The 144,179-nt window shown below is 41.4% G+C and overlaps 2 protein-coding genes and 1 long non-coding RNA gene across 9 annotated transcripts; all 3 read right to left on the bottom strand.

The window, feature by feature from the left end:
* Positions 1-1,597: 1,597 nt before the first annotated feature.
* LOC117964226 (uncharacterized) lies at positions 1,598-59,918 on the bottom strand. The gene is made up of 5 exons (XR_009308448.1): positions 59,629-59,918; positions 58,972-59,079; positions 43,884-43,954; positions 43,270-43,416; positions 1,598-1,955 (listed from the first exon to the last, which is right to left on the bottom strand). It is a non-coding gene; the product is annotated as an uncharacterized LOC117964226 (long non-coding RNA).
* On the bottom strand, positions 8,369-13,445 carry LOC131700613 (zinc finger and SCAN domain-containing protein 29-like). The gene is made up of 2 exons (XM_058999082.1): positions 12,334-13,445; positions 8,369-8,555 (listed from the first exon to the last, which is right to left on the bottom strand). Exons 1-2 carry the CDS (start codon positions 13,319-13,321, stop codon positions 8,545-8,547), a joined length of 999 nt encoding a protein of 332 aa, XP_058855065.1. The 5' UTR covers positions 13,322-13,445; the 3' UTR covers positions 8,369-8,544.
* A 9,986-nt stretch (positions 59,919-69,904) lies between the features above and the next one.
* Positions 69,905-95,482, bottom strand: LOC131700614 (transducin-like enhancer protein 3). 7 transcript variants are annotated; one of them, XM_058999089.1, is made up of 20 exons: positions 94,419-95,482; positions 93,612-93,712; positions 93,012-93,075; positions 91,786-91,830; positions 85,274-85,336; positions 84,764-84,838; positions 79,713-79,914; positions 79,084-79,100; positions 76,111-76,233; positions 75,812-75,862; positions 75,547-75,702; positions 75,201-75,333; positions 74,801-74,979; positions 74,581-74,654; positions 74,175-74,424; positions 73,168-73,415; positions 72,826-72,973; positions 72,360-72,510; positions 72,054-72,130; positions 69,905-71,754 (listed from the first exon to the last, which is right to left on the bottom strand). In XM_058999089.1, the coding sequence occupies exons 1-20, from the start codon at positions 94,440-94,442 to the stop codon at positions 71,647-71,649; spliced, it is 2,289 nt and encodes a 762-aa protein (XP_058855072.1). In that variant the 5' UTR covers positions 94,443-95,482; the 3' UTR covers positions 69,905-71,646. The 7 variants fall into 7 exon arrangements, with proteins under 7 accessions (XP_058855072.1, XP_058855069.1, XP_058855071.1 ...); XM_058999086.1 differs by having other exon boundaries at positions 79,084-79,143; positions 79,711-79,914; XM_058999088.1 differs by having other exon boundaries at positions 79,713-79,917.
* Between the last annotated feature and the right edge of the window lie 48,697 nt (positions 95,483-144,179).

Below are 144,179 nucleotides of genomic sequence, written 5' to 3' on the forward strand. Positions count from 1 at the left end.
CATACAGAGGGGCGGTGGTGATGCACAGACATCACAGAGATCCAAAATGTTATTTTTTCACATCACATTTAGTCACATTTTTGGAAGCGATGTAGTATGTCAGCAAGGATAAAAAGCAACATGTTTTTATTTGTATTTTGTCAGAAAAAAAATCAGTGTTCAATATTGACAATGATTTTGATGATCAAAGGATTGCAATAAAAAAATGACTCACCTGCTATTACCTTTAACAAAAATCACACACACACACACAGAAACGAACAAACAAACAAATCCACATTGTCCTGATTTATAAATCATTCTTTATGAATCTTTTTGTTTGGCACTGAGCGAATATTCAATAAGATAAATTGTCATGATTTCCAAATGAATACAAAGTAGCTATTGAAATAATGGAGTGCTACCAACAGCAGAAGCAATTAGCATCTTATTTAAATGCTGTAATGTGCCGCGATTTCTTCTACATGTGTGAAAAATAATTAAGAAAGGGCAAGATGTCATATAAGTTGGAATAAAAAAAAAATACTTTGCATTAAAAATCTAACTGCCTCCCAGAATATTATGCATGCAATATTTCTTCCAACAATTGAAGTGCAATGACCTTATAAATCAGATTTCTACATAAAGGCTCTGGTTTCTATGAAATTACATATGAATCACAGTTTAGCAAATTAGTGTGCATTGCCTGCTGTGTTTGACGGATTCCTGTTTTTTTCCCTTGAATCTTTTTAATTGCACAATAGCAAAGAAGGGAATAAAGGTGTAATTCCATGGAATTACATCTGTGCCATATGGGCTGCCATCCACGTAATGACATGCTAGTTCTGTTAGGATCCTGACTTTGTATGTTATTCTTTTCAGGAGCAATGGCAGCATACTTTGCATGTGCTTCAAACAATAACTTTTTTTTTTAATTAAATACGGATGACAGTTCCAAAGCTGAAAACATCAGACATCTCTGCTGTAAACCGCCTTGCTGTACTGAACGTGCTCTTAAGGTGTCTAATGGATTTGTTCTTTTGCTTTGGTGTATAAAGTCAACATTAAATCACCTCCCTCTGTGGTTAGATCATAAAAACTCCTCTGAACTCGGAGGCAGACTGTCAAACATTTGTAGCTGTCTGTTTAATTTTCGCAACGCAGACTGAGTACCAGATGGGTGAACCAAAAAAGCCTCTGACATTCACATAAATGCTAGCTATTTATCCTGTGTTGCTTACCGCAGAGGAAGCTAGGTGGTTGCTTAACCACAGGCAGAAACTGCTAGCTCCCAACATGAATGTTTATATTGAGCAAAATGTATGTTTTCCTTAAAACCAGATTGCAGGATGGAGTCAATAAAAGACGGGATAGGAAAGTTTGTTTATTTAACATTAAACCTTACATCCTTTATGTGGTGCGCTGAGGGCTTCTTGCTACAAATGTCTTGGAATCAGACGAGCATGCTAGTGCTACAGTGCAGAAACGTAGTGCCTTATATCAAGAGCTGTGCTTGAAAAAAGACATAGACATTCAGTGTGTGTGTGTGTGTGTGTATATATATATATATATATATATATATATATATATATATATATGTATCACTTATCCTCTTGCCTTGGGAGCTTGTTTGAAATTTGGTGCTAGGTGTTTCCAGCCCTTACCCCTCAGTCTATCCTCAAATGCTTGGCAGGATTCCTGATAGCTGGATTCAGGAGTTCACTTTCCATACTTACATTCCTGCTCCCAGCCTCGGAGCTTTCTGTTTTCTCATGGTGCTTTTCTCCTGATTGGCTATGCCTCTGACTTTAGCTCAGTGCACAGCCCCATGCTTTGTCTGTCTCCTGTCCTGTCCTGGCTAATGTCGTCACTGCAGTCTGTGACTCGTCTGGGTTGAGGCAGGATATCCTTTTAAAACAATCCATTGCATCTCAGAGGGGCTCTTGAGAAGACGAGGACCCTGCAGTGTAATACATCTGGAAGTCAAAGGAGAACGTGATAAGCATCAGTGCAGGAACATGGGGTCTGTTGAAAGGACCTCAACAATGGCATATCTAAATAGCAGCACCCTTAAACTTAGAGCTGATCTTTGTACCACTGAGTTCTGTAAGCAAAAGAGAAGGCTTAACGTACAGACCCATGTTCGTGTGCTTGTTATTAACACCACAGTGAAGGAGAAGCAACAACAAGTGCCACCCTATGGCTTCACCTATTTACAGTGTTTGCTTACAACTCTCTTTGAAACAGACTTATTAATTCCCATAGCAACTAATGGCAATGAAATGCCACAGCAATTACTGTGAGCAGTCTAAGTAGCCGAAAGACCTGCATTTAATCACTGATGTATTTCTGTGCGGTAAGGAGGAGTGCTCTGCCTTCCCTAAATGCTAGGATACAGGAGAGGAGTCCTTATCCTTTTGCACTGAATAAATGAAGCCCTGACTGATTCCCTTGACTGGCACGCCATGTCATTCGAAGGTGTCACTTCACCAAGCAAGGTGATTTTAAATGGTCTCTGAAGGAGAGTTCCCTGTGGATAAGCCAGTAAAAGCACAGAATGAGTCATGCGAGTTGCCTATCTTGGCTGGGGGCCCCACAGGGAAACTAGCCTTTGCTCTCCTCATCACGCTACAGCGCCCACTACTGGTCTGGCAGCATCCAACAAGGCCTGGTTCAGTAGCTCACCAACATTTGTTGATTATGTTCCATGTGTAAGAAAAATTGAAGGCGGTCGCCCGTTGTGCTTCAGTTCTCCTGAATGGTAGGCCTGTTGCAGTGATGAGGTGACATTTGAATTGAGCATTTCAAATTGGGTTGAAAAACTGGCATGATAAAAAAAAAATGCTCTAATTAGTCCCGGAGACCCAAAGTAGATTTGGAGACACCAACAGTAATGCCCGACCTGTCCTTAACTAGCTGACAGTTACAGCCCTGCTACTCAATACAGCTGAAACACAACAGAAACCTATTAGCAATGTCAATGCCTCAGCCTGGAGCGATTGAGCCTGAAGGTCTTTAGAAATGCTAGATCAGGATACGATTCATTTCATAGCACGCAGGGCACGGCACTTTCATGATACATGTGTTGGCCTACTTTGTATGACCTGCAAAAAACATATATAGTATTGATCATTAATTATATGATCTATTTTGGTAACTAAATGAGATACATTGGAAAACGTATTCATACTAACAATAGTATACAATTACTCATGTTTTGTTTTCCAGGGGAATGGTGTGGCATCTAAACCCCCACCCCGCACTGGTCCAATTGCTTTGTGACCATGTATCCTGCTCCCAATACTACTGTACTACACACACTCAAGAATGTTATTTACTGAATGCACCTTGGCTCGTATCTTCTGGAGGTAAGGAGCCCTCATCGTATTCAAAGCATTTATTTCCGTTCCTGATAAGTACCTGTATAGACTGCTTGGTGCGCACACTCAATGTAAAGGAAAGCCCCCATGGGAACCTGTTTTTGGTAGTTAGTATTATTTATTTGTTTGTTTTGGACGCCCATTCAGCATTACCCACCAGGAACAAGAAATCATTCTTCAGTGTTATCTGCGTGAGGGTAACAGGTCCAGACAAACATCGGCCATGTCTTCTGAAGGAGGCAGCGGCCGCAGCGAGCACAGGTTTGTTTCTCCGCCCCGGAATGTGAAATATTCCACACAACAGGAAACAATTTATCAGATCTCAGCTTATCGTGTTGCAAGATTATCTCTTTAAACTGTGTGGGCCTTTTTTTTTTTTTTTTTTACTTCAATATGTCAAGCATTTGCGGTTTGGTAATAGATGTTTCTATTGAGTAAGATCACTGAGGGATGTACAGCCTCCAAGAGCGAAAGGGAGGAGTGCATTCTTTACTTTAATAGCAATCCATATGCACACAGATTGAACAAAACGGTCTCTGTTTATAAAGTGTACGTGTTGACAGACAGATCACAGAGTCAGATAGGCACGGTGCCACAAGCTGCATATTATCTCTGATTTCAAAAGCTTGAGGTTAATAAAAAAAAAAAGCTGGAGAACAACAAAATCACTAATGGTTTACTAAGGATTGATTTACATGTTTCTCAATCTGACCCTTGCGAGAACAAGGACAGTCCAGGTTTTTGATGCAACCAGGTACTAAAATGGATGTTTTTTAAAATAAATATCTGAAGGTGTAATAGAATAGTTAACACATATACACTGAGGCTGTTTTCCTTTCTTTGTAAACAGTGCATTAAAAAAAAGGTTATTGAAATATGGTACTTACAATATTTAATTATATAAATACTGGTTCAGATTGAAACAAAATCTGTAGAAACAGAAACGTGGAGTTTCCCTGAAGACTGGAGCAGCATCACTCATTTCCTTATTAGTATTCTCCTTTTTTTAAATATACAGTTACGTTGTCTCTGCTTATCCCTGATGTCTCATGCAGTGTAATATTGTAGGGCAGTGGTACTCAACTTGAGAGTTACTCCAGTCCAGATATTTGTTTCAGCCAGCTCCTTCATTATTTAAAATGATCTGCAAGCAGCATGACCTCACTGTAACAAAGCGCCTGGACAGGAATGGTCCTCGAGGACCGGAGTTGAGTACCACTGTCCTTGGGAAAAATGTACATCACATTCTACCAGTTATCTAGCAAACGGTCTTCTTGCTGTTGTCAAGTGCTGGTAGACATGTATGCAGGTTGACACACATGCTACACAGGCCACAAGGTGATCTCCACTCACTTAGAACTCCTTCCTGTAATTTTCATGTCAGTAAACAAATATTTTCAAACAGCTTTTCCTAAGGCTAACAGACTGGTTGTGCACGCCATTGTGGTTTCAAGAGAGGCAGATTGGATTAAATGAAAATGCGCTGTAAGGACGTCATGCCTTGCCAAATAAACAGATCTTGTCACTTTGATCCACCAGAGTCAAACTGGGGTTTTGTATTTTCTTTTACCAGAAAAATATAACAATGGATACTTTCCCCTTTGTGTGGTACGGCCATACCAGCACAGTAAACAGTACTATAGAAACTATTGTATAATTAGTATTATAAGTATTAGAACTGTTCTCCTCTGTGACATTAACATTTACGCAGTAGTCAGAACACTGTGACTGCAACACAGCACAACACAGCAGCCAGACCTAATGCAGACATTTCCACAGAGACAGACCATGTGAGGAGGAGAAGGTCATTGCAAGGGCTAAGCAGGAAGGTGAACTGCAGGTTAGCTGGAGGAGACAGCAGGCCTGAGAGGTGCTTGAGCATAGGGGCAGGAGGGGCTGCCTGTGTCTCCTGCTGTGCATGCCTGGGCTTGTTGTGTGCTACCTGGGGCTGCAGCAGAGGACCAGGCCTGTGTTCCTCACCCACGCTCTCATTCCACACTGCCAGGTAGCAATTGTACAAGGCAAACCTGGGGAGAGGCTTTCGTCATGTCTGTCAGAACACAGCGCTAACACTGTAAACCACTTCCTGACCTCCTGTATATTACATTGGTTGGGGCACCAATTATCACATCCCTTTTACTTATAATACATTCTTGCTATAACACGTTTTAGGGCAAAAAAAACTAATAGCACTTAGCAAAAAATGTAGTATTAACTGAGGACATGTGTCTCCAATGGCAATTTGTATTATTACACTCAACCAAGAAGACAGGGTACGGCTAGCCCTAAAGGGTGGGACTCAGATGCAAAGTGCTCATGTGCTCAGAGACTCGTGGATTGTTTGGGAGAGTTGCAGGGAATGAGCCCTGTCTGTGAGCGGTACTTCCATGTAATCAATCTGAATGGGCATCTGTTTGCAACTCCTACTCAGTTAAATCAGGCTTCAAAAAAGCACCTCTAAGGTCACCCAATTATTATTACTATTTTTTTTTTTGTTCTTTTGCCAGCGCTAACACGTCAAGGTGTTTCCACTGAGTGTCTCTGACCTAGCCACCCTGCAAGGCTGTGTCAGGACCCAGCAGGGAGCAGCCAGAGCCTTCCTCTACTGCTGCAGCCGCTTCCCTGTCCCAGCAGTCGAAAGGAATGAGCAGCGCCTCCGTTATAATTAAGATCTCTTTGGGAATGACAGCACAAGTAGAAGGCATGTGGAGCAGCGCAGCTCTGTGGATCAGCGGTTTCTTTTTTGAGATGACACCAGTCACGTTACAGGAGGCTGCCAATCATCTTTTTATTCAGGTCTCTAAAAAAACTATGATGTTTCCTGTTGCTGACTAACAAGCCACAAAGTGTAACTAGAACCCAACCCCGTTCCTTGGGTTGCAGCACTGTACTGTAGGTACAGCATACTATCCCGTGTTTGCTAATAAACCAAGCTGATGAACATGTTGTGTGTGGCTCACGGCCGTTACGCATTCTGACCCCTGTCGTGAGATGAGAGGAGGTTAAAAGCTCTTAAACTACGAGCTACATGCTGAAAGGAAATTATAATGACCAACCGCTGCACTGCAACGTGTTATCCTGCTCTAATAAGAATCATGAGTGGTGCTTTAAAGATAAAGGAGCTTTGTACCAACCCTTTAAAAGACACTGCTGTCTATTCACTTGATCTGAACCACAGCAGATTGTTTAAATAATTGCACTGCTGGGTGTTAAATTGCCATGACCTCTGCTCCTTTATTAATTGTTAACAGCGGCAGTATTTTGATAGGCCACCATTGAAATCAATTGAATAGACTATGTTTTATTATGTGGACCTTGTACTGTCATCGCAGTGTATGCATGGCCTCAATTTACCTTACCTTTAAAACTTACATAAAAAGTGGTCAATTTCAAACCTGTAGGCCCATTTTACATTCAACACATTCCAATACTGAGCGTGTAAATGTGTTCTAATATACAGGATATACATGCAGTGGAACATCCAAAAAATAATTCTGAGAGGGAAAGAGAGGCAGAATGATCTTAGAAGTGTTAGCTTGAAATAACACAGAGCACAAGGCAGAACAGGGGAGTGCACTCGTATATATGGCAAGTCTGCAATAAAACAGAGTTTTCCATTAAGGCTAAATTGACACTACTGAGATGTGAAAGCTTTGCTGTCAAGTGCCTGTACGCACCGCAGCAGATAGCAGACGGCGTCTCTGGGTCCCTGAAATGAATCCTGTCAAAACGAATCTGTTGACATTGCTTTAATCCAAACAGATACTCGGGTGACCGGGGGCGGCTTTCCTAACAGACTTTCTGAAAATAAACATCTCTATCACCTCCCCTAGCCAAGCAGGGTTACAGGATAGCACTTAAACTGAGAGAGAGAGACGACGAGACAGGGGAAAAAAATCCTCTGTCTCTCTTTAGGAAGAGGTTGGCAGTAAACCATGGCAGCAGACAAGTAACATTTAAACTCTTAATGCACCTTTGATTATATTTATTGAAGGGTCGTCGTTTTATTGGGGTTTATCATGCATGGGTAAAGAGAGACACTTCAAAATAGAGGTACACGTATTGAATATGTTTAATTCACAATTAGGCACATACAAGAGTATTGGAAATACCAATCACATCTAAGGTGCTTGTTTTTATCCAGCAGATATAAAAAGAGTTACACCTCAGAACAGGGATATCACATGTCTACAAGCATTTACAGCAGCAGCCTCTGCTCCCGAAGCCTGAGAGTACTGAAGCAACCTAAGAGTGCACTTGTGTCCACTGTTATAAATCTCTTCTTTACTGCTGGGTGAGACGAGAGATAATTGGCTTGTCTAGGGTTTCATCTAGGCTTGTAACTGCTCAGGTTGAGAGATGGTGATATGCAGCCCAACACATGCCGCGGGGCAGCATTAGGAGAGAGACAGCCTCGGCAAATCACACAGGCACAGGTGGCTACGCGATCCTGGCGATGACAAGTGTCACTACCCTCCTCAGATCATCTCTGCACAGCTCGCTGGGTTTAGCTGTTGCTGTCATGTGGCCAGCTGGATGGAGGTGTAAACAGGCCCCCGCTGGGAGCTATGGCCGGCCTCCGAGTCTTAGGCTAGCAATGGCAGGTTTGTGTAATTCGAAAGACCAGGTTGCAGCAGAGCAGGATCTCCTCCTGGGATACAGGGTTCTGCTCAATTCAATTAGCCTGGGCTTCCTAAACTAAGCTTGCAGCAGCTCTCCTGTGAGCAGAGAAGTTTGCAACAACACACAGTAGACAATGTGCTTTTAATGTTGGAAGTGCATTAGGATTTGCAAAACGCAAAATTACGCAATCATTGGCTCTACATACTGTGCTTTATTAATTTTATAATGTGTGTGTGCCTGTGATCAGGTGCAGTGGTGCAGTAAATAAATCCAGTCCACACAATCCTTTTCTCCCAAAACAGTCTGTGGATTTTAATAATAATAAAAATAATAACAACAAACACAAAATAAGTCCACCCCTTTACCAGCGATGGTATCGGGGGGGGGGTACACGGCAGCTTTTCTAAAAATAAACAAAAACGGGACTTTGTCCGTCCCCGCGTTCTCTGTGCGCGCAGTGCTCTCGCTCCAGAGAAGCGTGGTGCCGTGAGTGGTGCTGTGCTGTGCTGTGCTGTGCTGTGCAGTGCAAGGACGTGCTCTTTATCAATCGCCGGTCCGCGGCTCACTCCTCCTCTGCAACACAAAACACACGTAATCCAAACTCATAAAAACAATACAGGCTCCGGCCGTTTGCATTTCATTCTCAGCGCAAGGGGAGGTTTTGACATAGCTGCTTCCCCTTTGTACCCAGCAAACTCCTCCCTGCAGCCAACGCGTCGCCATGAGTTCTCCAATAGAGGGCTGCCCCGCAGCTGACTGCAATGGAATCGTCCTGAGTACTTGCAGCTACGCGCCCCTCCTAATATGGTCACCTTCCGGTTTCCACCTACCACCGAGGTGGCAGATCTAGGCGGCAGCTTACCTTCCCCCTTACACAGCGCCCTTTCTAATCGGGAGGGAGATTTGCAGCATCGATCCTTTCTCTCTCTATCACATATCTCACCCCTCAGAGTGATGCCGAAGGAACACTCGGCCAACACTACATTCCCCAATGGTCCCCCCTCCCTTGAAAAAAAATCTGCATTTTGATGCTCCTTACCCGCACGATGTTTCACTGTATAGTGGAAGGGTTGCAGCGCCAGATACCACCGAGTTATCCGAGCGTTATTGTCCTTCATCGTGTGTAACCACCTTAAAGGAGCATGATCAGTGACAAGAGAGAAAGAACGCCCCAACAAGTAATAGCGAAGAGCATGAGTAGCCCATTTGATGGCTAAACACTCCTTCTCAATGACAGAGTAGTTAATTTCCCTAGGAGCCATTTTTTTGCTCAAATAAATGATAGGGTGTTCCACTCCGTCAACTTGTTGGGACAGGACCGCCCCCAGACCAATGTGGGAGGCATCAGTCTGAAGGATGAACTCTTTGCTGAAATCTGGTGAAATCAGAGCGGGAGCTTGACAGAGTCGCTTCTTAATCATATCAAATGCTTCCTGACACTGCCCTGTCCATTTAACTAATTTTGGAGCAGCCTTTCGGGTGAGATCGACCAGGGGGTTGACTATGGTGGCATACTCGGGGATAAAACGGCGATAATAGCCGGCTAACCCCAGTAGTGATCTCACCTGTGACTTGGTTCTCGGGATCGCCGTCTCCACCAGCGCCTGGACTTTGGAGGCGATAGGCTTTACCCGGCCATTACCCATAATATAGCCAAGATACTGGGTCTCCTGTTTGCCAAATGCACACTTGCCCAGCTTGGCTGTTAGCCCAGCCCCCCTTAGAGACTGTAGGACGGCTGAAAGCCTAATAATATGCTCCTTCCAGGTGGAGCTAAAAATCACTACATCATCGATGTATGCGGCTGCGTACTGATGATGAGGAGCCAAGACCTGGTCCATCAGTCTCTGAAAGGTGGCGGGAGCTCCATGCAACCCGAAGGGCATGGTCCGGAAATGGAACAAGCCATCTGGGGTAGAGAAAGCAGTTTTCTCTTTTGAGCTCTGAGTGAGTGGAATCTGCCAGTACCCCTTCGTCAGATCCAAAGTCGAAATTAACCGCGCCTTACCCAGTCGGTCGAGGAGCTCGTCCACTCGGGGCATTGGATACGCATCAAACTTAGAGATGGCATTGACCTTCCGGAAATCCACACAGAACCGAGTGGAGCCGTCCTTTTTGCCCACCATCACGATAGGACTGCACCACTCGCTCCGGGAAGGCTCAATGACTCCAAGCCTGAGCATATCCTCCACCTCCTCGTGAACGGGACCCCTGCGACTCTCCGGGATCCGGTACGGTCTCTCTCGGACCCTGACACCTGGCGGAGTAATAATAGCATGAGAAATAACATTAGTCCTGCCGGGCAAATCAGAAAAAACATCACTAAACCTTTCCACCAACTGGAAGAGCTCACGTTCCTGATCCGGAAGTAACTGTTCTCCCATCGGAATGTTAGTTGCAGCTAATGGATTGACAGTGGGACCAAAATCCTCTTCTAAACTGTCACCAGCTATAAACAGGGCCTCCCTTTCATTCCAGGGTTTTAGCAAGTTAATGTGATAAATTTCTGTCTTATTTCGGCGATTGGGTTGTCTAATTTCATAATTCACATTACCAATTCCCCGTATCACCTCATATGGCCCCTGCCATTTAGCATACAACTTAGACTCTGATGAAGGAAGTAGCAGCAGTACTTTATCACCTGGCCGAAAAGTCCGAATTCTTGCTTGTTTGTTGTACTGCTGCTCTTGGCGATGCTGAGCTAGTTTTAGGTTTTCTTGTGCCAAACGACCAACCAATTCCAGGCGGTCTCTTAACAGGATTACGTATTTGACTATGTTTTTGGAAGTTTTTGTTTGCTCCTCCCACCCTTCTTTCACAAGATCCAGAATGCCCCGTGGTTGCCTCCCATACAGCAGCTCAAAGGGAGAGAACCCAGTCGAGCTCTGAGGCACCTCTCTCACTGCAAACATCAGGTAGGGGAGGAGTTTAGCCCAATGTTTCTGCTCTTGGGTGACAAACCGCTTCAGCATCTGTTTTAAAGTCTGATTAAAACGTTCCACCAAACCGTCCGTCTGCGGGTGATAAACAGAGGTTCGAATGGACTTAATTTGCAACAATTTATACAATTCTTTCAAACACTGTGACATGAAGTTCGTTCCGTGATCAGTGAGGATTTCTTTTGGAATCCCTACTCTCGTTATAATCTGTACTAACTCTCGAGCAACTGCTGCGGCACTAGTAGATCTCAATGGTACTGCCTCTGGATATCTGGTCGCGTAGTCCACCACTACCAAAATATGCGTGTATCCAGAGTCAGACTGGCTCAAGGGACCCACTATGTCCATAGCAATGCGTTCAAAGGGAACTGAGATCAGGGGCAGTGGGACCAGCGGGGCCGGGCGAACCCGCCCCGGCGCTACTTGCTGGCATTCCGGACACCCCGCTACATATCGCGTCACCTCACTATAGACTCCCATCCAATAAAATCGAGCCAATATTCGTTCCCGAGTCTTATCGCTACCTAAATGGCCCGAACATGGGACATCGTGAGCCAACCGCATGATCTCACGTCGAAAAGACTGAGGAACGAGTAATTGTGTTACAATCTGGCTTGTGCTCGTGGCTTGGGATACCCTATACAGCAAATGCCCGACAATAATGTGGTGAGGATATGTAAGCGGCCGGTTATCCTCTACATCCTTCCCCTCGATAGACCGAACCTGCCCCCAGATGTGTGCCAGCGAAGGATCATTCTTTTGTTCCAACGCTAGGTCCACATCTCGGTCCCAGAACTTCGGGATATCGAGCGGAGCTACAGTAGCTTCAGCACTGGGGGCCCCAGTAACCTGCCCCCGCAGGTCACACTGAGTCCCAATCCCCTTTCCCTTACATTTAACAGACTCTGAAGTTTCCCCCACCAAACCCCAGCCTTGTCTTATTGACATTCCTTCCCATTTTTCGACCCTTCGCTCTTTTTTTGTTTTTTTCGGGCGAAATCGGGAATAGAACAAATCAGCTTGCAGCGGGAATATTTTCCCAATAGTTTCCCCCGCTGCTCCCATGGTCTTACCGGAGACTGGCGTTACCGTTTTATTAATCATTGTTTCAAAATATGGCCAGTCTCGACCTAAAATAACTGGATATGGCAACTTTGCAGCCACTGCCACGATTACGCGGCGGGAATGACATCCAATCGTCACATCTAATTTAGTGAGGGGGTAGTCCTTGTTATCCCCGTGAATACAGGAAATGACCACGACCCCGCGTGACCACCAAGGTACCCCCGCCAACAGAGCTTCTTCAATTAAAGTCTGCCCACATCCTGAGTCCACTAACGCGTGGGTACTCACATCACCAACCCGTACATCAACAATGCAAGGCCCCTCCCAATCATTACCCCTGGACTTACCTGGTGCTGTTGGTAGGTAATGGGAGGCCGCACCACATTCCATCGCCGCCGGACAATTCCGCGCAAGGTGGCCGACCTCATGGCACCGGTAACACGTGGGGTGAAAGGGCGCCCACGGAGCTTGCGTGTCCCGCTGCCGGTTCGGCAGTGGGGAGGGGTTCTCTGCTCTCACCCCGCTGGGGGTCGACCTCGCCCTCCATTGGGGTGGAGGAAGGCCACCCGTGGGGTGCCGATGAGAAGTAGCCCCGTGGGGGGAGGGGGTGAAGTGCTGTGGGGGTCCTGTCCTTGGAGTCGGTCCTGTCCGGGGTCGGTTGGAGGGAGGAGCGGGGGTAACGACCACAGGAGCTGATGCCAAGGCATCCTCATACCCCTCAGCCAATCGGACTGCTGCCTCTAGCGTGGTGGGTCGATGCCTGGTGACCCAGTTCTGGGTGTCCGGCCCCAGCACCTTCACGAACTGCTCTATGGCAATCAGCTCGGTGATTTTTTCTGCATCGTTGGTGCCGGGGCAGAGCCACCGGGTCACATGATCCACTAGTTGCTGGGCCACCACGCGGGGTCGCAGTCCTGGGGGGCGCTGGTACTCCCGGAACCGGCGGCGATGTGTCTCCTCTGTGATGTCCAGCCGCTGGAGAATGGCCTGCTTCACCTGGTCGTACACCAGGGCTTGCTCATGTGTCAAGGCTTGGTAGGCTGCCTGGGCCTCTCCGATCAAATTGGGGCCCAACTGGGTAGCCCACCACTCCCGAGGCCACTGAGCTGCTGTTGCCTGCCTTTCAAAGGCAACTAAGTAAGCCTCAGGGTCATCCTCCAGCGACATCTTCACTACCCTTACCCTTGGTAGGGGTACTGCTGGTTGAACCGCCGGTTCCCTCCCCCGATTGGCCTCCAGGAACAAGCCATGCATCCTTTCCATCATGGCCGTCAATGATTCCTGATGCCTCCGCTCCTGCGCCTCCAACAGCGCTGCCAATGCGGTTGGGTCCATTTATAATCCCACTTCTTGACACCAAGTGCGATCAGGTGCAGTGGTGCAGTAAATAAATCCAGTCCACACAATCCTTTTCTCCCAAAACAGTCTGTGGATTTTAATAATAATAAAAATAATAACAACAAACACAAAATAAGTCCACCCCTTTACCAGCGATGGTATCGGGGGGGGGTACACGGCAGCTTTTCTAAAAATAAACAAAAACGGGACTTTGTCCGTCCCCGCGTTCTCTGTGCGCGCAGTGCTCTCGCTCCAGAGAAGCGTGGTGCCGTGAGTGGTGCTGTGCTGTGCTGTGCTGTGCTGTGCAGTGCAAGGACGTGCTCTTTATCAATCGCCGGTCCGCGGCTCACTCCTCCTCTGCAACACAAAACACACGTAATCCAAACTCATAAAAACAATACAGGCTCCGGCCGTTTGCATTTCATTCTCAGCGCAAGGGGAGGTTTTGACATAGCTGCTTCCCCTTTGTACCCAGCAAACTCCTCCCTGCAGCCAACGCGTCGCCATGAGTTCTCCAATAGAGGGCTGCCCCGCAGCTGACTGCAATGGAATCGTCCTGAGTACTTGCAGCTACGCGCCCCTCCTAATATGGTCACCTTCCGGTTTCCACCTACCACCGAGGTGGCAGATCTAGGCGGCAGCTTACCTTCCCCCTTACACAGCGCCCTTTCTAATCGGGAGGGAGATTTGCAGCATCGATCCTTTCTCTCTCTATCACAGTGCCATAAAAGTAGAACACATTATAAATATAATAATGCTGCAGGACCACGTCTGACCTGAGGTGGTAGCCCCTCAATCTTGTTGCCCATCGCTGTACAGGTCAGCTCCTTGCATGACTGACTGACTGACAGGTCCTGGAGGGACCTTCCCAACCAGAACAGTGTTCAAATCTGTTGATACACAATACGGGGGCCCGGGTAGTATTTGTGCTCTGACATTTCCTCAGCGCGCGGTTATGTGAAGTATCAGCAGAGTGTGCATGCTGGATAATGTTCAGGATCGGTACTGTCCATTAATAACCTGATGCCGGTGTTGGGTTCAAATCAAGGATCTGGTTACACTGCTTGGAAGGAGCAGCATTTATTTGGAAAGAGCAGCACATTCATTAGCATGCCGTTAATTGTATCTCTGTATAAATAGCTTGTACTCCAATACCCCCCGGCGAGCCACATGCTGGATTATTTAGACGGTTATTATGGACGCAGTTAACGCTTGTCCAGTGTAAGCCTACTCCCTGGCTCAGCCTGTAACAGCGATGCCACTGTTAGAACAAATCATCCTCACGAAAGCCTTGAATACAACCTGCTGGTACTAGGCCAGTTGCTGCTTTGAGCCTCCGAGAAATGTGTCTGCATCTGTCAAAATTATAAGCAGCTGGCAGCGGGGGTCATGTTAGCCTCAAGTGTGAAAATGAGATCCCTGCTACAATAAATGTCATTTAACTGCATACTAGTTAGGAATTTCCAGTCATGTCTGACATGCTTTGGCTGTACTGGTCCATTAACAACAGGGGACCTAAATCTGTCTCACAAAGCAATTTAGATTAACATCTACTGTGATAAATGGATAAAAGAAAACAACATAGAAATCACACAGAAAGTATAGTTATATATCCATGAGGCCTAATATATGATTAATATATGGAGTTGGTTGCAAGTAAATAGTTTTTACTGGCTCCATAATAAAGTTATTACGGTCTTAAAATATTCAAAAAGTTTATAGACTTTATACTATTGCCTTTTATAGCTCCTTCTATGGTTGAGGAAAAGTATGCATATAAAAGCGTCACACCACTGACAACAGCCAAGTAGTTTTAGAGAGAGAGAGAGAGAGAGAGAGAGAGAGAGAGAGAGAGAGAGAGAGAGAGAGAGAGAGAGAGAGAAGAAAAGAAGCCCAGATAAGAAAAATGATATACATTAGGGAATTTTTCATTTCAGCGAAGGTTAAATGAACTAAGTAATGATTCTAATATTTCACTCTGGAGGGAGGAAACCCTGAAACCTCAGAGTGTGGAAACAGTCTACGGCAGTCCAGGCTTTGATGGCGAGCGCTAGGCCTTAGCCCAACCTCCCAACCTCCTTCCTCTGGGAGCCTCGCCGAGGGGGTATCGCAACACAAGAGGGATTGTATGGCCCGTAACTCGACTCTGTCTAACCCTGTTCAGAACAGTTCAAGAGATTTGCTGTGTATTTAGCTGGGAAAGCCTGATGGTATCCATTGACAGAAACATTTCAGACAGCAGTGCTAGCTCAGGCAAGGGAGTGTACAAAAATATATACATATACAGTATATATGTAAGAATTTAAGCAAAATATAATGTGAGGCACCCACAGGGTGTGTGCATGTGTGCATCTGTACGTGCGTGCATGCGTGTGTATACGTATGTACTGTATGTGTGGTGTCTCAGACACCAACAAGTCAAAACTCAGAGCTGCCAAAGAGAATTCAAGAAGGAGAGATTGAGATTGAGAGGATAGCTCTTGTTTTCCATCTAAATGCACACAGTCGAGTCTGACCTTTGCAAGAGTGAAAAGGAAGAGAGTCACATACTGGCATTTGAGTCAAACCCTAGCCCCCAGCCTCCAGCCCCTCTCAAAGAATATACACTATGGATTCATTCTGAGTCCATTTGTTCATGTAATCTAGTAAAGACAGCTCTGTTTTTATTATTTGTTCTCTTAAGTTGTTTTATAACAGTTAAATTACACTATAAATATTAGTTGTGTAGTTATAGTTTAGTTATTATTTAACTTCATGTGTAACAACAGAATGAGAGTAGTTATGATATCACTGTTCACTAATATTTACATATAATACTGGAGACACTGCGAATTTATATGACAATGTTTGCACGATTAAATAGTTTGCAAAGACTTTCCCTGTATATACCATTCAGACTTTCCCTGTATATACCATTCAGACTTTCCCTGTATATACCATTCAGACTTTCCCTGTATATACCATTCAGACTTTCTCTGTATATACCATTCAGACTTTCCCTGTATATACCATTCAGACTTTCCCTGTATATACCATTCAGACTTTCCCTGTATATACCATTCAGACTTTCCCTGTATATACCATTCAGACTTTCCCTGTATATACCATTCAGTATTAATGCTAGACACTAGTAGTGATCACAGGCATAATCAAATTAACATCTGAATTTTTTTTATTATCAGAAATATGAAAATAAAAGAATTAACGCTCAAACAGATTGCAAACAGCAGAGTGAATGTCGTTTCAGTTTTGTAAAGCGCACCTGTTTAATTAATATTACTCGATAAAGCAGAAACAGATTTCACAAAGACGATTTAAATTTACAGCACCGTTAGGCTCTGTCACCACGTTTGTTGCGTTTTACTTTTGATGTTTATTTATTTTATTTATTTATTCATTTTTTGGGGGAGTTTTCGGTCTCGCCTGGTGGTTGCTTTCACGGTGATCAGAAAGCACACAAAAGTATTCCTTTTCATCAGGGAGCTGTTAAGTGCAATTTTGCATAAGTGGCAGGAAGCTGTCTCTGTCTGGCAGGAGGGATACAAACGTGTCTTAAATATCTTCATTAGCGCGACTTTGTCGAGGGGCTGCAGGACACGCTGAAGTGCTTTGAAATGTTCTCTTGTTATGAGGCTTCCTATCACCTCAAAAGAAAGTGATTGAAACTCCATCCACCTCAATGATATATTGAATTAAAATACACACAATTGAAATCTGATTAAAACGCCTCTCCTGAAATGGTGTGCAATATTTTCTTCTAATGAGCCACTCTTCTTTTCTCTCTTTCCCTCCTGTTTTCAATGTTTAATGGCGTACTCTCTGAGAAGAGCGGTGATGATGAGTTGTGCTGCTCTCTCTAATAGAGCTCAAAGAAGGTGTTCTCACGCACATGATGTTAATGTCTCTCAAGAACATCTGACAGTATCCCAGCGGTAAGCAATCAGGAAGCATATTTATTCCTGTTACGTTCAAGGGATAAACATGTTGTAAAACTGTTCAGGATCTTTAACCTTTTACTAAAGTGGGTAACACTTTACAATAAGTGTCTCTTATTACATAGTAAATACATGTGCACTTGCACATAATTACAATGTGATTATGAATAGTTACAATGTACTTATGTGTGAATCTTATATCAGTAAAAGGTTAGGGTTCGGGTTCGGGTTATAGCATGCAAAAAGATTTACACATTAACTACATTGTAACTATGCGTAATAACACTGTAATGATGTGTAAGTACATATGTATATACTAAGTAACTACTATGTAAATACACAGTAATTAGAGACACAGGGGTAGATGTAAGGGACCGCTCTCCCTCTACATGTGAAAGTGATGTGTTCTCTGCAATACTTAGCCTCTGGTTCCTTTCAGACCACAGTTGGAATGTCTGGAGGGATAGCCCAATCCACCTTTTCCAGAGTGCTAGGCAAATTTCTGGATGTCATGCTGAAAAGGGCAGGCCAATACATATCATTTCCTAAGGATACTACATAACTGATGTTGGCTGAGGCTTTTCCAAACAACTCTGTTTCATGCTGAGTGACCTCAGCCATAAGGACTCTCAGCTCCTCCTTAGAAAACTTTTCTTTTCTTTTCTGCAGCCAAGAGGACATATTTTCTTTTTGGTTTGTATTTTCGTGCTCCACAAATGTCATACAGCACCTACTGCTCTCTGTGCTCCTAACTCTGTCACCTCTGGGCTACACGTGTGGCTGCTAAATAGACTGATGCACTCATTGAGACCCTCATTATCATAATTGCAGATCATTATGTGTGTGTTGAGTAATTTGCATTGCTCTTAAGCTTACATAGGGCACAGTGCAAAATAATTGCCCGGCCGCAAATCCAAAAAGAACATTAGCATTTTTTAATTTTTTTTAACAAGACACCTTTTTATTTAAACATAAATAGCTTCCTGAATTGTGCATCTGCAATTATTTGCACTGCACCTATACTTACCCCTTAATGTAAAGCGTTACCTAAAACAGCATTAAATTATAAACAAACAGCATGACAATGACATGTTTAAAATGGTTACACCTCCTCCATGATATTTCTGCACAATGACAGCAGCCCTGCCTCCCCTTTCATTTGCATGTTAAAAAAAATAAACACAAAATTCGGTAAAAGAATAAATGGGCAAATGCACCCCTTTTTGTTTCCTATCAATTGCAGCGAATGCATTTCAGGCTTAATAAACAAAACAAGAGTCGACTCACAATAAAAAGAAACATATGCAGTTAAAGCCATTAAAAACCAACCCAAACAGAAATAATGAGTGCACCGGCTATGTGTAACTGATCCTATTATTAGGAGGATTAAATGATGACTGTTAGTCACAGCTGCTTTTTGGGTAGCTCTTTGGATCACTCGCTCTCTCTCAAGCATATAGCTTCAAAGCTGGTCATTTTCATCCAAACTGATGGCTTTAATTCACAGGGTCTGGCTCAGCACCCAATTAGAGCTTGGAGTCAATTAGCAATATGAAGTGTGTCTCCTTTGGAGGGGAGCAGCAGTCCCAGTGTTTACTCTGCTTGCTTCAGTCTGTTTGCTCGAGGTTCATTACTGTCCTGCTGAAATCTGGTCTCCTTCATAGTTTCTTAGTTAAATTCCCTTTAGTTAAGATTACTTTTGAGGATGTGGATCAATGTTTTCAAACACTGGCCCAACAAGGGGTGCACTATCCCTGTCTTGGAATTGAATATACAGTAAAGGGTAACACTTTACATGGTGTCTCTAATTACTATGTATTTACATAGTAGTTACTTAGAAAATGCATGTGCACTAACACATAATTACACTGTTATTATGCATATTTACAGTGCACTTAATTTGTACATCTTTTTGGACAATATAACCCAAACCCTAACCCTAACAATTTTCTGATACAATTGTGTAGTTACATATATAGTGCAAAAAGATGTACATTGTAGCTATGCATAGTAACAGTGTAATGTGTAAGTACATGTGCATTTACCAAGTAACTAAAATATTCTTTTTAAACAGACAAAAAACCGCATACTGAATGAATATATACTGTGTGTGTGTATATATATATATATATATATATATATATATATATACAGTGCCTTGCGAAAGTATTCGGCCCCCTTGAACTTTGCGACCTTTTGCCACATTTCAGGCTTCAAACATAAAGATATGAAACTGTAATTTTTTGTGAAGAATCAACAACAAGTGGGACACAATCATGAAGTGGAACGAAATTTATTGGATATTTCAAACTTTTTTAACAAATAAAAAACTGAAAAATTGGGCGTGCAAAATTATTCAGCCCCTTTACTTTCAGTGCAGCAAACTCTCTCCAGAAGTTCAGTGAGGATCTCTGAATGATCCAATGTTGACCTAAATGACTAATGATGATAAATAGAATCCACCTGTGTGTAATCAAGTCTCCGTATAAATGCACCTGCACTGTGATAGTCTCAGAGGTCCGTTTAAAGCGCAGAGAGCATCATGAAGAACAAGGAACACACCAGGCAGGTCCGAGATACTGTTGTGGAGAAGTTTAAAGCCGGATTTGGATACAAAAAGATTTCCCAAGCTTTAAACATCCCAAGGAGCACTGTGCAAGCGATAATATTGAAATGGAAGGAGTATCAGACCACTGCAAATCTACCAAGACCTGGCCGTCCCTCTAAACTTTCAGCTCATACAAGGAGAAGACTGATCAGAGATGCAGCCAAGAGGCCCATGATCACTCTGGATGAACTGCAGAGATCTACAGCTGAGGTGGGAGACTCTGTCCATAGGACAACAATCAGTCGTATACTGCACAAATCTGGCCTTTATGGAAGAGTGGCAAGAAGAAAGCCATTTCTTAAAGATATCCATAAAAAGTGTCGTTTACAGTTTGCCACAAGCCACCTGGGAGACACACCAAACATGTGGAAGAAGGTGCTCTGGTCAGATGAAACCAAAATCGAACTTTTTGGCAACAATGCAAAACGTTATGTTTGGCGTAAAAGCAACACAGCTCATCACCCTGAACACACCATCCCCACTGTCAAACATGGTGGTGGCAGCATCATGGTTTGGGCCTGCTTTTCTTCAGCAGGGACAGGGAAGATGGTTAAAATTGATGGGAAGATGGATGGAGCCAAATACAGGACCATTCTGGAAGAAAACCTGATGGAGTCTGCAAAAGACCTGAGACTGGGACGGAGATTTGTCTTCCAACAAGACAATGATCCAAAACATAAAGCAAAATCTACAATGGAATGGTTCACAAATAAACATATCCAGGTGTTAGAATGGCCAAGTCAAAGTCCAGACCTGAATCCAATCGAGAATCTGTGGAAAGAACTGAAAACTGCTGTTCACAAATGCTCTCCATCCAACCTCACTGAGCTCGAGCTGTTTTGCAAGGAGGAATGGGCAAAAATTTCAGTCTCTCGATGTGCAAAACTGATAGAGACATACCCCAAGTGACTTACAGCTGTAATCGCAGCAAAAGGTGGCGCTACAAAGTATTAACTTAAGGGGGCTGAATAATTTTGCACGCCCAATTTTTCAGTTTTTTATTTGTTAAAAAAGTTTGAAATATCCAATAAATTTCGTTCCACTTCATGATTGTGTCCCACTTGTTGTTGATTCTTCACAAAAAATTACAGTTTCATATCTTTATGTTTGAAGCCTGAAATGTGGCAAAAGGTCGCAAAGTTCAAGGGGGCCGAATACTTTCGCAAGGCACTGTATATATATATATATATATATATATATATAACCAACAGAAAACCATGTAACCCGCGTTATAAATAAAATATGCACGTGTGATTCATTTGTTTTCCGTGTTGTAAATGAATTATGCTGCAGTTTCATTTGTCCTTGTTGTATTACAGGCCCCTAAGCAACACTAGCAAATGAAGGTGGAGAGATACCATGGACAGCACCCATTTGTTTCTGTTGCTCACAGTACTGTACTGACCTTTAGAAACACACTGTAGCAAGCAATCTGTTTCTCAATGCAAATCCCAATTTACAAGGGCACTGTTTTTCAAATACCACATTAGAATATGTTTCTTCCAGCACTAGAGCCGTTTTTTTGTTTGTTTTTTTTTTACACCTCATTCTGCCCTTGTTGATTTAACATGTTATTAAATGATTACCCTAAAATGCACTCTATCTGTAAATAAAGCACTAAATAAAATGGAGAATGTTACTAAGGAATGTTAACTCCAGCACTGTTTTATGAGGCCACAAATTCAATCTATGAAGAATATATATTTTTTGAATGCTTCCTTTAATTGAAGTCTGAATTCCTATTGAAGCTTTTCTGGGTGTTCCGCAGGTAGAAAATTAACTGAATAGTTTCTCTTACAGAGACACAGCTGAAATTAGATTTCCAATTTCTCAGTCCTTTAAATTGAATCTCACCTTTAATCACTGGTCAATTTCAGTGGTGGCGTCGCTAGTATCTCTGTACAGGGAGCCACAACGCACCCTTGCCTCAAAGCGGTGTAATCCACAAAACATTTCCTTTGTGTACTGAGGAATCAGCCCTCTCCCAACAGAAACACGAGCCACACTTTGTGCGGAAGCACGGCAGTCCCTAGTTACTGTAATTGTGGGGAGAGAACATCATTAACGACCCACACATGGCCTTGCAGTGCCAGTATCCTGGATTCGGTGCAACAACATCTAATTAGTACACAGTGATGGAGTGCTCAAACACATTTGCATGCAGAATTTGCCCCTACAAGGCAAGGAAGTCATTTGTTATTTGCATGATTTGAAACAGCGCAAGAGCATTTTGTAGGAGAAATATAATTCTCAGACAATTAAAAAAAAACTCTTTCGGTTTTATCCCTATCCCAAGGCCAAGAAAAAAACACAAGCTCGTAAGCTGTAGACAGAAGCATTGTAGATTGCGAGTCATTTTCTACAGGCCTTCACTACCAGCAGGAAGCAGCTTCTTCAGTTTCCTGCCTGAAGCAATGCTTTTATTCGCATTCTTGCCAATTGTCTCACTCCGGTCTCATTGTGGGGATTGGGGGGCTCCACTTCTCCATCCCTCCATCCCCTAATGCTAGTACAGCACAGGATGTCCCTTTGGGATTGCTGGATAAATTAGATTTAACTGCAGAACCAGCTCTGCTGTCAGCCCCAGTGGACATGTTTTAGCATGTTCTTTCTAAACACATTCTACTCCTGTGAGAAATTCCTGTAACCCTTCCACAGAGGTGTTAACTAGCACTTTGAAATCTATTGTCTTACCTCTTGTTATTAATATCAGCGTTACCACTGGTCCACTTTGGGCAGAAGATATTTCTGCTTGCTTTTTAAATTTAACTAGGCAGATTTTACAAGCGCCACACTGCACTAAAACCACAGAGTGGTTGTCGAAATAAAAATCTGCATTATCCCCAAACAAAGTAAAAGACAAGCAAAGAACAAGATGATATGTATTAAGTGGACTTCAGTAGCTGGGTAATTGCATATCATTGAAATACTGCACTGAGACCCTGGTGGACCTGATCAGATCCCTGAAGAGTCTATAGACTCTGCTTGTAAAGTAGGAATGTGCTGAAAAAGTAGCTTTAGCCCCTTCGGTCACACAGCATACAAGAAAGTCTCTTGTTGAATTGCACATGCAGTGACCAAAGAGAAAGTAATATCAATATTTACCAAGTCTTGTGATGGCTGTGTGATTAGCACTATACCTGACAGCTCAGATGACTGGAGACTGGTATTTCCAGACTACAGCTTCTCATTCAAAGGTAACAGCAGCACTCTTTTGATAATCTTCAAACAGAGTAAGAACATAGCTGTGCACTGTGACCTCCTGTTAAGACTTTAAAGTTAGGGTACCAATGACAACATTGTGAATTCTAATACAGGGTAATATTTGATATCCTTGCTTAGCACTCCTTTTAACACTGACAGTGAAATCCCTGTCGATACTGAAGTTCTATACCCACAGTACAGCCGTTGCTAAATGCATGCAGATTTCTTTTTTATACCTCATGTTGTCGTTGAGGGTTCTGTGAGCCTGACACTCAGTTCTAACTGCCTGATTAACACATTTATCAGTGCAGCAGCAGGCGACTCTGATTGAGACTGGGGGAAATAAAAGTCTTACTGAAAGCAGCCTCCTCCATTCTCACACTGAGTGGGAAGTGAATATTCAGGGAATCACTAAAGGATTACCAAGCTTGTGCCTCTTTTCCACTGGCACGTCCAAGCCGTGTTTCATTTGAATATAATGCTGAATTCATATATTAATGATTTGTATCAATGCTATCAAAAGCTCTGCATCCTTCCATCTCCACTCACCCTGAGAGATACTTGGATGTTCCCCAGAAAAATAATGGCTGCACGTAAGGTACAGGATCGAGTGAGACTTGTTGTCTGCCTGTCTTCTGTATGTGTCCTCTGTGCGTTACCATCATTGGTAGCGTCACATGACCCGTTTGTTTACTTTTTGTTTTGTGTTGTGTAATAAATCCTGCGCGTCTGTGCCGACGTTTCAACTCCAAGTCCCATGTCTCTCTGTCTTGCAATGCGGTTACCCACACATGTGACATGAGTACCTTGTCACAATATCGTTTAAATGTCAAGGAATCTTCATTAAACTACTATATATTGATGTTCAATTCAAATTTGCCGTTTTGTCATTATTCTGATACAGAAAAATGCCAAACCCTATTATAGTGAACACCCTGATATAACGAACATTTCTCCAGGTCCCAGGAGGGTTCGTTATAGTGAAGTTAGCCTGTGTGTGTGTATATATATATATATATATATATATATATATATATATATACTGACAGGGTATTCTCTGGGATACCCTAGTTTCATCAAAAAATACAAAGTTCTGTAATGCGTACATCTTCTGCACAAAGAGCAGCTAAGCTCTCGATTTTACAAGGAAGCATGTTGTTGCGACATCCCGCCCCCATGCTCTGTCTTGCTGTCAGTATTAATGAACTAAAGGTGATTAAATCTCCTCGCTGATTCACACATTGTTAATGCTGTCGGTCACAGCAGATTATCAGTCTTGAATAAAAGGCAGGCGTTGCTTGTCTGAGCTAAAACCCAATAGATTCTGAATGATAAATTGGGGCATGTGGTTAATTAGGCCCTCCCTCTGGCGAGAGGCAGATGGCAGGTAAACAACAGCTGTGACAACACGAAGCACAGAAACGTACCTTGGAGAAGTCAAATGATCATTCTCCTCGGATTCAGCAGACAACTTTCACGGCTTTCTTTAGTGCTTTCCCTCCTAAGGCTGACACAGAAATATTAGTGGCTGTGCAATGCTGAATTCCTGCTTTGTGAGTTCCAAATGACTGGAAACACACTATGCCCGACACAATGCAGCTTCCAGCTAGGTTGAAATAATTTAAAACACTGATATTGTAACATGCCAGCAGAGGTGAGTAACGTAGGTGTTATTAGACGTAGTGTAATTAGTTCAGCAATCAGGTCTGGAATACGAGAATGTGTTTTTATTTTTCTTTGAAGATGTGAACAGTCAGTAGGTGGTGCTAATAGCTTAGCAGCCTGCAGCTGAAATGGTTACCCCACATCTCTACAGAGTCTCTCTCCACCTCTCTCTCTCTCTCTCGCTCTCTCTCTCTCCATCTCTCCCTCTCCCTCTCTCTTTCTCTCTCTCTCTCCATCTCTCCCTCTCTTTCTCTCTCTCTCTATCTCTCTCCCTCTCTCCCACTCTCTCTATCTCTCTCTCTCCCTCTCTCTCTCTCTCTCTCTCTTGCTCTCTCTCTTTTGAAAGACTTCTTGACAGACAAGCTGTCATATGTCAGTGTTTGTTTTTCTTTGCTCTCTGTTGTGTAAGGCTGATGTTTTCACTGGGTGTCAGAGCCAGGCCATGGCTTTCCATTCCAAATAAACACAACCTCTGGTGTAAGTTCTGAAATAAGCACCTTAACATGCTACACATGTTACCACAAACCACTCTTTTTTTCTTTATTTAGTTTTTTGCCTGTAGTGTTTGTAAGATTATATGGAAAGTGGAATGTGGGAAACGATATTCACTATCACGGTTCAAATCTGCTGTGAGGTTTATACTATAAATGTGTTTTCTTGTCCTCCAAAATAAAAGTGGATCTCTAAAGCCCTCACTCGGTACCTTCGTGTTGGATTGGAGGTTCGTAATTGCCAGGGTTACCCAGTGTGAAACTATCTCTGGACTGAAAGCAGGATCCAGCTTTCTATCCAGCTCCACCCTGAGCAGCAGACCACCGGCATCTAAATGGAATTTTTTATTTTGGGTTTAAATCACTCCAAGGATGCCTGGTTTGTCATGGCAGAGAGATATTGAGTTATGACAGGCTTGCCAGCAACCCTGCCTGTGTGAGAAATCATCCATGCCAAATGAAACCTTCAACAGTGCTGCGGGGCTTCATGTGTTTAATGACCATAGCAGCCCCAGCCTGTAACGTGAGGCATTCATGTAAAACAGAAATGAGGCTCCTTGCAACACTTCAGAGCACAAACCATCTGGTCGACCATGATGTGCTAACAGCCCTGTCTAATTTTTAATGTGCTTCTTTGTGACGGATGTGACGCATTGCGCTGGCCATGCATAAAGAGATGGAGGCAATCTGCAGCTCAAATTAAACAGATTGATGTCCATCGGGACCCTTTCTCTCTCTTTCTCTCTCTCTCCATCTCTCCTTCTCAGATTACTTTTCTCGACTCCCTGAATCTTACAGTCACTCTTTAGTCATGAAGGGCCTGTTTGGTTTAGCCTTGGACTCTGCTCCTCTGATTCACAGCTCATACAATATGTGTCCAGGTCACTGATTCTTGGTTACAGTGCCAACCTTGGAGTGGTGGTGTCCAAGGATGGACAGAGCCAACACGAGCAGAGGAACACAAGCTCTCCCATGGCTCCTCCTTTACTGTGCTGAAGCTGGCTGTTAGGACCCTCCAAGCAGTACTTCATTCTAAAGATGATTAAATAGCTGGCAGATTGAAACTTGCCCGTACCACCCAGGTGTTGTATTTTAGCTTTTACTGCCCACTGAGCAGTGAATTAATACTTTGCAGGGTCATGCTCTTGACCATTGAAGTTCTGCTCTGGTCTGTGGCCATTGTACTGTACCTATACCAGTCAAACTTGCCTATATTGCGCTCTCAATAGACCTACACACATGTGTCTATATGCACAGGTGATTTAACATGGGGGGATTCAGCAGAGCAGTCACTAAAACATGTATTCCTTCTATAAAGTTATTGAGATCATGTATAATGGTCAGTGGCTCAACCTTTTCTTAACTATCCCAGAAGCAGTCAAATTGATTGTGGAATGAGCCAGGCACGATGTGTGCTTTAGAAAACAACATATGGCCATCATTGATCCTCAGTTTTGTATTTAAGGACCTTAGAGACTTATTGATCCTTTTTTCTTTTTTAAAGTCAATTGATTATTGTGGCAAGAGTGGCAGTCTTCTGCCCTCTCCCATACACACTGTGAAAATCTCTGGGGACATACAAACATATTTTTTATATTTGATCAATAGAAAAATAGATTAATCTGCAGTTTATCATGCTTTATTGTGCCAATGCAATATAATCAAATTGATAGGAACCAGGCAATAAACATTTGTTTTAAACAAGAGTTTAAACTCACAGTAACCTCACAGATTAGTGGGGGGGAGTCACACATTTTTTGTCTAGCATTGAGAGGTATTTTAACCTCTGTACCCCACCTGCAGGGTAGCACATAACAATACAGAACCAAAGTGACCTGCACAGGACATTCTCTCGATAAACCACTCCGATGTAAGATTCTTCATTGCGGATGTGTTTGTGCAGCTAGTTTCTTATAGTTTTATCATAATCGTTTGAAGAACCCCTTGCAGATCTGTTTTTATACATGCCTTACTCAACATGAGGGAGATCTGAGTGACAACAACCTCTTGCATAGTATATAGTATTTATTTTGTAGCAGATTTATAGACAAATGTAATTCACCCCTCGTACAGAAAGCCAAGACCTATATAATTACAGATTGCTGTTACAGATTGCATATAAATAAAGCTCTGTTTCAAGCCTGTCTCAGGCCTCATATCTGATGGGACTGGGTTTGTTTTTCACAGCTGAGTAGGTGTGCAGTAGGACAGGACCCTCGTTTGCAGTTGGTGCGTGCAGTTTCAGTGCTATTCTAGGTCTGTTAACGGACCACACCAGGTGTTTGTGGTACACTCTGCTAATTTGCCTGCACATCCCTCGAGAGACTGCTAAAGGGAGTTGTGTGTAACAGTAACTAGGCTTGTGCAGGTTCATCATGTTATATCGGTTCACCCATGCAGCAGCTTTAAGAGACTCTTTCTTTTTCAAGGGCACTAAGTGTTTTTAATGTTTTCTAGCAGCACCAATAGGCAGCTGACACCAGAGTTAATGCAAATAATGGAAACTTTGCAGGTTGCCAGTTTGCTCTGACTCTGTTTTGATGGGTCTGACCTGGAAAAAGAGGAGCAAGCTTTCTTTATTGACTGCGGGATGTGGATACACTTTAAAAAAACAACATTAATGAACTACATGTCGTTAAACTGTGGTTGCCCTTTGCTAATATTTACTACATGAACTTAGCAGAGAATTGTGAGGATGGTACTCCCTACATAGACAACATCTATTCAAGTTCTATTCCTTATCATATTAATGTGTTTTAAATACATGCATTACATCATTTAACAAAAGTACCACAGAGTGCTTAACGCATACTGGGAACATACATAAAGCATAGGCAAGCAAGGAGAAACACAACTAAGAAAACACAGCTCATAATCTATCAAATCTGGGAAGAGAATAAACATGAAAAGTACAAACATGGGCAAAGCAATTACAAAATGACTGTGCACAATTGCAATGTTTATGTAAGGGTAGATCCAGTTACTGAACTACAGAACAACAGCACCTTATTTTTTTTTTTAATTCTCGAGCACATTAAATAACCAAAACTTTCACACAGTTGGCCTGTGTCATTGGGGATTGATTCTATATGAACCATGACAGTGGAACTAAAACTATTCACACCAAAGTATTGCCTTTACGATATTTCATATCATACATAAAAAATATTCCACATGTTGGTGCTGGCATGTGAACGGTTTTCTGATAAAGTTAAAGCCATGTGTCTTATTGATGACTTCCATGTGAAATGTTGTGTTTTGAGAACCGTATCCCATGATCCCTTGGGGTTTTAAGTTTTTATAATTGTAAGCAGCAACCCAGTTACTAACTACAGCGGCATTCGCTTCACATTAATTGTGCTTTGCTTTCCCAATTCATCTTTATAAAAATAGCAGTGATTGCCCAGAACACATTCAATAACGTATTATACAGATAAATCGAGCAAATACAATAAATCATTGTAATCATTGACAAGCATTAAGAAGTGTCATTCAATCTCAGTTCTGTTGTATTCTATTAGCAGCGCTGCTGCTGCTTGCTTTCATTCTTAATGCTTGAATGGCCAAGCCAAAAAGCATGCAACTATCACACTGATAGCTGCCTCAATACAGACACCAGGCAAACAACGCTTATTACCACCTGACTTCATATCTGTGCTGGCTCTGTCCTCTGAGCATTGCACAAACAGCACAAACATACTGTAGACTTTCAGGGTTTTTTTTCTTTTTTTTTACAGCCCATTTTGATTAAATTGTGAGGTTCACAAAAGCTATTCAACTGTTAGGTTTGTTACATCAGGCAGAAACAAATTATTTTGTAGCACGTCGTCTGTGATAATTCTTCTTGTTTGCAAGAACCCTTAACCCTCAATATACAGTCAGTGAGCACATTAATAGTCCACAGCAATTCACTTGATTTCCAGTCAGTAATACGGTGTTACCAAGCAATGTCATGATACTGTATTTTATAACTCTAACTGTAATATCAAGCCTGCATAAAAGGTATTAGCAAGACACAGAGAAAATAAGCAACCACATTGTTTCCAGGATAGTAACTCTATACCCCAGGTTAGTTCATGCTGTTGCATGTGTCTTCTGACACCCCCTGAACTCTATTGATCAATACATTGTGGTAACAGACACCCAAGCAAAGCATTAAACAGCCCTCGCTGCTCAATCATCCTCCCCTCATCTGAAAGGTAAACACTGTTTCTGAAGGGAAACACAATTTGCTGTGTGTTGCTGGGTGGGCTGGGGCAGGCCAGGCATGGGTTCCTGGGATTCAGAAGGGATTAGGACAAGAGGCTGGTGTAGTTTTCCTCTTTGGAAGTGATCATGAGCGCTGAACAAACGAGAGTGAAGAGTGTCTGTCAGAGCCGGCTCAGGGAATGAGCTCTCTCTTTGTTTGCTCTCTGTTTGTTAAGCTACGTGCTAGTTATGATGAGTACACTCGTTATATTGTTCCTTCTAAACCCATTCATTAAGGACTTAAGGCCGGTGAAATATTTCTATCAATCACCCACAATTTAATGTATTGGTTGAAAAATGTCAACACTAATGTATAAAGCAGTTTGATTTTAATATTTATTATCAACACTCTGGGACTCTTGTCCCTAACCTATAGCTCTGTGTTTCCTAGGACCAACTGCATCATCAATACAGGTGAACTAGTTATGCCAATCGTCACCTGACATCCCATTTGCTTGATCCCTTATTGATTGACACGATTAGAAGCCAAGCTGTGAAAATGACTGCTTTTCCAGGCTCACTTCTAATGCATTGATGAGTTAGGGTTATATTGTGCAAAAAGAGGAACGTTAAGTACATTGTAGTTACTTAATAAATGCATGCGTAATGTAAAGTGTTAGCCCTAATTCTACACGTTCTCAATGCTTTGCTTTTTGATGTGTGTATTTTCAACACCAGAACGGGAGCCCAACATGATGGAATTATTTCATAAGCTTCACGTCCTTTAATAATACCCCCAGAGAAATGAAAAGCAAGATGATGGCAGTGAGATGGCTATGCTGAGGTCAAGCTTGTAAATCTAAATGTGAAAGCAGCTGTTAACTTTGATAGCTGTCCATTCCGCTGTACTCATTAAAACTTGAGCAAAATATTTAAGCAGGATGGCGCACATACTCACTGCTCGATTACTGACCTTTTTCTCTTCCAATACATTTTTTATGTGGAATTTGTTGCACGTGAAAGCTGAATTATTATCCATGCTGGAAACCGAAACCTCGACTGGCACTTCACTGTTCACACACAGTTCATTCATTTTCACTCTTGACAGAAAAAGGGGAGTCGTTTGTATCAGAAGCCTGTGAATTAATGTATGACTTGTACCTCCTAATGATGTCTAATAGTAAATGAATAATAATAATAATAATAATAATAATAATAATAATAATAATAATAATAATAATAATAATTTTTTATATATAAATAATGTTTATAAATAAATAAGCATATATATTTTTTTACCTACATTCATTTTTGTTTTTACTAATTTTGTAGCTTGAGTTTTGTTAGTTTCAACAAAACAAACGAACAACCAGAAACATCTTTAGCGGTTTTATGATGCATTAGGGACGAAGCCTTCCAGCTCATTTCACTGGTAGCCTGTGACACACGGCTGCAATGCAATGTCTCTGGATGCGTTAACTGCTGAGCCATGGCTAATCACAATGCCTTAAAATCATCTTCCTGTGTCACTGAGTGCAGCTGTTATTTACTACTGACCTGCGTGCTTCTCTCCTTTTTTGAAAATAAGCCTCATCTGTTCAGCTCCAGGCCGCAGGGATAGTATTTATAGAGCTAGCTATAATGATGTTTAATTTGAAGCTTTCTGGCTGCTTTCCATTTCTCTCTCTCTCTCTCTCTCTCTCTCTCTCTCTCTCTCTCTCTCTCTCTCTCTCTTTCTCCAATCCATTAGCCTTGGCTTTCAGGGCCCTTGCAGTGAAACGCATTTTCTCCATTCTCCCCTGGTACCACAATCATGATTCATTCGCTCATCCTGGGGCTAATGTTTTTAATTCAGTCGAAGCAATCCATAGCAGGCCTTGTCCCTGCGCAATTCTTTTCAGCGAAGGCAGTGAGAACATCACCAGCGTTATTCCCCCCTGGACCTTGCCTGTGGAGCCACGATAAGAACAGCAGAATTGTCTGCGAAAAACAGAGCCCCGGAATATTCACAACTGTTTCCGCTCGCTAATCTGCTTTGTGGTAAAATGTCACTGCGAAACTGAGGCCCTCGTGTTGGCTGTTATTCCCTTATTCCTCCCGCTGGGGGGCACAGAAGCCACGGCTATTCATATTTCAAAATGCATCTGTGTGGGGTTTTATTTTTATTGGTCAAGGCGGAGAGAGAGAGAGAGAGAGAGAGAGAGAGAGAGAGAGAGAGAGAGAGAGAGAGAGAGAGAGAGAGAGAGAGAGAGAGAGAGAGAAGGACATACAATATTTCACCATCTCCCTTGTTTTCCTGTCCCAGTGATCATCAGACTCAATCACTTGTGCAATGTTTTTATGAATTAATAAAAGGCACTTTGGAGGCCTGGCAAGGAGACAAGAAATGCAATCCATGGAAATGTAATGAGCACCATGGGGACTGGCTGCCATGGTTTCAGAGATCCTCTCTATAGACTCTCTACATCACTGTCACCGGAATTAGAGCTCCCAGTTCAGCTGAAATGCTTATGATCCTCTCTGTTTACTCTCTACATCACTGTCACCGGAATTAGAGCTCTCAGTTCAGCTTAGATACTTATCATTGTGCAGATAAATAAATCTGTCACCAGAGCTTGCTCATTTGTTTCCCTCCTTTTTAATTTTATTATAACACTGAGCAGCACAGAGCCCTTTGAACTCAGGGTTCACACACAAGCTGAAATCTTCTCCAGTGATGACTTGAACACACAGAACAGACATAATAACACATCTTTCACTGCCAGTGTTTGAATCCAACTTACATGTAAAAAAAAAAGTCAGGTGGTCTCAGTTCCACGAGGATTCTGAAAAACAATTTAGAATCTACTAATTGAATAAATGTATAGCTTCGTGCAAAATAATCAATTTGGATTCTATATTGAAATCACGCTTAAAATAAACAAACAAACAAATAAATAAATAAATAAATAAATAAATAAATAAATAAACAAGGCCTATTTTGTACAGAAAGTGTCAGTTAGATTTTGTCATTCCACCAGTGCTGTTAATCCAGCTTTATTAACTAAACTAGGTAATTAAAACAGCACATTGAGACACATCTGATAACAGCCACTTATCCTAGCCCAAAATACCTACCTGGTTAAGAGGGTCACAATGCATGAGGGTCACTCCACAGAGCAGTCTTCACAGATTAGCAGTGTGGCACTGCATTTTAATACAGGCATCAATTCAAGCTTCAGAATGGAAGATTGATTTAAAATTGCTGAGGTCCCATGTGCAAAGAAAGCCATTTCTGCTCAACGGATTACTAATGACAAGATGAAACCCATTACACTTGTAAAGTATGATGCTCCAATGTAAACCCAATTCCACTGCAATTTTCCATATTAACAATAATGGCACTGCCTGACTCATTTATAACAATGTCATTACACAGTAACAGCTTAGTATTGCAATGGCAATTGTACGTGGAAATCATTCATTAATAATGATACGTGTATTCATATCCCACCTAGAACTTAGGAGGAATTCACGCAGGTTCTAGAATATCAATAAAAGTTGCGTGTATTGATTGATTGGTATTCATTTCATAAACAGTTCAGATGTAATTAACTTGTTATGATAGAGCCTAATATAAAGCAATACAGTACCACACTAGCAGTAATTAATGCCAGTAAATGATAGTTATGAACAATAAGCAGTGGCAATATGTTGTTATATAACACATGTACAGATTCAAAACCAATCACAAAGAAGAAGATGTGTATGTTATTCCACAGTGTCCTCTATCCTGCAGTGATTCTTTTATTTTTTGTAATTCTATCTATCTATCTATCTATCTATCTATCTATCTATCTATCTATCTATCTATCTATCTATCTATATCCATTTTCGTAGGGCTGATAAATGCACTGTGCACTTACCCTACACTCATCTTTTAATGGATATGACCCTCTGCCCCTGCTGAGGATTAAATGGTCTTGATTGAAACCAAGGTAACGTACGGTATGGTGCGTGAAAGCAGAACACAAGCACTGAGCTCATCAAACGCTTGCAAGCGGTTTGTATGGATTCAAAGATAAACCCTGGCCAACGAGCAGCGCTAATTATAATTCAAGTAGACAATCGTCCAATAGTTATTAGTTCTTTCAATGTGTTGTTGGGGTCCCCGCAGGTGACAGGGTTAAACGAGTTATTCAAGACTCCAGGACAGTGATTACTGTATCCATTCTCTGCTCACTTAAAGAACTGAAGAAAAAAAGGCCTGACGACTGTGATGAAAGATAATTGTCTGCCGCCTTTGAGTCCTCTATTGATATTAAAATAGGATTTGAATTATTCACTTTGGTTTAAAGGTTGGTTGAAGGTTATTACCAGTATGGGAAGAAAAAAAAAATGTTATTCATACATTTTCTTTTCCATGCTGCTGGATAGCCAAAAAGATTAAAATCTGCAGGTTGCATAATGGCCCATCACAATGGACAATGGAGGAGAGGAAACCTCCTGGGATCTCAAATATAAAAGGCATTGGGCTAGCTTGAATAATTCATGGTCCGACAGACTCCCACGCTAGTAGATTACATGAGGGTTTTCATTAGAACGGGGCATAATATGAAAAGCTTTAAAATAACAGATATTTCGAAGTGAAGGGAAATTATCATAAGCTTTTGTCAGGTTTATTTGTACTTTAACGTGCTCGAGTAGTGACCTCCGTGCCATGGCAATAATGTATGAAGGATTCAAATGTGATAGCGTCGATGACAAGAGCTTCTCATGCTTATTCTAATGATGGCTTGTTGTGTGACAGCTTCTGCTCATGACTGGCACACCACTGTTCACTTGGAATAGGATAGAACCTGGAAGCCAGCTTTCCAGCAGGTGTTTTACTGCATGGGTTTGGCTCAGTAGTTACAGTAGGCAAAGAAATATTGGACAGTAGATTTAAAAGCAAATCCAGCAATAGTTCTTAGCATCACTAGTAATAGTTTACTGATGTGATTTTGCATGGTAATTGAATTACATATGCATTTGTCTTGGCAGATCATGTCTATTAAGTTCAAGTCTAGCTTTACCAGACTTTCACTATACTTTGCTTTTAACAACAATAACAAACACATTTCAATATAAGATGATAACAATGTGGTGAGCAGCTCATTATTCCTCTGGTCTGGAATGTGAAGTTCAGGTTGTAAATGACACTGCAGGGCATCAGTGTCTCTGCCAGATTCTGACTTTATGGCTCTAAAGGTAATAATTTCCAGGAGAAATTACGTTGTTGATGTTTTTGAGCAGGCACATCAGTAGACGTTAAGGTTGTCCAGCTGCTAATGGAGCTAATGCTAATGTGAGTTATTTAAAGACTTAATGTTATGATTTAAATGGTTTTGTTTTCTGATTAACCAAATAGGTTTGATATTCCTGAAATTGTTCTAGGCTCTTGTTGATTCCTGTCTGCATGATAAGTAGTTGTTGAGGCGACCATAATTGAAATGGGTAAAAAAAAGATTTCTGAGTTACTGTTCAGCTCATATGTAGCTCAGTATGCGGTTGCTGGTTTCTGTGGTTTTATACCTTGTGAAATGTTCATAGAAATAGAAAGGCTCATCAGAACGGGCTGGTTGAAAGAAAGAAAGAAAGAAAGAAAGAAAGAAAGAAAGAAGAAGTGCTTGTCTCTCCAGTGCTTGTCTGGCCTGCTCCCCCAGTGCTGATGTGCGCTTGCTTAACATTCTCGTATCACTGCTCTATTGTCTTCACCGTCTGTTCTTTGTGTGCTCTTTCAATTAATGATTTTGTTTTGACACTGTCTACAAAGATAATTGTTTGTCAGCGTATCAGTCTGTAACACCTCAGGGTAAATAAAGATGCTCAGAGTAGCCTGTCAAATCCAATAAAAATGTGACGTGTGATGCTTTTCTTCCTGCTATCAAATGCTATGCAATTATTTATTCATCACGTTCAGTCAGTCAGAACTGAGATATTACCTCTCAATCTGGGCACCGGCAACAATCGTGGGATCAGCTGGCGTCAGGAGTCTCGTGATCACATGTCACATTCCCTACACAAGCCATGAATCGCTTACAAAACGGCAACACACATTCACAGCAGTAAGAAGCAACTGCGAGGAATTCGACAAGGCTCAAAAGTGTACCAGAGTGGTTTGTTACTAGTTTATTTCCTATCCCAAAACATGACTTAAAAAGAGTCCAGAAGACCTTAATAAATCGGACGTGTACAGTAGATGACTAAATGTTTTTCATGGAAAGAACTGTAACTCATTGCAATAAATGTTTCTACCAACACTGTAACTGCATGTGTGGTTACTGGCTAATTACATTGTAAACAATATTACAGTGCATTTGCAAAATACACTAGCAACTGACAAAAAGTGTTCCTACTGTTTTTGTCATAAGGTTTTTTTTAATGGTTTTGGTTTAAACATTTGACTTAATGGACCATACTGGTGTTAACCGTATTTCAATTTTAATATATTTTTTTTTTTCTGAGAGGTTTTGATACTGTAGGTAAAGCGCAAAGGGAAGGCATTTTTTTCAGAACACAATAACATAATAAAACTAGCACAACAAATACTATACAATTCATGAACTGCTCAAGTTATTTCTTGGTAGTAATATCCAATTATAAAAAAGAAAAACAAGAAAATATAGCTTTGTGCTTGTTTCCAAGAAATGAGTTTAGCATCCCTTTGCTCAGTGACGTCAGACAAGTTCATTCCACTTGGGCTTCAGTTATTATAAGGAGATGCAATTCCAAATCCAATTCGCTTTTAATCAGTTTCAACACATCACTGATCAACGTTGCAATTAGCAGTATTCTGTTCAAATGAGCTTCTCACAGTGGCAACAAATTACTTCAATTGAAGTCCCTGTTAGTCAAGTAAATTGGCTTCAAATGAAAGCAGCTGAACAATCACAACAATTACTATGTCACTACATGTCACTGAAAACATCCATTCCAATTCCAATTCCTTCAAAGAAATTAGAATTGGAATGGAAAATTGGGAATTGATTTTAAAAAGAAATTGGAAACAGAATTGGAATTGGAATTGAAAATTGGCCCCCAACTCTGGCAGTGACTGGGCAGGCCAAGGGGATGGAGGGACCTGTGGTCTCCACTGCAGGACAAGCTGCAAGACCTTTCCAGTGTCCGATCCAATGGTGACCCTCTAGGATGAACATCATCTCCCCAGGCAAACTGACCCACAGCTTATTGAGACTTTGAAAAACTAATGATCCCTGGCACTTGCGAAGACATTCCCACATCTTGTATACTCGTGAGTCAAATCCAAAGTGTTTTAGCAGCAAGGAGTGGGCACAGTATGCGCAGTGTCTGTCTGTATAAATGGTCTGTCAGGTGGCGTCTGTAAACTTTTAACTGTCGCTGTAAATGCAAGTTTCTAATGGCTTTTAATGTAGATTTATAGCCTTTGAAAAAGCCTGCCAGGCCTCACAGCAAGTGCCACAGTGGTAAGGACGCAGCGTAATTAGTGTTTCTGAAATTTGAGCAGTTATTTAAAAATCGATGACTTGTCATTAAACACAGGGATTATTCCCTCAGAGAAAAGGTATTGATTTGTTCATGTGCTTACTGGTTATTGACCAGGCCAGTAATTTGCTGCTAAACGTACATGATGTACGGGGGTGCATTCAGATAATGGCTCTGTGCTATTATTATAGCATTAGTCAAAAGCTGTAAAAAAAAGAAATGATGAGGAGAAAACTATTTAAAGTGAACTTCGGGGGCGACATAAAAAGAAATTAGATTCTACTGCATGACCATCTTAAGATTTAAAATACAGCAAGTCTTGAGTTTTAACCACATGGAACATCAGAGGTCAAAATAATAGATAATAATACCCTGAAACATTGATGCGCTGTTGCTGTCGTCTTCATCAGCATTTTTAGCCTTCTTTAAGAAGTAGTTTGTAATAGAAGAAGTTCCTAATGCTCTTTTCATTGCGCCAAGAGGACTACTGACCCTGGCTTGACTACACTGTCCTTGAGCAGTATCGGCAGTTGTGGTTGTCCTATTAGGATCTGATTATTTTACTATGGAGACCTGTATGATTCATACACTGAAGACCAGTGTCCATCACACAATGAAAAGTGGTGGTATGAATGCTGTTAATGTGGAAACAATACAGAAAGCTACAACAGTGTGGCTTCTGCCGTTTTGAGCTGGGATAGCTGGAGTTAAGCCTACAGCAGGTTTTTAATTGTTTTAATTTTTTTTTATTTCCGCTGGTGACATACAGCTCTACTGTAAAAAAACTAATAATAACAACAACAACAACAACAACACATGCATAGTCCTCCAAATGAAGGCAGCAAGAACATAACATTGCTATTAATGTCGTACCTTTGATTAGACCACCCTTTTATATTATAACACATAAAGAAATAAATGATAGTGTTTTGTATAGCCAGCACATCCACATTGCCTCATTTGTATGAGCTGCTTGTTTCTGTTCTGCAGTGGTTTTTTGGGAAGCCCTTCAAAGGGACAGCCAGACATCAGAGAAATGGAAACTCTTTGAACTCCTCTTTATTGCTGCAGTCCTCTCCAACTCCAGCCTTTCAAGAGATGTGATATCCATCCTCCCCAGCCCTTCATACTGAGGAAGGAATCGCTGTCCGCTCTGAACTGAAGCACCCTTGGCTCCTGTGACTGCATTCACTCCATCCTAATGCAACCTTGTCTAGTCCAGTTAGGTTTCAACAAGTGAAATACTGTGCATGTGCAGTAAGATATTTCTTTTAGATTTATTTTATTTCTTTTTTTATTATTTATTGTATTTATTTTACATTACTTTAAATGAAGTGTCTCTAATCCCTCTGTATTTACACCTAATAACTGAAAAAAGCTTTTTTCTTTTTTAATATTTATAATCCCTCTTATACGATAGCCCCTCTCTGTGTGATTGAAAACAGAGACCCTCAAATGCAAACCTGATTATTGATTGAAAATTGCAATCCCAGTTTCCATGCAGGTAGGTACATAAAGGATATAAATGACAACTCTTGAGGTGTTGGAATACATTTGCAAATTGGTCTATCAATCAATGAACAATCAGGACCCATCTTGTGTCTCTGAGCCTCTTTGAAATACACATTTGCAGATTCTGGAACCTACATACCGATATGCTTTACATTTATGAAGTCAGCCGTGATGTCATTCCCAGAAAAAGGCCATTGTGAGGGGAAGTCTGTGAGGGGGACGGGGAAACACAAGCAGGTGTAATCGACCACTGATCGACCACAGTCCTTCTAGGAGGAGTTCAAATACATGAGCCCTGTGATTGGGTGCAATGGAAGGCAGTATTCGCTGAGGAGTTGTGAATAAGGTAGCTGACTGCTCTCTGCAATAAAAGATCAAAGAAGATGCTAGTCTTCCAGCCTGCTTTAGTAAATGTAGCATGAATGCTCATTTGCATAATTGAGGTTTATATACACATGCTTAATGGCACTTTGATGGATCGTTTCCTTAAGAAACCTGTCATGTGTTCTGCCTTTTACAGCAATTCTGCTTAAAGGGTTGAATTCTCTGCAAGAAGAATACAAAGTGAAAGACTGAGCCATTTCACACTTTTCACAATTCACACAGATGGTCGTTTAAAAAAAAACAAAACCCTTTTTGTTTACCACAGTTTATTTCATTCTTTGTAAATTATTTACACTTGCCTTGAGCCAGTGCTTTACTGTTCTAGACATGCTGTCCTACAGCATTATACTGCCACAAGTGTGGAATGTAGACACTGTGAATACTGCAGCATGAATAATGGAATGCAGTGTGATCTAGTGGGGGAAACAGCAAACAAAAGCATTTCAGTTATTTGTGAAATCCTAACCCAATCGAAAAGGGGAATTACACTGGAAACTTCTAAATTCAGTCGGTCATATCATGTGTCAGCTGGCTAGATAAGGAAAGCTGTACTGAGAAGGGCAAAATAAATTAGAAAGAGATTCTCTCTGATCATATTAACAGATAAGTAGATTAAATATGGATATGTGTTTACATATCAGTTTAATATTATACTAGCTCTATCCTACACCATTACCTTAAAAACAAAACAATGAATGAATATTATTTTTATTTTTATTGCATGCTATAAGGCTCTACCCCGTGCATGAAGAAATCAAAACAGAACAAAATCCAAACTCGGTGTGCTGAAGCGATGCTGACAATGTGCTTGAACCGGTCCCTATACGAGCACTCTCATCTATGTTCTCTCAACGGGGCTCATGCATCTCGAGAGCCTCAGCCCTCCCACTCACTGTCAGGTTCCGGCACGGGGGTTCAGCTCAACATGTTCTGACAACTGCATTACGGCAGCGGTGCCTGGGGGAGCTGGAGCCCAGGTCTTCACCATGGCAACCGAGAAAGATGGGAGTGAAGCGGGTTGGGGGGGTGGGGTTGGGGTCAGAGGGCAGTGAATTCATTAGCAGAGAGATGAAAAGCCAGAGTTGCACAGTCATTTCCAGAGCAGCAGGAGGGTGGCTCCCTGAGGCACCAGAAACAGTCAATCCCTATAGCACCTTCTTCTCATTTCAGAAATGAATGAGAGTCCACTCATCATAGCGGAGTGTGCTGGGGCATTACTGGACAGTGGGGGAACACAGTCTGTGTGTTTAACCATATATGTTTATCAAATTGAAAATAATAATTATTATTATTATTATTATTATTATTATTATTATTATTATTATTATTATTATTATTATTATTATTATCATATAGTATGATTCACATTTTTATCCACTCCAACGGAATACACGATAATGTCATTTCGATGAGTCAGTTGACTTTTACTAACTGTCCCCGTTTTGCACTCCTACACAATGCATAGGGCCATGTATATTTTCTGAACTTGACAATGAAGCTGCACAAAATGTAAACAATGATCATCCTACATCTAACCTAATATCATCCCACAAGGCAATGAATATACAGAGTATACATTACAGGTGTGCAAGAAGCCAGAATCACGCGGAATTCAAGATTCAGATCGGAATGCTCTGCCGTCCCAGCTGTCTTACGCCAGCTAATAATCTTGATTTTGCTTAAAGTGAAACTAACCTGAATTTGAACAGGAGCCTGAACAGTAAAACAACAGGGACCTCGGCCATTGGACAGCCCAGCTGAGTCAAGGGATTTGAGCTAAAGAATATTCAGATGAACCAGACTGGCAATTGGATTGGTCCAGTTGGACACCCCCCCCCACCCCACCAAACACACACACACACTCCCCTCCCACCCAGTGCATGCACTGCAAGCCTAATCTGTTCAGATGGATTCTTGGCTCTGCTCCATGCAGGTCCAGTCTAATCCCAGTTTTTATCAAGTCCCCTGATTTACTGTAGTCTGATATAAACCCCTCCTCCTCCACCCCCCTCTAGCGCTGCTAATGACAGAAAACCTGCCGTGCCTTTGTCCCAGGTCCCTGCACTGGAGAAACAGCAACTATAGCCTGGGAACTTGGGGACAAACAGCTCAACCTTTGTCAGAAGTGCTGACATGGTATCTTATACTGAGAAAACCTGCTGCTTCCTTTGTTCTGTGCTTCATGCTTTCTAAATGCAGCTAGCGAGTGCTTAGGGCTCTGAGACAAGCACGTTTTTAAAATGTAAAGTCTGCACAGCGCGGGATCTGTTTATTGTCACTCACTATTACCAGCTGTAATGAAAAGGGAGAAAGTCTGAATTGTCATGTTGATGATAAGTTTCCTGTAGACAGGAATTTGGCTCAGGGCGCTGTCTAATTTGTAACTGGATAATGAATGCACCCTTTTTAGCAATGCTCTGCAGATTAGCATTTGGGACAAGCTGCTGTGAATGGCTAGTGATGTCCTTTATTTAGTCGAGCACGTAATTTTGCTTTTAAGCAAATAAATAAAAAAAGCAGAGATGCTTGCTTAATATAGCTAATTAATATAACTGTTTTGCATTACAAACATGCCCCACTAATTAAAATATTCAACATGAGAATATGACCTAGAAACAATTGCAAACACAGCCATAATAAAATCTGCCTATAATTTGCAAGTGGTCTGCAAACCCTGAAGGTTATGGTAGGTATGTATCAGTTTAAAAGAAGCTTTATAAATTCTGTAGCACAGCCAACATTGCCAGTAGACCAGAGCTATGTTAGCTATCTAGACAGGAACAGGTAGAGTAAGTGCTCAAGAGAGAACTAGCAAAGTACAGTAAAGCCTAGGAAGCAGAGTAAAAGCACAGTGAAGCACTGCTAAAGCCATAGATAGATCATGCAAGTGTGCATGTTTTTATCAGGGCTAAACATTCACATTACGTCGAGTTTAGGACCAGGTCACTCTGAAGTGTAACCCTTCAGTGAAAGCTGGTTAAAATCAAACCTTAGCTCCTGTATTACTATCTCCCTACCCTACAAACACACCTGGAGTCTGATGGAACTGTAGAGGGCTGTCCAGCTTGCTAAAAATGTTTGCTACCCCCAAAAGACACATTACACACAGTTACTGTGACACAAACTGGCGATGAGTCGTGTCTGATTGAAGAAGCTGGTAACGTGGTCTAAAAGCAGGGCTGGTGCGAGGCAAGGCTACATGCAGCAGAGGGTGCTGTGTGGAGGCGGGAGTTCAAGTGCATTGGCAGTACAGAAAGAAAGAAAAATACCAGGCTGCCTCTGCTGTCCCTTACTGAACTCCACTCATCACAGAGATGACAACACCGTGAGCTGTCCAGCTTTACTGCCCTGTACCTTTTAATGAGCTCGTAATCACCGCTACAGATTTACAAGGTATTAAAAGTGCTGCCCACAGAGATCTTCACTCTGCCTGTAATACATATGAGCAGAGAGCATGGACGACCAAACACTGACATAGAAGTGTTGTGCCTACCTGCTACAACAGGAATAACTCCATTCTAACACCTGTCAAGATGAATCATTCATAATACAGCAGTAATCTTTCATTAATGCACTCGAAGCTAATTGCTGGCAAAGTGCCACTGCTGGGCCCCTTTTTCTCCGTTTTAACAAAACATTTATGCATGAATGATTTAATACCAGGTATCAAGCATATCATTGTAATTTTACCTCTAATTAAGCTTAATTTAAACAATCAAATGGCTCTGGAACCCCCCCCCCCCCCCCCCCCTCCTCCCCCCTCTCTCTCTCTCTCTCTTCCAGCTTGTCAGCACTCACATGTATATATTCCTCTTTAAATCCTTGTGAAGCATTAATTAAACACAGGAGTGCTTAATAATTAAGATAATGTTGCAATCCGAGGGTGAGTTTTTTAATTATGGTACCCTGGAGGTGTTACTCGATCTTGATGAAGTATGGACAATTTGACAAATCAGTCTTAGTGCCTGCTGCATATTCATTGGGTTTTGGATTTTTAATCAAAGCTGCTGATGGGCTGCGGCAGACACCTCCTCAGCCATGCATTATTCATCCTGTTTAGCTCACAGTTGTTTAGATGCATCTGACTCTGGGAGGAGCATGGCTGGATAAAGGGGTTGGCCAAATGTATGGGGCCACATGGCATCTCCAGATGTTCTGGTTTTGTATGTGCATAGCTCATCAAAAACAAAAAAGCAAGCGGCACCCCTGGGCATCGGCCGTCCCGGGAGGAGGCCATCTGGCCAGCAGCTCGGCAAAGCTCCCAGTGCATTGTGGTATATGTGTGTCTTTAGGGTTCGTGACATCAGCATCTCATCAGCGCAGTGTAGAAATCAGGGGGGAGGAAGGGGAGTTAGACCCTGCTTTGTTATTAGTGTTTCGTTGTATCTGTCAAGTTCATATTTGCCAGTTGTGGGATTAGTGACGAGATTCTGCCACCTGAAGCAAAAGGATAGAATAAAGTGGAATGCTTACCTGTAGAGGAGGAAAGCTGCCATTCAGCTGGGGAGGGGTTATAAATATCTGAGGTCTTCACTTGGATTTCTTCCACATGGAAACATATGGAAAAAGGGAAGGCTTGTCCCATGTTGTGGTTCGTAAAGCCAGTTTCTGCTGCTCAGCCTGTCCCAAGAATATTTGAGAATGGATTTTTTTAAAATGAAAAATAAATACTCTGCCTTAAAGTACAATGCAAATAAAATGCTGTACATATTTGGAGGCTGTGTGGTCCAGTGGTTAAAGAAAAGGGCTTGTAAGCAGGAGGTCCCTGGTTCAAATCCCACCTCAACCACTGATTCATTGCGTGACTTTGAGCAAGTCACTTAACCTCCTTGTGCTCCGTCTTTTGGGTGAGACGTTGATGCATAGTTCACACACCCTAGTCTCTGTAAGTTGCCTTGGATAAAGGTGTCTGCTAAATAAATAAAAATAATAATTTGCTTCCCTTACATATCAGGTTTCAACTGCATCCGTGTTTTTTTTTACGCACCCATCTCTGTAAACTCGCCAGCAGCCATTGCAATGGAATATGATGCGCATGCCCATATATTATTATTATTGCAAGAAGACACAGCATGGGGCCATCTTACCTTACCAGTGCTCTGTGAAAAATCCACCCTGTGTAATCCTTCTCAGTTAGCAGTCTCTGAGGCGTCATTCCCTGAAGACACATGACACAATAGGTCAGCTACAGTTCTAGCATACCCTTTTTATTACTGTAAAAAAAAACAACAGTACAGAGAAAACCACTTAGAAACTCTATCAATAATAGTTAGTGCACCCACCTGTAGCAATACTGTCACCAAAGCGCTACATTGCTGAAGCTTTTCACCTTTCACAATGCATATGCAGCTGGTGTAACACCAGTCATACAGCCCTGTCAAATATGGAAATGTTCTCTCCTATCCCCCTGCCCATTGCATCCCTCTCAAAGTTTAATGCGACTGTCAGGGCACACCTGACTGGAGACTGCTGATAGGCAGAATGAGTTTTATCGAGCAGAATTCCCTCAGAAGCAATCTCTTTCTCCTGTGTCAGGAAATCAAGCCGGAGCCACAAACGGCTGCCAGTGTTTTCCTGCAAGAGCACTGGAGCGTTAGGAAGAGGAATAAATAACACTGCCAGTGTCTTCAAACTGCCATTCTCCAAACCCCCAGGGCCCAGGGCTGTGCCGTGACCCCGCTGCCAGACTAAGGCCTAGCAAGCAACATGAAGCCTGATTAAGCTCTGTACACTTGATTTGTCTAAGCCTGCTTTGCTCCACTGGAGAAATCAAAAGCAGTAGGGCTGACACTATCACTTCACTTCGGCTTTCAATAGTTCTAAGCCTTTCCCTTTGAAGACCACAGGGCTTATTTAAACCCTGGTGAGGAGTTTTGTCGGACATTTACAGAATTCATAAGCTAGTAGGCAGGAGGATTGACATTATTGCTTACTGAATGTCTTCCAGACTCCTCCAGGTAGAAGCATTTGGGAAGAGTGATTTACAGCATTCAAAGCTTGTAATGCTCATTAAGTTCATTATAGCTGATACCATCACCCGTATATTGTTTGTAGAAAGAACTGCAAATGTAATCAACATGACAATAAAAATAAAGGGTAAATGAAAAGGCAATATAATTTTTAAAAATGTTTTTTACTAGGTGCATATATATATTTAACCATATGGATGCCACTGAGAACAAATAAATAAATATAGTGTAAATTGCAAAACTGATGTCACAATTAAACAGCACATTTTATGTAACAATTCCCCAGCCAGACGCATGGATTGTGGATTGTCTTTCCTATCCAATGCAAATCCTTGCTGGTATATGTGAGTGATTCAAGGGCTTTGTACTGAAAGGGTTATTTACTCCATTGGTAAGCATGTAGCGGACAGGTTGGCTTATTAATCATTTATACATTTCCAAGATCTGACTTTCTGTAATCCTAGCTGCAAAAGATGCAACATCTGAAGCAAAAGAAAAAAGAGACGCCATCAATAATTCACGTTTTCTATAATAGGATTCCAATATGTCTGTGAGTTTTCACTCTTGCAGGGAGCTCTATTGATTTTCTCCCCCTTGTTTTAAACTCCAATAAGAGAGAAAGGTATCTGACATACACATGTTATAATGAAGGTACTCGACCCTGGAGAGGATTGTGCTTGAAGCTAGCGATACTATTTTACAGAATTATTTTTGAGGGGCAGGCAACTAATACCGAGATTCAGCAAGAAAAGATAAAGCAATATACCGCACGACATATCACCTGATATCTGAAACACATTAAACCCAAACCAGTTCCATTTTCTTACATGTTCTTCCCCACGTTGTCAGGCATGTACATCAACGATAGACTAATAGTCTTGATCATTAGATTTATTATTACTATTAGTTCTCTTAATAATAATAATAATAATAATAATAATAATAATAATAATAATAATAATAATAATAATAATAATAATAAAACACTCACTTAAGGATAGAATCAATCCAAAAATACAGCACATTGTATTTTACAGTGTATACCGTATGTGTTTAAAAGCTTATGGAATGTTAAAACACATTTTGAGGCACGTGTGGTCAGTTGATTTGGGGGGTGTCAGGCTGAAGACCGTCACAGAAACCCCACTGAAGCCTGTCCTCCACAGATGCTCAGCTTTTTTAAAGAGTTGTTTTGGTGTAGTTTTGTACACACTTGCTGCCTATTTTCAGGGAAGGACACAGCTCCCCTACTTGATTACCAGCCCTCAAAATGGTGCGAGGAGATTAGCTACAGTAAATCAAAACCCATTTTTGCTTTGTTAACATTTGTGTTTAAACAGTGCTGTTGCCTCTTTGTTTGCTAATTTAAGAACAAACATTTGCCTGTGCTGCAAACAGACTCTCTCAGGAAGTGATATTAATAGGATAATTAGGCAAGCTGTAATGAGCAGGATTGCTGTTAATTATGACAAGATCTGCTTTGGCGTTTGTATGCAGAAAGAGGCAGTGGAGTGTTAAAGTGTACCTTGGAGTTCATTAGTACAATTACAGCACACCTGAATGAATAGGGCAAGCTGCACACAACTCGAGTTCAGGGATTGGAGTGGGTGTAACAGAGAGCTCGAACAACACATGCCCATTGCATGCAGTCTCCACTGATAATAATCACTTCAAGACTGGACTGTAATGACTCGTCATTTTCCTATAGGGAGTTTTATCTGAATTCGGTACGCTGATGTTTTCAATTCCGATGCCCCCCGCAAATACACTCTTCATTCCTGTAGTGAGTTGGCAGCCTTCACGTCTCTCTGTCACAGCCTTCTGCAGTGCTTGATAAGAGCGTTAGATCTTGGATTTAAGGCTTTGGCTTATCGTCGACTTCACACCAGCAAGGCGTTTCACAAAGTGCAGCCACCAGGACCGCCAATCCAAAAAGATCATTCGATTTCCTGGAGGAATGAATAAAATAATGGAAATACAGTACGCAGTGGGAGGTGGAGAGTCTCTGTCCGGCTCCACTTATCCATCATCTTTCGTAATTCACTCATAAACATGGTGCTGACCAGTTTGGCAGACAGACATTGAAGAGACACATTTGACCTAGAAGATTAAAATGGTACCAACGCCTCCCCCTCTGCCCTTCCCATCACCCCCCCCCCCCCCTTTCCCCTCCGGGCTTCATTGTATAACAGGACTTTTCATTTACTTGAAAAGCAAAGAGATGAGATTACAGAGAAAGCTCATTTCCTGCTAAACTTGGACTCCGGTTTCCTAAATAAAATTGCTTTTCTTCTTCTCAACATGTGTTCAGAAAGATTAAAGAGCTGTAAGCTCACTGGGCTTAATAAGGGTTCATATTAGGAGAGCAGACTAAAACAGAAAAGTGGAACAAGCCTGCTCTGGTTGCAAGAGGGGGTTTTAATCCTGTTTATTGAATTATAAAGAACCTTAAAGGATAAAGAATACTGCGGCAGGGATTGAAATGCTTCATGGTATATAGTAAGTTATTTGATAGCACTGGATCATGTCAAACTATTCTGCTTGTAATAGCTGTGACAGGAGCAGCGTCTCAGAATGCAACACTACTTATACCCAGCTCTGTACATGTGTTACATTGCAGAGAAAGAATATAGGCCCTCACTACAAAAACACAGCTAGACAGACAGATCTGCAGCCATACATATATACATATTTACAGACAGATAGACATACTGGCCCCGAGGACCAAGGACCTGGCACAAACAGAAGCAAACCGCCTTTGCCCCGTGATGAGATTTTGGTGGCATGCTTTTGCCCCGTGATGAGATTTTGGTGGCATGCTTTTGCCCCGTGATGAGATTTTGGTGGCATGCTTTTGCCCCGTGATGAGATTTTGGTGGCATGCTTTTGCCCTGTGATGAGATTTTGGTGGCATGCTTTTGCCCCGTAATGAGATTTTGGTGGCATGCTTTTGCCCCGTGATGAGATTTTGGTGGCATGCTTTTGCCCCGTGATGAGATTTTGGTGGCATGCTTTTGCCCTGTGATGAGATTTTGGTGGCATGCTTTTGCCCTGTGATGAGATTTTGGTGGCATGCTTTTGCCCCGTCCTTTACAGTCTGCCTCAGTGCCAGTGGTCGGCACAACTTTTCAGGGTGTGGCCTACTGACTGTAATCACACCTAGTTTGGGATATTTTGAGACCCATTTGTAATACATGTAATAATTGTACTGTTTTGTGGAAGGTTGCTTCAAATTTGTGGAGGTGGGGGTGGTCAGTTTGTTTCTTCAAAGCCAATATCTACGATCCCATTGAGCAAATGCTGGAACTAATGCACTGACTGCTGCGGTGAAAAAGTCACTTCACAGTAATGCTGTTTCGAAATGCTATTTCCTTTTTTCCCCAGTTGATTCCTTACCCTAGTTTGTTGGTTGTTTATTTCAAAGGCTTCAACTCTTTACGAGTCCATTCGGGAGATATTTGGGTAGTCGCTGTCTTAAATCTGAATTAGCGAGATTAGAATTAGAACGAGTTAATAGCTTGTCGGAGGGGATACGTGGATTTGTAGTTCTTAAGAGACCACATTGTCAGCGCTCACTTATGCTGAGCTATTCAGTAAGAGGATTGCATGGATTAAATCGAAATCAAAAGACATACCATGTGAATTACATCCCAAATCAGATTCTCGTACAGAGATTAGGAGGATGATATTCCAAACTTTTCGTGTTTGCTTTTTGAACAATCGGTGCACTCAAAAAATGAATCCTCAGTTACGAGAGGAGATATGCCCTATAGGATTACACATGCTGTATCTGTTCATGCATTGAAGCATCTAGCGAGATGCTATCAAAAAACACAGCGCTGCTTTATGACCTGTGCCTTGTTGTATGCAGTTATATATATATATATATTTATTTTCACTATTTTAATAATTAGCTACAACGTCTCAACATCCGTCTTCAGATAGCTTGGTGGAAATAGTAAGATAGACTGATGTTGTTGTTTAAGTTTGAAAGAGTGAGTTTTCAGTTTAGAAATGGCTTTTCTTCATGAAGTATTTCTAGTGATTGCTGAGGATCCTGTTGGGTGCTCATTCTCCTTGGATATAAAGCTTTTTTGGATATAAAGAATTTTTGGAAAACTTGATAAAAAAACAATTCCTGTGCTTTTTTTTCTCTTTCTTTTTTTTGTACCATCATGTTTTATGAATGGCTGCCTGAATGTTGTATGAATGCACGCTACGCTCTGAAAAGGGTTCTCAAAGCAGCTCCTCTCTGGGTCTCCACTGAACAGTGGACTGGCAGGAAGCACTCTGAGAGCGCTTGTACAGACCAGCGAGCACCGGAGCGTTTCAAACGATGCTGCGGGCAGAATCCACAGGAAACAAAGATGCCTCTCAAAACAAAAGACACATCAGTAAAACAAAGGCTGACTGACAACTGGCAAAATCTTTTTGCAGTGAGTGCTATAATAAGTTACTTCTACAATCACGTGTAAACAATGTATAGACATACTCATAGGCACACACCCAAAACACACGCACGCACGCACACACACCCAAAACACACGCACGCATGCACGCACGCACGCACGCACGCACACACACACACACACACACACGCACGCACACACACCTAAAACACACACACACACACCCAAAACACACACCCACTCAAAACACACACACACACACACACCCAAAACACACGCACACATGCACACACACACCCATTCAAAACACACACAAACACACACACACACCCAAAACACACACATGCACACACACACGCATGCACACACACCCAAAACACACACACGCACGCACGCACACACACCCAAAACACACACACGCACACACACACACACCCAAAACACACACACGCATGCACGCACACACACCCAAAACACACACACACATGCACACACACACACACGCACACACACACACATCCAAAACACACACACGCACGCACACACACACACACACGCACGCACACACACACACACAAAACACACACACGCACGCACGCACACACACCCAAAACACACACGCGCACACACACACACACCCAAAACACACACACACACACGCATGCACACTGGTATGCAAACACAAATAGAAAGCCTTTTGTTGCTACAGCCGTGTTTAAATTTCAAACCGAAGCATTACAATAGGCTGCAGGAAATTCATGCTTGGTTGAGCTTGTCCAGGCCTTCCATTCTTAGCATAAGTCAAGCTTCAATAAGCCTGACTGCAACACAACAACCTGTGTACTTAGCCGTGCGGTACTGAATTCAGTGAGTAGTTTTACCATTCAAATGCTGCTTGTCCAATAATAACAAATAGAAAGGTATGCCACATACAGTGAGATGCAGACTCAGTGTAGCAGTTGGTCCAGACAGTTAATGCACATGACTTTGAACTCTGGAGGCCTGGGTTAAAATCTGGCTGCTTGTCTCTGAACAGACGGCATTTCATTAAGACTCATTTACACAGTTCTTAGCTATAAGCCAGTGTCCCTACTTTTTTTCTAATGCCGTAGATACGCAAGTAATTGTTTAGGCAATTGTTTCTCTTACCAAACCAAACTGACAATATAAAATGTGTCTGCTGGTCAGTAACTGATACCTCGAGCGGGTGCGAATATGAGTTTCTAGAACACAACACAGGTCTATTTGCAGCCTGAGAACTAAGGCCCATGGAGATGTATTACTGGAATAAAAGCATGAATAAATAATTACAATAAATAAAGAAATAACGAAATAAAGGAGAAGAAATGCACATTAGGGAGCCAAAGGGAGTAGTAGAGTAAAGGAAAGGTATTCCGTGGAGAAGCTTCTACCACATAGAACTGAAGAAAGAGAAGGCTTGAGGCTAATATGTCTGATAAAAAGGAAAGGGTTGTTTGAATACCTCAGTCAGGCAACTTTGATGTAGAGAAAGCGGATTAATATTACTACAAGGGCTGCTCTATCTCAGGCTAGAGGACATGGATTTAAGATCTTGTGCCCTCTGGTGACTTTGTGATCTTCACGAATGATCAAGCTGCTTTGTTGTGGCCGGTCAAGCTGAACTCAGAAAGTAATTCGCCAAGAAGTTTCCTCCTCTATCTACTGTATTTATATACGTGTAACATTCTCTTCCACACCAAGCCATTATATAACACAACTGCTCTTGGTGATAGTTATTTGATTACTTTACATTGAATTAACTATTGAAGATGTCATGATACAAATACAAAGGATTCTCCAAAGTTTGAATTTGCTGCTCCCAATTCCTTTTGAACCTACTAGTGCAACTGCACTGAAGGCATGTTAGAATGTCAAGGTTCACCTTTCTGTGCACTGCAGCCAGGAACTGGGTTTTAAATTGTCATTAACCAGTCAGTTACCTGGTGGCAGTAATTAAGGAAGATGTTTCATTAATATTTTGTGATGTTCCTTAGTTCCGCTCCATGATCAAAGCAGAATGTGTTTATAAAAGCACTGAACTGACTGTTTTTTAAGACAAAAGGGCAATCATCTGTGGAAGTCACAAGGAAGTGTCAGATTTAAAGGAAAATGCCAGTGCTATTGTTTCAGTGTTCCCAGGTGAGGTGTAACCCTGTGCACAGCTGGCTGGCTGTAGGGAGCAGAGGTTTCTAAGACTACTTTCCCGGGGTCCTGATATGGTTAAGACTCACTGTGTCATAATAGCTCAAAATCAATTGTTTTTGTTGCTGTGTTCACAGTTTCACGTGTGCTTTTTTGGGTGGTGTTACTGTAATAGAAACTACTGCAAAGGGCAGGAAACGTTGAGGATGTCTAGAGTTTGGAAGGTAGATGATAACTGTTTCGGCCAGACTTCACTGACAATGATGAGACCATCTCCAAAATGTAATGTCCGTGGGTTGGGACGAGGGATTGGGTTACTAACTATATAAAGCATTTTGTACATAGCAACCGAATGCATGGTTTCCATCAAATACAGGGGTTATACTTTTGTTCAATGGCTTTTAGCATCCCCAGTATAAAAATGGTTCCAGCGCCATTGGGTTAGGGTTAGGGTTAAGGTGAAGTTCACAGCTGGTTAGGGGTATCCACTATGACTCTTAAGCTGCTGGGGTTATATTTGGATTGGGATGTTAACACATACACACACACACACACACACACACACACACACACACACATATATATATATCTATATAGTTGACAGAGACCTGCTCTGTATGCAAAAACCAGCATTGTGGTAACCGACTTCACGCAATGCGCTCTCCTGGAAGTTTTGCATAATGGCTGCGATCTTTCATGCTTAACTGGGAGATTTTTGGAATACTTCCAGGAAGAAGTTTAAAATGTAAAATCTTATTTCAAGAGATGTAAATGATAGAAGCAGGAGTCGGAATGGGTGCAGGAGATCTTTGACCAAACAGACTTCCGGAGGATGAAAACGCAGAGCTAGAGGACAGGGTGTGCACGGCTCAATCACACCCACCACGCGCCACAAATATATGCTTCACGGTTATGCTGGAGGGTGGAGGTGAGACCGCTGTAGATTTGCAGTTGCTGCCCATGCTTTCCCCATGCTTGCAGTATACGATGCATTTACCTTGGTAATCCTGTTTTCTTTTTTTTTTTTTTACCGTAGCTCACATGCTTGACTGTGTTTTACAATGCATTTTACTATGCTTTACTACACATCGCTATTCTTTACCATGCTTTGCAGCTGTAAACCTTTATGGTTTCCAGCGTTTCAGCCTCTTCCCTAATCATTATCCTTGCCCCATTCTCCCCACGACTTCCCCTGTGAAAGTAAGCATTCTGTTTGAAGAGCAGACTCAAAGGGACTGCCTAACCGACAGGGAGCTGGATCGACAAGTCAAAGTGTTTCTGTGGAATACTGATCGCACACTTTGGGCTCAAACCGGTCAGGTCACATTGATGTGGTTGGTGTGTATGAAAGCAGATATGAATTATAAAGCAATGCCATTACCAGGTAACAGCACACAACATCACACATATTGAACTCTCCAACGCTGTGCACTGTATGATTAATGTATTTTTAGTGCATATATATATTGCAATAATTAAATCTGTGCTGCTAATGGATCAAGAAGTTAGATGTGGTCTCCGAGAAGCATAATAATCACTTGCAGTTTATCAGATTTCCTCCTATTAGCTCAACAAATTAGCAACCTTTAGAATCTGAAGAGGTCGTGACCAGTGCTGAGAGATGCTTTAGCTAACAGTTCTCTCTCAAATGCGAGTCGTAGAGAATCAAGCCAGAATACAGACTCAGATAATTACATTTTAATGCTCGTTAGGCTATCTGCTGTCGACATGTTTTCAATCTCCTTGCATCTTCGCTTATAATTAATTACATTTATAAAATCAGTCTGCTCCTTGTCTAACTCAAATAAGCTTCTTATTCCTGCTTGGCTTCAGGGAGTGGAAAAACAAGGTACCCTATGAAGACAGCACCAGTATTATTCTGCCACCACTTATGCCACTGCCAGCACTTATCTAACAGTTACTGTACCCTGGCGAATCCCATGGCTAGGCAGCATCTCTCCCTCCACCCTTCAGGAACTAGATGAGAACACAGCATTTCCTGCTGGCAACAACAAATTAGCATTTCTATACTGCCTATTTACCCCAAGTCAACGTCTTAAGGAGCTTCACACTTGATTATATAAGACAGCTAGGTCTGCACTTCCTGACTGTGGCAGGTCATTGTCATTGAGAATTCTAAGCCCTGTTTAACAGAGTGCTTTTGAATCTGTTTATACAAGGAGTGTTCCGAATTTCATTTGGAAGTTGGAGTTGCTTCTGTGAAACTAAAAAGCCCCCCCCCCCCCCCGCTATCCCCCTCCCAATTCTGATGAGGATGATCTGCTAATTGGGAATCCAGCAAAGCAGTGGCAGTGGTTCGGGAACACATGGATTGATCATATCACACAGAGAGTCTGGTTCTAGGCTGTGTCGTGCTCTGCAGATAAGTTGTATTCAATCTTTTGAACAACTGGGCAGGCCCATGATGACCTGGTAATGGATGCTCTCGAATCAGAAATGAGCCCAATCCTTGTCTGTTGACTTGTGTCAAGGGATCTTGAGATCCTGCAGTATTAATCTTGGGCTTGGGTATGATCCAGTTAACCCACAATTACACAAAACGTCTTAATGAAAGAATTACACGAAGAGGCCTTTCAAACTCAGGGAGGTTTAGAAGAGATTTCAGCATGCTCATCGGGCCTAGAGCATCAGGCTAAACTGCACGGCTTGGATTAAATGCAGATTTAGCTGAAGGCAAGCGGGTGATGTGTGTGAATCCAGAAGGGGTTTTGTTAATGATGCTCTTGTCTGCTCTGTTTCTCTTGAGTCTTTCCATTGTTGAAGCCACAGAGAATCTTCAATCTGGTCTTAATCTATTTACATTCTTAAGTCTGTGCCATTTATTATAGGTATGTAATCACCCAATAGTTAATACTAATATATATATATATATATATATATATATACTATATATATATATATATATATATATATATATATATATATATATATATATATATATATATATAAGCTATAAATTTGTATTAGGACCTGTCTAGTAACTCAAATGGTTATGCACATTTTTATGAGGTAGATAAAAAACAACAGATCACAAACCTGCCTGAAATGAAGATAAGCTGCATGCAGAAGATTTTAGGGTGAGGGTTAAGGCGGGGTTTTCTCCAATCTCTTTATTTTACAAAACTAGAAGCAAACGACTGAGATTTAACGCCTCTTAAGCACTCTTAATGTGTTTCTTTATCCTTTTGTAACATTAACTAGGGGTTTATCCCTTTGAAAACAAGTAAATAAGAGCTTTGAGTATAGGCCCTGGGGTGTCCCAACACGATGTGATCAATATACTGCAAGCTCTGATTGCCGCTGATGTTTATTATCATTAACCTTTTGGCTTTTGTCTATTACAATGCTTCATTATAAATATCTTTTGTGTATCAGCAGCTGTACAGAATCATTTACCGGTCATGGTTTAAAGGGAGGGGTCCTTTTAGGCTTCATATATTCTGGGTTGCCTGTCTAGATCATTTATCCTGAATAAGCAGCGAGGCTGAGTGACCTGGGAGTCGTTCGTGTGTGACGAGCCTGCAAGGAGGGAGGGGAGGACCGGAGGGGGGTGACGTTTGCAAACGAATGGTGAATTTCAGTCACTCCACAGCAGAGTAACCTGGAGGAATGTGTTCTCTTGGGAAAGGAGTGTCAATCGGCGGGTTCTGTGTTTTTCCTGATTAGTTTGCGGGTCAATGAATATTAACCCCGGCCTGCACGCTGCAGCCTGCCTCCGAAGGGACGTGCGTTTGCTTTCTCTCCACAAAATCACCCTAAACTTTCATTCAGGCGTAGTGGCAATCCATAGGTATCCCTCACAGCAATGCAGTTCAACCTTTCCTCCACGTTCCATTAGTGGCACACAGAAATGTTCCCTTTCTGTTCTGGGATTTGCTGTTGCTCATACCTTCATGACGATGCAGCCTTTAGTTATGAAGATGTTCTCAGCTGTCGTAAAGCTGTGGGATCATATTGATTAGATATATATGCTATACCTCTCCATCACGTGCTTGCTTTGTACAGCACTTTGACATGCTCTCTTGGGACACCCTTGGGCATGAAATAGGAATCCCAATTGATGCATTTTCCCATTTATAAATAATAAATAAAACCTAATAAAATGCCATAATGAGGCAACTCATAAAATCAGTTTTAATGTAAACTGTAAGTCATGTTCCTCTGGAGTCCTACTGGGTTAATTTAAACAGCTTACATCACCGCCCCTCGCACCTTTAATATCATTAGAAATTGATACAGGGGAGACTGGGCAGACACCAATCTCAGGATCTGCAACATCAACAATTTTCTGTCTCTCTCTCGCTTGTTTTTTTTTCATGCTAGGGAAATGCTTTAAAAGCAATGATTTACGTTGTCTCTGATCTGCCCTAAACCCCCCCTCCAGGGAGCCAGGACTGTTATCTGGTTTTATTGTCTGCTCAGATCTTTATCAGGCCAGGGCTCATAACTGACATTTTAAATTGCACTGCAAACAACGAATCGATATTTATGGATTTCACAGCCAATACCCTCGCAGAGAGAGTTGTTTCACGAGCCTCTGCCAGAAAAGAAATAGGGCAACGATGTCGAGGTCGCGCTTCTGTTAATGAGAGACAGGGCAGCGCATCCATTGAATGGGTTGTGCAATATTGACCCGGTAAGTAGAACTGAGAAAGCAGTGAGGCAGGCTTATTTTCTTGTGCTACCTTTCTTTCGTATAGTGGCTCTGACATCAATAGGTACAACTGATCATTCTTAACATAAGCTGCATTCAAGAGGGGCTGATAAATCCTTTAAATGAATAAATAAATAAATAAATAAATAAAAGCACACTGCAAACGGCTTTATCAGTATCAATGTAATTCCACCCATTTCAAAGTCTATCTTCCCTTAGCACAAAATCGATTTCTGTGAGCAATACTTCTACATTCCTTTTTATTTAATTCCAAAGGAACTGTCAGTCATTTCTAGTCATCCTACGTGTGCGGATAACAGATAACCTTGCATGTTCAGATAACAGATAACCTTGCATGTTCAGATAACAGATAACCTTGCGTGTTCAGATAACAGATAACCTTGCGTGTTCAGATAACAGATAACCTTGCGTGTTCAGATAACAGATAACCTTGCATGTTCAGATAACAGATAACCTTGCGTGTTCAGATAACAGATAACCTTGCGTGTTCAGATAACAGATAACCTTGCGTGTTCAGATAACAGATAACCTTGCGTGTTCAGATAACAGATAACCTTGCGTGTTCAGATAACAGATAGCCTTGCGTGTTCAGATAACAGATAACCTTGCGTGTTCAGATAACAGATAACCTTGCGTGTGCAGATAACAGATAACCTTGCGTGTGCAGATAACAGATAACCTTGCGTGTGCAGATAACAGATAACCTTGCGTGTTCAGATGACAGATAACCTTGCGTGTGCAGATAACAGATGACCTTGCGTGTTCAGTAAAAACTACAAGATTATATGTCAAGGCAATCAAGAACACCTTCAATGATGTTGTTGTTATTTTTGTTTTTTTTTCTCTAACGTTTGACTTCAAGCACAACATTTGTAAATCTAGGACCGGTATGTGGATGAATACTTTTTGGCCCCCAATTGTTTTTGATGAAGTCTGTCTCGCTAGATGTCTTGACTCTGTAAGCAACGCTGAGCGGGACCCGCTGAGGCCTGTCTCTCTGCTGCACTCCTGTTAGTAACTCTGATATGATCTAATAATACTTTTCCAATTAGCCCACAGGCCAGATCAGAAAGAAGACAGAGGATTCTGAGATGTTGTACATGATCATAAGCTATTAAAAACTCCTTGTAGACATTTGCTCTGGTTACAGCAGATTGAGACATGTAATTAGAGAAAGGATTTAATGTGAAAAAAAAGATCTGTTACAAGCCTTGCCCTTTTTATAATTGCTTACATTTTTTATATTCTTTCTGACAGCTGAAAATGTATAAGGAGCTGTTAAACTTGAGTGTAGCTTCGTTAATGCTCCATCTTGGAACATTTTTTTTTTAAGGTCCATTCCGAAATCCCGATTTTAAACATTCTGGGTAAAGATTTAAAATTTGAAATCGGCAAACGAATGCTGTCATCATCCATCTTTGCCGTCCGTTAATCAATGTGGCTCACTGTAGCTTTACGCACAGCAGGCCGCATTTCTTAGGTAGGCAGGGCCCCCTCAGTGCCTCGTCTCTACTTATGAAAGCCAAATATATATACGTGTGGCTTAAGGTTCTCTAATCCTCCTATGTAATTACAGCTCCCTACAGACACCGCACTGTCTCACGACAACTCAGTGTAGCTGACAGAATCAGATCAGACAGCATTACCGCCCACCAGCAATACTTCATCAAACGCTTCCTTATCTAACTAAGACAGCTAAACAACACAACAATCGCACCCCAAGCTCTCTCCACAGCCACCGCCAAGAGAAACAAATGAACAACAATTCACCTGAGAAAACCAGCAGGGCTGACCGGAACACCTGACCCACATGCACACACACACAAACACACAAACACACACAAAAAACAAGCCTAACCAGAGATTCGGATGGGAATTATTGGAGACTGGGGGGCTGGCTGCTGGTGAGTTTTTTTTTTTTTTTTTTTTCAAGTGTTTCTCAAAGGGGTTTTAAAAGGGCAACAGAGGATGAAGCTAAAATGACATGAAGAAATAATCCTTCTTTCAATCTGAAGGGATTATTCTAATTACTTTGATTATTATAGATCAGACAGGTTTTTTTTTTTCTCTTTTTCCCGGCTGTATGAACATTACTAGTAAGCCGTTCTAGAAATACAAATCTGTACTGGGAATTGAAGGAGGGCTTAAGTAAACAGAGGGAACAAAATGAGCTCTGTGACAGATCTACAGGCCTTCAGCCCCACAGGCTTAATCACGCTGGACCCACCATGGCCCGTTGAATGCTAGGCCTTTGTTAGACCCTGAATAGGGGCTAAATATCCCTTGAAATCAGAACTCTGTGGCTTTATGAGTGTATAGACTGCTGCCTCAGGGTCTTTCTCATGCAAATGTGAGTGGTTTTATTTTCTTTTTCAGTGTGGTAAGATGGTGGTGTCATGCTGAGCACAGCTGAATAAAAATCATGAATTTGGGCTTTATCTAGGCTATAGCAAGACTTTTTCGCCTCATCTTGGCCAGGCCTCATTACTCCTGCCTTCTTCTTCTTCTTTAATGATAGAAGAAAAAAAAAAAGCACAGATGGTCTCCTGACCCCCGTATTTATCATTCAAGCAAAGGCTTAGTCAGTGTAATGCTCCACAGCAATTCACTTAAGGACTCTGTGTGTTTCTGCTGATGAGGACTGTTAATCTGCACAGCAGTCTTATTAGGCCTAACCACCAATTAATTTCTTTTGTTCTCATTAAATGGCTGATTCCTAAACATCTCTGAAGCAACAATGAGCTCCACGCCGAGCTGCAATCCAGCCCCTCTCGGGTGTGGAGGACAGCACCAAACAGGTCGAGCATATAAAGAGCGAGAGAGCGAGAGAGCAAGAGAGCGAGAGAGCGAGAGGGGAAGAGGAGGACAGGGGGGGAAGCATCGGGAGAGCAAAGGCTCCAGAGACAAAAGCATGCAAAGTAGTTCATTAAATACTTACAACTTGCTGGAGCGCAAACAGATAAGCAAAGGATCAAGTGTGCTTCAGTCCTCAAGGTCCCTGTGAAAAAGAATGAAGGCACCCTACTCTTCTATGAATAAACAAAAGCTTGGACAGAAAGAAAGAAAAATGAAAGAAAGAAAGAAGGAAGGAGAGAGAGAGAGAGAGAGAGAGAACCAAAGGCATCATCAGTTTTCCTAACCGTTTAAGAGTGTTTGAATAATGCCTTTTGTGTCTGCACTCCATTATGTGCAGGGTTCTGATTATGGCTGTGTGTACACAGGGACTCATAATATCCAAGGTCTGTACAATTTGCTACAGCCCTGAAGAATCCTTGACTACCTCTTGATGATTTACTTGCGAAGCTTGTCAGTGCATCGCCCTCTTGTCTGATCGAGACACAGGGGCAATTACTGAACCTCCTGTAATGTTTCCCCAGCTTTTAATGTTCAATCTAAAATAGGAGAGAGCGATGTCTAAGGTTACCAAGCTCTGTTCGGTTCTATTTAGCCTGAAATTTGTGTTGTTGCCAAGACAGGAGGCAAGAATTCTTTTCAGCCTGACATCTAATGTTCTCCAGAGGTTCTGTGAGAAAATATAATTACAGTATATTATAAAGAAGAAAAAAGAATCAAAACCACATTAAAATATATTTACCTGGATCCCCTCTTCACAACACCCCCCTGGGTGAATAGACTGGATTTTGGTCAAATCTAGAGGGTGGCAATGAAAAGAGTGGATCTGTTACATTGTGGTAATTGTTTTATAATCTTACGTATTATAAGCAGTTAGTTTTTTCATCCCTAAAATAAAAAAAACGGAGTAGTTCGGCTTTGTTTACTTCTTCTCTGTGCAGCGAGTGTTATATTCTTATATTCTTTATTCTTCCCAGGAAGGAATGAGCCATATTCATATAAGCCTGATTAGTTGTGGATGAGCAGTGTCTCTCTGGCTTTGCAGTGAATCATGAGGCGTTGCTGGCAGGATCTGTGACTGCCGCTGTCTCTAATCCACGCAGTTACAAGCTACTGGGCCTTAACAGATGCAGAGGTGGAGCATCACCCAGTGCTCGAGACAGCCTTTAAACCCTCTGCTAGGGGAGGAGTGTGGTGGCTCAGTGGCTATGGGAGACTTGGAAACCTGCATGCTATGGTTACGTAGAGAAGCATGACTCATAATTCTGATATAGAAAAGGTCCATTGCTTCTCTTCTTTATTCCATATCAAGTTTAAAAGTAGTTTTACTGTGTCGACCCAGTGCAGGCGCAGTGTATTGAAATCATGAATGCATTTGACAAACACTCTCAACTGCATTTCGTTGCGTTTCCACAGAAAGAAAAAGGATTTTACAGTTCAGAACGGTGCATGTTTCTCCTCACATTAAAAACCCACTCACATGTTCGAAACAAGGAGCACTGAAGTGCTAATGTGACCTTTGAAAAACTTGATAACAGGGGAACTATCCTTGGGGAGCATGCCGAGATGAGTTAGTACAGCTTTACACAGCAGAACATGAGGCCGGACAGGAGAACGTGAAGTACAGGGAGCTTGCAGGGTTAAGATACCGCTCCTCCAATGCCTGCTCTACTTTTCAATCATATAGACAATTAAAAATTGTTATAAAACAGCAGTAATAGAGGAAAGTGCTGATCTGACTTTGAAAAGAAGAAAATGGTGCTGCCGTCATTAATCACTCGAATGCACTCAGAAAACTACCTGCTGCAAAAAAGGAATATTTTACAGACTTGTCCAAGCGCACTCCTCTGTCCTGTGTACTGAACAGTACTTCTCTCGGACCCCTTTCCTATTGAGCACCCCATGATGAGTGTGAATACTTTAGATGCCTTTAAAGTTTGGTATCTGTGTGTCTAGAGATGTGATCAATACTGTTCCTTCTTTCAGACCGATACATCATCAGCTAAATGCTCCCACTTCAGGTTAAGCCACTTTGTAATAACTCCACAAGGCAGACATTTATTGTTTGCCATTGGTGCTGCATAAAGCTAGCAAACGGTTTCCACTCCAGCACAAAGACAAATAAATATTTAATGTAATATCACATCAAGACAATCCTGGACCATTATTCTGTTCTGGCATTCATGTCAAGCTGTATCCCATAAGGTTTAGAGTACAATTTCCCCACCCTACATATCCCCGATCTCCTAAAAATGCTGAGGTGTAGTGGTGTACCTTCAGAGTTGTTTCAGAGCTGAACCATTGAAAAGAATTGCACTTCTAGGCAACACTCTATCATTATGGAGAGGGCAATATAATCGAAGTAGCTTCAAGTTTCAAGTGAAATCGTTTTAAAATCCATTTGCTTTAAACTGTTTTAAGTATGAGGGAGCAAAGCTGAGGTTCTTGAAGACTATGCATGTACAATATGTGCTCCACAGATAGTCATGACATAAGAAAGTATATTTTTCCCAAGCCTGAAAGGTAGGACGCACATTTGCCACATGTTGCTTTTAAAGACGTTTTTATTAAGAAAGACACAGTTCATAAAATGGTATCAATGTCTGTCTGATATTCCATTGGTATCACAAGCTTTAAGAAAGAAACGTGTACACCACTAAGAAGCTGCTCATTGAATTTCATAGTAAGCCTTGCCCAATTAGCTTCACTGATGTCGCATAGCCCTCACTGTGGGAGTTTACTAGAGCCCTGTGCAGTTAAGTTTAGGCTGCGTTTAATTGCAGTGAGAGAGGAGAGTACATAACAACTGAAAAGAGCCCTGCCTCGACTCTCCCCAGTCATAATTATTAACAAGGTAAGTTGCATGTTTGTGAAACAGCCATATGTTGCCTTGTGGGCCCCCAGCCACCACCTCGCCTTGGGCCTTCAAGGCTTACTTAGCGATTAAGTGGGAGTCAATGACGGCTATTACCAATTTCTCATTATTTCCTCATAGGATGTTCCATGATTTGTGCAGGCAGCCCGTTGGTGGCGTTGAATAATGTGCCAGTATTGATCAACTGCTGGCTAGGGAGCGGTATTCTACCCTGTACGCTGCAATTGAAGGAGATTGTTTTCTCGCATTCAAAGAGCTGAGGAGCAGTTTCCCAAATCAGCAAGTGAATAAGGGATTCAATTAAAAGCAATTATGACTTCACTGCTAATTAGTGGAAACCAGGACTGTAAATTCCAAAGCACTGAGCAATGGCTCGTCAAAAATAATAAAAATAATAATAAATGCCACCCAAGCACGGGGACCAGAGAACGCTTTTTATAGTGTGCCTATGCCACTACTGCAGGGACAGTATGATTGAATGAAATCTTAATTCCGGCAAACACCACAATCTTTTCCTCCGGAGTATTTCTGAAAAGCATGGCTAAACTCTGGAAAAATATGAATTGCATTTCAATTACAGCTGCATGTCAGGACACCCACCGTGGAGCTCATCTGAAATGGAAATAAAGACTATACCGACAACAGAAATAATTTATATTGGGTATTTATTATAAATACCCCAAAATAAATATTGTTTTGTTTGAGTCACATTTGACTGTGGGGTGTGGGGTTCAGAAATGTTATTGTGGGTCTTTGAACCCCACACCCCTTCATAATGACCCACAGCCCATTCATTTATATCAACAGATAGATGACTGTGTGCATTTCATTCAGTGCTTGACACAGCTCAAGATGACAGCGTGGCTTTAACACTGCTTCTATGGGACAGTCTCTGCCCAGGGATATTTGAAATAGTTCCCTAACAGATAACCAAGGAAACAATGCACATGGAAGTGCCTGCCTGCCTTTGGTCAACCTGGCACAATGTATCCTTGATGCCAGCTATAAACAATGCATTTTATTGGTATTACAATAACTATTGAGGAAATGCTGGGTTGCGAAACACCTGGTTTGACTGGAAGTAGGAATGTTTTTTAACTTCATGCAATCTGTTTAGATTTAGCTGGCATGTGCCACACTCATACACAAAGAAACCACGCTCTCTGCCAAGAACTGGAAATTGATTTCAATATTTCAGTGTGCAACAGTCTGTTTTCACTGCAGAGTCTCATTACTGGGGTGCTTTGCATAGACCATTTGAATGTGTTATGCATGTCAAAAAAGTGTAAATACACGTGAGAGAAAAGGTTAACCATTTGCATTCGGTTGAGTCACGTTATCATCCATATTCATGCAATAAGCAAAACCCATTCGAAATGCACAATTGTTAGCAAGACAAAACAATGGTGTCTACAGTGATTACAACTGGCATCGACTGTAGTGCAGGCTTGGTAGAGTGATGGTTTTTGTCTTTGAATGGTCAGATAATATTTTGGCTAGGTTTTCATGTTTTCTTAGGATGACATCACCATTAGTATATATATATATATATATATATATATATATATATATATATATATATATGAAATATTTTGAAATCCTGATCTTTTTAAAGAGGAGACCTGGTGGCTCCCAGCAGTGATTATATTATATCATATTGTACAGAACAGAGAAAGAGGTTTACGATGTGCCAGGGCAGTTACACTCTATCTCCACTCATCTTTAATTTACGATTCCTACTGCCAGCCCATTAACTTTCTGGCTTATCCCTTTCCACTGATCATTTTGCATGTTGTTTATTCAGTCATTACAGCATTAGGGTTAATCCAGCGCTATTTGTTCCTGCTTACAAACTGGCAATATTGTTTATTCGCTTTCCCGTTGCTGCTCTCAACACCTGCTGTGCTTGTTTACCTTGTACACCCACCTCTACTTAACTTCATTTCCATAACACCTGGACCAGCAGGAAGCGGCTCGCTGAGCCTGCCCACCCCTCCTCTCCCAGTCTCCCAGGTGATACACTGCAGCGAGGAACTCAGGGCAACTGTGAGGGACTCAGTACAGATTATAGGAACTCTAGTGACGGCTTGCTGAGCCACGCACATGGACTGTTATGACATTGGCTAAAATATTGTCTATTTAAGCATGTATGTATGCATGCCTGTATTATGTATGCATGTACTATATGCATGTATGTATTTCAAACATTGTAATTTCAGTGTTCAAAGAAATGTGTGCCTTTTTTAAAATTCAAATCTTAGACCACATGAAGCCAGAGCCTCAGTGTCAGTCGCTGTGAAGCAGTGTATTTTCACAGTGACAGCCACTTTGCCTGGTCATTTCAGGCACTGCTGAACGGCTCAGCCATGCCAAACAGTTTGGATGGGTAGGCCGGCCTATAATCCTGTGACATGTTATGGATTAATTAGTCACTTTGCAGCACCTGCATAATTAGGATTAAAACTCTCGTTGGCAGGGTGGTAGGATGTACATAGTGTGTAATCGGTTTGTCTGATTCAGATTTAGCTGTAATAAAAGTGCAAAGTGGTGATCTGTACTGGTAATGATGTCTCTATGCCATGAATAAAAGGAAAGCAGCAGAGCTGGTATACCATATTTGAGATGCAGGTTGTTTCTGTCATCTGCCCTAAGAATTGATGCATTCGAAGGTTCCATGAGGCAAGTCTATCTTATGTACAGTATCGTGGAGAACCAAAACTTTACTATCCACAGGGCGTAAGCAAACACATTTAGTCACAAAGAAATAATGGTAACTCAGACTTGAGAAACTGCCCAGGGCATGCGTGCACAAACAGGAGTGGGTCTGCCCAGGCCCATGTGACTAGGTTCTTCTGCACCTCACTTGGTCAGTACACCAGCTGTCAGTAAGCACTTGGGCCTTGTTTACCTGCCTGCACAATATCTGATTATCAGGCACGACTGAACTTACAAACAGCATTAACGAGTAGATAATTGCTCACAAAGACTGCTGTGCTTGTGAGGATGTCAAATTTAGATGATAAACAGTTTAAGGATGCCCGAAACTTTCAGATGTCAGATGTTGCATGATATTTTTAATTTCTTTCTGTTTGCCCGAGGGCCTGCGAGTTATTTTGGTTCACCCTCATGTCTTCCTCCTCTCCTCTCATTTGTGTATGCTGTTGAGATAAGCAAAACGTTCGGCTGCCTTTATTTGCCTTGAATATTTATACAGTACCTTTATTTTACCACGAAGACCTAAAAACAAATGAACCTCTGTGAAACAAAGGCCCTGTTGTCTGTCCATGTTCCCCTTTCTCTTCTGCCAAGTTCACTTTTCTTTTATAAATAGTCTTTATCATCCTCCGAAGGATAACACTCCGACTGTTGCAAAACCATCATTTGCCTGTGGGGTTTCTCGTGTTTGCACAAAACAGAAAACAAGTTTGATGTAAACCGTCAGGCAGAACGCAATGGTCTCCATAGCATTTGTCAAGCTAAACCAAACATTAAACTACCATCCAGGCTGGAGTTCAGACTCCCAGACCTCCTAACGCAATCTCTCAAGTCTGAAGTCCCTGCCGGCAAAACCAAAACGAGCAGGTTACAGCAGGGGTGCTTGTGGTGTTGCTGGGTCTCGAATACCAAAATACCTCTTGTTGTTTATAAGTAACACAGTTCCACTAATGTGACTAGGGCGGGTGATACTGCAGCCTGTGAGCCAGCCTTCTTGAGTACTGTACACCAGAACCTGACCACAGTGCTGCAGTCTGCTTATATAAAGTCATTTGATAAGAAAAATCCCTAAACCGTCAAGAAGTGAACCCCACAAGAAAAAAAAAAACCGGTTCAGCAGCCTGCAGGAAAACCACAGGAGACTGATGGCAGTGTTTTGTGTATCAGTAACTGAAATGAGGAAACAATGGGGATGGCATATGAAAATGATTAATAACTGCTAATAACTGATGACAACAGAACCTATTTACATGTACATGCAAGATACTGTTGATAAATAGATAGAGAGATAGATAGGTAGAGCCTTGCCACAGCAGGTGCAGGCTGGGGAGGCTGTCTGTGAACTGCACTGCAAGAAGAGAATCACACAAAGAGACTGGAGTATAGGGAATGGGTACCCAAATTCACTAGCCTTCATTATAACTCAATTACAGTAATTCAAACTAGTGGGATGAAGTGGTAACAGAACAGATGAAACGAACAGTGCCAAACCACATTGCACTCTGTATCATCAGCTAGAGATGAAAGCAGCGAGTGGCTTCCCTTCACCTCCCCATGCCATCTGCTTCAGGCACCCAGGCTGCAGGGAATAGCACGAGGTGCCATGGCTCCCCAGCATGCTGTGCAGTTAAGAAAAGCATTCTGCTGTGTTTAAGGGAAAGTTCTGTCACGGCAGCGGTCTCAAACAAAACTAGACAAGCCTTTTCTGAAGCTCGGCCCGGAGGTATGATGTCACCCAGGATACGAGTCGCTATCGAGGCTGGGAGGAAAGAAAGTGGAAGGAAAGGGATGCAGGTGAAGAGTCAGAGCTTCCTTGTAGCTTCTGTCCTCTGTCATCACTAAGAGAACCATGATGTTAAGAAGCACTTTCTGCTTGGTCTGTGAATGCTTGTACTGCAGAAGTGAAGAAAAAATAAAATAATCTGTTAGAGAAACAGAATGATCGGCATGTATGCAAGATAACCAGATAATAATAACCAGACCACTGTGACTCCTTAACTTGATCACTGGATGAGTTTAATACTGTACTACATTCAGCCCGGCCCCCTGCAGTACACTATGTTTTCCATATTACTCACAACTGGTTTTGCATTAATCCCCAGTGATTATCTGTTGATTCAAAACTGAACTTCCTGTTTCAGCAAAGTGGGTGTTAGATGATTGAGAAATGTTCAAATGCTTCTTAGCAATTCTTTCACAATCTTGAAGTTCCCTTTTCTCAGAACATTTCAGGCAAAAGCCCTTAATCAGCTGAAATATATATATATTTTTAAACCATTTAAACCTTTTGTGTACATCCAAAAAAAAAAAACGATTTTTTAAAATGTGTGTACACTGCAGTTATACCTCCTTCCAAACCTATATATACAAAACTCAAACCGTCGTCAAAATCCACACATTCTATTTGTATTCAGTTTAAACCATTTATCAACAAATCCTCAGACACTATTATAAACTGAACTTTTAATTATTTTCCAATTTATCTGATAAACTTCCAACCAGTGCTGTCAAATGCTCATTCTAATTTGCTTGCTGGGTGCTTTGTTTTCTTTTTACTAGCGTCTGCCAGTGTTTTTTTTTTTTGTTTTGCACCTGTGAAAATGGTAATGTGATAACATGCAGTGTGGTTTTCTTGCTTAGTATTCATAACCGGCGAGTCTGCTTGCTGCCCAGCAGTCCCTGCATCACTCATTGCTGTCTACGCATAGGGATTGGCTGCATTGTGACATTCAGAGAGTGAGTGCGTGTGCGTGTGTGTGTGAGTGAGAGTAAGAAACACATCTTGTTATAAGAACCGTTTCATCACTCAGTGGTGCGGTAATGTGGTGTGTAATATCCTGCATTAGGGTTAATTAAATAATAATAATACAGTAGCGATGCTCACACACCGGGTCTTCTATAAAGGATAGCTAAGGCAGCTCCATAAACTTTCACATTTATTTCCTGAGCCAGCCCACATGGAATGATTAGGTCTACATCTGTCTGTTTAATTCAATATCCTTTATAAGCAAGTGTGAACCCTCTGCATAAACAATTGACTTCAATGATGAGAAATCTACTGCAATGTTATTACGAAACACAGAGGACGGAAGGTGCCCACTTGAAGACTCCAGAGATGTACCCTATTTAGCTCAATCCAGGCAGTTGTCATGCTGATGCGCTGGGGAGACCGCACTGTGGTTGATTCCCGGAGCCAGGATCGCAGCCGTTGTGTGTGCTGATGCGCTAAGGAGGCAAAATAAGCTGATCCCTGGAGCCAGGATTACACTTCAGCCATCAACACCAGGCAGAAGGATATCTACATCATCAGATGGAACGCAAATGGATGGAGATGCAGATGGATCACATTAGTTTACTGTAAAGCTACATCTTGGTGCTTATCTTGGCGAGAACCGAGTTCAAATCAGCATGAAGTTTTAACATCTACTCTCATGTAATGGAAATCACAAAGTAACTCCACTGTAAATTACATGTGACTGGACAGACAACCCCTGTCCCAGTCCCAGTCCCCAGAACTTCAGCAAGGGTATCCTTCTGTGCACGAAACAAAACATGTGACAATTACAGTGCTTGCATGTGCTCCAAGAATCTAAGACTTGACCTTTACACACTGCAGCACCCTGACCAAATGATCTTTATAAATGGACTGTGAATGGAACTACCCAACACATTCATTCCCCATGGTAAAAGCACAGCAAAGCAAGCTGCAGCATGGCGAACGCACATCTTTTCTTACTCTCTCACGGAGTTTGAAGGGAGGAGAACACACTGTGAAACATCACCATTGTTTTTTGTAACTTTCCACACCGGTGGGAATGGATGTGTATCTCAGAATACACTGATTGAAGGTGCAGAAACACAACACGTGAAAATTCAGTTCCAATCTAAAAAGCAAAATCCCTCCCGGAACAGGAGATCAATACGTTTGAAGCAGGGTACGCTGGAGGCCTGCTATTGCATCGCTCACCTCAGAAATGATATACATACATATATCTATATAGAGTCTCTCACATTCATGTCATTGGTAACAAAGCAATCATGTTTGACCTGATGATGACACTAAAATAAGGGCTCCTGACTGCCTGGAGCAATGAAACCACTGACTCGCAGCTAATTACATCATGTTTCCAAGGAGCAGTCTGCATGCAAATCCTTCTCTACATCGCACATTTAGCCTTTACAACGAGGCACGCCTCAAGAGCACTTTAAACCAAAACACGGGGGGGGGGTTTGTAGAGACGTGACACAGTCCTGAATGGAGATTTCTTCCTCCTTGCCTCACTTTCATAACAGCATCAATAACACTGCTGTGGCAGCGACTCGGATATCGCCTGTGGTTTTCTCAAAGAGGTTGTTACCATTTATTATTGATGTTGCAGCGCTTCAATCTGCAAATCCTCTTTTTTTTTTTTTTATCTGCTACATTATAGCTTTTGATTTCTAGCTCAGTTTGTCCACATGATATACCTCTCTCAATACATTTTGATTTCTTCCCATCTCTGTCAGAAGGAAATAAAGGTGTTTCTCCCCCTCCTCCCTGCCTGCAATAGTTTTTTTCTCCAGTTCAGTTTATACAGGTCCTTGAAACCTGTTTCTCCCTCCCACCCCCCACCACCACACCACCACACCACACACTCTGCTGTGGTAAACGTATCAGTATTTGGCGCTTATTGGCAGTTTATTTTAGTCTGGCAAGTGTTTATCTACTAGCAGTCCCCAACAGGAAAACCAGACAAACCTGGATAAGCAGTACGGTCTTAGAACAAATAAACAAACTAAACTAGTCGCACTGTTGCATTCTTATCTAGAGCATCATTCAATGGGTTGTTATTGACTTAAGTATATAGAACATAGTACTGTTAGAATGATAACATAAATCACTGATTTATGGTACAGTGCTAACTTGTTTGGAGGAGTCGATATGCATTTACTGCTATCATTGCACTGGCTTCCAAATGGAAAGGCTTTTGTTACACCCTGACCATGGTAATGTTTTGAAATTCATGACAGCACAGGCTGCTCCTCAGACACAGCTCCTGAACCAAGCGAGGGTTGTTTTATTTTTCTGAGATTTCCCATCCTTTAATGGCCCCAAGTGTGCACTACTCCCTTCAATACATCAGCAGCCACCACCTGGAGGAAGCTACACATGTCCTCACCACAACAGAAAGACTTCCAAAGATATTCCATGAATAAAAATTCAGCTGTTACAATTACTACAAAATTAGACTACTATTAAAACACTCAAAATGGGCTTTACATTTTAGCGTAATACAAGAAACAAATGGAGAAAGGGGATGCAGGCACAATACACACACACACAGGCTAATTATCATTGTTCTTAAAATCTAAACCAGAAAAGAACACAACCCAGCTTTAATGCAAAGAGAATCAGGCATGATGTTCAATTATTAATTCAAAACCAAGCTTTTTTTTGTTGTATTTTTACAAAAACAGTTTATTGAATTATTAACAACTGTACATAACCTTCAGTGATCAGTTTGCTACATACTTTGGTGTAAGTTTGAGAAAGTAAGACTCATTATAACCCTTCACCCCCCCCGAATTTATTTAAACAAAAAAGTCTAAAAATGTCATTTTAAAACTTTAAAAAAAAAATTGTCAACTTTTGTCTTATTTATATTTTAAAAATCACTGTAACCGTCATTCAAAACAACACCTTAAGCACAAAAAAAAAAAAAAAAAAAATCATCCTGAAGGATGAAGGATTTGTTGGGTTTTGTAGAGGGGCTCTACACATTTATGGAGTGCCCATAAGCCTTGACACTCCCTTTTGACTGCACAGCTAGGTTTAGCTGTTCCACTCAAGCCGAGGCTAGTAGGGCATTGCTGGTTGTCAACGGAACTTCTAGTCAACACCTCTGCAGCTAAACTCCAGCACGGATATCAGAATCAGATGGGTCTCCCGAGCCTTACAAGAGGTTTGTCACAGCAAGCTGTCCAGAGTTCAGTGCAAGCGCTCCCAGCTTTAACCCTGACTGCTAAAAGAGAGACACCCTTCTGCACAATCCCTCCACAGACTCCTGCTTCAGCAGTACCTGTGGATAACTCCAGGTCATCCTTACCTTAGGTTTGTCCAGACTTGTACAATGGGATCATTAAAACAGGATTTTTAATTCATTAACAGCACAGTGTTAAACTTGAAATTGAGGCAATTCTGGCAGAAAACAAAAAAACAGGTTTAAAAAAAAAAATAATAATAAAAAAGGTAGACAGAAGCTTCAAACTGAACCCAGCAGAACAAAGCGTGACTGGAGTTTGTTAGTTTTGTTGTTTACAATATCTTCAACAAAAGGAAAACAGTTTGTTAGTAAACATATAACAAGCTTAGGTTGTTAAACAACGGTTCATGGCAATACAAAAAAAAACAACACTTTTTTTAACATATTAGCTCCCTGAGCCAAATTCAGTATCCATTCCTTCGAAGCTGCATCACAAAAGCAGGGAGGTTGGGAGGTGCTCAGCTGAGACTATTCAGTGTCAAAGGGGATCCATGTTGTGTGTGAAACAAGCACAACTTTACTGCTTTCTTTAGCTCCAGTACAAAACAAATAAAAAGAGCAAGTTTCAGAACTTCAGCCTTAGCAGAACAAACGAAAACAGCCTTCACCATCCGTCACCAGTGAATACCAAAGTACAGCAGACAAAAAAAAAAACACCACTAGTGTACCATGACACGTAAATATATAAACATGTTTCTGTTTTATTACTCCATTATTTACACTTTTCACAGGTCTTCGAAGGAGCACGGTCAAGTGTCAAACATGAAGCTCTGCTCCATGGTCACATTAAGGAACATTTCCTCCAGTAAAAAATATTCAACAATCCCAAGAAAGGCGATATTTATTTGTACAGTGACGTAGGAACTCGGGTCAGTAACTGGCAAACGAGCTGCTGTGCAGGGGGCTCCGTCCAGCCCCTCCAAACCAAACCCTTAGAGAGTATGAACAACCCTGTGTAGTCCACAGCCAGGAAAGAGACACCAGAACGATCCACAGATATCCACAAAAAAACAAGTCCTGGGGCCACGTCTCTGCGTGTCACGGTCCGCCCCACTAAACATTCCATTTGGTGTTAAGGGGAGGAGACACCCCCCCTCCCCCTCATGTCGCAGGTGGACAAGTCTTTGCAAGGTCCTTTGCCTTCAGTTTAGTAGATCACTTCATAAACTGTTGCCTTCTTGTCACCAGAGCCTGTTACGATGTACTTGTCATCAGCTGAAATATCGCAACTTAAGACGGATGATGATTCCTTGGACTGAGAAAAGTGTGAAATAAATAAATAAATAAATAAATAAATAAATAAATAAATAAATAAATAAAGTCTCCAAGATTAAAAAAGTTCCCATCTTAATGCATTACATGGTTTTGTGTAACCTAGCCAAACTGCACACATTCCATTTTTGAAAGTTATTTTTTGGTTAAGATTTTTTTTTTAAAACAGTAATATATTTGAAAAAAATCAAAATGCAAGGTCTAAATGTCTCTATTTAATGTCAGCTTTTCAGTCCACAACAAGGTTGATGTCATTTTGTGAACACAATGAACGTTTCTTACCTGGAATATGCTGGCCCCATAAGGAGTCCGCCATGCATTGAGAAGGTTGTCTTTGCCAGTGCTGACAAACCATTTACCTTTAAAAACACAAAAATACAAAAAAATGAGTACTCCCAGGAAGAAAAAAAAAAATCCAATTAAAATGATTGTTGTATATTTAAACGCACTTCAAAGCGAAAATTTGAGGTCTTGCAGGTTTATCACACAGTCTGGATTGCTTTTGTATTCGTTTAATGCTGTACCATTTAAAATATTTTCATACTTGCGCAGTATGAAAGGCAGAGTGCCGTATGGAGAGATGCTTACCACAGTAGGCGAATTTGAGGGACAGCACGCAGCTCTCATGCAGGTGCAGCTGGTACTTGTCTGGCTTGGTGTGGTGCAGGACCTCTACGTTGCTGCTCTCCATTCCCACAGCCAGCCACTCTCCAGTCGGGCAGTAACCCAGAGAGAAGATCTGATCAGGGGAGGACAGGCAAGCAGATCAGATACATCCATGGCTCTCTAACGAAGCACGTTTAACATGGCTTAATAAACCCATATTCCAATAAAGCAACACTGTTACTTAACAGAATGGTATTATACAGGAAAGGAGAGTTAAACTCTGAACATGTCTTATTACATTTAATATACTGGAAACATGACACCATGCAAAAGTGCTTGCTGTTTTATATTTTTTATAAATGAAATCACTTGGGTTAGATGTTCTAAACTTTAAAACAAGTGTTGTTTGATATGGCTGCACAAGGCCCGGTGAGAAGGGCGAGTTTACCTGTGAGGTGAAGTCATGCTGCTGCAGCTGTCGACCCTCCCGCAGGTCCCAGGAGCGAACTGTATTGTCCAGGCCACCTGTCCAGAGCTTTGTGCCGTCATGAGAAATATCAATACAGCTTGCGCCATCTGTGTGTCCCTGGAACTGCCTGCAGAGGGAGAAGCAGCGGTGTCCGAGTTACAGTAAAACACACACAAAACCGTAAAGCGGAGCGACAAATTCCAGCTTCTGTGTACTGCTGTATGCATTCAAGGGAGGAGGGTGGCACGGCCCTTGCATCATCTCCAAGAACACACTGAACATGCTTTATAAACCAGCAGGTGTGTCGCAGTGAAGCCTCACCTGACCAGGGTCTGGTTGTGCAGGTCCCACACTGCAATGTTGCCGTCGCTGCAGCAGGAGAAGCACACCTTGGCGTCGGGGCTGATGGCCAGAGCGTAGCAGGCAGGGGCGGAGGAGGTCAGCTCAGCCTTGATGCGCGGGGTCGGAGAAGCCAGGTCCCAGATAGTCAGCGTGCTCGCCTCCCCACCCACGATCAACGTCCGCCCATCCGGCAGCAGCTTGCACGAGCGGATGTAGTTATCACGGTTCTGCAGGAAAGAGGGGGAGCCGACGAGACAGTGAGCGGCAGCCTCTTAATAGCAGAGAGTTTCTCCTCTTTAAAAGGAGATCAATAGTACAGGGCTTTTAAAAGATAATTTAATGACCGCGACCGTCGATATCAGGACTTAGAGGAGTTTCTAATGCAATTAAAATCCAACTGCTCTTCCTTAAGAGACTGCTGGAGGGTTACAAATACATTTCCAAAAACGACTCGTAGGACACTTGATCAGAAAGCATTAACATTGCAGTCTTAAGCATTTATCATGTGCCAATAGAGGAGTAAAGAAATTGTTGTTATTGAGAATCTACCCTTAAAATGGTTCTCATTTAGATGGAGAGTACAGTGTGCTGTGCAGTGCATATTTAAAACCAAATACAAGGGAAGTGAATAAGATCGGAAGAAATAGACCATTAGCAACCACACAAACGCTATATGTACTACAAACAGTGCAAGCAAGTGCGATGTAAGCATCACACAGTGTAAAGAACTAGTGTTTTGCTGCACTAGGTGCAATGCACCAAGGAGCATCCCTGATATACTGGTGCTATAAACAAGGGCTTCTTGGCAAAAAGGATTTTCAACAGGGGCACACACCAGCGCACACATTTGACTTCTCAAATCTAGGTGCCAGTTGGATCTTAAAAGGGAGGGATTTCCACTCCCAAGGTACAACAGATGTCAGCCCCCAGATGTCTCCTGATCCCGGGGGTGTGTCGATCGCTCGCTGGCTCACTCACTCACTCACCAGGCAGTCAAGCTGTGAGATGGGGCTCTTGCTACCCGGCTGGCTGATGTCCCAGATCTTCACGCAGCCCTTGCCGCCGGTGTAGACGTGGCGCGTTGGGTTGCTGATGGTGACGGCGCACACCACCTCGCCGTGGCTCAGCGTGTTGATCTGCCTGGCGTGGCGCGGGATCCCGGGGCCAATGAGAGCATCCGGGGGGAAGGGCACTGGCTGCATCTGCCCATCCGCGCTCACGTGGAAGGAGTACGCTCTGGAGAAAAGAAATAAACGAAAAGACGCAGGGCCGCGTTAGCTTAAAAGAAGAATAAACAAGCAGGGACAACCTTCAACTCTTGCAATACAACCTTCAATGCATGGGCAGTTCACAGATGACTGTAAAACTGAGTAATTCATAAAACCAACTCACGGTTTTCCTCCAGAGATGGAAGAGAGGCTGGCAGGGAGTCCGGGTCTCATGTGAGTGTGTGGGTCAAAGCCACCCTGGCAAAGAAGAAATGGGTTGTTAGATCATATTTACCAGCAGTATCCAACTGAGATACCTGTAACAAGGTCAAAAATAACCATAATTGTACATCTTGACTGAGGTAAGCTGAAGCCGAGGTTACTGTTAAGATGATTAAACTCACCATGGGGCGGCCGTACGCTGCTGCAGCGGCTGCGGCGGCGCTCATCTGTGGGGAGATGTTGTGGAGCCCAGCGTAGACCCCCGGGCTCGTCAGGGAGCCGTTCATCTCATGGTGGCCCATCATGGCGAAGGGACTGGCATAGGAACCAGCGATGGAGAGGGGGGTCCGTAGCGCTGGAGCTGCAAGAACAAGACAGGAGAAAACGAGTGAGCAAACCGCATACCAGCCTCTAGGAACGCCTTTAGAATGAAGGTCGACCAGGCACAGAGTCTATATAATACTAACTGATACTTGCTTGGGTGTCAACTATTGATATAGGGTTTGGAAACAGTGACACAAGAATTTCCACTTTTAAGACGCACGTAACTCTTTTTTTGGTTTTGTTTTTGAGAGGGCCTACCTAGTGACTCCATGCCAGGCATCTTCCCTGGCAGCGGCCGCAGTCCCGGGGTGGAGCTAGTGCCCGGGGTAGGGGCGTCGTTTCGCGGAGTCGGTGTGTTGGACTTCAAACCGGGGGTTGAAGACTTGTCATTCTAGTAGGTTAAAGAAGAGACATGAAATATTACTGATGACTGCAGAGATTCAACATGACAGTATGTATTTGACTGCATAGCTGACATAGAACTACACAGAGTGGAGTTCTGAGATGTAGTTATCGCACGAGTTCTCTGCTCAATACAACACCCGCAGATGCTTTTGGTAACCGATTTCCAAGCAAAATACAGGCAGTCAAAACAAAGACCTACATGGACCAGGTCTTTGGTTTTGGAGGAGGGCGTGCTGCTGGAGGAAGCGACAGAGGCGGGGCTGTTGGGACCTTCCTTCTTGTTCATCGCCCGTGATTTGTCCAGACCGTTCTCCGGCGGCGAGTGGGCAGGGCTGACGCGGGGCGTGGCTGGATCCTGGACAGGATACATCACAGACGAGAGGGTTTGTACTTCACATTTTAGTCCTGCCAAATGCCAACACTCCCCCACTCACTTTAAAACCAATGACTCTTTCCACACTCACCTCATTGGAGACATCAACCACCAAGTCATCACTCTTATCACCATCACTGTCCTATAATGAAAGCAGCGGAAGGTGAAGTCAGTACAGGCTGTGTGCATACGACTGGACAACAGAGCTAGCAAAATCGCCCAATGAGGTGGATTAATTCTAAAACAGTCAGAATGTGTGTATGTTGCAAAGAAAAAAACACATTAAAATGCAACTATGATAGAGTTTAGACGCCATTGCATTAAAGGACACTCATTACAAGGTTGCGATTTGTTTTTTCCGTTCCTGAAAGGCGTATTCCTGCGACTCACATATCTGCTCATGCTGTCCTTTTCCTCCACTTTCCTCTTCTTGGAGTCGATGCTGTAGTCTGAGGAGCCGCGGTGTTTCTCACTTGCAGCGCGCAGGCTGTCCGACGGGGACACCGAATTATTCTGAAATAAAATCAGAAGATTAATAAAAAGAAAAATCCACAGCGACGCCAAGTTCATGAGAACAGCCATCACTGGAACTCTGGAGCACAGAGCCCAGACGATATCCGACATCTCCTGCTAGAAATTCACCTTGCACACAGCAACAGTGCTGACCCGCTAATGTGTAACAAATACAGAAGAAGCAGAAGAAGAAGAAGCAGAAGCAGAAGCAGAAGAAGAAGCAGAAGAAGAAGCAGAAGCAGAAGCAGAAGAAGCAGAAGAAGAAGCAGAAGCAGAAGCAGAAGAAGCAGCAGAAGCAGAAGCAGAAGCAGAAGCAGAAGCAGCAGAAGCAGAAGCAGAAGCAGCAGAAGCAGAAGAAGAAGCAGCTGGAACTTCACTTCTTGAACAAGGGATGTAAAACACGTTACACCCCATACAAATAAATGTTCATTAAAAACAAAAATAAAAACACACATGGGTTGACAGACTATTAAAAATCAACAAAATATTATGGAAAAAAAAGTGAGTATAGTATCGGTTTAGCAAGTTCAATTCGGGTCAGGCTGCAAAATAAAAGCTACCACAAACGTGAACACAAAACTGTTAGCATGCAGGGCCTGGATTGCTGTGTTTTAATTACGTTTCGCTGCCTGCAGCCCTAAAATGAGGGCCACACATTAAAAAAACCCTTGGAGGGACCGATCCGGTAACAGCCAGCTATCTCTAACCCAGCTGAGTTTAGGCACTGGGCAGGCTGCATTTGGGGCCATCGCAGATGAGGAATGGGGCAGACTGATTGCCGGCCTGATACAGAACCCAGGGTGGTCTTCTGAAGGCAACAAGGCTTGACTGGAATCCTGTGGAGCTGCTGTGGGATGGTTCTCTAGCCTTGTGCTGGAAGTGACCTGAAGTGTAATTGAACTGATACTACAGACTGACCAACACCTAGCGCTCCTGTAGGCCTTAACAAACCTGTGCTAATTGGGATCTGGGAAATCTGCTATTCATGTTTAGTATTATTAATAAACAGATTTTAGGGAGCGATATCTATCTACCTACCTATATTACACACACAGAGTAGTATACAGATGTACTAGAACACCCCATTGCTTCTGTTTTGCATATGAAATCAAAACCACTGGAACTGAACGTCTTGAAAAATTGTAAAAATAGTCAAATTAGCGATTGTCTACTTTAATAGGCCACACATACAATTCATTTAAAATAGCAACAGAAAAGGAACACAGTAATGGTACAATGCATGAGACTTTTTAGAAGTTTAAGATGCCTAATTAAAGCACTAAGTGGTGTAACATTTTCACACGAGTGTCTACTGTTTCTAGAGCACCGTTTATGGTGGGAAGTGTTAAGGAGTTACAAAATGCATTTCACATAAATAAAAAGTGAAATCTCTGTATTACTGAGGGCAGTCAGTATGCAAATATCCAAACCCACTCCCTCAAATAAAGCAAGAAGCGCAGGATAACACCACAGCCTTTCTTCAGTCAGTCAAGCCAAAAAATTAATAGGAAAAAGCTGCAGCTGCTGTGGCAGGCATTTAGAGGCATCGATATATTTCAGCAGCGTGCAGCCAACACGCTAATATTTATTTATTGCGTTTGGTAGGCATGAAGGAAGAAAAAAAAATTAACAAATACATTAATGAATAAAATGACCACTGCGATCTCGTCTCTTGGCAACCCCAAAATCAGCCTAAAGTGGAAATATTTGCATGGCTCGCCTCACCAGGAGGATAGCAATGCGCAGCTTCAGCTGGGATGGCACCGGCTCCTAATCTGCATTCGGCTCATAAAAGAGACGCTTGTGTAGGCTTTTCCCCCCTCCCCCCGCCCCACTGTCGGGGGCCCTTTTGTAGGCAACAGACGACAGGAAATCAATACCGAGGAGAGCCTAAACTCTTTGCGTCCAGCCAAATTTCTTTTTTCAATGTTCACGTTGTGGAGAACAGAACTTGAGCTCCCTTTCGTTCAAAAACAATAGAAGGACCCACGCAAGGAAAGTTCAAGCACTTTTGAAGTAGTTCCAGGCAGTCTTATTTATTCAGAGAAAGGGAACAGACTAAAAACGAGTCTGCCTGACATCTTAGCTCCGATCCCAAATACAGTCTCAATGCTGCTATTGTTCAGAAGTATCAAACAGGACAAGCTGCCTACGCCTCAATCAAGCCGGCTGGTTAGTGCCTGGCCGATTGTGTGACTGGTTAACTATCTGACCTTGGGAAAGTCCTGCTTACCTCGACTCAATAACCAAAGTCACCGCCAGTGACCTGGGGTAACAGGGCAGTGCGATCGGGAACAGAAGAGCTCTGCTGCTAATCACTGAAGGATTTTTATTCCTTCAGCCTTGACTGCACTCATTCATGAGGCTCGCTCAATTGAAACACAATCTTAAAGACCCAGTGCAATCCATCATGAAGATTTAAGCCTGTCTAATAAACTGCTCACAAGGCCAGAAAATGAACAGAGCAAAACAACTCCTCATTTGTATTCATAAATATTTACCAGGAACAGAGGTGAGGGGGGAGAGCCGGAGAGAAACGGGAGTCAAAGTCCATTTTAATTGTGATGAAATAAGAGAACTGCTGATCTCCAGCCAGTGATCTTAAATGCAATTTTCTACCTGGATTAGAATACACAAGCTTATACTTAAATCCTCTTGATTCATCCATATTTTTAAATGGATTTTTAGCATAAAAGGATTTTCATGCATGTTATTTGTGTTCAGGGTAGGAAAATCCGACTGTGTACTTGCTGCTGAACTTAACTAGGAAGCTTTTTATACAACACACACAAGCAAATACATCTGCACACACTCCCAGTTTAAAAAAAGAAGCTATTTCCGGTTACTTACCGTACTAGATTCTCTCTCTTTTACCAATGGAATCGCGAGTGGCAGGTGAAAGGATGATTGACCAGGAAAGAAAAAAAGAAAAAAGGAAAATGAATATCCATGTCTCGCATGCAGAACGATTTACACAGCTAACACATCTTTCACCTGCTTTTCTACATCCCCGTCCGTCACGACTTTCTATAAAAAAAAAATGAACTGAAAAAGTTTGTGAACTCTATGGAGTTCGAGAAGTTGCCCTGCCAAAACTTTAAAAAAAAAAAAAGACATGCTGCATTATAAAATAGACAGGAAACCTAATGCGGTACAATTATGCACGCAGGGGCTGACGGGGATACAATATTCAACTATATCTTGAAAGTGTGTGCTGACTACTACTTGAAACTAATCTAACCTTACACAATACTTACTCTGCCAGGAAAACAATATTGAAAATATACATTTAATAGATTTACACATCCTCTTAGAATAACCATCAACATCCCGTACATTCTAATTAATAAACCAGGTGGGCAGTTTCACAAGCATAAGCAAGCAAAAGTCTAAACCGCTTTGGCCAAGCTACTGAGCAAAATGTAGAGTGTGCCCTGCGCCTTGCCGTCCCATAATGCAATGCATCGTCAGCTCCTCACCTCTGTGGTCCAGCTCGTGGTGGTTCTTCTCGTCCTTGACTGGCAGGTGGGCCTGGCTGCCGAGAGCTCCCAGGGCGAGCAGGCCGGCACCCGAACCCGGGACTGAGGGGATGCCAGGCGGCTGGAGCCCCGAGGGGTGGGGGGGCATCTGGATGGGGGGCCCGTGAGCCGCGTGCGAGAGGTGCTGTGCCTGGAGCTGCTGCTGCTGTGAACAAAACAGACGACAAGTGGGTTGGGGGGCGAGCAACAGGACAAAAAGCAGAGCGGTTAATAAAAGAAACACAAAATGCTTTATATATAAAAATAAAAAAAACAACCACCAATCAAAACGATCCAATGCAATGAGAATTTAGGCCTACTGAAGCTGTAATTGTGTGGAATTAATTGAACACAATATGACACTTATATTTTCTAATGGACAGCAAAAATGTCTGAAAATAATAAATTAAAGAAACTGTAAATGTTTATTTTTGTAAGCACCCAATAAAAACAAGCAGCAGCAGCTGTTATGAGCCAAACAAGTGGCCACTCAACCAGCAGCTTTAACAAACTGGCAGATGATAAATCTGTCTATATTGACATCAATATTTTACATTTAACTCCCGTCTGACTTAAAAAAAAAAAAAAAAACAGATGGGATTTAAAAGGCACTCTGTGTGGAAATGAGTGCGGTTTACAGCAAGGTTAAATATTACTTGATGGCGCGACCAAAAAGGACATTCGCTATTTATTACTATCCGCAAGCATGTTCAATTATTTACATGGCATTATGGGAGGAGCTTTTATTTCTGTCCAGGTGGAGTGGACACTGAATAACTTTTTATTTAAATTAAAAATATTTGAATATATACAGAATGCCATGTTCTTGTAATCTAGGCATGCTTCACTCATTTAATAAATGGTCACTTAACCACGACCCCCCCCCCCCGGGAATCCTAACGTTGTCATGGTGTCAGCTGTCGAGGAGGGGGTCATTTCACGAGTGGCAGGCCTTGATTCAGTATAAAGAACTACATTTAATGAGGAACGGAATATGCAAAACCGACGTCAAAATATCAAGAGGCTTAATTATGAAGCAGGAATTAAACTCTAGCTAATTCTAATTTAAAAAACACACACATCCATCAGTTATTCTCTTCTCCTCGTTCCTAATGATGCTTGTGTCCTTGTATATTTATTTTAAAAAAAGGGGGAAAAACGTAAACTAGAAACACAATCTAAATGAATTGTTGCATTGAGAATTTGTCTGAAGTTTTCACAAAAATAAATAAATAAAAATTTTAAACACAATCGGTTTACAGAACATGTCAAGGTTAATTTATTTTTCAATGCACCAGGAAAAGCCACTCAAAGCTCTAAAATAAAAAATAAAAACCCCACAATGAACATGCCACACGGCAACTAATCCGACCAAAACTCGGGGGTCACTATTTTGAAACGTGTGCAAAGGCAAAGTTCAGAGAGGAACTTCTGAAACTTTTTAGTTTCATGATGTCACAATAGTTGTGTTCCTGTGAGTTTTGCTTTGCACGAAGCGTAGGGGTGTGTAGAGAGCTTGCTGCGGTAGCTAGGAGGCTAAAAACAAACCCTCCATACGACTACATGCCCAAGTGAAGCACAGATCTGGTAGAATAGAACAGCTGGAAGAAAAATAAAGTGCACACAATACAAATGTTTCAAGTTCGACATGCATTTGTGTTTTAGATATAAAATAGACAGGCATCAATACAGCATCCAAAAAAAACACACTTTGGCAGATTTGCCACCCTGTCTAAATTTCCAATTTCTACAGGATATTAAAGTTACATAAAGGAGTACAGGAATCAGAAATGGGTGTCGCATTCAAATCTGCAGGTGCCCTACGCTTGGCTGCGCATTAGTGTATGCAAAGGAGTGCCGTTAACTGATGGAAGTGAACCAGTCAAACTACCTTTCCTACCACAGGAGCGAGACACAAACATTTAAATACATGTTCACAGAACAATTTCCCAAATCCATGTTCACTTTAATATTTAATGCCAAGGAGTCTCAGTTTAGTGTAAAAGGGAAACAAATACTTTCATTATGACAAAAAAAAAAGTCTGCGCTCCACTACTGGGAATATATAAAAATCGGATAAATAATTAATCACAGCAAACTCACAATACTCAATCTGAATTCAACCAACCAAGATGCTTTTCATTAAATAAATTATTTAGCCTTGGCTTTCAGAAACAGTTTAATATTTTAGAGTCAACGATCTGATGCAGGCAAAAATAGATGACAGGCTGAGGGGTCGATTAACAACAGAATAAAAAATGATTAAGAAAATACCACTAAATAGAAAAAAATACCACTAAATAGAAAAAGATACCACTAAATAGTGCCCAATGCATTCTAAAGCTGTTAATTGACTGAAGCATTCATCACATTACTGAACGCACCACTTACAGTAGTTCATGCAGTAAGGGAGACAAATGAGTTGTAGGACACCCAGCCTGTGGGCTTGCTATGACAGCTAGAGCGAGCTACAGGGCAGGCCCTTATTGCAATAACAATGTTCCAGACCATATTAGCAAAAGTGTAGCACAGAGCCAGTTATTTTTATTTTCCTATCCAGTTTGAAATCGGGTCTGTTCTTTGGCATTCGACTCATGCTTGGCATGTTTATCAAAACAGAAAATGAACTGAAGTTCCAGAAACAAGTTTACAATATGTTAAAATGTGACACTGAGGAATTCATTTATTTTATGTACTTTATAACAAACTACACTGCAGCAGAAACATTTCAGCTCTCTAGAACACTTAGGTATAGATTTGGGAGACAGAAGAAGTCATTTTTTTTTTTTTTTTATTAACGTCTGGTATTACCTGCTCCATTAGGCAAGTTAGGGGCAATGCACCCAGGGTATAATCTCCCATCACAGCAGTGAGAGACATTTTAGTTTGGACTTCATTGTAAACAGTGTTTAGACAACTTCCAATTAAGGCTAACAGGAAACCAGAATGGCTCAAACAAAGCAATGAAAAGCAAGTTACACACTGGCACTGCTACTGCTTAAAGCCCATAGCTTAGTCCCCGAGCAAGACGACTGCTGCACACTGTGGTTGAAGTGGTAATAAAAACAATACTTGGGATTGGTTTTAGGGGAGAGTCAGGCGCGGTAGAAAATGTATTATACATGTCCTCAATAAACCCTCTACCACAAGGTCAGGAAACATGAAGTTCTGGGTTAGTTATGACTCCTTAGACAGTTTCAAGTATGTGTTACACTTCCTCTTGTGGAGGGAAAGAAGTGGCATTGAAGAATGCTGCAGCTTAAGGACAAACCCACTCATAGAAGCCAAGAAGTGAATTCCACCCACTGGTGGTCTCCAATTTAATTATAGGAATAAAGCAATACGACATCCATCCGTCAGTCCAAATAAAATAAAAAAATCTTATGAAGAAATCAAAATGCTTACACCCTAAGAATTACGCTAATCCCCCCCCAGATTAAAAGGGGGTCTACAATAAACCAAAATGAAAAGGAGGCTCCTCCAACACCACGCCCACGTCCCCACCCCTGCGGATCATTTATCAGATGTGTTTTTTTTTTTTGTTTTGTTTTGTTTTGTTTTTTTTACAGAGAAGCACCTCCGACCGGAGCAGGCAGGCAGGCTAACTCGATTCGTTTCTTATTATCCGTTCCCCCTTTTCTGCCCCTGGGGGCGGGGAGGGGGTGATCTCTTGCCATCTCTCTCCAACACAAAGCAAAGCCACACAAAACGAAAACGGCTGACTGCCCAGGCTTCCTTTGGTAATGTGCAGCCAGGCGCGGAGCCCACAGTTGAGGTGCTCCTTGATTGACCATAATTCCTTCCTTGTGAGGAGGCCTGGTCAGGCGAGACCAGTGAATGGCTGTCTGTTTAATGATGGGCCCCGACGACAGTTGCATTCAGCCAGATTTGAGGAAGCAATTACCCTGAAAATGGGGAGGGGGGTCAGGGTCACAGTCCTCGCTTATTTGCCTTAATTGAATTCCAATATCTGCCTGCAGCTGCACTGACCCGACTAAAGCTTCCCCAACGACTGCTTAAAAGAAGCTAATCAAAGCAGGACTTCTTTATTCTCACAGCTTTGAAGAGTTTTCTTTTCTCTCCGAACAGAATGGATTTTATCAGGCAAAAAAATTACATGAGCAAGAGTGTTCCAAGCAAGACTACTAGGTCGGAGCACATTTGAAATGTGGTGCAATGAAAGTAATCCTTTTTATTTTGGGGAATGTACTTTTGGAGGTCCAAGAGGCACTGCGAGCGGTTTTGTCCCATCTTTATTCTCAGAGCTAAATAGGTCAGTAACGGATGAACTAAGAGACTCGGTGCTCTTACCCAATTAAAGTGATACAAATCCTGTATGCATGATCAGTACAAGCTCCTGATCTGAGGAGCCTTAAAAACACAAACACCTCAAGGTTCCTCCTGCTAAAATGAAACAAGCGACAGCCATGGTAGATTACAGAAGAATTATAGAGGCTTGAATTCATTAGGAAATCAGCGCCAAGTGAAGACGATATGCAATGAATAACTAAATACAGCAAAAAAACACAATTAATGCATGACTGTATAAAAATAAAACACATCATAGCAAAAATTATAATAAATGAACAAACATTTCACAAGAGTCAAATCTGCACACAGAAGACGTCAAAGGAAGGACATACTACATTGTACCAAATGGACAGAAACAAACAGAGGCAATGGGTTTGATCTGCAATGGTTTTCAATGACGGCTACAGGGCTATGTGTCTTCCACCTTCAGGAGGACGAAGAGGCTGTTCTTTAGCATGTCCCCCTCGGGCTGTAGTCCACTACTCTGTAGGGCTGAATGCAGACAGGCAGTGCACTAAAATAAAAACAGCAGCCGTAGCCATGCTTTGTTTTGCATCCCCACGCTGTTTAAATGAGAAACAGGATTGGTAGCACTCGTCCCTTGAGCCTTGCAGTGAGCAGATTTGCCCCTGGCTGTGGTAAAATGATAGGAATAAGAGGGGTATACACACGGTGAGAGGCAGATTGGGAAGTCCACGTACCCCGATGATGGCATTCAGCTCTGTCATGGTCACCTGCTTGGCACGCTCAACAGCCTGCGCAACCTGCTGTTGGTGCTGAGACAGAGAGAGAAGAGGATTAATGCAGACTCGACAAGGACAAGCACAGTGACATAGCCTGTTCAGAATGCTTTTAATACTCTGCTCACTAACTATTCCAGCAACACTGCAGATTAGAGAGACTCACTAGGCTGATTGCGGGGAAGCATAGTCTCCAAGTCGCCTTGGATAAAGACGTCTGCTAAATAGTAAGCGTTTTCTGCTGCAGTAGTTCAGTGGTTTACTGTTTCAATGCCCTTTTGAATTTGTATTTCTACTTTACAACAATTCTCACATACAGTAATAAAGTATACTTGTGTGTAATATCACTATACTATGACTAGATAATACAATGCATTCAGAGTAAATACATTTAATTTTACACACCGCTCTAATTTGACACATTACAATTCAATCTTTCAGAACGGATTAAAGAAATGAATCAATCCTTACCTCTTGTGACAGAAAAGGCATGATTTGAGCCAAAATTGCATTGAGTCTTTTTGCAATCTCAGTCTAAGAGAGGGGGAAAAAAAAAAGATATAGGAAAAATGAGTGCCAAGTTAGCAAGTCAATGAAAAGGATCATGCTTTACATAGACAAATAAAAAGGCATATTAAACACAAGGACACTAATTAATCATGCAATGCTTGCAACAGCTACATTTTACAGTAAACGTATTCTGTTTGAAATTGTTGCCATGTTTTCAGCTAATGTGAACAGATCTCCTGCTTGAGTTCCCCTGTAATGACGGCACACAGCCGCTGTTGCTAGGCAGTCGTGAAACAGCTTCAGGGAGCATGGCACCAGCTAACTTTAAATTTGTAAAGAAATGGATATAGCAAGTGCTAAAAAGAAATTAGAATGCTAAATTGAGTTTTATATTGAATATAAAGACATACTAAATGCCAGGCAGAACACCGCAATGACAGCATGGAAATAGTTTTTTTAACTCTGGACTGCAGTTCAATGTAAAACATCTACTGTTGACTTTCTGTGAATGGATGGAGTAATGTTAACATTTGCACTGACCATTGAAAGTACAACCAGGTGTCTTCTTTGTTTTGAATTATTTACAGGTTATTGAATAAACCAAGTAACTTGAACAAAGAAATCTGGGCTTAGACATTGTTTGTACACTTTGTGAACCCGGCCGGCTCATCCAAAGAGTGAAGTTAAACTTTAGCGGCTTACACTTTTTATGCTGTCTGCAGTAGTACACATGCGTATTTGCCTTTTATTTTTTATTTCAGGTATTCGAACACACACAAATGTTGGCCCCCGTGTATTTGAATAGGAAATTATTCAAAATTCCCATCCCTAGTAGAAGGGGAACAGGATCAGAGACTGGAAGCCAGTTTATAGTGACAGAAACCCACACTAAGATATCACTCACACACACGCCAACATACAAAAAGACACCGCAGTGATAGCAGGTCTGCTGGCTTCATTATTAGATATGCTCAACTCTGCAGAAAAAAAGTAATTTCAGGAAGCGTTTGCATCATTTATTATCATAACAAATAAATGCCTTGCAGCTTTGTAGCAATAACCGCACACATGTTTTATTAAAAGACTCAACACTCTGGAACTCTGACAAGTACTGTACGTTTGGATGGTTGAAAGAATACACCAGCAAGCCTTGAGAGGAAGCGAGGAAAGACAAACACTAAAACCTGTATACAAAAAAAATAAATAAATAAATAAATAAATAAAAAAGAGACTTTGATTTCCAGTTAAATTCTGCCTTCCGTGGCCTGTAGTTTGAAGCACAGTGAAGCAGCCCCAAGAGTGAGCTTCTGCACGGGCGTATTGATTCAAGAACACAGAACCAGAGCTCTATTGAACATTTCAACCTCTACTGAACCCTTTGTGTAGGGAGCTAGATCGGCCCCTTGCTTTAGGGCTATGGTTGACCCTCCGAGGGAAGACGTCACATTGCTCAAACTATCCTTTGTGGCTGAGTGACCTCCGATACCAGGGCAATCGCTCACACAGTGCCCACTGAGCATGCTCCTGGCGATTCCGGAACACGGAATGCTGAAGCAGCTTGTTACAATGGACAATAGGATGGGGGGGTTCAAACAATAGCACAGCTACAGCCCTCATGCTGGTACACTTGAACAAACAAGTATGCTTTCTGCAATTCATATAGTTATTCAGTAAGTAACTTGTTAAGTAAACACACAGAAAGATAAGCTTTTGCACACTGCATTACTAACATATAACTATATGGGCATAACCCAGGACTAGTTTATTGGTGTGTTGAAGTTCTTTTCTATATTACAGCTGTCTGCACTTTTTCTTAGACCTCTGTACAGGTCTGCAATATTAAAATGTGTATGACGTTCCCCTGCCCCTTGTTATCTATGCAGTAAATATCACTTACTTCAAGTACGCTTAGTACACCTTCCTTCAAACAGGACAGAACTACAAAAGAAAGAATTCTGATGGCAGACAAGTTATGTTAGTCTAAGCCAGGCTGCATCAGCCTGTGAAAGAATCACTGTCTAATGAAAAAACAGGGGTGACTTCATAATGAATCACACCCTCTCTGTAACATTGCCCATTCATCAAGGGCCATGAGAGCCATCATCTCCCTCACCAAAACACTGCTCCGTAATCCGAGCCAACACCCCCTGCCTTTCAGGTTGCCATAGCAACACCAACAGCCCTCTCTCGCTGCAATCATTATGTAGAATGTGCCTTTGCTTGACCGTAACAGGCTGTAAAATCATATTACGTGCACAGAGGCAGGTCATTAAATTGAATTTTCAGGCTGTCGATCAGATCCGCTCCACGAATTAATGGTGGATAAGGGGGAGGGGGGGGGGGGGGGGGGGGGGGGAGAAGAGGGCGGCTGCTGGACTAATAAGGCTACAAATCTTCCTGTTTCAAACAGACCCATTATCACAACCGCACCCCCCCACAAGTACTGTACACAGACAAAAAGAATTCCTCAGAAGATCCCTGTCAAAGACTAAATACAGTGGTGTTGAACTATTTAATCAATTAATTAAATAAATAATAAAAAAAAATAGATATATAAATAAATCAAGCCACATAAATGTTCCGATTTGTAAAAAAAAACACAATATTTATACAAAATATTCCTGCAATAGCAGAGAGAGAGAGAAAGACACTAACAGCTTAAAAGGATACGCATACATTTAACTGCACGAATTGGAAAAGGGTATAACCCACCCCCCAATTCAATGTAATATTCTCAGCCCAGGTGTGTCGAAGCCTCTTCCTGGGGGCAGTTGGGTGGGGTGATTACTGTGGAGAGAAGGCAAGCCTTACAGACTTGAACCCTCTGGAACCAAGAGGTCCAATAACAAACAGTATGCTAACAAAACCCCAGCGAGCCGGTGAAGCAGGCAGGCAGGCAGGCAGCTTCACAGGGAGGAGAGCTCAAACTCAAACCCTCTCAAGTCAGCCGGGGAGAGCGAAGGGTTAAGCAGCTGCAGCAGCAGGGAAAGGAAACAAATACTGTAAACCAGAAGCAGACTTACTAATAAACTACAACAACCAAGCTGCCAGCTTTGGTGAGGAGCCATTCACACTCCTAAAGAAACCTCCAACACAACTAGGTCACTGTGCAACCTTCAAGGTCATGCAATAGAAGCTTCAGCCAGGACAGACAAAGGCCGGTCTGATACTCAACACTGAATAGAAAAAATAAAAATAAAAATAAAAGGAAACACTGTATATACAGAATGTCTGCAATTCAATACCGACCGCCAACTGAAATCAACTCTACACCGACACTGGTATGGTAACAAGGCAATTAAGACTGCTGGCTTAAATTCAGCAGGGCAGGAGGTCTGATTACCAGTAGCAGTTGGCACCCTAGCCATCCTACGGTCAAGCCGAAATAAACCGCCCTCATAAAGCACATCCTGTTTAGTCTAGCTTGGTGGGGAAAAGACCTAGAATGCGGCAGATACACTCCACTGACCACCAAGTCCCAACACTACGGCTTTAAGTTTTGTCTGCAGCCTATTCAAAAAACATGAGAACCGCTATTGGTAGAAAGATGACAAAAACACAAGTATTTAAACATTTAGCAGCAGGCTTTCTGGCCTTTCACATGCATTTATTCCTCTGGAGTTCCTATGGCAACCTACAGATCAAAAAGCCCTGCATTCTGGGACCCAGGTACGTTGGCCAAGGATAGAAATAGGATATTGTCACTTTAAGCAAATGAAAACATGGCCCTTGAGCCGCGTGGTTTGCGCTCTGGTACACAATTACAGGTACTTTGAGCTGTCTAGCACCGCTTCAAGAGCGCTCTTAAACCAGCCTGTCAATGGCATGTTGAAAGCTATTTGCCTGTTGCTATCGGCATTAGCAAAGTGGAGAGAGACACTGATGAGTATTAAATTTGCAGGAAAACAACTGGTAATTGTAGCTGTGAGCCGCTTGGCTCCAGGGGCACAAACAACGCTAATCACCATGCAGTTAATAGTGCTAGGGTCAGCTGGGAGAGTGGGGGAGAGGGGGGCTTCTGGCTGCCAGTTAGCAGTCAGTGGGCAGCAAGCAGCAGCATTCAAGCACAACACAATAAAAACACCGAAATGCATCCTCTTCAGTTTGCCTTCTAAGGTCTGTAATTCACTCTCTATTTTAGCACAGACGTCTGTCCGGAAGCAGGCAAACACAACAACATGCGATAAATCAAACACTACATATCTGATTTTAAAACAGGGACGTCTAGAGCTGGCGGTACCGGAAATCAAAAGATTCCTGGGATAAGAACCAAACCACCTAGGAGGGCGTGATCACTGCTCCCTCATTCTCTGCAAAGTAGCATGTTTCTCCTGTTCCACAAAGAGCCGTCAGTAAATCCTAGCTTCCAGACAAGTGCAAGCATTATAACCGGGGCACTCCCTCCTGCAACGCTGTGTAAATAATGCATCTGAACAAACCTTGCTACAGCTAAACACCCTGCTACTCGTGTATGCTACATAACTGCAGGTATGAGTGAACACTGTTTGAAGTGGTTATTAACCTCAAACGAACACTATTCCATGTACATTAAGCCACATCATTTCCTGTAATATCCGAATTAATAGACTATTTATCAGCAGCACGCACCACGTCATTGCTATAGTGCTGTACAGCGGGAGTCCAAGCTGGGGTGCAACGAGCAGCGACAATTGAAAGTGCTGACTGACAAAACACAACAGTAATTCCATTCCTATCCCCACTTAAGAAGAAACCTGTCAAAACAAATATTCAAATAAGCTGTAAAACCCCAGCATCCAATTCACAGTCTGGGTTCCGCTTCCCACTGGACCCACTGCCTAGCAGCTTTAAAATCACATCATGCAATTGTACAGGACACAAAAATAAAATCAAAAAAACTGGAAGAGCTGAAAATGCTCTCTCTCTCTCTCAATTTCTTTACCCCCCTCTCTCCATAGACCTAACTGGAAAAGATCACGCTGGTCTGTGCTGGATAATCCGCCCCAAGCCTGCATGAACCCCTTTCCTCCAGTCTGGGAGATGAGCCATGAGTCACTGTTTATCCCAAGCAGATGTAATCACAAACGCTCAGGTCTGGACGGCTGGACTCGTGCATGAATAATTCAAGTGTTTTAGTGCACTCAATTGTGTTAATGATAAAACAGTCAACCGCTAAAACGGGTCAGCTGATGAGCTTGATTATTCTGGAGCATGCCTCCTTCCACAGCATGCACATAAATACATATATGTTGCTTCTATCTATTAGTGGTTTGGGGTTGTGCAGTATCAGCAGCACATGGATCCAAGCGCATCACGTCTAGCGGCCTAGGAGAGACACATCTGGCAGAATGTCACACACCACCGCAGATGAATCAGGGAGTCACAATTTAGCACCGTGAGACTGACTATTAATCCAGCCATACCTAGAATGGGTTTGGCTTGATCACATTAAAAACCCATAATGAGCTTGTTGTATAAATTGTACTCCTTGGATAAGTGCATGTGGGCGGCTGCATTGGAAAACCTTCAGTATAACATTCAGGCTGGGCTCTCAGGAATTCATTTCAGTGCGTTAAGCCGATTATTGAAACACGTGAAACTCTTAAGGAGAAAACTAAGGAGATGAAAATAATGAAAATGTTTCTCTTGTTTCTAGTAACTATGAGCAGTGCGCCAATTGCAGAGATAAAGAAGTTCAAACACCACAGCTCAAAAAAAAAAAAAAGTTTTTGTTTTTGAATAAATGAGGCAGAGGACACAAACTGTGCAAATTACGAGAAATATCCTGACCTCAGCCTTCCCTCACTCAGGTGTTGTCTTAGCAATCAGTCACTGGTTATTTTAACACAGCGTGTACAGGCAGGTTTCATTCCAAGCCTGCTGATCCCTTTCTTTAATCTAGCTAGGTGTTCATTTCCTTCTTGAACCAAAACAAAAAACACACACTACAAGTCAGACTGCCTCCCCAGTATCACACCAATTATTACTATTATTACTACTGTTCTGCTACAGGGCTGCACCCATGAACTGAAGCAGCATAAATAAATCTGCTAATCATGATAATTACGAGTGTCTTGGGAGTTTTTAGGGTGGCATGTCTTCCCCACAGGCTTGTTACCTTTAATCTTATGACAGGACACCACATTCCAGGACAAGACTTCATTCTTTCCATACCTTTTTTGTTTGTTGTTGATCTATATCTGTTTTATAACCAATATATTAAATAATGTCAACTAGGGTCGCACTTAAATTATTTTTGTTATTGTAAATAATCTTGTAGCACTAAAAAACTGAATCTAGATGCTAATCTTTACAGGACAGTTCCTGAACTTTGCAAAGTTATTCACATCCCTAAAAGAATCCAACATTATATTTTAGGCAGAATTACATTTTTTGTTTTCTTGGCTTAAAAGCAGATAAAAATAGTTAAAAATAAAACCTATGCCAAACCCACTTTCAGTTAAACACATGTGGGTTACTGTTGCAGTACGTACCTGTTTGTGCATTTCAATATTCAGTCCGTAAGACATTTCATAGTACTGAAAGAGAAGAGGTGATAAATGCACTGATTAAAATGAACTCAGCAGTTGTTGATTGTGTAAAGCCAGAGCTAATCAAAAAAATGAGAAGTTATGAAGTCACACGAACACGCAATACCTTCAGCAACCCTTTTGCAACATGTGGCTAATGTTTTAGAGAGACATATACAGTCCAAGACAAGGACGTTATAAATAACAAGGATTTATAATGCCCCCCTCCCCCACCCCATCCAAGTCAAAAGAGTTCACAGAATGAATTTAAGTGATTCAAGACGAGCTTTAAAAGGGTCACAATCTTAAAAGCAGTTAACCTTTTGAATCTCTCAGAGTTCTAATTCTAGTCCTGCCCCACACATTGTCACCCCTAATACTATGAGTGACAGCTCTTCAGGTAAGAAATAGCTGACATTTAACACACAGCGCCTCTGTAAATCAGCAGGTTCGTGTTCTACTGCACATAGCCTGTAATCGGACACTTTTACAGCGTGCGGTTTTCCGTCTGCTCCAAGCCAGGAGGCTGTTTATTTAACCTCCTTCTTCAGTTTACACATAACAAGGTTCCATATGAAAGTGGAAGTTACAGGAAAACACAACACGAGTTTACAAGTATGGATTTACTATACATTCGGCAGAAGAGCAGTATTGCACGTTATAGATTTACCATAGCATGCACTGGTGACTTTTTTGCATGGAATGAATAAGCATTGTATTTAATTGCTATGCAATTAGCCATTATTGAAGTGTTATATAAGAAATCAATAGATATGCAATAGTGAAATGTAACCCGAAGTATTAATCCCCAATTTAACCATTTACACAGATAGCTTAAAATATATGTTGGAAGAGGAAGTTACCAAGAAGTCTAAACATACCTATGGAACATGAATATAAATATTGCAGCGGTAGACACACACATGCACTCCTATTGCATATCTATTGACTGTTCATTAGCATGTAGCCTCTTACTGGTAATTGCAGAACAAAATGTTACCCATGCACTGAACTCTGTAGGCTACAGCATGTACTGTAATTCCTCTTAAACGCACACTAGACAGCAAGGCTGTGATTACACTAGAAAAATGAAAAGACAAACCAGTAAATCCTCTAATCTGCACTCTTGAAGTGCATGCATAACAAGCAAGGCTTGATGCAGGAGAATGTACAGCAGAAAAGACTCTTACCATAACATAGTGCCTCTGCATCTCCGTCTTCTCATTAGCCAGCTTATCATACTCCACCTTCAGACTAGAACAAAGAAACAGGTTGTCCCTTTTCATCCTTCATGTACACACTGGCCGCACTTTCAGGGCTTAACCCAGTGTGTGCCAGTGTCCAGCACGGGTGCGTCACAGTGATAACCAACAATAAGCATTGACAGGCATAGTTTAGCAATGTACACACATCGGCACTGCTTGGTTATTAGAGACAATGTGCATTGCACATTCATGTCAGGAAACAGAATTTGGAGCATCTGGCGATCAACCACATAACTCCAAAGATTATCAACCCTAAAATGGATTAAATAGCATTAAATAATGTATCCCCATAAATAAGTTCCAGCTATTCTGGGCCAAACAGAACTGCAACGAAACATTAAACTTTCAAGCGCTTTGCTTTTACAGCCCAGTGCAAATTAGGAAGCCGGTGGCAATAGAATTAAGTTAGTAGAACTAGAATTCACTGGAGCAACCAATAACTAATGGACCATGGTAATCAATAACTCAAATGACACCCCCCCCCCCCTTTTTCTCTCTTCAGTCTGTTTATTTATTTATTTTTACCTGTGATACTGGGCTTGCAGAAACTGAAACTCGTCTTTAATCCTGTCGCACGATTCCGCAACAGTGAATTTAAAACCTGGCTGACCAGGCTGATGGGGTGCCTAAAAAAATAAAATCAATCAATCAATCAATGAATTAAATAAAAACCCAATCATTTAACCATATAGAATTTGTATAGCTGAGCTGGCGGTTCACAACACCACATTAAGACGCGTTCATGCAGTAGGTTAGCTATCTTTCTTCTTTTGTAATGAGCCGCATTTCGGGCGGTTTAAAGACTATTTCAGGGGGGGTTCCGAGTAACCTCCCCTCCCTTTTTTTTTCTTTTTATGATGTGCGATGGAGCGCACAGCGGCAACCACAAACTAGCATAACAGCAACACCTACAGATCACATCGGTGCTGTGCGAAACTGCCAGCAATCCAAACTGTACTGTTTGATTTGAAAACATGCACACTGGGCATTTGGGGAATCTGTGCGCTATCTGTACTTCCAACCTATACTGCGGACATTAAACTGGCGTTTAACTGAAAAATAAACCACGTCACTTAATAATAATAATAATAATAATAATAATAATAATATTTCAAACACCATTGGTGATCACTTACAATTTACAAAAATGAACATGTTTTGTAATCATTCGAGGAGAAATGCGGTCGGCTTTGTTTATAGTTACATTAAAAAAAAATACTAAAATGGTTAGGCTAATGCCACACTGGTGGACATGATTGTTAATTGTAATAAAAGTACGACACTTTAATAATGCGTTATTTCAGATGTAAAAGGTACGTGCATCATACTTACCGGGTGTCGACCCTGAGGGTACATCTTCAGAAATGTATCCCTTTTTAAAATTTAAGTCCAAGGAAACGGCGTAATAATCCAAGCTGACTGGTTTAATTGTTCGCGAACCACTCCCAAAGACACTGACTGGAACAAAGCTGTCCCCCGGTTGGGTTTAAGTAAATACTTGAACCAGGAGGATTTCGGCTTTCAAAAGAGTCTCAGATACGGGAACCACAAGTTTTGTTTGCCCCCTTCCCCAAAAAACAAACCAAAAATGCCACAGAACGTCGATCAGATTCAAATGGAGAGTACAAACAACACTTTAGCATCTGAAACGGCGCTCCACTGTCATCACGGAACCGGATTCTTTATTTTAAATCGAATTTCTTCTGCTCGGGTTTTGGAATTCTGAATGAATCTTCGCCTTGTTCCAAATATCTTGGTTTTGAGATAAAATAATAAATGCACTTCACAGAGATAAAAAGATATGCGTTTACAGCACACCACCTTACTCGCTCCCGTCCGATGTATGCGCTGAATTGATAGATCTCTTTGCAGCAATAGTATACACGGACAACAACAAAAAAAGCAAAGGACGCCCGAAATGCACACCGTCCTGTTTGCGTCGAATCGGTCGTCCAAGAATTCTAAGCGAGGTTCCTCGAGACTTCTAAATCTTCCAAATTTTTTAAGACGATGGAGATCAAGAGTTCACCAGAGATTAACCACAAAACACAACATCTCCGCTCTGGCGTTGCTAGTTATTGTGGCTTTAGCTGCATCTGTCTGGACGGTGGATTCAACCATCGCTTTGGACTGAACCCGTGCACACTCGGGAACACCTGAAACCGGTCTGCTTCTGCGAGAACCGCCGCGATTAATGCCTTGCAACGCTGTCGACTGCGAACTCTGAGATCTGAACAGGATAAAGCCGTTTTAAAGTTTGATGTTATTCGGGAACCGCTTGCGATCGCCTTTCCCCGTCTCTGAAATGCACATACAGGTCTGCTATACCACACACAGGCAGCATAGTGACACGAGGTCTGAACTGCCGCGAGAGCGACGCTCCATACCAACTCAAATTAACAAAAGGGGTTTAACTCGAGCAGCCAATCACAGAGCTCAGCCCCCACGTGGGGACACACCAGGGCGGTAATTTGATTGGTGGGTCGGAATAACGTCACCGTCGCCATTTTGGATCTAAATGGAACACAATGTTGAGATTCAAATGCAAGTCGTTGCTCCTCACTCTAAACAGCACTTGTGTGCTTATTGCAAAATACAGAAACAGAAAGGTCAGCTCTTTGTAATTGCAAAATAATTTATTTATAAACAGCTCGAGTGCAGCTCACACTCATACCTAGTACTCTTGTTAAAAAGGTCAAAGCAGATGCGGCTATAGTTCCCGGTACAGCTGAGACATTACGATAGTTTACCATTAGTTCATCGTTAAATCCTTTATATGCAGTGTGTGTGCGTCTGTGTGTGTGTGTGTATATATATATATAATTTCATTATATATTTTACAATATCAGTGCAATATACCATATTAAAAAGTATAATACGTGCACCGAGCAGATAATTGAAATATAAACCTTTATAAATATGGTTTATAACTGGTCAATGAGCCTGAGACCTTTATTATTATTATTATTATTATTATTATTATTATTATTATTATTATTATTATTATTTTCTTTGTTTGTTTTTTAACAAGAACCCCTTGTTCCTGACCAGCAAACAGTTCCCATGTCTAATTCTATATGTATTCTTTAGTACTGACTTGAACTCTTTTGCACTAGGTTTATACATTTCAAAAGTGAAATGTTTATCTCGTGTGTGTTTTTCTCGTTTTTTTAGGCACAACATGTCGGCTCCCAAACTGCTGAGGCAGATCACGTGTCGCTTACGCTACTCTAACTCACGTGGGGCTCTTTGATCGGCTACCCTTTTCTGTCCAATAGCGGCGCTCCTCGCTCGCTATTGGCTGGGATGGGTCGTGCCTGTCAGTCACGGGCCGCGACTGTCAATCAAAGTCACGCGGGGTCTTGCGCTGACAAATGCCTCTGCTTCTCAGCCGCCTGCTTGCAAATACTGCCTGGAATGGCTGCGTAATTAGCTTTGAATGGCTTTCCCTTCCAGCTCAAACAATCTGTCACTACCATGTGGTAAAAAGAGCCATGCATAAAACAAAGGAACATTTAAACAAAACAAAACACAAAAAAAAGCAAGCAGGGGCGAAATATCAGTCTGATTTTTTCATTCTATTCAGGGAATACATTTCTATTACCACATAACAAAGCATTTATTTCAGACAAGGCTCATTGGAACTAACCAAGCTTGACTTTTCTTTTTTTTTTTTGGGGGGGGGGGGACTAAAAAGGGAATTATATATAACAAGTGAAAGTGTGTCTACAGAAGAGACCTAAAATTGTCCGAAGCCACCATCTAGAGAACAGACAATGGCACTGGATTGCAAGGGGTCCCGCCTGTGTTAAACTCGGGCCAGTGTTTATTGATGTGTGTAGGAGGCAAGGCATTATTAAAACAAGTCTTTACATACCAAACACCCATCACAGGAATTCATTTCATATTACTTTCTTGTAATATAGATTTTTAATAGCAGGCAGCTGCCTTCCAGATAAACCCAATGGGAAATATTTCTGTAAACAATATATTAATTAAGAACATTTAGTTGTATTTGAATTAAATACCTACTAAAATATGGTATTTGATTATAAATTGTTTACATATAAACGCCGCGTGCGTAGTAAAGGATATAGGATGACACGGACTGTCGGGCCTTTAAATAGAGTTTGATTTCCTCAAATTGGAAAACGTAGCGCGTAAAAGATCCCTTCGAGATTTTTTTTGGTTTTGTTTAAAAAAAAAAAAATGCAATTAATACTGAAATGCAGTTTTATAAACAAGGGGATTGTGTTTGCACTCTAGATCTGTTTACAGCCTTAAATGTGACTGCAGTATATAAAACAGGGCCCTTGACAATTATTTTTAATACTGTTCAAACGCCTTGCTCGCGTATCTCGTTCTAATTGGATGTGTTTCAACTGCTTCTATTACAAGACGTGTCAGGGTCATTGGCTACTGGAAAGAGTAGTTCTCATTGGCCGGTTAATTGAGAACCTTGGAAACGTCCCACGTGGGACCGGAGCTCCAACTGCTACAACGAGAAGGGTGGGAACGAAATCCAGGACTGGAATTTCAATTAGAGATCGCACAGTGTTGTTGCACGCATCCTCCCCTGTCCCGTTTTGCCGCATTCTTTGTTGTTTATATATCACAAAACAGATGTGTCAAGTCGGCGGTTTGAAACTACAAATAGAGGAATCAATTCAAAATGTCCTTGCATTCTTAAACGTGACCCTTACACTATACTGGGTGGGTGAAACAGACGGGAAAGACCAATAAGAGAGCACACCAGACTAGACAGTGTTGTTGTAACCATTCCCTATATTTATATATATCTGTAATTAAGACTGAACATGACTGCGGGGCAGTGCGGCAGTATTAAGCGTCTCCTGCTTTATCCTTGTAGTTTGAGCTGATGTTGCTATAGCACTAACTCTATTGAATGATAACTGACTGTGGAATCTGCTCCCCATTCTGGGGCTTGTGTTTCATAGCCCCCTTGCATCTGCTATGCACTTAGTAGATTTATCAGTCCCAAATCTTTAAAATGCCATATGCCATGGCTTTGCCTGTCCCTGCCCCCATTGGCCTCTTTGCATATGCATGTGAACCAACTTATCCCAAAGAAACAGGCTCTTCTGCCCTAAAGCTAAGGAAGTACATACACCACAGCATGTGTAATTGATTGAAGTCATGGTCTCTTTGCTTGGAAGCTTGGGTCTGAAGAAAAAAAAAAGTCTCTTTAAAAAAGTACTGCAGTAAAGGAATTGGAAAGTGTAGTAAAGCACAGTAAAAGTATGGCACGGCAGAAAGATGGTAAAGCACTCCATACATCACTGTGGTGGAGTTTCATCAGCCACCTTGTCTGTTAAATAGCTGTGGGAAGTGCAATATAAGCCTTGCTTTTTTTAATGATACCTTTTAAATAAAGTTCAAATCAATAGTGGCACATTTTCTTCCTTCTACATTTCATGGTATTTCATGCCATTAAAAAAAAATAAAAAGCTGTCTCTAAGCAGAGAATTCCCTGTCTCCCAATGTTTAATTACCAGTGTTTGCTAATTCAGCATTGTCCTCGCTTTGACTCGTAATTACTGAACAGGTCATCCCACTGAATCTAGCAAGCGCGCACTCTCTGTAAGCAGTGAAGCAAACATGGCCACTGAGGGGCTTATCATTTACGGCAATTCTCAGCTCCGATCAATAGAATGTGTCAGGATTAAAAGCGACAAAGACTTAGCCTGGCCCTGGGGGCAGGACCCTCCTGTCATGGGGAGAGCTCCTTACTTAGCTCTTTACTTTCTGTTTGTTTATACGAGAACCAGATATCTCAATAGTGCCAGTGTGAAATGTGTACCTGAAGGTTATTTAGCAGCTTATTTAAATGCCTTACCAAATGAGAGCCATACGTTGCACCCCCACCCTCCCCCTCCATTATTCAGCTAACTACAAAATACAAGAAGCACCTGGTAAAAAAAAAAAAGAAAAGTTGACTATTTTGTTTTTCTTCAGCTAAAATCAGCTGAAAAGTAGAAGCTTGTCTGTGTGGCTGCCTCTGTTTGTGCAATTACACAGTCTCTTCTCAAACAGAAACTCCTCTAATACTCCTTGGAAGCCACTTTGGGTTTGCTTTGACACGATATCTCCTGACGTTGTATGCTTCATTTACACAAAGCGGTCTTAAGCAACAACTTTAATTGAAGCTATTATATAACAATGTTCCTCATTATTTACAAGAAAAAATACTGTGTATTAAAACCACTTAAACCAACTGAAAAAAGTTACCTTGTGGAACCATGCGGCTGCTAGATGAAAATATCTTTAGTTTTAGTGTATTAAAAATCACTTGTGATTCTAAGAATTCCAGATAGTTGTATTTTTATTATGTTGGTTGTATTTTTAAAATAAGGCCTACTGCACCAAAAGTGAAGATACCACATCTATTTGGCGGTGAAATAAAAAAAAAAACCTGTTGCCATGAATAATGTAATCTTTATTCTTTGTCCTTTTTGCACACACTGGGTTTCCTGTTTGCACAAGGTTGTATTTCCATCATGCCCTGGTATTGTGCAACCGCGCAGTTGCAAGGCTATTGACATGCTTTCATACGTGGGCTGCTGGTTCAAAAGAAACGCATTCCGATCCACAATCAGCTCAGTGTGTGACTGGGGAGGAATTGGCTGAAGTGTATCAGGGTTACTCGCGGGGCTGCAATCAATGCTAACAGAATGAATGCAGCTATCAAAGGGACAAATGCAGACATGAACAGCAACGCCACACAAAGGATGGAGACTTTGGCACGAAAACAGGCTGCTTGAATACTCTGGGCAATGAGGAATGGAGCCAATTACCACTCTGAAATTCAAATTCTCTGACATCAACAGCTACTTAACCATATCTTAAAAGTACAAGGAGTAGCATAATCCCCCAGGATTCGGAGCCCAGGGTTTAGCGCATATGTAAAGGACGCACACTTAGTTGTGTGAAGCATGCTGTGCTGATTGGTGCCCCGCGATGCATGGGGTGCAGTGCTGTTGGGTTCGTGGTGCCAGGATTCTTTGCAAGAAGCAACACCTGCATTCTGTACATCCTGCTCTAATCCCCAAACAACAGAAGGAAACCGTTTAGCAAGAGAACTTTGCTCACAAGGGTTCTTTAAAATACCAGCTGCCAATTAGATTCATTATTTAGACACTAAAGGTAGAAGAAGAAAAAAAGAGTACCAGAATCTGAAAAGCTCCAGAGTCAACGGGCTGTTCATGCTGCTGAAGAATCAATATCTTTAGAGCTTGCTTGGTCCCAGCAAAGATTTATATAAATTGAGATTACTACAGTGTGCTTTCCCAATGTAAAATGTTGCAATGGGTTTACTGGTCAGTTTTTGGCCAATGATGATAACAACATAGTAACAGGTAACTAATAATGCATGTCATCTAAACAGATGACGCCATTTATTTTCCTTTAAAGAAAACAACACTTTTATGTAACAGAGTTTAAAAATCCTCAGTAAAACTCAATTGTTTCATTCTAGTCTAACTTGAAGCAGTTTGTTTGTCCTGCAGTTTGACTGGAGTATTAGGTTGTAAATAAATGTTACTAAGATACTCCTTAAATAGCCCCAAAGAAATCATTCTAAGTCATATCTGACGATCACCACCAGAATATTTTCTTTCCAAAGCATGACAGCACTTCCAGTACCTTAATGAACCATTTTTATGACTATGCCAGCTTGTTAAAAAAAGTTGCTAAATTACAATTTCCTCTAAAGATGCATGCATGAGTTTGAGCAGCGACATAGGAAGCACATCAATTAGCAGACGCAGAAATAGTGCAGTGGTTGGCACTGCTACCCTCACAGTATCTGGTTAGAGCAACGGTACACTAAAATATTTTTGCATGTATTTTTATGATATGAACATTATGAAAATGTGCATCCAAAGTACCATCCTATAATTTAATACAGTGTAGTTAAAACATAATAATGTGTTCAAGTTGGGTGGTACTATGAGTCACAGAAAAAGCAGTCTGCTTGTCTTGGTGCCTTTTAAAAGCGTGTCACAAAAAATGTTAACCTTTACCTAGTGGCACTGTCAGCAGGAGGATTCATTTCCATTGGATAGTTTTGCATAGTTTCAAGTATTAAAAAAACGGTGCGAAACAAGCCACTAGCCAGGTACTCACAGCATGAGTGAGAGCTGTTAACTCCTACTCCATCCTACTCACATCAATTGAGAAACAAAACCCAGGAGTGTCTCCTCCTGACAACAGGTGCCACACATTCAGACAATGCATTGTTGAGTTAAGCAGCAGTTTAAAGAGCTCAGCTCTGTCTTTGGGGATTCATCAATTCAACAAAAACAGGTTAGCTTAAAAAAAAACAACGTTGGAGAGCTTTAACAAAAGCGGGTTGATGGTGTTGTGTTGTTTCGTTCCATATTGTATCATTTTACTTGGGTTTCCAGAATATTTTATTAATCACAGTTGTATACCCAGCGCTGGATAGTAAGGATACACATTGAAAACAGCCATGATGGCTGCATGCATGCACGCACACACACACACACACACAAGCTTAATCATGCTGAATATAGAAAACAGACATATTAAAAGCCGCATGCACGGCCGCATTCCGTAATGTGCTAGCAGTGCTGATCTAGCAGCGTGGCTTGATTGATACATGCTAATATTGGAAGGCTTTATCTTCTGAATTGGATGCCCTGACCTGCTTAATAACAACGTGGCTGTGTTTTCTTTTTGTTGTTGACTTCACCGAGTGGTTCTCTTCTTGATATCAGGTTTTCCCCGGAAGTCCACTTATCACACATTGGGAGGCTTGCCCACTCCCAATCTCCTGCGATGCTTCTGCCATAACTTGAGCAAGGCTGCAGTACTCAACACTATTACTGCTCTTAAGCCTTTCAGTCACTTAAGCATTTACCAAGTTCCTCGGCTAATCAGAGGTAAAAGAGATAAGAGATTTACATGTACGGTACTTGAATTCATCTGTACTTCAGAGCTCAGTTTAACCTGTAGTAATATAGAGACAAGGTTAAACAAATGTTAATGGATTCTACTATAGTTATTTCAAGGCTTTAAAAAGCATTGTAAAGCCTGGGTTAATTACCTTTGACAGGAGAGTACATTGAAACAAGCAAGTGCTGCTGTTGTCTACACAGACCTGAGCACTAGGGGGCAGCACCATTTGTTTCTTATTATGTTACATCACAGGTCACACAACAAAGGCAGGTTTAATTAAAAGGCGACGCTCGCGTTACAGGAGGCAGGAAGGGATTTCAAGTTTTAAAAGGATACAAATGTATTTTTTTTTCTCTCAGTTTGATCTGTTTTCTAAATAACAGTTTAAAAGAAAAGCATATTGCAAACATGGAATCTAAGTAAGACCATTTATACATAGATACTGTAGCTATCTGACTTTGCACACATAGATTTAGCTACACACACAAACACGCCTACAAGGTTAGCCTTTTAGAAAGACGAGACAGAAAAGAAGTGCTGGTTTCCTCCGTGGTATTTGTGTTGACAGTGACAGAATGACCTAACAAAGGAAGTCGATATTTAGTATCTGAACACCAGCTTCATTCTCCACTACATGCAGCTTAGTTACTGGAACTGTCGTTGTTTCGTTTGTGTTTATGCAGAGAAATGCTTTCATCTGCTCCTCTGTGCTGCTTAATGGAAGAATGCAACGCGCATTGAACAACCATCTGATATGTTTATTTATTTATTTAGACATGCATTAGTTTTTATAGCTTTACAATATGCTGTAAAACCTGAAATATGCAGTCACCAACAATGAAAGGAGCCGGTAGCTGCTTAGCCTTGTTCATATGCACATTCTAATAGGACTCAAGCTACCTGTTTCAGGCACTGCTTCCCAGACCCTCTCTCTGTCCTGCTGCATGTAAACCACTTTTCAATCAGGTTTGGGTGTTTAACAGACTCCAGTGCATTGATTCCTACAAACCCCATTGAGTTTGGCATGTAAACTCGGATTCAAAACACTCAGTTACAAAAGCTTCCCTGTTATATTCACCACAGTTTTTGTCTGATTTTTTTTTTTTTTTTTGTATGTAGTGCTTTTTAAAAGCTGCAGTAAGATACCATGCCATTTGAAATGCAGTAATCTCAACTGTTACCCCAGGGTTGTGTGAGTGTGACATTTCTACTGAAGGCTAGTTCTTTGCATGAGTCAGATTCTCCTACAATTTAGTGGCATTCCTCTTGCATCCAACTCAGTGCCAGCACACTGCCAGTACAAAGCCATTCGCTTCTGCTCCAGGGGCACTGCTCATGGTCCTGCAGCTGCTAAACAGGAGCTCATTCATAGAACACATCCTCGGGTGTTAAAAGGATTTGTTTATTGGGTTTCTAAACTATATATATATATATAGATATAAAAAAAAAAAACACTTGCAATATTTCTACAGAATCAGCCGCTGTCACTTCAAATAGTTTGTGAACGCTAAAATGTCAAATGCACTAGATGCTGTGCATGATGTGCTTTTAGACTAAGTAAGCCACTTTACTAATGTCACAGTAATAAGGAGTCATATCTGTTATTATGAAGACATACTGCAGCTGCTATGTTGCACTGCTTTTTGTACTGTGGGGATGTTCATCATTTATTTGCTATAGTCGTAAGCAGACATTACATAACCATACAGGTATGAAACCAGTTACCCCTGTATCGATATTGGATCACATATGGTAAATACAATGGATCTGTTAAAGGTGTAATACTCAATGTCTTTATTACCTCACACTGGCATTGTAACATTCAGACCAGCTCTAGCTCTTTTTGTATTCTCGTTGACTTTGGTGAAGCTAATATTTTTGCAGCCACAATGCTTTAGGCACTAGCTGAATGGTTGCTTTCATCAGACCCCCATGAAATGTTGTAGTTAAAACCGAAGTCATAATAAAGTCTGGAAAGCAAAAATATAAAGAGAAAAACAACAGTTATTAAAGCCAAATGTTACACAGGAGGAATGCACATGCTGTGCACTTCACAAGGGGATTGCTGTGGGACGGGCTGCCTTTTGAAGGTACACATGTAATGAAAACACAGCAGTAAGTAGAGATGAATTCCTAATTTCCTCTTGAACTTATTGAATCCGAGCATGAATACCAGAAGAAAAGCTAACGTGTTGCGGTTTTTTGTTTTTTTTAACTAGGGTAAAACCTGCTAAAATCTTGACTTGCCTTGGTTTACAAGCAAATTCAACTATTTAATTTACATTACACATATATTGTTTGTTTTGTAGAATATCTTTTCCTGCCCTGTAACCTGTTCATCCAACCAGTACCATGGTTACAGAGCACTGAAATTAAAAAAGAAATGCACAGAACGAGATGTACCCAAAACAGGAGATCCAGCTTTTGTATTTATTCATTTTTATTTTTTATTTTGATCAACTTGTGCTTGGCAGCAGCTGATAGGAGAAATGTATCCTTAGATTCCGCCCCTGAAGATAACCGATATCTCAAAATATGTTTCAATTCTAATTAGAAAGCTTTAAAAAAACACGAGTGCCTGCCCAAGTTATAGACTTAACGTGAGTGTACTGAATAAGTCACGGATAGATGTTTGCTTGAACTACCTCATCACTTCAACTGAAAATGGTCGGTTTTCTTATTTATTGTTTGAACATTCTTTTAGGACCCTTCACTCCTATTGCATAGCAGTTTCACCCATTCCAGGTTTTAATATGTGCTTGACTAGCCCCAGTGTATAGGTAACAAGCTCAGGTGTGTTTTATTAAACTCATAGTAAAACCTGGTCAAGGTTTGTATAAAACCTACTGGTGCTGTGGGAGCTGCAAAAGACATCCTACTGAATATTGTGTCTTTGTCAATGGATTTTATTCTCAGTGCATGTTGGAGTATTTCTAACCATAGAGAAACTCAGGAAGGTTCAGAATTTGAATGATTGGAATGATGGGCTTGTTTAGGTCCTCTGCCGTTTGGATCTTTTGAAGAGACCCCATTCTCTTTTTTATATAAAGAATAGCTAGGAAATACATAAGTAAACAGTGGTCTCGGAGCAGCGTGGAATACACAGGCGTGTATGAATGATATGTAACAGAATTACAAATGCCACGCTTGATTTGTGAATGCCTGTGGGTCCCACACAGGATCCTGGGAAGTTCTGCACACTTCTTTGTTAGATTCATTATGAATGACTTGAGGGAATGCATAGCCAACATATTAAAAATGAATCTCTTAGTTCTTGGTTGACGACAACTAATATGCCAGGCTCCAAGGCTTTACTCCCCTCAATAGGTTATATATATATATATATATATATATATATATATATATATATATATATATATATATATATTAATTTCTCATTTTATTTGACTTGGGAGTACCAGTTGCTTTTCATTTAGACCATGTGTTCTTCGATTGGATTAATCTAATTGGCCTTTAATAAAACACAATCACAATATGCATTGACACACAGCATTGTGTCACATACCGTACTCTCTTTATATATATATATTCGCATTCAGTATATGTCTCCCTGGTGTCAGAATCTGTGCAAAGTGGAAACACCAGCCTCCTGAAGAAATAGCTGTTTGCCTCTGTGATTAGAAATGGAAGCAGGCACACACATTTTGAGCTCTGACAATTTAAAAAGTATTTAAAGCTGGGTTTTTGCACTACATCGTGCTATAATTACTGCAACAACTGCCTGGTATACATCTTGTGCACTCTGTTCTATCTGAAATGTGACCTTGTTCAGCCCAGTTTCTTTCTACTCACCAAATGCATGCCTGCTCCTTCAAACCTGCTATGTGCGTGGCTCAGTGAGACAAACAGGCATTCTCCTGTGCTTCCAGCAGCAGCTGCATGTAGTACGGGGTGCCAGAAAATACATTTTAAACCTCTTATAGCTCAGAACGACCAACAGGGATTTTACAAATGCTGTTTATGTTATACTGATCACAGTGTTATTATGTATAGTTACAATGTACTTCGAATGTAAATCTTTTGCACAATATATGTAACTACACAATTGTATCAGAAAAGGGTTAGAGTTAGGGTTAGGTTTAGAGTCAGGGTTAGAGTCAGGGATAGGGTTAGGATTAGGGTTATATCATGCAAAAAAGGTACACATTAAGTCCATTGTAGCTATGCATAATACAATGTTGTGTAAGTACACATGTAATTATGAAGTAACTACTATGTAAATCCACAGTAATTTGAGATACTTGAGGTAAAGTGTTACCAGAAACATTAAGAGAACTGATAACACGTGTGAGGTACAACCTTCAGACACACGCAGTACTTTTTTTTTTTTAAACACACTGCAGCTTCAAGTCTGTCACTTTGCACTGTACGATGAACAGGCCTGGCCAGGGTTTAAAAGTGGGTTTAAACTCTTTATATGAAGCTGCCTCAGTCAAACACCACATGCACAGCAGGCCTTTTCTCATTAATTGGGATTTTCCAAACCCCCAGCCTTCTGCTGACAGGGGTCAAGTATTTACAGAGAATCAGTCTTTGCAGTCTTCACCGCTGTTAAGTCAAGCTGTATCCGATGGAGCAACGCTAGGGTCAGGGTGTTTGGAACTCTTGACTTGATATGTTTTTTGACAAATGATGATAAACAAGAGGTCACATGAGTCAGCTTTTCAAAAGCAAAGCACTTCAGAAAATGAAGTGTCTCTGTTTAAGAACAGACCGCTCGACGGCTTCTGCCTTGCTGGTTTAAACACAGCAAACACACAAACAACAAACAAACAAACAAACAAACAAAAATGCTTCCTTATTAAACGGTTTCAACAAAAGACATTCCTTTTGTAACATGATCTGATACAGAAGCAAGGCCTTCGATGGCAGTGGCAGGGTTGCTGTCTTATTGAAACAGGCATCTGCAGTTAATGTGCTGTGTGTTTTTAAGACACAGAAGGGTCTGATTTCTTGAGTTTCTTGATTGGTTTAGTGGTCAGCCCTTCAACCTCTTCAGGTCTTTTCTATTTAAGGGCATATCGTAATAAAAACAAGTATTTTGATACAATAAATAGGTCATTATTATTATAATACTGTATCTATTTCCGATGCTGCCAATATAGCAAGCAAAAAAAAAACACATTTTGCTAAATATAACATATTGTAAAATTATTGCTTTAAAAAAAATTAACCTTTTTTCAGAATGAACAATTTACTTTTTTTTTTTAATGTAAAATTAGCACAAAAAAAATACATTAATACTTCTTGAGGGACCCAGTATTGCTCCAAACAGCATGAGCCAGATTGCAGCAGGGATGAAGAAACATTTGCTCTAATCAACATTTGGGCTGACGGTTCAATCCAGAGACGCTGGGATGGAAGTGTCAGTAACAAGCTGCTTCCAGGGCATTGATACGCGCATTGTGCACTTGCGTCTATCACCTAGGTCAGTCCTGCTTTATCAAAAACAGTGTGAAATCGCGTGCCAGACCCACATGACACCAGGTCCGGACCCGGGTAGGTTCTGACCCAGGTAGAGCATGCCAGTGTGAAAGGGGCTCTAGTCTCCAGAAGCCATGTTCCCTCGTCTTTAGAGAGAAAAATCCCCCCACACTGAATAAAAAGTCCAGACAGGCTGTTCTGAAACAGCAGAATGCAAGGGCTAAGCTGCGAGATCAAGAGCTGTCTAAGTGGTATCCTAGCGACGGCACAGGCCTGGGCTCCGCTGCTTTATTATTTGCTGGTTAAAGCCAATGATGGTCTGCTTTGAGGTCTCTTTTGGCTCAATAAATATTGACACGGGAGGCTGCTTTGGAAGATCATTCCCACATGCGCTGTGTCCTAGAATTCTTAATTGACAGGTCATGGATTTCAGCACTGAGATTCCTTTTGACCTTTTTAAGCGATTGCAACAGGGCATCACAGATTGTTTGGGTATTGAATAATACATTCTGTGTTTGCCGATAATTGCTGAGCATAATTACCGTTAAAAAAGATTTAAAATAAATAAATAAAATAACAGACTCTCTGTGTAAAGCTTAGATTCTTGTTTTTCTTTCAAATGAAGATCCAGATTGACTTTCTTTTAATAAGCCTCTAATTATCAGCTTGTACCTTATAAACATCTCCTAAACAGGCCTGTAGCACTGAGACATTATGATAAACAGCACCAGAGGCAAGTTTTAAACAAATGGTATATTTAATCTGTGCTGATGTGATTCAATTGCATTTAATCAGCAACTATATTAACATGTTAACATGGCTTGTTTCTTTATAAAGCATATTCAATTAATTTCCATTGCATGGCTGTTACTCATTCCTGTTAAGAACTGTTTTATATTCTTCAATCGATGATATCACAGTTCTGTCAGAGATGTTTAAATTCTCTCTGCTCATTTTCAGCATAGCAGTGCTGAGTATGCAGCGGTAATGCAGTGATGAACCGTTTGGACTATTTTGCTTGACACTATAATTAAATGGAATAGTTCAGTTTCTTGAGTTCACTTTTTAGCATTAATAGACTTCCAGGAATTTCCAGGGAATCAAAATCAGTGGCATAACTGGTTTCAAAAGTGAGTGTGTGTGCGTGCGTGCATGCGTGTGTAAGGGAGTAATAAAAAATAAATAAAGAAATAATTGAATTCAGATTGGTGCCGTGAACTCCCTCTTCGGAGAACAGGAGGCGGTATTTCACAGCCACTCTACGACAATGAGATCCCAGTTCTTTACTACCGGACTCTGCTTTTTCCTCTCGGCTTGGGGTCACCCATAATGCACTGCGCGCCAAAGCTGCCTCATTTAATTGGCATTCCCGCTGGGTCCAGGTACTGACTAGTGATTACAGTATACAAATAAATTATTAAGAAATAAAAGTTTTGGTACTGCTGCTATGTGAGGGGGACATTTCTCTGTCATTGAAAAAGTGAGGGGGTCATGTCCCCGGCACCACCCCTATGATCTAAATGTCTGCCCTCATTTACAATACTTCTGTGTGATTCTTCACATTTTTTTTTTTTTTTTTTTGGTATACAGCACCTTTTTTTTCACGAGGGTGAAAGCACATAACTTTCTCTACAAACATTCAGAAGATGAAAAACAAGACTAAACAAAATCAGCTGTCATAACCTGAATGCCCTTGCTCAGATGAGGTGGCAGGCTGTTTGTTGACAGGCGGTGCAAGACCCGAAGTGAATGATGTCGTTTTGATACTGCTGTTATCAAAAAGTTAGGCTTTCACATTGCTGCGTCTAGCCAGTGATGAATGGCTGATGTTCAGGATAATTGGAAAGACAAATGATTGCATTAACATCTGAGCTATCCTTAGAGCCAAGAGAGGAAATGATGTCATTAAGCTGATTCTCCACAGTTTCATATATCATTAATTTTAACTGCAGGATCACATTTACTGGTATAATGTTGATAGGAGTCCCCCAATGGGAAAATGGAGCTGCATCCAGTACCAGGAATTCATATTTGTGGAGCAGTATCTTGTTAAGTAATAGAGCAGAGCCACGTCGATATAGACGCTGGCAGGCTGTTTAATGAGCTGTGGTGTGTTGTTTGGTATTACTCAGTGAAGAACATTTCGAAGAACACATCTGAATTCCAGTTAGATCCGTCTATAACAAGGAACAATTGAAAAAACGTCAAGACAATTCTGTTAGCAAGACATGGCTTCTCTATGTATGGGTTGGGTTGGGGGGTGGGGGTGTTTACAATATGGACGTCAGTTGTTCTTCCCTGTGCAGTATTTTTATACTGATTCCTTGCTGTATCAAATGCTTTTTTGTATCATGTGCTCCCTGCTTTTACGAAGGAGATTTTAATAAGCTATCAAGTGGTAGCCTTGGTAACATAGAGCCTGCAGACAGAGTTGATGTATTCCAGAGTCTTGTATGGGGAACAGCATACGCTGGGTTGATAACAAAAACAGAACAGGAAAAAAAGACCACAATGGATTCTTTCAATTCTAAACTTGTTCAGGTGTTAGATTTGGAGCTGGAGCTGGCATTACTTTCAGTTGGATGGGGTTCTCTCGAGCATGAGGAATGAACACTATTTTCTTTTCTTTCTTCTTCACTGTTCATGTGATGGAGGTTATCATTTACTGTCTGATGAGAAAGCCCTTCAGAGCTCAATGACTCTGGTTTGAAGTTTCCTGCGTGAAATGGGTTTTGACACAAGGGGGTTGGCTTGTACTCATACCACACCGTGACATTTGTACGCAACATTATCGAGTAGTTTTTGCAGCTGTGCACGCTAGGATTCAAGCATGACACATGTACAGTACATGGAGGTCAAATCCCTTTAAAAAAAGATTCCAAAGCAGGTAGTGCTCATCAGTTTTGACAGACATATATGTATGAACTTATAGGGTGCATTTACCATGACGATAACACAGTATGCTTTTACTATGGTATTGTACAGCACTCGTCAGTTTACTGCAGTTTACTATGGTATTGTACAGCGCTCGTCAGTTTACTGCAGTTTATTATGCTTTTACTATGGTATTGTACAGCGCTCATCAGTTTACTACAGTTTATTATGCTTTTACTATGGTATTGTACAGTACTTAAATAAGTGTTTATGTGTATTGTATTGTAGTAGTTTTATTGCTTCCTGTTTTGGCATTAAGACAGAACAGTGAGATTAATACCCAATCCAAAGTTAGATCATTTACCTGACACACGGCAGTTCCAACAGTATGCTGCCTCTGAGCTATCCCTTTTGGGGTGTTGGGTGATGTTTAGCCCAGAGGGTTAGGGAAACTCCTACTGAGCCATCTACATCACTTCCTGTTACTGCACAGCTCCTGTTTCTCGCAGGACTCCCATCCAAGTGTTAAACACATGCTTATTTAATGATAGTATTATAGAAAACATCTGAGCAATTGACCAGATCACTAAATACTGTACAGCAGAGGTTCAGGACCCCCTGGTAGGGACGGGGGTGGGCGAGGACTAAACAAATGCTAGTACACAGTTCTTGATTATTTTCTCCCTGCTGCATCGCATCACTTGAACTCATCACTTGGGAGCAGGCTGCCTCTCCCCCAGCGATGCTGAATCCAGAGTGGGTCACTTAGCATTCCGACCACACCAACCTCGAGCAGAGAATGTCACTCTGAGATCTGAAAACACATTTTCAACTCCACTGAACAACTGACTTTGGGGTGCTGTGATGCTTGTCATGGTGTCTCTTGTGGCTGCAAAAACACAATTTAGGGAAGGAAGATAAATCCCTGTGCCATACAGGGGGGGACGAGAGCATTCAAGTGTAATTATTTTTTTTGCTTAAATTATTATTAATTAAAAAACAAACATTTATTTGAGTGAAGTACATGGACAGGAATGGCTGTGTGTTGCTAAAATGATTGCTACTGTCCTTGCCACCAGCTAAAGGTTAAATTCTGGCTGCTGGGCATTTTTCAGTTTTGTTGTCAACCCGTGACACTTTGCAGTTTCATATCATACAGTATACTGTTGCTGTCATCCTGCTATGTCACCTTTCCCTGTTGATGAATACCAAGGATCCACAGTGATGGGGCTCCATTTCCTCTTACTAAACACAGACACTGCTATACCTGTCACCTCTGAACGCCAGGTGGCTTCAGGTTTCTGGAGGAACTACAAATAGCTTGAATTGACGTCTTCCCTTCTTTTTTTCAACAAGAAACAGGGGCTAACAAAAAAAGGATAAAAAGTAAAAGTGTCATCGACTAGAAATGTCATAATGAGATATCTATCTTTGCAGCACTTCAACAAGTGAAATTCACTGCAGTGTTGTTGTTTTTTTAACTGCCTTAGATGGTGGTCTGGGTCAGGCTTTCAGTGTGAGCAAACATTTGAGGGTTTGATGTTACGCAACAGCAGTACAAGCACTGCGTAAGTTGAAAGATTATATCGTGGCTTCTGTAGCTAGAGCTAGTTCTGCAAGGCTGGCCCTTGTTTTGCCCCAGTCCTTTAATGCCTGGAGATGGCATCACTCCTGGTTCCACGCTTTGCAAGATTCCTGATAGAACATCGATACGTAGATATCGAGCAAGGGCACAATCTCCTTGAGCACTTTCTTGTCAAGGGGATCCCCTACATGTTCAGCGAGGTTAATATACTGCGCAGCCTGACACAGTGGAGGCCAGGGCTGCAGGATGTAGTCAATTCTGTGCCTTAGACAAAACCACATTAACAAACTCACCTGGATTTCACAAGTATATATATATATATAAAGGCAAGTTGCTTACCAAGCTATTTGTATCAGAACCCCAGAGAGAAGTGAAAATCTTTTTTTGCTCCAACTATCTCCTGCAGAATGCTAAGTGGAGACTCTTCAATTGGAAAAGCTGTTTTAATGGGCTGTGTGTGTGCACAACAATACACGGCTGGCAACAACAAAGACATCTGACCAAGCTAACAGGAGAGAGCAGAACCGAAATAGCGTGCAAAGAGTAATTAGAATCTAATTAATTTGCATTTCACAGGGGAGCTGGCAGCTTCTGAAAGCAGCAACGTGAAAGCCAGCCCTGCAGAGGAAGGAGCAAGCAGGGCTGGATGGGAGATGGCCAAGGCAGGTGAAACTGACAGCAGAAAGCCACAGCCAGCTGGGGTGAGCAGAATTAAATGGCAGCAGGTGTGAAAACGACAGGTCTGGAAGCAGCGTGCAGAAAGGTGGCCACAGGTCAACTGAATAACAACAAAAATATCACAACAGCAACTTTTGGACGTTTAGCACATGTTCCTGAGCTTGCAGTTTGGGTTTTTCGTGCACTGCCTAATTTTTCAGCGGATGAAAGGTGCGCTACTGCATAAACAGACCGCGGCAATTATTATTAGGCTGTTGTTCACAGCAGGGACAGGCCAAGAACGCAACACTGTCGTTGTTTCCAGCAAACGCTGACACACTACATCGTGCCTGGCCATTTGTGTCGCTGCTGCTGTTTGGTTGAGAAATAAGTGATTTGTGATGAATGTAGATGCTTATGAATGATGCTGGGTAGACGGCATTGGATCTTGAGGACAGTCCTCTGTTTGTCTACAGAGTAGGTTTAGCAAAGGCAATCCAAGTTACAGTCACACCAAAATGTGTATAGACAGAAGCCTCCATGCTCATCCAATCCTTGCATGCTAGCCAGCCTGCACTGCCAATGCTGATGGTACAGTGGTGTATTATTAGTGAGTTGAGACTAGTGAAACTCATTTTGAAGTAGCTTCCCAACAGCAATCTAGATATAGATCACTAACAACCACGACTGAAATCAGCCTGACCGTCCAGCAACCTGGAAGGCATCAAAGTCTTGGGCAATACATCCAGCCATCAAGCCCGGAATGTACATAAACTTAATTGTTTCGTAAGTTCTTTAGTAGATTTCACAATAACCATTTGAGTGGGATCCAATTCATATTTTATAGCCTCATGCTTTGACCTCGCAGAATGCGGTTTCCTATACAGCTGAAGATTAAAGTGAAGATTAAAGCAGTACAAATGATGGTTAAATACACAACGCGCCCTCCCAAGCACCACCATGAGTAACGCATGGGAATTATATACAGTTTGTTTAGTTTTACTTTAGGCACTGATCCAGAAATAGACACCAGAGTAGACTCTTCAGCTGATGTACTTCCACAATAAATACGGACTAATGCAAAACAAGAGAGGCAGCCACAATGCAATCTCAAGGGGAACTACAGCACATGTTTGTACCCAATGAATTTATTTACGTGCAGGAAGAAGAAGGCTTTATGGTTTACAATTGGTATATGTCTTTCAAAATATATACTGAGATATTATTATGGTAATATTGAGAGCAGGCACAGCAGTGCTTACAGGAAAGTATTAATAACTTTAGTGGAAGTAGAATGCATGTTTAGTTTAGACATCACAAAAAGATGAACGAAGCAAAATGTAATTGAATCGCTAATCAGCCTTTGAGACCACATCCCTCGTGAAGCCAGGTTCTTGAGTCACTGCCTCACTGAGAGCCTTCACCTTGCAATAAACCGTCAGCTCATGCACGCTGATCTGTGTGCACATTTCTACAAACTCATTAGCATAGACGTGGTTGCTGTTTCCAAACGGAGAGTGGTTTTGGTTTCCAACATGGCTGACATAAAAAAAAATATGTATTAACTTATTTTAAATTCAGAATGCAGTGAATTGCCAAATTCACAGGAGATGTACAAATCACATGCAATTATGTCATCTGCATGGTGTGGTCTCATCACATATGAAGTGTAAAATGTACTTATTGCTACCTCAATGCATTTGAACCTCCTCGCCCCCTCAAGACAGAGACAGCAGGTTCATTGTCTAATGCAAGGCATGGAACCGCAAAGCTTATTCACAGGGTGTAATTCACCACACCACCAAACCCAACTCTGTGCTTCATGCAGGCTAAGAATGTGGTTACACTAACACTTCCTGTTTGTTTATTCTTCAGAGACAGCCATTTTAAAAAAGGATCCATGTCAAAAATAAAAACAGACTCTTTTCAAGTTAGAAATCTACTATTATAGCTCTTCCATTGTGTTTTTTTTTCTCCCTTTTAGTCGTTAACTTCAGAAGCCGTTTAACAGTTTGCTTTTACAGCCTATAAAGGAAAGAAGTGCTGTAGCTGGTATTTTTGAAGGAGGTGGTACATGTGGTTCAGTGGATTACAGCTTTAGAATACGCGTTGTGGCTCCAAGCTGTGCACATGGGTTATGAAACTAAGCTGGCTCAGAAAGTATAATAAGATTATGGACCCTGACATGAGAAGGGCCCTACTCCTGTACTGCGTACCTGTATTTGGCATGGATGCAATAGTACCTGGGCAAGTGCTTGGTTGCCCTCAGGATAGGAGAACGCAATGGGCCCACTTTTCATTCTGTTAGCACCAATGCAAAGCTTACCTCCACTACACAATCAGTAAAACAACTTTAATGTTACACCACAAGTAAGAAACGACTTGCTGCCTTTACCTGAACCAAAGTTGTTTCTTGATATACAGTCGCGTGCAAATGTATGAGAACACCCCGTTGCTTCTGTAGTTTTGATTTGCTATGCATATGAAATCAAACCGCTGCAACTGAACATTTTGGAGACTTGTCAGAATAGGCAAATTAGTGATGGTCTAATTTAATTGATGACTTAAATAGGCTGCACATGCAAAAAATAGTAAGGAACACATACAGCAGCCACAAATGGTAAAATGCATAGAAGTTGTGTAAGATGCCTAATTAAAGCACAAAGTGACGTAACATTTTAACACATGAGTGCTTATTGTTTCTGTATCACTGATTACTGACCTTGGAGTTTCATCTGTCTGCTCCGCTACCTGACTCAGATTCTGTTAAGAGCCCCGAGTTCAATTTAAAAGCAGATCATTAGAGCACAAATCTCAATTGAAAGCAGCCATGAGAAGTTGTGATTGGAATGTGAACACAGGAATGACTGGGAAACCCTAAGGATTTCACACACGGAGATGTCATGTCCAAATGGGGTTGCAATCCCCTCATCTCACTGTGTTTCCGTTCTACACAGCAGCTTCCAGTACAGCTGTCTATATCGCATCAGTTCCTTGAGATCTGAAGCCTGCGTCTTTGCAATGCGGTTCCCACCACTACAATTAATCAGCTCAGTCACCACTTGGCTCCCGTGTGCAGTGTAATTACAAGCACTTGATCGCTTCGACTGAGGTTTTGCCCACTATCACTCCTCTGCCGGATCTCAGCTGCAGCCACTTTCCTTTATTAAGCCTTAATATTGTCTGTCATCCGCAGCTGACCTTTAGGTAGTTAGTGTGGTCTCAGCGTTCCTCGTTGCTGATGTTGCTGATGTCAAGGTAACTTCCATGTTTTTAAAAAACGGTAAAACAAGTCCCTCTGACATTCCAGCAGCCACCACCCATTCCAATTACATGGATCCCTCACAGATGAAACCGACGAGAGATTACTGCATGGTTAAGTTATGACTGCAGTCAATTAGGTTGGAAATGGCGATACCTCGGGGAGACAGCAGACAATCTAACTCCCTGTCTTATGTCATTATGCAGATCTTCAATTATAATTTACAAAGCACCAAGCTTCCAGGAAATGATGCTGAAACTTGGCCTCAGTTCTGTTTCACTTCTGAAAAACTCATATATAACACGTTTCAGCTTGCCCGAAGGACTTTTTTTGTGTTTAAATATCGACCACACATTTTGGCAATGATTGCAGTGTAGATGTGCCACAGGTAATTGAAGGGAGCTGAATGCTTAAAAAAAAAGCCCTGCAGAAGAGTTGATGGACCATTGTCTGTATGGGATGTTTCTACTGAACGATTCTTTGTGTTAGGAATTGAACCTGGAAAGTTCTGTTTTGGGAAAAAAAAAAAAAAACATTATTATACGTGGACATTGTACAGTACTTTGTGTAAAATTACATCCCAGGTAAATGTTTTGAAAACCATTATTCTGGGAAAGGTTTTCTGAGAATGCAAGGCATTCCAAATACCTTGATATGTGAATGGCATGCCAGTATTCATCATCACCATCGGCAGGATCTTTCATGTACCGGATTCTAAAACGAGAGCATTGTTTTTTGTTACTGCTGTGATGCACAGAAGACACAGAACGTGTGGGATTATGTTGCAAAGAGTTAATTACAGCATCCGTTGTTTGAAGAAAAGCACTGCAAAATCGGGTTTATTTTCATATTATCAGAGCACAGGTTGTGTAGCCAGTCTGTCTGGCTTGTGTTAACAACTGGTTTGTAAATCCCGTTAAACTCACCCCCGAGAAAAGTAGCAGGATTAACTATTCATGGCTGTTCTATCCTGCAGTACTGACACACCCACACTAGCAAACAATATTCTCCAAATGAACGCTCAGATGCGTGTGATCATGGCAGATTATTGTAATAAGTGTCGTCTACCAAAAAAAGGTTTTAGTAACATGGTGCTGAGAAGCCCTGTTATCTATTAGGCTCACCTAATCCCTGCCTCAGGTGATGAAGGCTTAACATTGTCAACTGTTAGGCTTGCAGTTTGATGAATACCACCTTGTCTAATGCAGAATTTAAGTGGTTCGAATGTTTTTTTTTAAAGGAATTAGGTGTGTGTTTAGAATGCCAAAAGGGTATTATCATCAGGGATTTCTGTTGTCTAATATAAATATATATATATATAGATCTTTTTTTTTCATCATAAGCATTTGATTTTCTGATGGGAGCACTCACACGTCATGCATGTATGAAACTGCCTAAACATTTCGACTGGAAAATCAAACTGAGAGGAGCTCTTTCATTTCATGAATACCCCTTACAGCACGGATGCTTGTCATGTTTACAGGGCAGAAGCAGAACTGGCTAGTGTTCCCATGTATAACCACGGTTCGAGGCACTCAGCATATGATGCTCTGTAATACCCAGATATACCGTAACACACAAGAGGAAGAAAAATCTCATAGACTTTTATGGTCTGTTTGAAGTTCTACAGGCTGATGGAAAGTGTCACTTTTGTACAGGCTGATGGAAAGTGTCACTTTTTGCAAGCTGGCACAGCGGGTGTTGTTAGGCTTGGCATGTTTCATTTGTTTACTCACCATTGTTTTTATCTGCAGGGGGCGTGCAATCTGGTCTCAAGGAGTGTTAGCTGGGGGGCTGGGAGGATACTGTAGATGGGTCAAGACACAGGTCAGGAACCACATATTCAACAAACACTGTAAACAGCCTAGGTGGAGGCCTGTCAAGCAGCAGGATCAAAGAGAAGATCAACTTCATGCCGTTCACCAGAGACGTGCTAATGAACTTACAGCATGGCCTCCTGGACCCCTAATGATCTCCAGCCAGCGAAGCTTGTGAGGCGCTCACATGCTTTGGTGTCTCCTGTCTTGTGTTTACATGCTAAATGGAGTTCCCAGATGCCCTTTAGCATCACAGGTGCGCACAGGTACCCCACAATGGAGAATACAGGCTCTGCTTCAACACCCCAACTCACACTATTTATTTATTTCTTTATTCATTCTTTAACCAGGAATAACCCACTGAGAACGAGGCCTCATTTACAAGCAAGATGAGCAGAAACTGACATTTGCACTATTGTGTTTTTAGTTAAAGGCATTTATACAGGAACAATCCCCTGAGATGTAAGGCCTCATTTCCACTTCTATTCTAGTGCCTCCATTATAAAGGGGTGAGGGAATTTAAAAAAAATCCAATTCTGGGGGAATGTAGCCATGCCTGAATTTGGACAGGGCAAATCATAAATCTTAATCTCCACGTAACTGTTCCCGTCCACTAAGTGGACCAGACCTTATTGACTAAACAACTGTGCTTCTAAAGAAAACGCACTATTGGCATTAATGACAGGAGTCATTATACATGATAATAATCTGTGTTTTACTGTTTGCCTACTCACATTAGTGATGTTAAAATAGCATTTATTTTCCTCTAATTCTTCACTTCCGTTTAATAAAACACCACTGACTCAGCAGGGGGAGTGCAAATGTCTCTTCACTGTTCACCTCCTGTTGTTGCTGTCAATAACCTCACTGCTAACTCGGAGGCCCTTACACCACCAATGAGCTGTTTATGTGCAGCCGTCATCCGCTGCTGTCATCTCATGCACTGCTGCTCTGACCGCTCCCTTTCAGCTTCAGTGTTCTCTGGGTTATTTCCTCGCGTGTGTGCTCTGTAACTCAATGGAAGTGGCTCTGGCTGTCTCATTGTGGAGAGCTGCTCTCAGCCCTTGTTTCAGCCTGTGGTAAAACCTGCCTTATTGTTTGCTAATGACTAACACGTTTAGGAAGAGGACAGCTTCAGCATGTAGCTCCTTGCTCCTGCATGTCACTGACTCCATGGTAAATGGAATCCCTGACATGTTTTTGTGCAGTATATAAAAGTTGCATCTCCCTTTTGGAAGTGTTTCACTGGGTACAGCGCCATTGCTGTGTGGGTTTTGCAACGCCGCCTAAAAAAATCTACTCTAATAGATCTCTAATAACTTGCTGTAATTATCAATAGTTAATGAAGGCTTCCCTGATCACTGAAATGCAGATTAATATTTAACAAGTAGCACTTTGAAGCCATCCTAATAACACAAACAGATCATTTGATAAATGAATCAACCATTGAGTTCTATTATCTCAATAATTAATATGCCATAAACTTGCAACAAGATAAATATGTGTTTGCTTTTAAATATTAAATTGAGGTTAAGTGAAATACCATATGAATAACTTGTACTAAGAATATCAATTATTGAGTTGGGTCATATTCATAAAAACACACATACACCCAAACACTTATCATATAAGTAACATACTTACCCCCCTCAACTAAACACCACATGACCATCGTGATAGTAGAAATAGACATGATGACGCGTTCTGGCCTTTGTATAAGTTAGCGATCAGCTGATTTGTCAGCCACACAAAGAGCAGAACGCGTGGTTTTCACCAACTCTACTGCGCAGAATAAATGAATATTTTTTACTCCAGTCACTGTTAAACGAGCACTTTCTTTTTCTTTTTCTTTTCTTTGTTGCTTTGATAGATTTTCATTTGCTGGACCCGACAGGCTGACTTTATTTAATATGTATGATATCTCAGAACCTTCAATCACTATGAATGCCGTATGAAAAGGATGGGTGTGGCTAACGCCAGTCCTTCACGTTCCATTGGCTCCCACAGTTTACTCATAATCATAAATATCAATTCATATTGCAGCAGCAGTGAGGAAACAATACGCTTCTCCAATATGACTGGATATGACATAGATCAATAAACTGAGATCTTGTCATGTGAACACAATCCCTGCCACGCAGTGCAAGAGGATCAGCAGCCGCTAAAGAGAGAAAACAAACAGTATGGGCCCTGGAGCTGTGAAGAATTTCCAATGATAAATATCAGGACTTTCTTCCTATGCATCGGGAAACGGGACGTTTGCTAGGAAATCAGGACTGTCCCGACCGTATAGGGACTGTTGGCATGTATGCTTTGTCATTTTCCAGTGCTTAATTGCCCTTTGAAGTAAAAACCTTGATCAATCTGTCCCAGTATTGAATTAGCATTGTGGTGTATGAGATCAGAAGGTACATACAACTGTGGTTAATATAAACACAACTAGACAGAAAGTAATTCAGTCACATTGTAATATGGATGGGGATCCCTGCAGCTTCCTGGTGCTTGTCAGATACAAGGACGCAGGCCTTTATTGGATCTTCAAATCTCCTGCATAACTCTACCTTGCGCTTGTGATATGCCGGAGAAATTGACATTTCAAAGCCATAAATCAAGTGATGATAATCAGCAAGTCAGTGTGACGAGAACATCCTAATTGTCAAATTGTCTCGGAAACAGCCTGCCTGCCACGTGAAATGTTAATAGCTTCTTACTGAGTTATTCCTGTAGAATGAAGGTGACTCACACATAAAGAAAGGGTAAGTAAGAAAATTGCCTTTTTAATCACTATTGTTCAGTTCCTATGACGTGCCGTGTGGGTAAGTAGGAGGGTGGTGCCTGTGTTAGGTGGGTTCAAACTGCAGCTTGACTTGCATTTCCACAAAGAAGCACTTCCTGCCTGCATGCTTCTGTTGTTATTCTCCTCCACCTGATTTGGTTTGAATGAGTAACAGCTAAAGAAACAGAATGATTGTTGGTTGGGGTTTTTTTTCACCCACATAGATACACAGCTATGCATGGTTCTCTAATTACATCTAATCTTGGTTGTATTGTTAAGCCACAACAATCTAACCTCTTAATAAAAAAGCCAGACTGAAAAGCTCATACCATTCGGAATATGCAAAATTATGAGTGTGATGGTTTCCCTTTGCGTAATACTTGAATTGCACTGATATTTTTTTATACAAATTTTTACATTTCCCCTTACAGTAAAATGTACACTGTGAATCGTTTGTTTAACCCAGTGAGAAATATACTGTAATATGGTCTGGTCGAGTATATTTAAAAACATGGTGAAGCATGGCAAACTATGGTAAAAGCAGAATTATGGGGAAAATACAGGAAAACTGCAAAAATACTGTTCAGGTAAATACATGTGTACTTAAACATAATTACAATGTTATTATGCATAATTACTATGTGCTTAATGTGTAAATAAATTTCCCATGATATAACCCTACCCTTAACTCTAACCCTTTTCTGATACAATGGTGTACTTACATATATCGTGCAAAAAGATTAACACATTAAATAGTTGTGTAATTATGTGTAAGTACACATGTATTTGCTATGTAACTACTATGCCAATACACAGTAATTAGAGGCACTTAATGTAAAGGGCTACTGACAGACCATGGTAAACTGTTATAAGGGCACAGAGCCCTCATTTGGACTGCTGCAATAGCAGATAATGTGTGGCTCCACATGGAGACAAGATGGGCTGTTCCTATAAGAACATGTAGTGTAGCTCAGAGCTTCATTACAACAAGAGGCCAGATCCAGTCTCAGTAATTCTGTCTTGACTGATGACTGAAATCTCTTTCTCTTTTTGTGAATTTTCCAAAAGTCAGTGAGAGTGAGTTTTTCTTCCACCAGTGCCCCAACTGATTTTCAGCTGTGACTGCACCGCTACACCAAGCCAAGCCCTGGCGAACGTGGCTTTAATCCTCTCCGTTCCTGTTCCTGTTCCCATCACAGTGTGCTAAATACTTGCCGGGCTGTGTTCGGAAGGCTTGCCTGGGATTGATGTGCAGTAAGTTTATATTTATATGTCGTCCTTGCTTGCACAGAAGAAGACGGATGCCTTCCTTTTCCCCCTGGCACAGTAAATGTTTTCCAGTGTTAATCCTCATCTCTATCTCCTAAGATCGCTGTGTGTATCAGGGGTAATATCACTCTCTGCTTTCCACCCAGGGTCTGTGATTTATTAGGTAATTTGCTGATTCTCGCTGGGTCCAGTCTTCCTGCCTGTTCTCTAATAGGATGATGGAACACTGAGACTCAGACTCCAGACAACACCAGCCAGGCTGCCATGACTCTTCCCAGCCAGCTGTCCGCTCTCTATCGATCTCTCACTAGCTTATTTATTTATTTTCATCAAAATCTGACTTCACAATAATGCTACTTCCCCTTGTCTTTCTGTAGAGCAATCCTTGGTGGTCACTCTCTGAATCACCCCATGGGAAGTGGGAGAGTGGGACATCTCAAGATGGGTTATATTTACACGTTAGTTTCATACGCATTTGACACAGTTATCTCGTACTGGGCTGTACTCCTGGGGCGATGTATTAGTTAGCATAACTTAATACAATACGTAATTTACAACTGTGACGACCGGCACGAAATATATAGATATAGATATAGATATATATATATATATAAACTAAGCTATGAATTGCATTCATAAAAAATAAAAACAAAATACTACCTACTCACCCAGTTTTAGCTGAATCCACTCAGCAAACTAAAAATCAATTTAGCCACTAAAGTCTAAAAACTAATAGCTCGCAAGATGAATGGATTGCTGCCTCAGACATAGGAAAGCCTTACTGCACAAGGCTGTGAGGCACTAAATCAAAAGATTATTGGTTTTATGAGCAAGGCCCATGTGAAAATAATTGCTAATGTACCAAGAGTAACCACTGGAAATGAAGGTAATGGAGCAATTTATAAATTCTGATTGGAATACATGGAAAACTTCCAGCCCATCTTTATGATTACTTTACTGCTCCTAGTGAAACGCTCCGAGCAGCACAAATGCTTTAACCTCCTTTTAAAATCGATACCAGCACAGCATTTCTTTTTTTTATAGCGCACATTGTAAATGAATTTGTTAATGAGTCGTAAACAGAAAAAAAAGGTGGAGTTAAAAGCCAAGTGAGGATCTTCTCAGATAATCAAGTAATTATCAGCATGATCATCGTGTATCTGTGTGAAACACCGCCAGGGCGTGTCAGGAGAGGGGTGTCACCTTTAATGCATGAATAACAAAAGAGATCAGCTAGAAGTTAATAGCTTTGTGAGAAGCCAAGACGCTGCGGAGTATGATTGAGTTAGAGCTGTGGGATCCAGAATACACAGAAAGGCACAGGCATCAGTCCAGGACTTCGAAGAGCCATTTACATTTTTAAAGCAGGGTAATACTAGTAGAGGAGATTGTGGACCTGGTAATCATAATCAAGTTTTTTTTTATGGTTAGTTTCAAGCTGCTTTTGAGGTACTGTATATGTATAAGTAACACTGTGATCTTTCCCAGAGTAGGTACTGCAGGTATTTCAAGGTTGACATTAATATGGGCGATCGTGTTACATTGCCACCCCCCTGAACATCCCAGTTTAGTGATTGCACATGTGGAAACAACTACTACCAGAAGCCAGTGATTTGTAAAGACAGGCACCGCAATCCAAACTGTTGTGCAATTATAGGCAGGATCTTTCAGGATGGTGACATTGACAGTGGCTTAACAGCAGTCTTTGAAGAACAAACACCTGAAAGGTTACTCTCCTTGTTCCAACCCGCAGCCGGCACAAGACCTGTTATTTCAGCTTGGGCTGGGTGCCAAACAAGCGCAGTCCAGATATCTCTGTGGGGGTCATCGTGTCTGTCTGCAGCCAGAGGCCAGATTGTTTTCCACTCCTTCAAGGTGTGGTGACCCCATGCCCCGGCTTATCCGGTTGGGCATCTCAGGGGAGTGAGTCACCCCTGCACTCCAGGTTGCTTGCGACACCGCAGGGTGACATTTTCTGTTATTGTCTTGCAATGTTATTATCTTTTGATCTTGAAACATTGAACAATGGGGGGGGGGGGGGGCCTTAATAGCGTACAGGTTTTGTTGGACAAAGACGCAGGACACCCGAGTTGTGACGTAAATAAAAAGATCCTCCAGATGTGCTAAAAGAAACGTAATCAATTCAAAGTATTTTGCAATATCTTCAACTCAGAGAAAGAATGCTCTTTCTAATCGCTGTGTCAGCTGCCTGTGTTGCATTACCCGCCCCCCCCCCCCCCCCCCCCCCCCCCCCCCGTAAACTTAGGCATAAATACAAAGGTTTTTAATATGGAATATAAAACAAAAAGCAACTCCTCCTCCACACACATCAGTCCCATGTTTCTATTTTGTGGTTTTCTCTCCCATTCTTTACAAATCAAGTCAACATAAACCCAGGTTCCAGACGATTAGACAGTATTTACTTCCGGGTCATAGCAGAGTAAACATGTGGGCCTGAAAAGGAGACACGCATGTTTGGCAGATGTAAAACATTATTTTGTAGTTTATAGACGCAAAGACAAGCGGGTTACAAACCCTCTACATTTGCCTCATGCTATGTGGGTGGTCTGTTTAATTTAAAGTCTTTCGAAAGAGAACGCTTAAGAAGTTATTTTTTTTGTTTGTTTCTGTTTTTTTGTTTGTTTTTTCAAATTCAATCTACCATACCAGAAGTCTCGCGTTTCATAGGCCCCTGTGAGTTATTTATATAATAAAATGATATTTACAAGAAATTAAAAACACCTCACTAAACTCTCTTGAGTCTGTTACTGCGGCACAAACTAGCATTAGGTGACGGATACAAAAGCAGCTGCAGCAGCTGACCAAGTGTGCAAAACCAAATGGGTTTGCTGCTACAGAATAAGCAAGATCACTTTTCCTTCTCCTCTGTTTGCACTGTCAGTGATGTTACAGTATCTCGGAAACAGTCTGGCATTTGCATTTTTGTCGTGCTGACAGCCGATTCAGTTCGGTTGTTAGCAGGTTTGCCCCGCCCTCATAACTCATGACTCTTATGCAAGCTCACACGTTGGAGAAAATAAAATATACACTATTGGATACGTTACAGCCCTGTTGACTTATTTCAACCAAATAGGATTTTTCCAGCTCGAAGGTGTAATGTTTTTAATCTCCAGTAGTTGTCTTGGGTGTATATCCCATCTCAGAAGAAACTCCAGGATTGTATTTGGATGGAGACAGTCATGCAATACCATGAAATTCAAGTTTAAAACAAGACCAGTGCAGACGATGATAAGAAAGGATTTGTATAATACAGGGTGATTAGAAAGTCAGTTTACCACCATATCTCATGCGGTAAACTTACTTTCTAATCACCCTGTACTTGCAGTCATTTGAGTTATCGGCCCACATATTAACATTACTACACATAATAAAACACAGTGAAATGAGCTGTGAAAAATCAAGTTTATAATTGGTGTGTGGTGGTATTAAGATCTGCCACTGTTAAGATCATTGAAACTGCCTGCAGGAGCTCCTCTATATTGCACCAGGAGCTGCTTGGTTGGATCCTACAGAGATGCTTACACCCATGCTGTGTCTTAGAAGCTGAGCACTCAAGCTCAATTTCCATTCGTCTGCCACAGTTGACCTATATAGTGCAACAAACAAAGGAAGTGGTTCAAGCTTTGCATTATAGGTCAAGCAAGGTAGACAATACGATAAGGAAGCATTTACCCTGCTGCAAAATCAGTCAGATATCCCTTAAGAAAGCTGTCATTAAGGGGCCAGTTGTCCAGACACTTAATAAACGACAAGTCTTTGCAACCAGTGCTTTGCATTTCTGCTGTGTAATGAAATGTGCTTATACAAGATGAGAGCAGAATGAGCTGTAATGTGCCATTTGCAGGGGCATCATGTTAGAAGACAGCACAGCAAATACTTCACTTCAGCTCCCAGTCAATTTATATATAATGCATGCAATCCAAGGGAACTTGTTTATCTGTAGTCAAAGCAATCAATATTATATTCTATTGACGGTTCTGGTATTGTTTTTATTTCATCACTGTTCTGTTCTTTTGTTTTAAAGTTCCTTGACTAAAAAAAAAAAATAGTGTCTTTTATTTTTTTACCAATTTCTGCTGCTTTATGATGCAAGAGGATCAGTTGCAACAGACTAACAGTGAGCCTTCTGAGATAAGAGATAGAAAAACAAAGCACAAAAAAAAGAACTATAGTCCACAGTCATATTTTCCATTCGATTCACGTATCTGTTGCTCTTTCGCAGTCGTGGCCTAGCTTTCTCTAACCACACTCTTTCTGATGTGATTAGGGCCCTTGCACCTAACTGTCGCGTGTGAACAGCAGCCATGGCTGCATTCGGTTGACACTTCACACCCAAGGTGCACCGCTGCGGTCTCGCTGAGCGAGGCGTCTGGGCCTCCCAGGCAGGAAGCCTGAGTTCCATTAAGAGATCTCAGATTGATTGTGGTCATGTGACCTTCCATGCGGTTTGAAGCTCTTAACCAGAATGTAGAGAGCAGAAATGTTTTTCGCACACCTAGCCCACATTGTGCTTGTTCGACACTAAGCTGTCAACACAAACGCTTATACATTCTCACACGTTCTCTCGCAGACATGCACATAAACACGTGCACACACACACACACACAGCTTCTATTGTAACTGCGGTAAGCAGTTTGAGCTCTTCTGTAAGTGATGGTTTCTATAAATAAAATATAAAATGCACACAGTTTCTCACTTCTCAAAGAGCATTCGGAGGGCACAGCGCTTCATGCATCCTGTTTGTGAATACCGTTATCAACACTTTTGCACCCAAATCGATTACCAGATAACAGCTACTGAAAGTCAGGGCAGATAAGTGCAGCTACAGCCCTAAGACGCACGGTGTCTAAAGACACCAAACACGGTTCCATTTCGCCCACTTATTTGTTTTTCCTCTCAATGCAGCTCCTCCTTTAGTGCCTGTTCTAACACAGGCCTGGTCCTTCCTTGGTATAGTTTCATAGAAATAATGTAATTCTGTAGTTACTCCCCAAACGGTGTGTTTTTACAACTTAATATACATTTGCAGGAGGTATGCAGGAGGTTTTGTTTTAAATGCTTGTCTACTGTAATTACAAAGTGTGCTATAAACTGTTTGCCCAATGACGCCTCTGGGTTCATGATATAAGTGCAACATGACCAAACACGAGTCCAGGAGAAAGCACAAAGGTCTGCATGCATGCAAGTTCTAGCACTGCACTGGTTAATGCGTGTAGAAGTTTTGTACAAGGGAGGAGTTTTTTACTACCACACATCAGATGTGTCTTTTGCAGAAACAAAGATAAAGCGCTTGATGTTATGCAGTCTCACGCGGTTGTACATTTCGAAGACGCACACTCTGACAGAACAGCGTGATGAGTTATTTCAGTCCTGTGCGCTGAAAGCCACAAGCACAAGAAATGTTACCGCTTTGTTTCCATATGAGCCAGCTCTGCAGCATCTAAAGGGCAATGCTTTTGAAATCTTGGCTTTCTAGTTGTGCATCAACATGCAAAAGGTGGTAAAATGTCAAAAAAAGACACCAAGAAAAATGCAATTCCTGCTCCCTGGCGTTTGAAGTTTGTAAAACATCTTAAGCAGTTTTAAATGCGAAGCTGTAGCTGGTGCAGAAGCAGCATGTGGTTTTTGGTTTGTGGTTTAAAAAAAAAAAAAAATGATACTGCTTGTCTCTTTCCGAGTCAGCATATATTCATACTGTTTAACCCACAACTGTAACTGTGAGATAACTTTGGCATAGTTTTATAAAAGTTCACATTAAAAATCTAAATTGAGTTCTTCCACCTGATGATAACATTTAAACATTTCTTTGGCTCCTTTATTTTGTTACTTTATATACCACGCTATCAGATACTTTAGTTTCATAATGTTGAGTTTTTTTTCTTCTGAGTACACACTGTGTGTCTTCGAAGATAAACAAGAGAGGGGGCTGAAACATTCAGGCATTGAAGCCAGACAAACAGCTAGCATCTGGATCTCCACCATGCTTGGAAGTGGGGGTTAGTGACTTCCCTTTCAGGGGGTTGGGAAAGCGATGCTGCCAATGATTGTGCAGAACCAGCAACAAATTCAGGCTCTTCCACTGTGAGCCAAAGACACATCCCATCAACAAAATAAGATCCTGGTGTTTGAGATCTGGGCTCAATCTGAAACATCCAATTCGGTATCTTTCGCACTTCTGCACTTTTTTTTTTATAACTACTGAAACCATTCTAATTGAAATGTGCAATTAAGTAAGTAGGGTCCAAAGCAGTCAGCTGCTGAAAGAAATGAGCTGTTTATGCTGCCAATTAGGAAAGATGTCACCAGAGCAAGACTTTTCCAAGAGCATAAAGGTCTGAGATAAGTGAAAGATCGGTGGCTGCATTTCCTTTGATGGATCTCTAGGATCTAAGAGTGTTATTTATAGCTTCCTAGAGACCCCTGTGTAATTCTGAGCATTACTTTTAATGAATTTATATCTGTAAGTATCTGTAAGTGTCAGCTCTACTGGGCCCAATTTGTTAACAAGATACCAGTACAGAAGTTTAATTTGAGTCAAGCAGGTGTTATCCATTGTCCTATTAGCATACCATGTCACACAACATGCTGTACAGCGTGTTGGGAATATAAAGAGTACAGTAGCTGCTAACGGTTTAGCTAATCTTGGTTTTCCACAGTTGTCTAGAGGAGAATGTAGAGTACAGTCACTTGCTTCCTTCCTTCCATCTTACAGTGTGTCTTGTTGTTACAGACATAGCCTTAGGATACTCTGTATCAAGGGTATCCAATCCTGGACCAATAAAGCTTCTAATAAGCACTTAATTGGTCCAATTAAGTAATTCAGGGTACAGTTGGAACAAAAACCAGGAGGGACACTGGCCCTCCGGGACCAGGATTGGACACCGCTGCTCTATATAATCCTTGGTTATCGTTAGACTTTAAATGCATGTTATCCTTTCAATTTACTGTGGTGCAGCTTTGTGTAGAAAGTGTCCCATCGAGCTTGCTTGGGAATCAAGCTGGATATCAGATACCTTTCTAAAATTTCCACATAGTTTGATACAATGCCAACCTAGTCCGAAGCCAAACATGACAGCACTGCTAATTTGCATCATTGTTTTATATAAAGGAAAAACGGCTAATGTTATATAACTAGAAAGAAACAACCAAGGTGCATGTGAGAGTTCTTAAGTTGCCTTAATGAATTATTTATCAGTAGCTTTGTAACTTCATTTTTTTTTTCTTTTTTTAGCACGTGGATAAATACCTTGTGAATATAACCTCTGCTGTCTGTGTCATCCCTGTCGCGTACCTATAATGTGGCACCAACAGAAGTGAAGGCAATGTGCAGAACTGAATTTCTGACCCCTGACCCCTCCTCTGGCCTTCTCAACAACCACCCTGTCCACATTCCTGCCCTGGAGTGCTCCTGGCTCTCGCCTGCCTTCTCATTTACTGCCTCTTTGGGGGATTTCATCTTTTAAACAGGATTATAGGGTTTCAATTGAGCAGCGAGCAGGTAACATGTCAAGCAGTTTCCTGTTTGATAATAGCCTCCCCTGATCAATAACCAGTCGACCACGGCGCACTTGTGCAGCTATTTTTAACTGTGGAGCAATTCACTTGACCCGTGTCGAATGCTGCTTCCAGCTGTTATTGTCAGGATAATGTTGCTTCAGCGGTTTAGCGATGATCTGCAGTTCAGACATGGTGGAGGAACTGTTAAGCACATCCACACATGCAGCCCCACAATGATGACTCCTTTTTGTACCTTTTGTTCTTGTAAATAATTAAACATCAGTTGAGAAGGAGGTTGAGCGCTATATGAGCAAATAGTATCATTATTAACCGCAGTCACAGAAGGGTTTGCAGAACACCAAACAGTCCGCGCAGTAATAATAAACATTTCCAAAAAAAAAAAAAAATAATAAAAGCATTACTGTAACTTAAGCACACAAGCACTATTCAGGACCCTTTGAAAAGAAGTTAGTGTCGAGTGTGTTGAGTAAATACATATAAACCATATGTATGAACAATGGAAATCCACAGAACGCACACAGGTCATGCAGATTATGGTGTTCTGTACCTGGAGTCTGGAGCCCTGGCATGAGAAAGCCAGAAGATCCTTAGTTAAAGCAGAGTAAATACTAATGGGATTGGGAAACGTCTGGTAAACTACAAAGAGACCCACACTTTTCAAACAGTGGCAGCTGATCCACGCAATGCCCATCTTTGTGTTCCTTTTTCCTGCCGCAGCTTTTAAGCCTCTGCTTTTACAGTATCAGCCCCCTCTTTGTCTCTCTGAAACGGGCTTTGTTGCTCGGCGACCCTTTTGTCAGCTGTGAAATATCGCTCTCCTTCGAGGCAGTGCTGTTGATGACTCTTTCTGTCTTCCACATCAATCGGAGTGAGGTCTCCTGTGGGACCAGCAGCTCATCAGAGCTAGCTTTCCAGGGAAGGAGCCAAGTGGAGTGTGACAAATCTCCATTTACAATCACCGGAAGAGACACATGGGTGCGTTGTGAAATTACAATTCCCAGGTGGCCTTCCCTCTAATTCCATTTCTTGTAAATTAATAACCACTTATTTTTTTGATGAAATGTGTTATCACAAAAAACACATTCACTGGTAACAAGGCATATTGCTGTAGGCAATTCCCAGGCCATGCCACTGTTGTTTAAGGAATTCATGCTAAATCATGAGCCAGACATTTTTATTGCTAATAATTTTGGGTGATATATATATAATCTAAACCGAATATCAATATATATATATATATAAACAAAGTTTTGGCAGAATTAGCAGGGAATTTATTTGAGGTGGCTTGTTGCATGTATATTTTGAGCACCTGCTACATTCAATTTGTAAGACTATTTGCTCTGAAGACTTCACAAGCGCTTTGGGGTGTTCCTGGTCAGAATGCATGCCCCCTGCTGTATGTACTGTGTCTTGAGTGAAATAAAGGGATATGAATGTAATAGCATACACCTACAGTATATACATATTGCTGCAGAAAGAATTGCTCTGCTCTTAAAGATTAGCAGCCCTTTGTGGGATAAAAACATTTTAAATCAATAGGACACACAGGAGAATCAATAATTGGCACTGTGCATTTGTGGCTTTTGTTCAGCTGGTTGGTATCGCATTTTTATAGCTACCAGTGCTGTTAGTGCACCATTAACTGTAGTCATAAAACATGCATTACCGAGCTGTCACTGGTGTGATGTGTTAATATTTGCTCCTAATGAATATGAATGTTCTCTTCATAAAAGCAGCTCTGTGTCATTAAATTCCTTTATACCTCGCTGATTCGGGAAAGGTTATCCAGAATTAAATGAAAATCAAAGATTTACTGGTACAAAACACACCGTTGTACCATTTTTTAAAAAGCCTAAGCGTAGGTAGAGTTGCTTTTTCTTTTTGCTTAAATGGTTAGTTTATTTTTGTTCCCCTTTACTGCGCATTCGTTTGTGATGTCCGCTGCACGAGCGACAGTGTTCATTCCTTCTGGAAAATGCTGAAGCCTGTAAGAAGCGCCACGTTTCCGTGGTCTGCGTGCACACAGCAAAACGAGGCCTTGGTCCTGCTGACCTCCTGCTTACATCAGATGCCATTCATTACCAGCACAAGTATTTAGTGCGCTCCTGAGCCGTGGCGGCACAACAGCCCACTCTGCTCCACACTGTGGCCCTGCGCAAACCAGCAAGGCCAACGAGGCCTCCAAGCAGAACTAATGGAACCAAGTGGAACCGAATGTTAAGTGAACTCTAGCAGGAGTGCGATAGCAGCCAGCTAAATTGATCAGTCACGCCTCCGGCAAGCCTGGCAATAATCAAGAGTAATTGCGCTTGTTATGAAGCATTAACAACTAACGAGTCAGCATTTCCTTGAATTGCCTTAACCCTAACCCTAACTCGTATTAAAAGGTATTACAAGGAAGTAATGCAGTCCCCATCAGTCAATATATCCTATGGCTTATTTATAATAATAATAATAATAATATTTATTTCTTAGCAGACGCCCTTATCCAGAGCGACTTACAATTGTTACAAGATATCACATTATACAGATATCACATTATTTTACATACAATTACCCATTTATACAGTTGGGTTTTTACTGGAGCAATCTAGGTAAAGTACCTTGCTCAAGGTTACAACAGCAGTGTCCCACACTGGGGATTCAACCCACAACCCTCCGGTCAAGAGTCCAGACCCCTAACCACTACTCCACACTGCTGCCCTATTTATGATTTAATGATGTCACTGTACTGTTGGGTTTCAATGTCCTGCCTTTGCGTCATCTTACAGAGACTGAAATATACAGAATATTGACATTGTACATTTTGTAAAATTGCGTGTCTAAAAGCTATCTAAGATACGGAAACAACTTCCCTTTTAACTCTCCAAATGTGGCAATGTCATTGATATGCGGCCCAGAGGCTTATGTGCAAACTGTAGGCGTTTGCAAATTAGGAAAACTAAAACGCATGGTGCCTAATGTGCCTTCTAGAATGAGACTTAGCAATGGCAAGCAGAAAACAAAAATAATAATAAAATGAAATCAATCCCATAATGCAGCAGCACATACAGTAATACCAGTTCACGTCATTGATTGAACCATTTACAAAAAAATACTTTAATGTGTGCAAAAAAAATATGCCTTTGTATGCTGTTTTAGCAAATGCTATACATCATGAGAAATTAAGCCTACACGCTTCCTGCTGTTTGAATAAAGGGTAGTGTGCTTCACTTTTTATATTTTTTTATCCTCAGACATAAACCAGCATGGTATATTCTGTTGGTTTTCTGTGCTTTAAATAAGAATTTAAATCAGATAAACCCCACCGCTGTCGGATAACCAATTAGTTGACCGTTTCAGTAAAACAGACAGCAGCTTTCGCAATGCGCCCCAAAGCTCCTGGATAAATGCTTCAGACATCAGTGCTTACCTCAGCCCTATAGGACAGCCCCCTGTTTGAGATGAGAATTCTGTCTACATGTGGTTTAATAATTCAATAGGTATTTTATGCACAAATATCAGGGCTAGCCAAGCCAGTTGTAGACAATCTCCTGGGCCTCCCCAGTTATTAAAGATGGAAATGATATGTTCATAACACAGGATATTGCAGCTTGTTTATTTATAGCTGGCTCCGTTTTCCAGGGTCTTTGTTCTAGACAGTGTGTCTGATGACATCCAAGCAATCTATCTGTCTTTGCCCGGGGCACAAACTGAAATGGCTGAATTGAAAGAGAAGGTTTTTTGTTTGTTTGTTTGTTTTCATTATTCCCAGGTAAGAACATATTGCCTTTCTCATCTGTCCGAACAACAGAATTAACAACATGTATTTAAAGTCACAAACACCTAAAATGACCATATAAACAACAGCAGCTGCTGCTGGATGGGCATTACGAATCATGATGCTGTTGCTCATTAATAGTGTTTACTGCTCCAAGCTTTTCAGCCCCTCCTCTGTGATGTGATGGAGCTACTGGTGGTACACTAACACACCTCTTTCCTGTCTCTTATGCACATGCTGAAATGATACATGGGGGGATGCATGGATGGAAATGCACAATTTGTGCAAATAATGGAAGCGATGCTTTCTTGGGCTCACTCAGTCAAACGCATTATCTCATGAAACGCTGTCAGTCTATAGGAACCCATTTGATTCATCATACATCGTCGAGCGTTTTATATTTTATAAGAAAGCGTGCTTCTCTATCAGTGCTTGTTCGGTCAAAATGCAGGTCAAGGATATCAGAAGCAATGGTCAGCCATGCTTTCTCTCTTCTATAGATTTTTCTAATAGCACTTTTGTTTTCAACCTGCCTCACAGTCATAATGTCTCTGGCTATATTAAATCTACCACTCATGCATGCAATTGCGTACAGTGCCGAGCGTTCAAGTGGGTTCATCATCGAAATGTCAAAGCCAATGAAGTGTTGCAAATGCTTTATAGGTTTTAGTGAAAACCTTTTACTAGGCGAAGAGCGATTTTACAGCAGAGCACAGACAAGGTTATCTTTTTTTCTACTGGAGCAGCACTTATAGTACAGCCATCATGCACTTAATTTCCATTTCTTGAGATTCAGAGTAAAGTTACAATGTTTTCTAATGCGTGTTCCAATAACCCTGCTGAAAGGTGCTGTGTATTATTAGACACTGGGATGTATTTTCTGAACCTCTCCTGAGTTTCTGTGTGTCTCTATTTTCCTTCTACTGACCATGTAGACCTGTGATTGCTCTTGAAATCAATTCAAGAATTTAAAAAATGTTGGCTGGTAAAACAAACCTGGTTTCTTAAATCAGCACCTTCGGATCCCAGCTCCTAGGCAAGCAGAATGAAGGCTGTAGCTTTTCACCAACATCCTCTTATGATTTTTCCTTGGTTATTCACCTTGACTTTTCACATTGTATATTCACTCACTGCTGCAGCTCATATTCAAACACTCACCTTTACTAGCATTAATAATGTTGCTATTAATTACAATTCTTCAGCCTGTGCGTTTGTATTGGAAACAGCACACTGAGATTATTTCAAGGCCAATTGAAAATAAGACCTTTGTTGATACCCATATCAATTTTCAAGATCTGCTAAGAGATGCTGACATTGTTAACGATTCCAGTAGGTGAGGTAATTGTATGAATAGTGTTTAAAACCTGCTGTACTCAACCCTGGTGGCACTGTGCAAGAATTTCAAAAAGGTGGCGTGTTCTCAAGGGCTTTATTTAAACTTGCAAATCGAACTTTCTCTTCTTTTGAATAACTGAAAACACCTGAGCTCAGCACTTTCTGTTACTCAGCGACATGAATGAGTCATACCTGCATCTGTGGGAGATGCTGAAACAGTGCACAGCTTCAGGGACACTGAATCAGAGCTCTTACCTAGAGGTATGAAGAGTGTGGCGTGGGTACAGGGCCTTCTCCTCTCCAGCGTTCTGTTCTTAAAGGTGAAACTGAACTTGAAATACATGCTGCTGGTGAATCTGGTGTAACATACACCTATGCTGATGGCTGCTAGCACATCGACGAGGTCTTTTATTTTAACTTGAAAGAGTACACTGCAGATGAAAATATAGACATATCTAAAAAGAGAAGAATAACCATGCTCCCTTACTGCAGTACTGCAATCATGGGTCACAGTTTAGAGAGACAGTGTTTCTCTATATGTTTTCCTCAATATACAGACAATGAAATGGCATTTTGGGGATACCGACTTTTAACTGTTTTGGTTCTACAGCATTGCTTTATAAATCTATGTATATCTATCTATCATTATATATATATATATATATATAATATAGCACTTTGTATTTTAGTGTAAAAAGCATATAACTGAGAAACGACCCTCGTATGGTATGAACTTTACTGGAGCCTACAATGAGAGTATGGCTATTCTTAACACATGGTAGACATGGCAGCTGAAGCCTTTATTTACCGTGACATCCAATGGCCTTGTTCTCCAACCTGCACCTTTTAAACCACATCCTAATCTGATGCTGTAAAAGCTGACCACAACACATCTTTATACTCAGACAAGTGTTTTATTCTTTATTCATGTTTGGCTGAATTTTCAACTCCATAACCTCTAACAGCGATGTAACGGATAGTTTTATAGAAAAGCAAAACAAAACAAAAATCGTCAGCCTTGACAGCTTGCACAGTTTGTGAGGGAAGAGAGAAAACAGATTAGTGTTGATTAATTCAGTAAGAAGTTCAAGCTTTGGGGAGAGCCTCTAATCGTGCCAGAAAGTTAACTACTGTTTTAACATTGTTAGCATTATACTTCAAGTAAATGATTATGTATTGTCCCTGAAGGGAGGGGGACATGCATTGATTCAACTACAAATGTTCTTAATGAAAGCTGACAACATGGGAACTCGTTCAGATCAGCTGCTATATCATTTCAGTACTCCCCTCAGAAGATGGCTGAATGCTAACAATAACAGTGTCTACACTTGCAAACCCTGCCTGGTTTAACTGTGAAAAGCCTCCAGGATTATTCCAGGGAACTCACTGCAACTGTCAATTACATCACAGAAACAAGCACGGACCTATTAGAAATGACCAGCACTAGTTTTAAACTTTAAGAATATAAGAACATAAGAACTGTTTGGGAACGAGAAAAGGCCATTCGGCCCATCAAGGCTGGTCCCTTGTTGGCACACCTTTCTCCCCTACTGGGGGAAACTCATTTTATATCACAGAATCTAGTCTTTATTTTACCTGGTAGACAATTCCATGCATTTCTACCTCTGTGTTAAAAAAGTGCTTCCGACTTTCTGTTCTAAACGTACTTTTTATGTACTTTTATGTATGTCCCTTAGTTCTTCTCTCGGCGCTAAACTTGAAGTAGTGTCCTGGGTTAACTGTGAGTGGACCAGTGAAACACAGTTTATAACCTCAGCAGCACAATGATAAATCCTGTCTTTCTGCATTGATTTTATTTGCAAATGAATCATTTTGCATTTTAAATGCAGTCAGTAAAATTCAACCAAATATCCTTATTTATAGTACATGCATTTCGAAGGGATATTCTATTTTCAAGCCATGCTAATCTGTTACATGTGGCCGTGAAGGTTTTAACTGGTTACACTGGTTCATATTTATTTACTGCAATTCTGCAGTAAACAGTTCATTGGTTTTTTTTTTTAATCAATCTGCAGTATTTTTTTTAATAAAGTAACAAAGAATCAAGTAAATATATGTTCATATTCTCAATGATTGCTGGTTACCAGAAAACCAGTAGTAGTAACTGAACTATCTGGTATGGAGGTCAAGTTTGAAAAATATGTACCATAGAGGCCTGTGTGGTTCCAGTGACTGTGTGTGCTGGATCAATCAGTACCAGCAGCTTCTCTGTATTTAATGTATCTAAAAAAAGAACATTTCACCTGCTTTCTAGACTATTAATACCGCTGGTAACAAGCATCACAAAAAGACATATATAGTATATTTGTTAGACGATAAGTAACCAAATAAACTGTTAATACTGCAGAAGCCATCTATAATTAGCACACAGTGCCTCTGATTACAAACTCCAAGTCTGGCTCATCTTCATGGTAATTAAGATAGAATTTACTGATCATTCAGGGTTACAAATGGAAGCTTGACAGGAGGCCAGGCTCTGATCTAAATGTTATTGGCCTTCGTTTAAGAACTTTTTACTGTTTCAGCTGAATTCCGCATTAGGCTTTCAGCTTATTTTGCACATTTGTCCATCAAGGTTGTCTCTCACACATATTGAATGAGCAGATGTTTTTGATTTGAGAGAAAATTGACACATTATATTACATTCTGCAAACATTAAAACCAGCCATGAGTAAACAAGCGTGGAGTCGTTGAATTTTATGGCTCGTAATAATGTTTATGTAATTTAGCAAATTCATGCTTCATGTCAGGTTACCATGATTTCCATTGTGCTTCAGGTTATTCACTAACGAGCCATGCTTTACATTGCGCTTTCACTTTAACAGTACAGCATGTTTGCCTAGCAGTAGTTTGTACATCTCTTCCTTTAAGTGTGCTGCATTTGTACAGCAGCTTATCTTAATGCATACGTATGCATTTGGAACTGGAGATGCACTTACAGAAAACTGTTGGGATGCCATTATAATAGCATTGTATACCCTGAATAAATCAATCAGAGCAAACATCCAGAATTACCTTCAATGACAAAACAATGGACTTGTTAATACTGTGTATTGGTCCATATCATGGTGATGCCTTTAAGCTCCTTACTCAATATCTAATACACAATATCTGACACTGAGCCACAATGTGCCCTTGCTATAGGAGCATTGCATTATACCTTATAAATGTTTCCCATAGTAAACGCATAATAAAGCACAAGGAAGGCATGGTAAAGCAGAGCATTGTAAAGAATAAGGAGGTATGGTAAAGCATATTAGTAAAAGGAGGGTTAACTATAGGAAATGCATAGTATAACATTGGGAAACACATGGTAAAACTTCAGAAATGCAGTGCAGGAACACAGTGGTGAGCTGCTGTAAGGGGTCATTGTTGAGTCAACGCTGGATTGCCATTGAACATCGTTTTGATGAGGGTGTTGATCTAAGATCTCTGCTTCTTTTAATTGTCAGCTGCCTTTCACCGTGTCTCCTCTGGAAAATACATCAGTGGTGTATAGAGCAGGACTGTTGTTCTTCCTTCCTGTTTGTTTTGTTGCTGCTGACAATAGCTGACAGTATATCACCAGCTGGCACGTTTCTCACGTCCCAAGACAGCAGCTGGTGAGGTTAGCTTTCTACATTAAGCCTGACTGCTACGAGGGGAAAAAAAAAAAAAGAAAATCATGACGAAAAGTTGTCGTGCCAGAACTACAGCCCGTCAACTAAACAGACATCACATGTTTGTGCACCCCCATCAAAAAGCAGCTCACAGGTACAGCTGTCGATGCAAGACCGTAGAGCTCGTGTATGTTATCAGCACGTGAGCTTTGGAAGGTGCTGTTTAAAAACAAAAAAAAAGGAAAATTCGTGTGTGTTTTTTAGATTTGCAGACTCAAAGGGAGGTCGTGAGACAGGGTCTAGCTCACTAACTTGGTAGCATGTTTTCTTTCTTTCTTAAGAAAGTGATATTGCGAGTGTACCTAGATCACCCAGGCCAGTATCCTCTATAGTGCATTTAAATGTATAAGACTGTTACATGGGTGTGTGGCTTGAACTCCTCCACCACCCCTACATGTTTCTCTTGAGCTGATGTATTAATGAACCTCATCTCTGTGCTCTCGCTGTCAGCTCTGTCTCTCCACTGTGCTGCGCTTCACATCACCTGAAAGACTGCGCTGACTTTCATACACCTCCATGACACACCAGGTAGACCCAACACTGAGACAAATGCAACTGACTCTGGGTGTCTCTGGATATGTCAAATGAGGGCTGTGACACATTGGAACTGATAGAATGTATATTAATCTGAACCATTTAAGAGTCTGGCTGCAAAGTGGGTTGTATAAGTACAACCTACGACTTCAGCTGTTTAGGTACGCTTAGAAAAATGACCCGTTATTTACGGTTTTAGGGTGGGTTTTTTTCACATACATATGTTTTATTGCTTTTTTACTTTTTTTTTTTTTTTACTTACTATATTGTTTTTATTAAATACATCTATATGCCAAACACACCTCTTCTTTAACCCCAACGCAGAAACGTATTTATTTTTTAAAACAGCTTGGTTTAATAAACCAGAACACACAAACAATTCAGTAATATTATGTGTAATATGTTTAACACTGATGCTCCACACAGAGGGATTGGACATGACTGGCAAGAGCCAATCATGCTTCTAATTCAGTAAAAAAAAAACATAACAGAAACTTAAGAATTACTGCAGACACCCTTAATAACACAGTATATTATTAACAGATGAAATCGCTATGTAACAAATGCCACACCGTTTAGCTATTCCTAACAAAGTCCACAATTGCAGCTGTTGCCATGAGAGTGGATTTAAATTATACAAACACTGCAGCAGTAACGTAAAAAAAAAAAAAAAAAAACCTTCATCTTCAAAGTAAATGCTGGCAGCTGTATCCATACCAGCCACTCTGCAGTGGCCAGATCCCCCTAATCTAACAAAACACCATCGCTCACATTCCAACAGAAGCCACTCCAGCACACATATCATCGTGGAAGAGGAAGAATGCATTTAATTTCTTTGCCATGTTTGTTTCTCTCTGTTTTGGGGGGACTTAGTTTCCTAGCAGTTTTAAGTGTTGCACTGGCATAACCATCGTGATTCAGTCTGGGGACTCTGGATGCCTGTCTTTCATTAACCAATGCAGCAGTGCAACGGCACTCCTAGTCTTACTGTTTAAACTCTCATCTGTGCTGTTCAGTGCTGTTCAGTGTAATGCTGCACTTACCTGAACTAAACAGACAGGACTGCTATGTGGAATGCCAGTGATTCCAGTATAATGTATCTGGTGCAGGATTATGCAGTAATACTATGCAAACTCAGAAGTGTTTTTCTGCTTGCACTGGGTTATCAGATGCACCCCATTTTGTAAGTAAGTGTTTAATGCAGAACTGAATCATTTTCTGAACTATTGAACTGAACTACCTACAAACAAACGCTATGCATTAGAAGTAATCTACTGTATGCCGTGCATGTGTTTTAAAACTGAGAATGCAAGTGATTTGCAGGTAAAGAAAAAAAAAAGCCAGCATACAAAAACACTTAAGCATGATTAGTTCTTGGTAATATAATTCACTTTAATCTTTTTTAATGTTTGATGGTATTTGCTTGAAAGCAGGAGCAACAAGTACATCATTATCGCACTAATTAAGCTGCCAAAACACAAGCACTCTGCAAGAGCACCTTTGAAACAGCGAGTGCACGATTCATTAGCATCTGCTGTAAGCTTATTAATCATCTAACAGGCAATTAGCAAGCTGTTACCGTTCGAGGATGGTATGTAAATAAATTCCTGGGTTAATTTCTTCCTCTGATAATAAAGAAAACATTATGAAAATTAGCTCTGCGACTATGTAAATGATCTATGCTGTTAATTGCATAGCAGTGTTACAAATTCGTCAAGTGCGGGCTAGGGAGGCTGCTGCATTTCTTCCAGCACTACAAAAATAAATCCATTAATTGGTGGCCACCAGATTGTAACGTGCAATTTGCATGCCACATACTGCCCTCCTTGAGAACACAGTGCCCTCTGTCTGTCAGGGTTATAATAATAATGCCATGTTGCCAGCAAAGGGAAAGGCCTCACGGACTGATAACACAGCAGAAAAAAAGAGTCTTATAAGAAGCACTGAGTTTAAGACTGGTTGGGTAGTTAATGGTTTCTGGGTAAAACTAAAGCATGCAAAAAGCAAATGTAAAGTGGTTTCTCTGTACTAGTAAATGCACAACTGTTATTGTACTGTACAAAAGTAGACATGACGTAAGTGCTTGCATACTGTAATTGTTACATTTGCTTTAATATTTATACCAAATATGCTTTTATATTACATGGGTACACAATTGCTTAAACCCTTCATAGTAAAAGCATGATGCAGATTGCTATGTAAAAATGCAAATCTGCTCCCGTATCCTAGGCGATGTAGTTTTGTTTTTTTTACTGTATAATAAACTCTGGAGAGTCTTTAAAAGCATCCCTGCTTTTTACTCCGCACAGCTGACAATGTGTTTGGCTGGAGATCATAGGCAAATCACAAGTGCAAGCCATTTGTGGTTAGAGAACCCCACACACATAAATGTCTTGGTCTCCCACTAGCAAATCCAGCCAATTGGATTCTGCCGTGCCGTCACATGCCAGATGTTTTTAACACTAAAATCTCCCAAATGACAGACATATCTTCCACTCGCTGATCTGTGCAGCCTTGCTGTTCCGCTTGATAAACACCTATATTGCACGCTTGTACATTTAAATATGCATGACTGGAGGTGGATGCACACGTTCACTTAACCCAAGGTGTCTATAAAAGCTCTATGATTTATCGGTTTGTCTCCAGCCTTTGCTGGATCCTCCTATTGGGAGATATTTCACATGATAAGTAGGTTTAAATGCATGTCTGATCTGAAAACCACACAGCCCTGTGAACACTCTCAGCATGCCATGTGTATTCCAAGTCTGGGACTGGGAAGTCATCTGTCTTTCTCAGTGCAACTTACAGGAGGGCGGCTGTTGATACGTGGAATGGGTTATTTTTTCTTACTGTGATGTCAGATGGCAGAACCACCGCAACTCCTGGGTCAAGGAAGATGGAGGAAATTAAGTAGCAGTATGTGCTATGGGAGGTCTGACATCATCTTCCTGTCTGGGAAGCAGGCACACATGAAACAATTACAACATTTGGCCACTAGTGGCAGTGTGTGGTATGCAAAAAGCATCTATTCGAAATCAGTAAAAAACAAGAGCAATAAAAACCAATGGAGGAATAAAAAGCTGCCACATACTATTGAGATTATGTTTGCTCAGCCTCGAGTACGCGTCTGTTCTGGCAGTGCCCAGGCTAATGGGTTAATGTGCCTGTTTTAAAGGTTGTTCGGAGACTATTTTCCTCCAAGCTGCTACCTTGATTTCACAGCAGCTACGGTACGGAACACTTGTGTTGTACCTGGGAGTTCCTCAGGCAGCAGAGCTGAAAAACACAATGCTTTAAAAGGTCAGCTCTCATAAAGACACAGAGGCAGGCAGAGAAGAATACTGTGAAAAAAACCTTCCATTGAGCCGTAGGAAAGTTGCGGTGCCGTTAGAGCATTCTGACCTTGTCTATATGATTTCCTACCAGCACAAAGGTCACTCCACCAAGTACACAATGCCCTGGAGTCGAGACACACTGCACAGTGAGGCCTGCATGTAAACATATTGATTGAACAAATACCGATTTGTACAAGGGCTGCACTGCAAGATTAGTGAAGGTCTGTGTCTGTGTGTGGGAGGTTATATTAAAGGGCCAAGTCAACTGATTAATATTGAAACCGCTAGACTTTGATCATGGAAGCAGAGCAGAGTGTAAAGTAAATACTGTATATATCTGTTAATGCTCTAGGAGCATTGTAGCAATCACTCAGGGTAATTCCATTAGGGCTGCCTAATACCCACCCTATATCATGGGCCGTAAAGTAGCAGACATTACCAGGAGTAAACATGCCATTCTTCCGCATGCTGATTTAAACCGGCCATGGATTACTTAAATAGCCTTCAGTGTGAACCAATGCTAATAAATCAACTTCAAGCTGTGTCCCACGCTTATAATACAATAGGCTCTGATAAGAAAAGGGTTTTATTAATTTCATATTGTTTTCCAATACTGTGAATAGTGTGAATTCTCCAATCCCATTTGTGTTCATATCGCTGCATCAGCAATCCCCACTGTGCATTAGTTAGTTCGCACTCTGCATGGCTGGTTACAGGTGGTCAGTAGTGTTTGTGAATCTCAGAAGGCTGTGGCCCCTTGATGTGGAATTCTAATTTAAAAGTGAGCACTGTTGGTACATGGATCATGACTTCATACCTTCAATGGCTGTGCTCGGATCTCAGTCCGGAGTTAACTGAACGCCGGCTTCTTCATTGTCCACAGTTGATCATTTGAGAACTGCGCCTTACAAAACTGCTCATCCATTTACTGAAAAAAGAAACCCAAATCTCAAGCTGTTTGTTGTGACATACAAACTGCAGTGTATCAATTTGAACCGGCGTGGCTGACTCTGCTGTAAGCAGACACACAGGATTGCATTGCTACAGAATACAAGCAGAGCCCTGCTATAAATTCAGTGGCCCAAACATTAAGCTTCTTACAGCTCCAGGATTGTAAATGATATTTATATCCCTCCTCGTGATTGTTTTTTCCCCTTCTTCTCTCCTCTTTGAGGCCCAATCAATTAAGATATGAGTAATACTAGCCGTATTAGGACCAGCCTTTGTCCAGGGAGTCATGTCATCTGCTATAGAAATGATTGCTTAATATAGCGGCAGGCTCAGAGGAGCTCTTACCAGAGCACAATCCACTAAAATCAATAACAACAGTCAGGCTATATTGTTTCAAACAAGGAAACTGCTGGGGAGATAAAACGCTCAATACAGGAGTCTGTGCGGCTAAGACACCGACTCAGCTATAAATAACAACGGCAGTGAAAACAAAACAAAAAAGCCATTTGGAACTGAGGGGAGATATAATGAAAAAACTGAAAATTGAATTGGAAAGAAACTCAGGTACAAGGGACAGTGAGGTTGGGAGACAGAGTGCACACTTCAAGGCTCTTCTGATGTACTAGAGCACTATTTTTACTCTTTCTAGCAGGCCACTGAAGCTTAGTGTTCTCACTGTAATTCCAAATCTGAGAGGCAGGCTTTTACACCGTTTAACCCGTTCATCACCAAGACCTGACGCATTTGTAATGCAATCCAGGTGAGTGCTAATCATTTTGAGGGTGTCATTTTCATGACCGCATGTATTCTAGTGGTACAATGCTTTGATATAGTGGGTTGACTGTTCTGCATGGACTGTAGTGAAATGCTGGGTCATTTCAATCATGGACCGTAGTGAAATGCTGGGTCATTTCAGTCATGGACCGCAGTGAAAAGCTGGGTCATTTCAATCATGGACTGTAGTGAAATCCATTTTTTTGACAATAGACCTAGTTTCCCTGGCGATCATTGACAAACAAAAGAAATGTAACAACCCTTGCAAAAGGTTAAGCTAGTCAGAGACATCATTAATAATACACAGACTGGTGATATAGGAAACAAAAACAGAACAGAATCCTTATATCTGACTGTTGGAAAATTGAATTTTCTGGATTGTGAGTTATATTAATATAATGTAAAACAAGGCACATCAAAGATGGGAAACATTCCTTGCAGGGCTGGGGGATTACGGCATAAGCTACCTTCTTTATGAATCAACATGTTTTTGATCAGGATACACGGAGCATGAAGAACATCTGGGGTTGATGCGGAGAAGAGGGACATGCAGGCCATTC

The sequence above is a fragment of the Acipenser ruthenus genome, chromosome 24, assembly GCF_902713425.1.
Source record: "Acipenser ruthenus chromosome 24, fAciRut3.2 maternal haplotype, whole genome shotgun sequence".
NCBI lineage: Eukaryota > Metazoa > Chordata > Actinopteri > Acipenseriformes > Acipenseridae > Acipenser > Acipenser ruthenus.

What these genes read in the sequence shown, in the direction of transcription:
- LOC131700613 (XM_058999082.1), bottom strand. Translation starts at nt 13,321, where the DNA reads ATGGACCCAACCGCATTGGCAGCGCTGTTGGAGGCGCAGGAGCGGAGG.
- LOC131700614 (XM_058999083.1), bottom strand. Translation starts at nt 94,442, where the DNA reads ATGTACCCTCAGGGTCGACACCCG. An exon ending in ATATTGAAATGCACAAACAG is followed by an intron (nt 85,337 to 91,785) that starts GTACGTACTGCA and finishes CCCCTCTCTTAG; the next exon opens with ACTGAGATTGCAAAAAGACT. An exon ending in TTCCCAATCTGCCTCTCACC is followed by an intron (nt 79,918 to 84,733) that starts GTGTGTATACCC and finishes TTTTGTTCACAG; the next exon opens with CAGCAGCAGCTCCAGGCACA.